The sequence below is a fragment of the Hyperolius riggenbachi genome, chromosome 2 (genome assembly GCF_040937935.1).
Source record: "Hyperolius riggenbachi isolate aHypRig1 chromosome 2, aHypRig1.pri, whole genome shotgun sequence".
Taxonomy (NCBI): Eukaryota; Metazoa; Chordata; class Amphibia; order Anura; family Hyperoliidae; genus Hyperolius; species Hyperolius riggenbachi.
The window spans coordinates 309,135,882-309,251,573 of record NC_090647.1 but is presented as its reverse complement, the minus strand read 5'-3'; the positions used below and the strand labels follow the sequence as shown (position 1 = coordinate 309,251,573).

The 115,692-nt window shown below is 44.2% G+C and overlaps 1 protein-coding gene and 1 long non-coding RNA gene across 3 annotated transcripts; both read left to right on the top strand.

The window, feature by feature from the left end:
* The first annotated feature begins 23,021 nt into the window (after positions 1–23,021).
* On the top strand, positions 23,022–30,561 carry LOC137544378 (uncharacterized). Its single transcript, XR_011025846.1, has 5 exons — positions 23,022–23,137; positions 23,219–23,337; positions 24,932–25,068; positions 28,614–28,714; positions 30,395–30,561. It is a non-coding gene; the product is annotated as an uncharacterized lncRNA (long non-coding RNA).
* Positions 30,562–46,210: 15,649 nt separating this feature from the next.
* On the top strand, positions 46,211–85,758 carry OSCP1 (organic solute carrier partner 1). Of its 2 annotated transcripts, XM_068269058.1 has the most exons (11): positions 46,211–47,165; positions 55,643–55,672; positions 64,965–65,119; positions 73,770–73,937; positions 75,404–75,484; positions 77,218–77,321; positions 77,702–77,830; positions 79,714–79,783; positions 80,668–80,807; positions 81,880–81,943; positions 83,024–85,758. In XM_068269058.1, the coding sequence occupies exons 1-11, from the start codon at positions 47,054–47,056 to the stop codon at positions 83,138–83,140; spliced, it is 1,170 nt and encodes a 389-aa protein (XP_068125159.1). In that variant the 5' UTR covers positions 46,211–47,053; the 3' UTR covers positions 83,141–85,758. The 2 variants fall into 2 exon arrangements, with proteins under 2 accessions (XP_068125159.1, XP_068125160.1); XM_068269059.1 differs by lacking the exon at positions 55,643–55,672 and having other exon boundaries at positions 46,214–47,165.
* The last annotated feature ends 29,934 nt before the right edge of the window (positions 85,759–115,692 follow it).

Sequence of the window (115,692 nt, the reverse complement as noted above, 5' to 3'; positions counted from 1 at the left end):
AAGAAATTGCTTACTGTTCACATCATTTGGATCGACAAAGAATCGATTTTTGGTTCCAGAGAATGGAGGCACAACAAGAGTTTAGATTGATTAGTGAAGGTGAATTGCATAGAATATCGCTTGTAGTGTGTGGGGCCACTAGTCAATCGACTTTTGATCAACCCACAGTAGTTAATCTGTCATTAAAGTCGATCACTCAATGAAAAATTGCTAGATGTATGGAACCTTAACATATCCAATCAATTAAGCAGCTGTGATTAGCTGTCAGGAGTATGAAAATGCAAATGAGGTGTGATTTCACCCTAAAGGCTAATAGAATGGTGATTAGACATGTGAGCTGCACTTCAGACTTTCAGGTATGATAGGCAGGGAACCTGAGGGAAAGCTGGATTACAGGCAATATCACAAATCTATTTTACTTTATATATAGAAGTATTATCTGATGATTTACATTTCTTTAAAAACCAAGCAATTGTCAGCGAAGGGTTTGTTTCTGCTGGTTTGAAATGTATCCATTCAACTTCTTAAAGCAGTTTGTTTTATGCAAATCAAATAAAATGCTACTTTTGTTTACAATGACAATGTTTATTTAATGACTGCTACAAAAGAGAGGCATGGTGTGTGCTCAAGACCAAGCAGCACCTGTTTTACAGGCACAGCATATACACATTAGCATCTGCTTCTGAGAATATGTAGGACCTAAACTTAAGCTGAGTACTCACCACCTGATGTCCCTTTGATGACGAGCGCACAGAGATTCCTTTTCCTGCTTGCGACATTACACAACAGGCAACTCTGTGTGGAGTCATCTGGGATTTTAGAGGGAAACTGAGATGGGTCCTTAAAAGCGGAAAATTGTATACTCACCTAACGGTAATTTTCCTTTCCTGATGCATCCATGGCAGCACATTGGGTAGTGGCTCCGCCCCCACTACCTCATAGGACAAGTGAATATTTAAATGAGTTTGAGAGGAAGTGCTCGCTGTCTTTGTAACTATTAACTCACCGAATAATCGGGTGGGATCCATGTGCTGCCATGGATGCATCAGGAAAGGAAAATTACCGTTAGGTGAGTATACAATTTTCCGCTTTCCTTATGCCTCCATGGCAGCACATTGGGATCTAACTAGTAAAAAATAAAGGGTGGGAGACTTAGGTATATGCTGAAAACAAACAGAAAATTTATTCATAATGTAGCCATAGATGAGGAGATAACAGCTCTCCCAAAGTCCAGGGATGTTGATGCTGAAACATCCACTTTATAATGCGATATGAATGTATTAATAGAAGACCAGTTTGCTGCTTGACAAATCTTCGCTACTGACACATTCAAATAGGCTGCCCATGAAGAGGACACACCTCTCGTTGAATGCGCCCTGATGTCATCTGGAGGTTGCAAGTTGATAGCCCTGTAGGATCCTTGAATGACTTTAACCAACCAGGAAGCGATGGTTCTGGAAGAGGCTGGTTGACCCTTTCTGTAACCTGCCGGTACCACGAACAGATGGTCCGTTTTACGGAACTGTTCAGTTGCTGCCAAGTATGTTGACAGGATCCTGGCAACATCCAACGTGTGAATGGCTGAAGTTGTATCTTCTTTAAACACTGGTAGTGACAGTTCCTGATTAAGATGGTAGGACTTCGCTACTTTGGGTAGAAAATGTTCCACTGGTCTCAGTTGAACCCGGTCGTGATAGAAGACCAAGTATGGTTCCCTGCAGCTTAACGCCCCAATTTCTGAGACTCTGCGTGCAGATGTGATGGCAACTAAGAAGCAGGTTTTAAGAGTCAGATTCCAAATAGAACAAGACTCTAAGGGTTCAAATGGTTCGCCCGTAAGATAGTTGAGGACTAGAGGTAAGTCCCATTGAGGATATATTGCTCTCCTTGGTGGCTTAATCTTTGACTGCCAACATAAATTGCTTTACTAGTGGATGAAGAGCCCAGCGGAAGTCACTGAGTCCCTTTTCAACTCCTGACTGTAAGAAAGCCAAAATCTGTTGCGCTTGAGGATGTAGTGGGTCAAAGGAGGAGGTTTCTGCAAAAGCTGTAAATCTGTTCCAGATGTTGTGGTAAGCCCTATTAGTTGATGGCCTTCTCGCCTGCAGTAGAGTGTTAATTACTTGGGAATTGCATCCTAAAGTCTCTAGCTTTTTCCGCTCAACCTCCAGACCATTAAGTTGAGTCTGGCCGGATCGGGGTGCAGAATCGGACCCTGCGAGAGTAGGTTGTTCTTCAATGGAATGGTGATTGGGTCTTGAGTCGCCATCTGCATTAGAAGTGGGTACCACGGTCGGCGTGGCCAATTCGGAATGACCGCCAGCAGTATTACCTTCTCCTGTTGTAGTCTCTTGAGCAGTTTGTAGATTATAGGTACTGGTGGAAACACATACCCCACATGAAAATCCCAACGAGCCGTTAGTGCTTCTACTGCTTCTGCCCTCAAGAAAGGGTATCTCGCAAGGAACCTCCTGCACTTCGTATTCGTGCTGGATGCCATGAGGTCCACCTCTGGCTTCTCCCATAGGGAGCATATCCAAGAAAAAGTCCTCTGATTCAGAGACCATTCGTTGTTGTCTAGAGTTTTCCTGCTCAAGTAGTCTGCCTCGATGTTCCGAATTCCCGGAATGTATACTGCCTTGAGCAACAGCAAGTTCTCCTCTGCCAACTGGAAAATTTGGTTCGTAATTTCCATCAAGGGTAGGCTGCGTGTACCACCTTGCCTCTGTATATGGGCTACTACTGTTGTATTGTCCACTCGCAGTAAACAGTTCTTGTGAACAATGTGGCTTAGGAACGTCTGCAGAGTAAATAACACCGCCATTAATTCCAAATGATTTGATGATTGGTCTCGTAGACTCCTGTTCCAGTTCCCCTGAGCTACTTTGTCTTCGCAGGTTGCTCCCCAACCCTTCTTGCTGGCGTCTGTGGTGATTATTACAGACGGACTTGGGGAGATCTGGATCTGACGACGAATGTTCGAGTCCGACATCCACCAGAACAGACTGGTCCTCATCTTGGAGACTAGTATCTGCTGTTCCAGGTTCTCTGTCCCATTGTCTCAGGAACCCCCATTGGAAGTCTCGAATGTGCCAATGTGCCCACGGCAGCATAGGTATGGTCGAGGACAATGTACCCAGTAACTTCAGGCAGTTCCTTGACGAGGTCTGTGGTGTTTCTATCATCATCCGGACTTTCCCCTGGATGGGGGGAATCTTTTCCTCTGGAATGGATATTGTGTTCAATTTGGTCTGAAACCGTGCTCCCAGAAAGACTAAGTCCTGTGTTGGGTGCAGGTTACTCTTTTCCTCGTTTATTAGCCAGCCAAACTTTAAGGTCTGCAGTAGAATCTGTCTGTGTTGCAGAATCGTTTGATGATTGTCTGCCAGCAGGAGGATGTCGTCTAGATAGTGATAGACTCGCAATCCTTGCGTTCTTAGCATGGCAATCAAGGACACCAGCACCTTTGTAAAAGTCCTTGGTGCAGTGGAGATGCCGAAGGGCAGACAAAGAAACTGGAAGTGCTGTTCGGCCACTGCAAATCTTAGATACTGCTGGTACTCCGAATTTATCGGAATATGCAGATATGCGTCTAGTAAATCCACTGACAGCATCCAGTCGTTGACTGATATAGCTTGGATTATCGAGTGTAACGACTCCATCTTGAAACTGCTTAAGTTTATGAAGCGATTTAATCTCTTTAGATCTAGGATGGGTCGAAGCTTCCCTGATTTCTTTTGGACAAAGAATAGAGGGGAATAAAACCCCTCTCCTCTCTGATGCAAAGGCACCTGTGATATGGCCCGTTTCTCTATCAACTCCTCCAGATAGGAGTATAAGACGTGTTTCTTCTCTTTGTTTGTAGGAATTCTGGTTGGGACAAACGTATCCGGTGGGATTCTCTTGAAGGTCCAGGAGTGGCCGGTAGATATCGTTTTGTTTACCCAGTGGGAATTTATCTGTGAAGTCCATATGCTGCTGAACGCCTGTAATCGTGCCCCCACTGGCAACTCCTGGGCCCGTGAATTGTCAAAATGACTTCTTCTGTGAAGATGACTGAGCTGTTGATTTCTGTTTATTCAATGATTGCAGTGTGCTTTGGGTGCTTTTCCAGTTCTTTTTGAAATTCTTCCCCGGACGATAAGACCTCGCGTTTCTATACCTGTTCTGCTGCTGAGAAGAGGGAAAACTTTGTTTCGCCGTGCGTTTGTCCTGTGGCAACAGACCAGATTTTCCCCCAGTCACTTTGGTAATTGTGGCGTCCATTTTCTCTCCAAATAATGACTTTCCATCAAATGGAATTTTGCACCAGGCTTGTCTTGAATTAGGATCGGCCGACCAGGATTTTAGCCATAAAGCTCTTCTTGCCGTGACTGAATATAGCATGGACCGTGAACAGAATCTTACCACATCAAAGACCACTTCTCCCATGAAATCTGCTGAAAGTTTCAGGTCATCTAATGCTGTAATAATTGTATTCTTGTCCACTCCCGCATTGATAGCTGTTTCAATGTTGTCCGTCCAGGCTCTTACTGCTTTCCCAACGGCGGCAAGAGCCGCAGCTGGCTTACAAGCTCCTCCCGCCGTCAAATATGATTTTTTAAGATCGAGATCCGCTTTTCTTAACAAGCCATCTTTAAAGGAAATGCAGTCGTCTAGTGGGAGGGTTACATGTTTTGCCAACCTGATCACTGAGGCATCTGTAACCGGAGCATTTTCTAGGGATTTGGACTCTTCCGCAGGCAAAGGATATAACTTAGAGAGTCTGTTGTTCAATGGAGGTTTTTTTCTCTATTTTCTGCCACTCTTCCTTAATTACATCCTCTATTTCAGCCATAAATGGAAAGGTATCCCTAGATTTATTTAGATGAGTATAATATCTCTTCTTTTCTTTTCTGTTTGAGGTGGATGGTTCTGCTTCCTCCTCTGATTCCCATTCTATGGCATCTCTTACGGATTTAACAAATGGCGGTACTAAGGCAAAATCGAATCCACATTGTAGAGATTCCTCCATCGGCGTTTCTGCAGAAGTAGAAGCCTGAGGCTGATTGTCAATTTGGCTAGTGGGCAGATTGGCAATATACGACTGCATGGACTCTTGCACCGCCTTCTTGATTAACTCCGACACATCCAAGGAGGATTGGGCTGGTTCAACCGACATTTGTGCGAAGCAAGCTGCACAAACCAACTTGCCAGGTAGCACTCTATCTCCGCATGCCCAGCAGCCCGATGTCCTATGTGAATAATCCTCTGGTGAATGATATCGCCTTGGTGATCTGTCGCGTCTATGCGAATGATAGTAATTCGCGTAGTCATAATCACGGCGTCTGTGATGAGAGCGAGATCTGCTCCTTGACTGACGTTTGTTCGATCTGGACGAGTAGTAGCGTGGTGGAGAAGATTTCTGTGTCGCTTTTCTTCCTTCCATCTGTCCACTCTTGGCGCTCCTCTGTGGTCGTTCTTCTGGGCTGAAACGATATTAGTCACATTATGACTATCGTTCCAAACGGCCCCCCGCCCAGAGAAGTTTTAAAATACCCTGAGAGACACCTACCTATCAACATTTTGCTGGTCTGTGACTGGCGCAACAGTGTCAGTAGGAACAGCAGGAAGGATTGGGCTGAAAGTGACAGAAAGAGACAGTCAGAAAGAAAAAAGAGAGACAGATATTAACCTAAGAAGGAATGCATAATGACTTACTTGTTAACTTGAAACCCGTCTGCTTCCATATCCGAATCCAGCGAGCTATGTACAGCTGAGGCAGAGCCTGCACTGTCAGAAGATGAAGAGTCTGACATGGTGGCAACGCTTCCTGCCGCTCTGCGGGGTTTAAATAAACAATAAATTCCTCTGGATCACCTGATCCACCCCCTTCAGCTGCTGTAATTACTTGCAGCCAATCAGGGAAGTCAGGAGCGAGGGGAGACGAGCCGGCCAATTCCTCTCCCTTAGCCGCGCAAGCCCCGCCCCCCGACATCACCGTGGAGACTGCCAATGGGAGAACTTCCTCCTATGCGGCCAATCGTATGCGGACAAAGGGTCGCATACGCTCCGCCCACATGACGTCATGCGCTCCACCAGCGGCCGGCGGTGAAGCGCACGCCCAACACACGAGGAAAAAACAGAGCGTCCTCAGCTGCCTGATGCCTTCCCCGAGCAGAAGCAGAAAGAAAGAAGGCAAGGAGAAAGACACTGGCGCCGACAGGTAACCTCATTTAGAGGCACAGCAGGAAGAGGAATACATGCCATACATAACATAGGCACACATTTAGTGCACCATTATGTCGCAACCTCTGTACCCCCAAGGCCAACAGAACGGGGTGTCCCACTTAGCCCTAATTTATAGGACGGACAGGGGACCCTCACACAAGGGGACCTTTGTGTGGAGACTGCAAGAGACAGTCAGGTAGGTGCCAAAAAGATGAAAACATTTTCTGAGCTGAACCCAGAACCTGTATCCTATGAGGTGAGGACAAAGCAAAAAGACAGCGAGCACTTCCTCTCAAACTCATTTAAATATTCACTTGTCCTATGAGGTAGTGGGGGCGGAGCCACTACCCAATGTGCTGCCATGGAGGCATAAGGAAAAGAAAATATACATACCTGGGCTTCCTCCAGCCCCCTCCAGCCTGATTGCTCCCTTGTCGTTCTCCTCTTTCTCATTCTTCAGTAACTGACCCCAGAAAGTCATCTGGGGTCAGCTGCGCATGTGTGGCCCAGCCGAGTGCGCTGCCCTGTCTCACGCAGGTGTAGCTACACTCAAGCGAGTGCTGCATGGCTGTGCTTGTGCTTATGCTGCCTCTTGTATTTACTTGTAGCACATGCTGGAAAATGCATATGGCCACACTTCCTCTTCTATGACACCAGTAACTAGGGCTGGTTCACACAGGCGTCTGCTGAGCTTTTGCTTGGCATTGCGTTCAAACGCCAGCGTTTAAAAGCTAGCTTTTGAAAGCTTTTGAAAAGCGTTCAAGGCTAGCAGTTCTGGTCTCTGCTATTGTTTCCTCACGTTTACTGCCTCTGAAAGCAGCATGTTGCTTTTGAGACTAGACGCAACGCTGGGATCTACTGCCAGGCTTTCATGAAAGCCTGCAAAAGCCAGCTCTAAACGCTCCCATTCACTTGCATGGGATGGCAGTAGATCCCAAAAAACGCTGCGTTAAACGCCACAAAAACGCCCGTCTGGACCAGCCCTTAATTTACTGTATTGTCACAGGATGGCCAGCAGAACTATAGGATGACACCAGCCATCAGAGCTGGGTCACACTGCAAGAGCTTTTTAAGCGCTAGTGATTTGAAAAGCTCTTGCTAATGCAATGCTATGGGTGATTCATAAAAAAATCACATCCCTCTAGTGGGATCACACCTATAGCATTACATTAGCAAGAGCTTTTAAAATCACAAAGCGCTTCGAAAAGCTCTTGTAGTATGAACCACCTGAAACGGATACCAGCCATTGCTAGACTTTATTGGGTTTCTAGTCAACAGGCAGCTGGAGACAGAGGTAACAATAACTCCTCAGCACCCTTTCTACTCATATAGTGCAGTAGGGCTGGGATAATGCCATCATCATAGTGAAGTTATTTTTAAGTATTTGGAAGTTTTACTTTATGTATTTTGTTTTGTTTTTAGTTTTAAAAGTGAAGGGTGGTAAGGTTGTGTAGCACTCGTCTTGCAGGTACAAAAGTAGGCCTGGACACTCACTTCGGGGAGTTCATGTTTTGCATGAGTTTCCTCTGGGCAAGCCAGCCTCCTCCCATATCCAAAAATTGGCCTTAGGCTCCTTGCATGCTCGATATGTTGCAGTGCGATTCTATACAATCGCAACATAGCTGAAAACTCGCATTGGTTGTTACCAGTATGTTACGATCCTACAGAGGAGCATACAGTACAATGAAAACATGCCTCGCTGCCACTGAAATGCAAGCGTTAGGGCCCGTTTCCACTGGTGTTTTAGATGCGAGGCGATTGCCACATCGCCTCGCATCCCTCCGCAAGTACTTCCTTTGTCTTCCGTACAACCGGGTGCAGCGTCATGTGGCTTCCCATCGGCTGGCTATGGGGACTTGGATGCGTGCTTCGGAAAACTGCAGCATGCTATCCATAATTTCCCCCACGTCACATTGTGCTGGATCGCGTAGGTAAATTTGCGTCAATGGAAACTACAGCAGAATAATTATATCATCAAAATACATTCTATTTTGTAAAAAATGCCATCAGATTGATTTTCAATAGATTTCAAACTGAAATCTATTGTAAATCTGTTCCTAGTAAAAAAATGTTCCTAAACACATCAGATAGATCAGAAATATATCTGATGATCTATCTGCTGCTAATCTAACAAGTGTATGGCCACCTTTATTTAATGTATCAGCAGATTTCTCTCCTTTGCTTGTGTGAGATAACCGCCCCTTTGGTAAGTAATTTATACCTAGGATTCTTTTACATAGGAGCCATTGAGATTTGTAATTCTGTAACAGATCAATGGGATACATTGCAGTAAGCGGGCCACACTTCTGTGCAGTCTGCAATAATCCCCGGCCAGGCACATACAGTACATTCCACCATATAAACCCATAGGGGGAATGCATGAACCCAAGGATACAGCAAAACCATAGCGGGCTACAACTCATACGTCCAGTCGCAGATCGCCGCCTCTCTGTCCCTCGTACTCAGGCCTTTGTCTGGCAAAAAGATGGGTATATACATCTGGGCTACAAAAGACCAATGGCAATCCTCACCAACAAGGAGATTTCTCACTGGCTGATTATTAGTATTATTATTTTTAGTATTTACAGTACATAGCGCCAACATTTTACACAGTGCTGAACAGAGTATATTGTCTTGTCACTTAAGGCTGGTTTCACAATGGGACGTTACAGGCGCACGTTAGAGCAGCCTGTAACGCACCCCACCGCACAGCAATGAAAAATCAATGGGCTGTTCACAGTGCCCACGTTGCGTTACTCAGTAACGCTGCGCCATAACACAACGTACTGCATGCAGTACTTTATAAGCGGCTGAGCCGCGTTAGACTGCTTGCACATGCGCAGTAATGTTGGGGAGGAGCGGAGAGCGGCCAGGCACATGGCTAATTAATATTCACTGCACTCAGTGACGTGCAGTGTTTACTTCCTGGAGCGGCCGCTCTGTGCGGCGATTGGACGGGCGGGACCACGTGATTCCTCATGCGCCAAGAGTACGCATCACGGCATCACGGACGCCAGAGTGAGCTGCACAACGCGGCTCACTCTGACGTCCACATCAGAGAGCACCAGGCGTTGCGTTAGGGGCACGTTATGTGCCCTATAACGTCCCCTAAACGCAACGTCCTGGTGTGTAACTAGCCTTACTATCCCTCAGATGAGCTCACAATCCAATCTCTACCATAGTCATATGTCCATGTATGTATCGCGTGGTGTATGTATCAGAGTCTAGGGCCAATTTAGGGGGAAGCCAATTATCTGTATGTTTATGGTATGTGGGAGAAAACCAAAGTGCCTGGAGGAACACCAAACAGACACGGGGAGAACATACAAACTCAGTGCAGATAGCGCCCTGGCTGGGATTCAAACCGGGGAACCAGCGCTGCAAGGCGAGAGTGCTATTCACTACACCACCGTCCTGCCCCTGGTGGACCAATGAAAAAAAATCTCCCTGTTGCTAGTGACAATTGGTCTATTGATTCCTATGGATAGCATCCTACTCCTGCAAGCCTCCGGGCTGGAGTAAAGGGCGAATGAGTGGCAACAATTTACACCAGTAACACATGAACAGATTTTGCTTCACAACCCCGTACACTCAGCAGACGGCACACAGCGGATACAAAATGGACTGAGCACATGTGCTTACTGTCTCCATTTTTCATCCCCTCAAGTGTGAACTGAACATAGGGAGGACTCTGTCACCAGCAAGTATAGATATGTTATGTAAATAAACAATCAGATTTATGTTTATTTACCTTACATATGCATGCTTGATGGTGAAAGCCTTATGGTGCATACACTCCAAAATACTAATGTCACCCCTGGTGAAGTAATTGTGCCTGTGACAAACTTATAAATTGACTATAGATGGAAATGAGTATATCCACCAGCCTAATCACTTGGCGTGGGGGATGTTTCTTCTCTGTACACATGCCAGATTATCAGCTGAGCCCATCCTTAATACACGTTACGTTTTTCACGAAGAATCGTTCCGATAGATGCCTTCAATGATATTCGATTCTGTTCCACTTGATTTCTCATAGAAGTGAATGGAAAAAAGATAAGAAAAACAAAGATAAGATATTAGAGCAGAGAATCGGATGGATAATAGATCGCGCGGAGAATCGAACGCAAAAAAACGTAACATGTATTAAGAGCCATTTCAGGCAACTTTACAAAGGTGTCTGTACTAGGGATGGTCAATGAGATGCACATAATTTGTACTTGATGCAGTATTGGGCACATTTTTAATGCTAATTTATGCAGCTTACACATGAAACAATACAATCCTGCTAGGTTAAAATTCTATTGGTTCATTTTAAAGGGACTCTGAGCACATCTCATGGGCATGGCTTTAAAGGATACCACAACTGACATGTGGCATAATGAGATAGACATGGGTATGTACAGTGTCTAGCACACAAATAACTATGCTGTGTTCCTTTTTTTCTTTCTCTGCCTGAAAGAGGTAAATATCAGGTATGTAAGTGGCTGACTCAGTCCTGACTCAGACAGGAAGTGACTACAGTGTGACCTTCACTGATAAGAAATTCCAACTATAAAACACTTTCCTAGAAGAAAATGGCTTCTAAGAGCAAGAAAGAGATAAAAAAGTGGGAAATTCTTATCAGTGAGGGTCACACTGTAGTCACTTCCTGTCTGAGTCAGGACTGAGTCAGCCACTTACATACCTGATATTTACCTCTTTCAGGCAGAGAAAGACAAAAAGGAAAACAGCATAGTTATTTGTGTGCTAGGCACTGTACATACCCATGTCTATCTCATTATGCCACATGTCAGTTGTGGTATCCTTTAACCACTTCCCGACCGCCTAACGCACAGCGGCGGCCGGGAAGTGGAGCCCTTAAGGACCGGCTCACCCACAGAGGCGGCGGTCCATTTAAGGGCATGGGCGGAGCGATCGCGTCATCCGTGACGCGATCCTCCGCCGGCGCCTGTCACCGCTCGCTCGCCGCAACATCCCGCCGGCTATACGGAAGCGCCGGCGGGATGTTAACCCCGCGATCGCCGCATACAAAGTGTATAATACACTTTGTAATGTTTACAAAGTGTATTATACAGGCTGCCTCCTGCCCTGGTGGTCCCAGTGTCCGAGGGACCACCAGGGCAGGCTGCAGCCACCCTAGTCTGCACCCAAGCACACTGATTTCTCCCCCCCCTGCCCCAGATCGCCCACAGCACCCATCAGACCCCCCCCCCCTGCCCACCCCCCAGACCCCTGTTTGCACCCAATCACCCCCCTAATCACCCATCAATCACTCCCTGTCACTGTCAACGCTAATTTTTTTTTATCCCCCCCCCTGCTCCCTGCCCCCTCCTGATCACCCCCCACCCCTCAGATTCTCCCCAGACCCCCCCCCCCAGACCACCCCCCCCAGACCACCCCCCCCTGTTTACTGTATGCATCTATCCCCCTGATCACCTGTCAATCACCCGTCAATCACCCATCAATCACCCGTCAATCACCCCCTGTCACTGCCACCCATCAATCAGCCCCTAACCTGCCCCTTGCGGGCAATCTGATCACCCCCCCCACACCAATAGATCGCCCACAGATCTGACATCAGATCACCTCCCAAATCCATTGTTTACATCTATTCTCTCCTCTAAACACCCACTAATTACCCATCAATCACCCATCAATCACCCCCTATCACCACTTGTCACTTTTACCTATCAGATCAGACCCTAATCTGCCCCTTGCGGGCACCCAATCACCCGCCCACACGCTCAGATTGCCCTCTGACCCCCCCTTATCAATTCACCAGTGCATTAATTACATTTGTTCTTCCCTGTAATAACCCACTGATCACCTGTCAATCACCTGCCAATCACCAATCACCCCCTGTCACCCCCTGTCACTGCCACCCATCAATCAGCCCCTAACCTGCCCCTTGCGGGCAATCTGATCACCCACCCACACCATTAGATCGCCCGCAAACCCGCCGTCAGATTACCTCCCAAATGTATCGTTTACATCTGTTATCTTCTCTAAACACCCACTAATTACCCATCAATCACCCCCTATCACCACCTGTCACTGTTACCTATCAGATCAGACCCTAATCTGCCCCTTGCGGGCACCCAATCACCCGCCCACACGCTCAGATTGCCCTCAGACCCCCCCCCCCCTTATCAATTCGCCAGTGCATTAATTACATCTGTCCTTCCCTGTAATAACCCACTGATCACCTGTCAATCACCTGCCAATCACCTATCACCCATCAATCACCCCCTGTCACTGCCACCCAACAATCAGCCCCTAACCTGCCCCTTGCGGGCAATCTGATCACCCACCCACACCAATAGATCGCCCGCAGATCCGACATCAGATCACCACCCAAGCGCAGTGTTTCCATCTATTCTCTCCTCTAAACACCCACTAATTACCCATCAATCACCCATCAATCACTCCCTATCACCACCTGTCACTGTTACCTATCAGATCAGACCCTAATCTGCCCCTTGCGGGCACCCAATCGCCCGCCTACACGCTCAGATTGCCCTCAGACCCCCCCTTATCAATTCGCCAGTGCAATATTTACATCTGTTCTCCCCTGTAATAACCCACTGATTACCTGTCAATCACCTATCAATCACCCATCAATCACCCCCTGTCACTGCCACCCATCAATCACCCGCTGTCACTGCCACCCATCAATCAGCCCCTAACCTGCCCCTTGCGGGCAAACTGATCACCCACCCACACCAATAGATCGCCCGCAGATCCGACATCAGATCACCACCCAAGCGCAGTGTTTCCATCTATTCTCTACCCTAAACACCCACTAATTACCCATCAATCACCCCCTGTCACTGCTACCTATCAGATTAGACCCCTATCTGCCCCTAGGGCACTCAATCACCCGCCCACACCCTCAGAATGCCCTCAGACCCCAGCCCTGATCACCTCGCCAGTGCATTGCTTGCATCTATTCCCCCCTCTAATCACACCTTGAGACACCCATCAATCACCTCCTGTCACCCCCTAGCACACCTACCCATCAGATCAGGCCCCAATTTGCCCCGTGTGGGCTCCTGATCACTCGGCCAAACCCTCAGACCCCCTTCCGATCACCTCCCCAGTGCATGGATTGCATCTATTTTCCCCTCTAACCACCCCCTGAGACACCCATCAATCACCTCCTGTCACCCCCCTAGCACTCCTATCCATCAGATCAGGCCCAATACAACCTGTCATCTAAAAGGCCACCCTGCTTATGACCGGTTCCACAAAATTCGCCCCCTCATAGACCACCTGTCATCAAAATTTGCAGATGCTTATACCCCTGAACAGTCATTTTGAGACATTTGGTTTCCAGACTACTCACGGTTTTGGGCCTGTAAAATGCCAGGGCGGTATAGGAACCCCACAAGTGACCCCATTTTAGAAAAAAAAGACACCCCAAGGTATTATGTTAGGTGTATGACGAGTTCATAGAAGATTAAATTTTTTGTCAAAAGTTAGCGGAAATTAATTTTTATTGGTTTTTTTTCACAAAGTGTCATTTTTCACTAACTTGTGACAAAAAATAAAATCTTCTATGAACTCGCCATACACCTAACGGAATACCTTGGGGTGTCTTCTTTCTAAAATGGGGTCACTTGTGGGGTTCCTATACTGCCCTGGCATTTTAGGGGCCCTAAACCGCGAGGAGTAGTCTAGAAAACAAATGCTTCAAAATGACCTGTGAATAGGACGTTGGGCCCCTTAGCGCACCTAGGCTGCAAAAAAGTGTCACACATGTGGTACCGCCGTACTCAGGAAAAGTAGTATAATGTGTTTTGGGGTGTATTTTTACACATACCCATGCTGGGTGGGAGAAATTTCTATGTAAATGGACAATTGTGTGTAAAAAAATCAAACAATTGTCATTTACAGAGATATTTCTCCCACTTAGCATGGGTATGTGTAAAAATACACCCCAAAACGCATTATACTACTTCTCCTGAGTACAGCGGTACCACATGTGTGGCACTTTTTTACACCCTAAGTACGCTAAGGGGCCCAAAGTCCAATGAGTACCTTTAGGATTTCACAGGTCATTTTGCGACATTTGGTTTCAAGACTACTCCTCACGGTTTAGGGCCCCTAAAATGCCAGGGCAGTATAGGAACCCCACAAATGACCCCATTCTAGAAAGAAGACACCCAAAGGTATTCCGTACGGAGTATGGTGAGTTCATAGAAGATTTTATTTTTTGTCACAAGTTAGCGGAAAATGACACTTTGTGAAAAAAAACTATTAAAATCAATTTCCGCTAACTTGTGACAAAAAAATAAAAACTTCTATGAACTCACCATACTCCTAACGGAATACCTTGGGGTGTCTTCTTTCTAAAATGGGGTCATTAGTGGGGTTCCTATACTGCCCTGGCATTTTAGGGGCCCTAAACCGTGAGGAGTAGTCTTGAAACAAAAATGACCTGTGAAATCCTAAAGGTACTCATTGGACTTTGGGCCCCTTAGTGCAGTTAGGGTGCAAAAAAGTGCCACACATGTGGTATCGCCGTACTCGGGAGAAGTAGTACAATGTGTTTTGGGGTGTATTTTTACACATACCCATGCTGGGTGGGAGAAATACCTCTGTAAATGACAATCTTTTGATTTTTTTACACACAATTGTCCATTTACAGAGGTATTTCTCCCACCCAGCATGGGTATGTGTAAAAATACACCCCAAAACACATTGTACTACTTCTCCCGAGTATGGCGATACCACATGTGTGGCACTTTTTTGCACCCTAACTGCGCTAAAGGGCCCAAAGTCCAATGAGTACCTTTAGGATTTCACAGGTCATTTTGAGAAATTTCGTTTCAAGACTACTCCTCACGGTTTAGGGCCCCTAAATTGCCAGGGCAGTATAGGAACCCCACAAATGACCCCATTTTAGAAAGAAGACACCCCAAGGTATTCCGTTAGGAGTATGGTGAGTTCATAGAAGATTTTATTTTTTGTCAAAAGTTAGCGGAAATTGATTTTAATTGTGTTTTTTCACAAAGTGTCATTTTCCGCTAACTTGTGACAAAAAATAAAATCTTCTATGAACTCACCATACTACTAACGGAATACCTTGGGGTGTCTTCTTTCTAAAATGGGGTCATTTGTGGGGTTCCTATACTGCCCTGGCATTTTAGGGGCCCTAAACCGTGAGGAGTAGTCTTGAAACGAAATTTCTCAAAATGACCTGTGAAATCCTAAAGGTACTCATTGGACTTTGGGCCCTTTAGCGCAGTTAGGGTGCAAAAAAGTGCCACACATGTGGTATCGCCATACTCAGGAGAAGTAGTATAATGTGTTTTGTGGTGTATTTTTACACATACCCATGCTGAGTGGGAGAAATATCTCTGTAAATGGACAATTGTGTGTAAAAAAAATTAACAAATTGTCATTTACAGAGATATTTCTCCCACCCAGCATGGGTATGTGTAAAAATACACCCCAAAACACATTATACTACTTCTCCTGAGTACGGCAATACCACATGTGTGGCACTTTTTTGCAGCCTAACTGCGCTAAGGGGTCCAAAGTCCAATGAGCACCTTTAGGCTTTACAGGGGTGCTTACAATTTAGCACCCCCCAAAATGTCAGGACAGTAAACACACCCCACAAATGATCCCATTTTGGAAAGTAGACCCTTCAAGGTATTCAGAGAGGGGCATGGTGAGTCCGTGGCAGATTTCATTTTTTTTTGTCGCAAGTTAGAAGAAATGGAAACTTTTTTTTTTTTTTTTTTTTTCTCACAAAGTGTCATTTTCCGCTTACTTGTGACAAAAAATAATATCTTCTATGAACTCACTATGCCTCTCAGTGAATACTTTGGGATGTCTTCTTTCCAAAATGGGGTCATTTGGGGGGTATTTATACTATCCTGGAATTCTAGCCCCTCATGAAACATGACAGGGGGTCAGAAAAGTCAGAGATGCTTGAAAATGGGAAAATTCACTTTTGGCACCATAGTTTGTAAACGCTATAACTTTTACCCAAACCAATAAATATACACTGAATGGGTTTTTTTTTATCAAAAACATGTTTGTCCACATTTTTCGCGCTGCATGTATACAGAAATTTTACTTTATTTGAAAAATGTCAGCACAGAAAGTTAAAAAAATCATTTTTTTGCCAAAATTCATGTCTTTTTTGATGAATATAATAAAAAGTAAAAATCGCAGGAGCAATCAAATAGCATCAAAAGAAAGCTTTATTAGTGACAAGAAAAGGAGCCAAAATTCATTTAGGTGGTAGGTTGTATGAGCGAGCAATAAACCGTGAAAGCTGCAGTGGTCTGAATGGAAAAAAAGTGGCCGGTCCTTAAGGGGTAGAAAGCCCTAGGTCCTCAAGTGGTTAAGACAGACTACTTCTAACAAAGTCGTGCTATGACCCCCCCCCCTGGAGGAGCCTCTTGCAATGGCCATGTATGCCACTTCCTCTTCCTGATTCCTTCAGTGATGCACTTTTCTAACAGAGAAGACAGGGGTGACCCGGAAGTTATAACATAGCCAAGATGGCAGCCACGATTTTTAAATTGAAATCGAACGAAAACTATTTGGTATAGAACCGCGATTCAGGCATCAAATGAAAGAGGATAGCACAAGCTACAGAAAGATATGCATCTTTAAGTACTTTGCAGTCGGAGTCTTAAGGGCATGCACATGAGAGGTGCTCAGAGTCCCTTTAAAGCTGCATACATTTACATTGAAAACTTCCATAAACCTGAATGAACTCAAAATTATTTGCATCTCATTGGCCAACCCTAGACTCTGAACTGGCCTTCCACAAACTGGCTTAGATGTCACAAAGATGAGAGAAATCCGCTGTTACAGAAACTGACTTTCTCTCTGTTCATCTGTAAAGGCTTGTTCAACCTATGAGCACTTTCAGGGTTTTTTTAAGCGCTAGCGATTTTTAAAATCGCTTTGAAAGTGCTTGTGCAATGATTTTAAATGTGAGCGTTTTCCACATTTCTTACCAATCACAAATGCGGGTCCTGCACCATTTTCAAAGCGTTTGCGCTTCAATGCAAGATATAAGAAAATCGCTAAGCATTTGAAAAAGCGCTTGGAAAAGAAAGCGCTAATTGTCAAAAAAAAATCTAAAAACGCTGAAAAATCGCCAGGAAAATCATTTTGAAAAGCGATCACACAAGCGCGCAGCGCTTGCGATTTATAATGCGAACAAGGCCTAAGAGTGCTATAGATTATCCTATCTGGTCTACTATTGTAACCAGATGAACTACCTTAGTTTCTTTTTTGTGTTGCTCTTACTATTACTACCATGCAAATAGGGATATTCCAGTACACTTAATTTAGATTTACCGCCCCTTTAAGCAGAAAAAAAAATGTATAAAAACATCATGTCGTGAGTACATGTACACAGATACATAGGCATACCTGGTCAAATTAGCTGTTAAAAATATGTCTTGGACAAGACTACTAAAGTAGTGTTGTATGTTAACTAACTGCATTTAAAGGAATACTATCAATACCCAAGTGTTTTAAAATGACAGTGTACAAATAATGTCTTAAGTAGCTGTGTAAACATTTTCCTACTTTTCATGTTAAATATCAGAGGCATAAGCTGCAATTTATTGAGTGTAGGATTTAGCTATATTGGGACAAATCAATTGCAGAAGGGGTGTCTGCTTCAATGCACAGCCAGAGTTGCATATCAGACTACAGAAAGCAAATATCAAACATATTAAACTCCTGAAAGCAAAAACAGTATGAAAAGCTGTGACAATTAGTTACATTTCCTCTGCTCTCTTCAGACACTTCAGTCAGAAACACAGGACACAGGAGCTGCAGCTGTTCTCTCTGTCACACACAGAGCTACACATAGAGTTAACTGATCAAGTGTGAGGGGAATTTCCCCTCTCCTCATGGCTCAGTGTCAGTAAAGTTTGAAAGTATTTTGATAACTAAAGTGTATACACCAGTACTTAGCATCACTTCCCAAACAATTCCTGTTTCAATTGAAAAAAATATGTGAATCGATAGTATTCCTTTAAGCATACCCACGAATACTTGGTAATATTCTGTTACTTACCAGCCAGTTTTTTAAATGTTTCTCCCCCCAGTCAAGCCGGTGTAAATAGCATTGGGCCAGCGACTCTCAGCAAAGTTGCACTGTTACTTCAGAAACAGAAGTCTAATCCTCTTGTGCACTGAGCACAATGATGTGCTCGCTTGTGCATGGATAACAAGACGGGCGGCTGAGAGGATGTCTGGAGAAGAGGAGGAAGCCGGAGCATGCGCATACCGCCTGACCTGACTTCCGCATACTGCGTGTCAGTGAAACTTTGCTGAGAGTCACCGTCCTAATGCTATTTACACCGGCTGGACCGGGGGAGAAACGTTTAGAAAACTGGTCAATAAGTGACAAAATATTACCAAGTACTTGCTCTGCTCAGGGTCCCTTTAACTTCCAACGTTCCTTTATACCACAGGTGTGCTGCGCAAAATGAACCTGGGAGTAATTATCTGGGGAGAGTGAAGTGTCTGTATGACAAATAGAAAAAAAATACATATATCCAGGCACATCGCCTCAAGTTAGGACATTAAATAGGTTATTAAGGAAAGGGAGGTGCTGAAGGGGATGTGGCCAGGAAACAGCAAAAATCTATTAACCCTTCGCACTCTCGCATGCAAATATTCAAACAAATGCATTCACAGATTCACTCATCCAGGCACCACTGTTATCCCTACAGCTAAGTTAAAAGCCGGGGTCTTAGTTCACAGCAGAATGCATTCTTATGCTTAGTCACCTATACTGCGCAGAAGTACCCAGGTAAATGTAGGTGTCCTAACTCTGGACCTGTAACATGCATAGTGCAGACATGCAAACATTCATTACATCAAACCTATCAATGGATTAGGAGCACACATCCTGACGTCCTCTCCTGGGACAGATAGCGCATCTTACCAATCGCACAAGGGGGCTAACGTAATGTATCATGCGCACCATGCACATACACCAGCATAAGCTGTGTGCATGCTGACAAAAAAACACATGGCCTCCATTCATCATTCTCTTAGAGATAACTTTTTCCAGTTTGTTAAATTACCGAATTCGAAGTTTAGCGATTTCTAGTTGTATTCATCAAGGTTTTTCCTCATTCGGTGGGAATTCGATAACAATTCGGTAACGTGTCGATATTTCCATTTTACAGCGGTAATTTAACACAAGGCCATAAGATTCCCATGGAATTGTGGGTAAAAGGCAGTCCTTTGAACACTACGTAGCAACATTCTGAATAGGGCTTAACACCTGGACCAGGATTCTGTAAGTGGCTTGGGACAATCCCACAATTTGACAAGAGCCTTTTCTAAAAAAATATATAGTGCAGCTAGCAAATTAGTAACAAGAAAAAAAAATACATATATTTAGGCACATTGCCTCAAGTTAGGACATTAAATAGGTTATTAAGGAAAGGGAGTTGCTGAAGGGGGTGTGGCCAGAAAACAGCAAAAATCTATTAACCCTTCGCACTCTCGCCTGCAAATGTTCAAACAAATGCATTCACAGATTCACTCATCCAGGCACCACTGTTATCCCTACAGCTAAGTTAAAAGCCGGGGTCTTAGTTCACAGAAGAATGCATTCTTATGTTTAGTCACCTATACTGCGCAGAAGTATAGTATGGTGCGCATGGATACATTACATTAGCTCCCTTGTGTGATTGGTAAGATGCGCTATCTGTCCCAGGAGAGGACGTCAGGATGTGTGCTCCTAATCTTTAGATGGGTTTGATGCAATGAATGTTTGCATGTCTGCACTATGCATGTTACAGGTCCAGAGTTAGGACACCTATGTTTACCTGGGTACTTCTGTGCAGTATAGTAGTTTTAACTTAGCTGTAGGGATAACAGTGGTGCCTGGATGAGTTAATCTGTGAATGCATTTCTTTGAACATTTGCATGCGAGCGTGCGAAGGGTTGATAGATTTTTTTATGACAAATAGGGTTCCCCGTTGTCCTCAACTGACAGGATACATAGCTGGGACCAGAACAATTCCCATTGATGGTCCTTGTAACGATAGAGCAGAGTGGTCTGTACACGCAGACAGCCAGACAAGTTTGTATTAAAACCTATGGCCAATCTCCATTGCAGTTCACAGTCATTACAACATGTGAGTTATGCAACTGACCACTGTGAACCCAGCCTTAAGCTAAGTACACACATGAGATAAAAATCTTTGGAAAATTAAAGATCACAGACCAATTTTACCACCTCCATGTAGTATGAGAACATACCTACACAGTCTATTCTATAAAGCTGAGTACACCCATCAGATAAAAATCTTTGCAAACTGAGGAATTTATCCGTTGCATAGATTGATCTTTCTAAAGATGCTGTACACATGCAAAAGATCAATTCCTGCAAAATGCTTTATCTATGATCTCTGGTGATCTTTAACGGAAGTCATCAGCAGATCAGATCTGAAGATCCATCCTAGTGAGGTCATTAAAAGATACTTACATTCCCCTCCGCCACTAGCCGTTCTCCTGTAGCAAGCTCCTTTCCGATGGCCGACCCAGGCAACTCAAGTAACCTATGCCCCCCCCAGACATGCTGCGCATGTGCAGTATGTTCATTCAGCTCCCTTGTGGCCATCACCACACAGGAGCACTCTTGCTCCCCCTGCTCCTGTGTAACGGCGTGTGCGTTCCAAGGTGAAGCCATCAGTCTGTGCTGTGGAGATGAGCTAGCACCAGTGGGGATGACCGCATTGAGCGCAGCCACAAGGGTACAGAACAGACATACTGCACATGCGCTGCGCTTGGCAGATTGTTTGTACGAGCCTTAAAGCATGAGTTTGCATTTTTGCTGCTTTAAACTATATATGAAATTTGATGACAATACTGATTTAATAGAATAAAAATACGATTTCGTATTAAAATTGAACGTCAATTATTTTGGAAGACATGATCAGTTTTTGGTTTGGGTCTGATGATACAGAATATACATAAAACAAAAATAAAACATATTAATATTAATCCTCAAAAGTGTCTTGAGGATTCTAGTTATAGGGAAACTGAAGGGAGATGGATATGGAGGTTTCCATATTTATTTATTTTAAACAATACCACTTGCATCCTGCTGACCTCTTTGGCTGCAGTAAACGGGGAACAGAGGTGCCAGCAGGGTAAAAGTGGATAAAACCTTTAAAATTTGCTTGGAGGAAGCGGTGGACTTACCTCCATAAAGCAGACACGAAAGACTGTATAACAGTAATTACATTTATTATATAGTATCGCAAAAGTGCAACGCGTTTCGCAGGCCACGCCCGCTTCATCAGGCAATAAACGTGGGGACAATCAGAATTTCAGCAGTAGCAGGAGTAGCGCCTGCTACTATATAATAAATGTAATTACTGTTATACAGTCTTTCGTGTCTGCTTTATGGAGGTTAGTCCTCCAAGCAAATTTTAAAGGTTTTATCCACTTTTACCCTGCTGGCGCCTCTGTTCCCCGTCTGCTGTACCGTGTCCACCCCCTGGTGGAGGGGTGATCTACCCCTTTTCTGATCTACAGAGAGCGACTTCTTAATCCTGAGTGAGGACAGGTCTAATCTCCTCACCTGCCTATACAGTGATTGCCTTTGTGGTAACCCACGTTTGTGAGTATACTCTTCTCACTAATTATCTTTACTAATTTTATGCTGAACATACTACACTATATTGGGCTCTCGGTTTCTCTAACCTTATCTTTGGCTGCAGTAGTATCTCAATCACACAACAGAACTGAGCATGCAGCTATTCTGGTCAGACTTGGGTAAGAAAATCTGATCTGCATTCTAGTTCACATTCTATGGCTGTAAGGCCTCATACCCAAACGCAATGCATGTCGCCTGTCGAGGACCAGGACCTGATCTCCTTGGGCGATATTGCTGCACTAGGCAGCACATACCCGTGTCAACAGTGCAGCTGACAATGCGCTGTGTTGCTATGCAGGGGGGGACGGAAGGACAGCAATCAGCGCATGCATGACATCACACAGCGAGCAGGTTAGCATCACGAATAATGGGATCAGTGTAGTCGGGATTGAGTAGATCCTCCCGGCAGGTAGCTTGCGGGTTGGTGGTCGCTGGCTGTCGTACACATGCCTGATTGTTGGTTGAGGTAGTCCTTATCGGCCACCTCAGCCGACTTCAGTCTAGCGTGTGTATGAGGCTTTAGGGCTCGTTTCCACTGTTGCGGTGCAGAATCGCCTGGATTCCACCGCAAACGAAATAGCATGCGGATGCTTTTCTGCATGCGGTTTTCCCTGCGATTTCGCATGGTTAAGAAGCAGGCGAATTTAACCATGTCGCTGCCTGTGTAAATTGCCATACCATTACATGCGTAATCGCACGCGAAATCGCGGGGAAAACCGCATGACAAAGCCGCATGCGATTTCCCTATTAAATACATTGCGGGCGATTCGCCCGCATTCCTGCCGCACGCGAAATCTGACGGCTCTGCCATGCAGATTTCCCCCGCACACCAAAACGCACCCGCACAAGTGGAAACAATCCAATCCACTTGTTTTGCCTATGCGAATCCGATTCGCTATAGTGGAAACGAGCCCTCAGTATGAGGCAGAGGATCAGCAGGACTCCCAGTCAATTTGCATTTGTTTAAAAGGAAATATTTATGTTAGCCTCCAGATCCCTCTCACCTCAGGTGTCAACACTGCAATAAGACACAGGATCGGGTTTACAAATACTAAACAGGAAACAGTCAGTTACCAGAAGGAATTGAGATTGGCCAACACTGATATAACAGAACATTTCAAAACAACCTACTATATGGTCGTAAGACCTTCACCATTGTGACATCTACTCAACTTCTCCTTTCCAAAGCTGTATTAAGCTGAATACATTGCGGTTGTAGAACCAGACTCAGGATTGCAAGTCTCCAGGAAAGACGTAAGTGTTCACTCAGTAAATAAGCTTGGACATTTGTATAGCATCTGTATGTAGCTCACAGCTCTTGCCATTTTATATTAGAAAAACCAAAACCATGTCGGTAGTCACTCAGCAGCCTGGATATGGCTCCCATGCACCCATGTCCCCAACTGGAGAGTGGAGCAGCAACCTCTGTGACTGCTGTGAGGACTGTGGCATCTGTAAGTACACAAATACCTTTTGTTTGTATTTTTTGCATGTATAGAAAAGATGACATTCATTTATGTAGATAATGATATTTACACATTAAAATAAATTTGTGAGGTCCAGCGGGGAAAAACTGGATAGCTTGGTACTGGGAAGCTTGTGGAACCTCCAGAGGATTCCCACATCCTCCTGATCACCGATCCTGCGCTGGGATCATCAGAAGTTGATGAACCGCACTACGCAGGCATAAGATGGCTTGCGCTTGAGCAGTAGAAAGGATTCGCAGTTTGGGCTTGGCGGAAAAAGTCTAGCGCAGTTTGGCTCTGAGCTACTGCGCAGGTGCAGCCGCGCTCTGACGACAAGGGCTTTGGGGGTCCCAGCGCTGGGACAGCAAGGTGGAGGGAGATGGGGAAAGCCTGTGGATTATTTAGTGGCTTTCCCCTACTAAGGTAAGTACCCATTTGAGACACTTTTTTTCCCCTTCAGGTATGCATTAAAGTTGAGAGCACACTTGTAAGTTTTCTGTGTGTTTTTCTGCATGCGTTTTATGCACACCGTGTGTAAAATGGTTTACACTACAAGAGCTTTTGGCCAGGGTCACACTTAGCAGAATCCCATGAGTGTTCCAATATGTTCTATGGAGAAAACTCATGCAACGTGACCCTAGCCTTTTAAGCTGTTGTTAATGTAATTCTATAGGGGATTTTTATAAAATCACTTTTCTCAGGTGAGAACCCACACAAAGCATTACATTAGCAAGAGCTTTTAAAATCACAAGCGCTTAGAAAATCCTAGTTTATGTTATGTTTCTGTTATGAAATGTTACTGAATTTCCATGAGGGCCCGTTTCCACTGTTGCGACGCGATTTCGCCGGCATCCCGACGCTTGTAAAAACGCATGCGGATGCGTTTCCGCATGCGTTTTTACCCGCGATTTCGCGTGCGATTTCGCATGGCAGGGTGCCATGCGAAATTAACCATGACTCTGCCAGGGCAAAATAACATTGAAAAAGGTGCAAAATCGCACGCGAATCGCGGGTAAAAACGCATGTAAAAAACGCATGCGTTTTTCCTATTAAATACATTAGCGGCGATTCGCATGGATTCCTGACGCAGGCGAATTCTGTGGGTCCCGTCGTGCAGATTTGGCCCGCCGCCAAATCGCTCCCGCACGCCGCACATATGGAAACAGCCCCGGCCACTTCAATGTACCAAGCGAATCCGCATGTCGGCGCCGCATGCGGATTCGCTATGGTGGAAACGAGCCCTGAAACAAACTCATACGCAAACTTGAAAATGTAATTAAAAGTGATCAAAACATTTCCATTCGACTTTTCCTCTTTCAAGAAAAGACTGAATATTAGATATTAGATTGAATAGAATTGATAGCTATTAAAACTTATGATTTCCCGTTGAATTGATAAAGTAATTGTTGAAGTTGAATGGAAAGGGGGAAGGGAGCGAATGGGAAGGGATAAATGTGCATTTGATTGGTTACCGGTACTTGGAAATGGCTGTGTACGTATTTGATGCTTTATCTCATTTGCTGTTGTAGTGAAAACTATTTGAAATAAAAAATTGAAAAAAAGATGTTTTTGAATTTTGCAGGTCTCTGTGGAACGTGCTTCCCAACATGCTTAGCGTGCTACGTGGCTGATAAATATGGTGAATCCTTCCTCTTACCCCTTGTCCCGGGTGGAGTCACTGCAATGCGCACACACATGCGTTTAACATATGGCATCAGAGTAAGTACTTCCGCAACTTGCATCCATACCAGCTCATGGTTATGTCATATGTGTAACCAGAGAGCTAAATATTAACATTGAGAAACAGAGATAGTAGAAATAATAATAGACACTATTGCCACCAGCAATTCCAATGCAGAAGGCTAATAAAATACAGTGGCTAACATTGGCTGGCAGGACCACATCACGTGGTCCCACCAGCCAATTAGCGCACAAAGCGGCCGCTGCAGGAAGAAAACACTGCACGTCAGCAGTGCAGTGAATATTAATTAGCCATGTGGCTAATTACTGTGCATGGGCAACCAGTCAGAACGCACAGTATGCTGCACTTTCTCAGGACGTGCAGCGTTACAGTGTAACGCAACTTGGGCACTGTGAACAGTCCATTGATTTTTCATTGCTGTGAGTTAGGCTACGTTACAGGCTGCACTAACGTGCGCCTGTAACGTCTTACTGTGAAAGCAGTCTTAAATGAATGTAGAAAGCCAAGGCAGTTTGTCATTGGAACAGGAAACATTACAACACTGTATCCCTTATTTGGTAATAAAGTGTAACGCAACAATGTCGAGTGCATTAAAGGGACCTTGAACAGTGACAGTTGCCCGCAAGATTCCTCTGGGTCCCGTCCGTGGTTCTGCTGGCAGATCTGTTAGGTACGCAAATTATGCCAAAGTCGTGCGCAACTGCGCATGCCTGGCCTATCCGCAGGTCCAGCTCGATCATGCACAGTCGCTGTGAGCATTCTGCACTAGCGCGGTTCTTGAAAGACTGAACCACCCATGTGCAACGCTCACCGTGACGTGAGTCAACTGAGCCGCCAGCGGGACCACGGAGGGGACCCGGAGGATGCTGAGGGAACTTGCAGGCTACGAGGGGCTGGAGAAAGCACCAGGTAAGTTCAGATTTCCATTTTGTTCCTGTGCTCAGGTTCCCTTTAAGTAGCAATACAGAGGTTTTGATTAACGGTAGTTACAACAAATAATAGGAGCAGTGAATGCTTCATGAAACAAATCCGGTAAAGGCCAAGACACACACATTGCTATGAGGATTACAGCAACCCATATTGCATGTGATACGCAAGTATATCTGACAGTGTATAGTCAGCATTGTCTGGCATTTCCACTTATATTCTGCATACCAGTGCATTCAGAGAATGTGCTGCTGCAAACATTTTGGTCCACAGGGCATCTCTGTCTAATTCAGTGTTATTGACTACAATCAGCACTGCAACAGAGAGCAGTGGAAGTGCTGTGTGTTGTAAAGTGCACAGCCACCTGCATTGCATAGTGTGCAAAAGCCCTGAGTACTTGTTACAAAAAGTGTTTTTTCTTTTTAATTGATATTTTAAGTGCTATTTTAGCAAATTTTTCTCAATTAGCCATAAAACCCTCCAAAAAGAAAAAAAAAAAAAAAAAACTTGCCACAACTATAGTGACTTCTGTGGAGGGACCTTTCCCTTCACTGCTGTTATTACCTGTGGACAGGGCCGGCCTTAGGTTTCACTGCACCCTGAGCGAAACCGGATTTTGGTGCCCCACCCATCCCCTTTGCGCGCGTACACACATACGCGCGCACACACACCGGCCCAAATATAGCACCAACAATTTGCAACGTTCGTTATAGCTGTGGTGCGTTTCTCCCCAAAAAATGCCCTCAGACTCAGTATAGGTAGGTAGGTAGCCAGGTATAGGTGCCTTCAGTATAGGATCTCATGTGTAGGTGCCCTCAGTGTAAGTAGCCAAGCATAGGTAGTATAGTTGCCACAGTAAAGGTAGCTAGTATAGTTGCCCCCAGCGTAAGTAGCATAGTTGTCCCCATATAGGTAGCATAGTTGCCCCCAGTGTAGGTAGTATAGTTGCCCCATATAGGTAGCATAGCTGCCCCCAGTGTAGCTAGTACAGTTGCCCCCAGTGTAGTAGCATAGTTGCCCCCAGTGTAGGTAGTATGCCCCCAGTGTAGGTAGTATGTCCCCAATGTAGGTAGTATGCCCCAGTATTCCCCCAGTGTAGGTAGTATGCCCCCAGTATAGGTAGTATGCCCCCAGTATGCACCCAGTGTAGGTAGTATGCCCCCAATGTAGGTAGTATGCCCCCAGTGTAGGTAGCTTGCAACAGTATGCCCCCAGTGTAGGTAGTATGCCCCCAGTGTGGGTAGTTTGCCCCAGTATGCCCCCAGTGTAGGTAGTTTGCCCCAGTATGCCCCCAGTGTAGGTAGTATGCCCCCAGTGTAGGTAGTTTGCCCCAGTATGCCCCCAGTGTAGGTAGTATGCCCCCAGTGTAGGTAGTTTGCCCCAGTATGCCCCCAGTGTAGGTAGCATGCCCCCAGTGTAGGTAGTACGCCCCCAGTATGCCCCCAGTGTAGGTAGTTTGCCCCAGTATGTCCCCAGTGTAGGTAGTTTGCCCCAGTATTCCCCCAGGCAATCCCCCTCCTTCTGCGGCAGCGGGCCGGACAGAGACTGACTCACCTGACATCCAGCTCCAGCGCCGACGTCACTCTTCTCTCCCCGCCTCCGCTCCATCTGTAGTTAGAGCAGGGCTACAAGAAAATGGCCGCCGATTGTCCGCATTTGTGGACATCGGCGACCATGTTCTTGTAGTACTGCTCTAACTACAGACGGAGAGGACGCAGGGAGAGACAGCAGGGCGGCAAGGGGCGACAGGGCGCATGCACCCTTGAGAGCATGGCGCCCTGAGCGACCACTCAGGTCGCTCATAGCAAAGGCCAGCCCTGCCTGTGGAAACAATCATAGTGGCTTAGTAAAGGTTGTGACCACACCAGAGGGGCCCACCAGCGGTTTTCCTTCAGCTTTTGTATTAGCTCTTCATTGGTTCTGTTCTGGTAATGATCACCTCTATATGTCTGGATTAGTGTGGCTCTGTACAATTAACGAGCATTGCATTCCAGCAGTTCTGGGTGTGTGTTTGGCTTTCAGGGACAATTTGCATATTCAGCAGTGATGCATTGTGGGAGACCTCATATGCTCACTCCAAACCGAATAATTACAAATATCATGTGTTTTAAGAGGGCACCTTTCGGTAATGCTTTCTCAGTGACAGTGATACAACAACAACAAAAAAACATTCATCAGTGGTTTAGGAGTACATGCCATGTAGGCTATATATAACTAGAAGTACCAAGTGCACTGTTACCACCCCCTTCCATTGTGGCATTTTTTCTTAAGCTCAGTTCACGCAATACTGTAATATTGAATTTTCTTTCGTCCATTTTATGGGATCAGAAATGCATATGTCAACAGATCCTATGTTATTAACAGCCAGGGGAATGCAACATCCCAATTTTTCTGGACAAGTGGATGTGTTTCCTATGAATGCCTATGGTGGAATGCATCCGCCTCCAGGCTCCAAACGAATCATAACAAACCACCATAGCGGATACTGCACTGTATGATCTGGCTGGCCATTGGGGACCCTTTTGAAGCATGAATCAAGCCTCACTACAATACAAGAAAAAATAGTGTGAATGCACCATCATTGTTTTATGTTTGTATATGTGTTTAATCTGACTAAATAATATTTGTCTTTTAGGGTACTATATGTAATGATGGCCTTTTGATGTGTTTCTGTGGATGGTGTGAGGTGTGTAGAATGGCTCGAGAAATTAACCGTCACCGGCACTGAGCTACATTGTAAGTTTCTAAAATACAAATAAAAAATCTCTACTGATATCAAACCAAACAGAAACAATTCTGCGAACTTGCCACTACAAAATTCATACTATGCCAAAAAGGCGTCTGCATATTTTGTTCCACTGCTGTTATTCAAGATTATTCTGTTTTAAGAATTGAATTGAATGTTTTCACCTTTCCTGTAATCTATTCCACATAGATTATTGCATAGTAACATCTCAAGTACCTCTTGACACATGTATAATACATTTGTTTATATTAGGATCCCGCCAAGATTGCTTTCCAAACCTTTATGCTTCCATTTACCATGAGCGCCGTCAGCATACAAGCGAGGCAAGCCCCCGCAAGAATCCTTCCTGTTCCCATTTATATATCCAATGGTAGCCCTATGTTTCTGGAGGGGCTCTGAACCTGCTGTCACTTGTCCTCAAGACAAGCTGCTCGGAAGACTGGAATGGTGGCAATGGCAACCGTGGGCCAGATGCACCATTGTGCACCCAGCATAGTGTAAACCTAGCCTAAGAACTGGCTCTGCCTCTGCAGCTGTGATTTAGCCAAATGCCAGTGCCCACTGGGGCCTAGTGCACACCAAAAACCGCTAGCAGATCCGCAAAATGCTAGCGGTTTTTGAAGCATTTTTTTCTTATTATTATGAAGCGTTTTGTTAGCGCTTTGCGGTTTTGTGTAGCGGTTTTTTGTGTAGCAGATTACAGATATTGTTACAGTAAAGCTGATACTGAACAGCTACTGTAACAACACCTGGAAAACCGCTCTGATCTGGCGTTTTTTCAAGCGTTTTGCGTTTTTTCTATACTTAACATTGGAGGCAGAAACGCCTCTGAAATCCAAAAAATGCTGCAGCCCGGGAGTTTGCGTTTCAGCTAAAACCGACCCGCCTTGGTGTGCACCAGCCCATTGAAATACATTAGCCAAGTGGATTAACAGGCCGATGCGGCCGGCGGATTGCATCCAAATCCACTCGGTGTGCACTGGGCCTGGCTGTTAAGGCTTATACACATGAGCCACAGCGGTGGCTCGAGCCATAAAAAAAAAAAAAAAAACAGCAACAGCTCGTCGCCAGGTTCCTCTGTGCAACAGCCGTACACACGGCGCACAGAGGGACACAGATTCGGCGGAAACTGCCGCCGAAGGTTCCTCCCCCCCCCCCCCCCGCCGGAAGCACCATACATTGTGTATGGAGTTGCTGTCGCTAGTCCGCATACACACGGCGGACTAGTGACAGTTGTGTCAATGTTGCGGCAACAGCTTTTGCCGGCGATTGGCCGCACCAATCGCCTGGCGACCGCAGTGACGAGCGACGGTTCGGGGTGCGCGCCTCATACACACGGGCGACCTGTCGCCGCAACATGCGCGTGCCACGTGGTTGCGGTGACAGTTGTAGCCCGTGTGTATGGGCCATTACACCAAAAGCTGGACTGCTGGGTACATTAAAGCTGGACACCAGCACTACAATAAACACTTTATGGTAGAAAAACTCCCAAGTGCCAGTAGTAACAGCTTTTATAATAGCACCACCCAAATGAATGGCTTCATTTTAACATGCTTGCAAGAGAGTTGCTTCAGCATCCTTTAGCTGGAGTCAGTAAAAGGAAATAATCTGTGAATCATTTTTTTCTATTCTTTGATTACCATTAATATATATTTTCTTCTTGTTTTCAGGCTACATACAGGATGTTACCACAAACAGAAGCTACTATACTCCTCTATTTGTTAAAAATTGTAATGAAATGTTACATTATTATTACATACACTTTGTTATGTGTTTGTTTTCAGTTTCAAATCTGTAAAACTGAATCTGTATTTTTGAATAAACAATATTTCATGCATCTTGTAGTTTGAATTGTTTCTTCAGGCTGGTTTTACACTGGATGTATACTTTACCTGTTCATCGCTGGCTCCGTCCGCATACACACGCCCCATGTGGTTGCCAGAGTATCGTGGGCGCATGTGTGATGTCACACATCTCCCCAAGTATGCGCTGGCACTACGTCTGACCCGAGTATGCGGACGGAGACCGGAGAAAGCGACGTACAGGTAACGTTTACTGCATCGGGCTGTTTCTAGCCTTTTTGTCAATCCAGCCAAGAAATCCTGTGTAAACCCTGCCACACACACAGAATAAAAAATAAAAACCGCAAACACTATAGAACACTTTGTGTATGATATACCATAAGAATAAGATTACTATAAAGATCTCCACTGATGGTCACCTGGCTTATTTAGTTAGATTTGGTGTGTGCTAGCATCCACTAGGCCCCTAGACTCTCTCCAGGCCCTAGGCAGCTGCTTAGATTTGTCTTGTATGCCAAACAGCACATGCTGCCACTATGCACCTCAAATAAAAACAGCACCCACACTACAAGTTCTGACGACATGTTCCCGCGGAACAATTTAAGGTGCCATAGCTTTCAAATTGCAGATTCAAACTATCATGCAAGGCAGTCTTCATTTCAGAATACTTTTTCACAAACATTATGGGATATGTAAATATGTTACTGCCTGTTAGGAATGGTGGGTATATCATGACACTGGTCTCTATTCATAAAGCATTCCTGCATGCAGTAATGATCAAAACAGCTGACTTTACCGACCATTTAGCAAAGTGTCAATTCATAAAAGCTGTTTCCGCATGAAAAGCTTCAATTCCTGAGTCCGCCTTGCGCGGTGATTATCACAACACATGTCACTACATGTCAATTCATAAAGATTAGTGCAAGCGGAATTGGGACAGAGAATACCGGCTGTTTAGAAAAGGAGAAAGGCCAATGATAACAGGCAAGATAACAGCCCAGCTAATGGGGACAGACCTACCAGGCAACAGCAGTGAGAACAGAAAAAAGGAATCCCAGATTACCCAGGCTGTGTTTTTTAACCTCTTGGGTACCTGTTTTCAGATAAATTTCACATCAGAAAGCCTGCATGTGTAACATTTCTTGAAGTTCTAAGCTGCTGAAATTAAATAGATTGTTTAGGAAGACTAATAGACAGATTCAGAGAAGATTCAGGGCAAGGAGAGGCAGTTTAAAAAAAAAAAATGCACATCTAAAGGGAAGTTGGGGCTGCCTTGTTTATTGTAACTCTGTCTCTGCACTGCGAAAATGTATCAACTCAGCCAGCACTGCCAGTTTAAATCGGGAATTCCCCAACCTTTTTATTGCAAGTGTAAACATTTTTATAAATTAGCACACAAAAGTCTAAAATACAGATACGGTATTTTCCCTCCAAGATTTTTTTACCGCAAAACTTTTATGAATAGAGCCCAATGAAGGGCTGGTGTACTGATATGGTACAATAGTTTAGCGATTCATAACCCATTCTGCAGATAAGCACAGTGTGTTGGTAGTGTAAGTAAGACAAGATAGGAGAAATCATCTGGTCTTCCCCAAAACAATCCTATAGTGAAACTATTAGACTATAACTGTGGTAAGTATTAGATTGTGAGCTCCTTTGAGTGACATGACTATGTAGTCTGTAAATACTGCAGAAGATGTCAGAGCTATATAAATAAATAATAATAATAATATTGTAGCGACCTTAGACTATGACAGGATAAGACTGTGAGCTCCTCTAATTAGGCGCCAAATTTACCTTCATAGCCACATATTGCTGCTTTGTAGAAGCTGCGATTTTTTGACAAATATGGTAAAATAGCTAAAATAGCTGCCATGTGCCCACATTTCCCCCTAATGCTGCTAAATGTGGCTTTTATCATAGGCACCATTTTTTCTGTAAGGGCTCCTGCACCCTTTTTACCTGCTCTGGCCCTCGGTGTGCAAAAAACCCCCAACAAAACAGAAAAACACAGAAAATCTCCTCTGATGAAGCAGAACTGGCTCTTCAGACTTCTTCAGCATAACTACAGCACTTGGGAATGGGTGGATAGGCTGGGGGCAGGAGCTGTACATAAGACCCTGCTGAACACTGAATAGAAAGCATTTTCTTTCAGCACCCTTAGTTGCCAGGTCTCTCAGGACAGGAGAGACTTTTTTCCCTGGACTGGCAGAAAATTTACAGAGCCATTCTAGACAGCTCTGAACTGGAGGTGACCGCCTGTAGTGTCTGTTTTGAAACACCTTTGCAGGGGCAAATGCAGGATTTATAAGGGGGGGGGGGAGATTCCTGAAAGGTCCAGAAGTACTTATGTCCCTGAGTGCTTCCGAATACAGGCGGCTTCATACTGCCCATGCACAAAAGTGCGCTGGCATATTATGGAGCTGCCTATCTTTGGAAGTACTCAAGGACACGAGTGTTTCTGAGGGCTTCTGGTAGCAGCAAATTTGAACGGGGGACATCGCTGGAACAACTCCCCGAGAAAGGAATGGGAGATAGGCTTCGTTTGGACAATTCAGTGGAATATGTCACATAGTGTCACATAGCGCAAGCGATAGCCATATGATGTAGGGATATATGCAGATGGCGGCGCTATATAAATACTAAATAATAATAATTTGCCTCACCAGGATTGCACTTTTATTTAGCTTTCCTGTATGACAAGAAGACACAGACACCCAGCTCTAGGGGAAGAGGGAAACAAAGGTGAATGAGGGAGGGCTGGTGCACACCAAGAGTGCTTCTGAGCGTTTTTCAAATCCACAGTGATTTGAAAAGCGTTTGGCTAATGTTACCCTATGAGGGTGTTCCCACAGCAGCATTGTGATTTTTTTCAAAATCGCAAGTATACTGCATGTAGCATTTTTTTTTGAGTGATTCATTCAAAAAAAAGCTCTGAAAATCGCTTCACAAAATCGCACTCACAAATCGCTAGCGATTGCTATTGTGATTTTGGCGTGCATTATCCCAGAGAGAGGAGGAGTGGAGAGAAATTGAGAATAGCCTGAGATGAGAAGAGAGTTACACAATGGCTACTTGCCTGTAATAGGACTCATGTCCCTGCTGGTCTCTCACACAAGTCAGAAAGCAGCCCTCCTGGAGTCTAGGGACTGTCAAAAACTTTTCAACTTGTTTAACACCTTATCAGCCCATGCAGTTTCCTCCCACATTCCAATAACATACAGATAAGTTAATTGGCTTTCCCCCTAAATTGGCCCTAGACTATGATACATACACTACAAGATATGTCATAGACATATGACTATGGTAGGGTTTAGATTAAGAGCTCCTCTGAGGGACAGTTAAGTGACAAGACAATATACTCTGTACAGCGCTGCGTAAGATGTTGGCGCTATATAAATACTAAATAATAATAATAATAATAATCCTCTCACCCCTCAATGTTCCTCCCAGCGGCTTGCCTAGCGTCGCGTAATGACGCAATCAAGAAGAGCCCCGCGGCTCCTTCTGATTGTGTCATTACGCGACACTACTAGTGAAGCCGCTGGGAGGAATGTTGAAGGGAGAGAGGACGTTGCTGATTGGTCCAGAGCCGCCATGGATGATGTGAGACTTGTAGTGGCTTTGCTGCATATACTCTGCATTAGGGGGCACGAGACGGCACAAGGAGACACAGAGGGGGGCAGAGATGACCCGGGGGAGGGGGGGGGGGGGGGAGAACACTGGAAGCACAGGGAACAGAGAAGGCACAGCGATCCGACTTAAGGATGGATTCAGGTCAGGAACGAGCCTACAATCCATATCTCGTTCGTTAACCGGGGACTACCTGTAGGTATACCATCCATAGGGATGTGGAGGCTGTAAATGATGGTCAGCCTCTCACACAAGCCCTCCTGGAGTTTAGGGACTGTCAAAAACTTTTCAACCTGTGAAATACCTTATGTAGCTGTCTACATGCAGTCTTTACAATAGTGAAAGAGCTGAGTTTTCCCCACAGACCCTGCAGGAGGCAAGCCTCTGTATATTTACCAGCTTGCCCTTCAGCGATTTTAGGGATTTTTTTTTTAAAGGTACAGGAGTCTCAAGGGGGTATTCCATACATTGGTAACCCCCACCCCTCTGAATGCTTCAGTGCCTCTGCATGGAATGACTGTCACTATACTGTAGTGTTGTCCGGATCATGAACGATTCGGATCTTTGATCCGAATCTCTTTTGTGAGTCGAATCATCTGATTCATCAAAATGAACGATTTGGTTCACAAAGGGGGTGGAGCCAGGAGTGGCACGCCCCCTCTCCGCGGGCAGGGGGGTCCTGGAAGCAGAGCAGAGATGGATCGCTCAGTTGGAGGGGAGCCAGTCTTGCACAGGGACAGGTAGATGAGAGGGGGGACATGGATGCCACTGCCAGATATGTGTAGAGCACACGTACTGGCTGTAATGTGCTGCTCATTTTAGGCTGTCTGTTCCATAGTTGTGAATAGTGAACAAATGGGAAAGTTTTTGCTCAGAAGCACAGCTCAGTAACTTTGCACACAGCGTGCTGGGCTAGAATGACAGGGCAGGCACTGTGCTTGCAGTGCAATATGATCCTCCTGCACTCTGCTCTAAACAGCAGCTGTTGTACTTAACTTCTGGGCATGCTTTGGGGAATGCTTTCTTTCACTGTGAGACGTTTGCATTCAAAGTATACAGATGAACATAGAGGTGAAATATATTTAAAGCATATGATTGCAACCATGGGCGTAGGGCCCGCAGTCGCAGGGGTCGCCGTGTCCACCTCCTGAAGAGGTCGGGGAGGGGCCTGGACCCCCCAGGTGTTGAAATCCCTGCAGCGCACTGCCTCTCGGAGGCAGAGCAGGGCTATGGCAAGATGGCTGCCGAAGCCCTGCACTGGAGACTATTTGTGTCTCCAGTACAGGGCTTCAGGCGCCATCTTCCCGTAGCCCTGCACTCTGCCTGTCAGCGCGGGAGAAACTGGCTGCAGGAGGATCGTCGCTGGAGGAGCTGCACGAGGGAGGCTGGCTGCACGTCGGGAAGCTCACGTCAGAGGCTGGCCAGGTGAGTGAATTTTTATTATTTGTACAGGTTTATTTTCTGGTGAATGCCCCCACATCGCGATTATTTTCTGGTGAGTGCTCCCACATTGCGATTATTTTCTGGTGAATGCTCCCACATTGCGATTATTTTCTGGTGAAAGCTCCCACATTGCGATTATTTTCTGGTGAATGCTCCCACATTGCGTTTATTTTCTGGTGAATGCTCCCACATTGCGTTTATTTTCTGGTGAATGCCCCCACATTGCGATTATTTTCTGGTGAATGCCCCCACATTGCGTTTATTTTCTGGTGAAAGCTTCCACATTGCTTTTATTTTCTGGTGAATGCCCCCACATTGCGATTATTTTCTGGTGAATGCCCCCACATTGCGTTTATTTTCTGGTGAATGCCCCCACATTGCGTTTATTTTCTGGTGAATGCCCCCACATTGCGTTTATTTTCTGGTGAATGCCCCCACATTGGGTTTATTTTCTGGTGAATGCCCCCACATTGCGTTTATTTTCTGGTGAATGCTCCCACATTGCGTTTATTTTCTGGTGAATGCCCCCACATTGCGTTTATTTTCTGGTGAATGCTCCCACATTGGGCTCTATTCATAAAACATTTGAGTCGGAAAAAATCGTGGAGGTAAAATACCGCAGCGGTATTTTAGACTTCTGGGTGGTCATTCATAAAAATCTTGCCAGCTGCGATGCAAGTGCGGAGATCTCCCGCTGAAGGCTGGCGGTAAGCTGTCGGAAGGCATGCGGAAACACTTAAGCCGGCAGAGTCCCTCCGTGCGCTGCTCTCTCTGGGAGGTCTGTCCCATTCACTTGTATGTAATCAGCAGGCTTCTCGCTAAATCAGAGGAAGCGGTATTTCCCGTCCACATATCGCTTCCTCTAACCTTTATGAATGGCCATTTTGTTACTTTTTTCTAGATAAATCTAGAAAAACACTGCAGAAGGCGGAAATTTCTCGCTCTGCTGGGGAATTGTAGATTTTCATGCTTTTATGAATGCCCACTTTGCTAAATGGTCGGGAAAGTCCGCTGTTTTGAGTGGAAAACTTGCGGGAAAGTTTTATGAATAGAGCCCAATGCGTTTATTTTCTGGTGAAAGCTCCCACATTGCGTTTATTTTCTGGTGAATGCCCTCACATTGCATTTATTTTCTGGTGAAAGCTCCCACATTGCGTTTATTTTCTGGTGAATGCCCTCACATTGCGTTTATTTTCTGGTGAATGCCCCCACATTGCTTTTATTTTCAGGTGGATGCCCCCACATTGCGTTTATTTTCTGGTGAATGCCCTCACATTGTTCTTATTTTCTGGTGAAAGCTCCCACATTGCGTTTTTTTTTCTGGTGAATGCCCCCACATTGCGTTTATTTTCTGGTGAATGCTCCCACATAGCCTTTATTTTCTGGTGAATGCTCCCCACATAGCGATTATTTTCTGGTGAATGCTGCGCACATAGCGATTATTTTCTGGTGAATGCTGCGCACATAACAATTTCCTGGTGAATGCCCTCACATTGCGTTTATTTTCTGGTGAAAGCTCCCACATTGCGTTTATTTTCTGGTGTATGCCCCCACATTGCGTTTATTTTCTGGTGAATGCCCCCACATTGCGTTTATTTTCTGGTGAATGCCCCCACATTGGGTTTATTTTCTGGTGAATGCCCCCACATTGCGTTTATTTTCTGGTGAATGCTCCCACATTGCGTTTATTTTCTGGTGAATGCCCCCACATTGCGTTTATTTTCTGGTGAATGCTCCCACATTGGGCTCTATTCATAAAACATTTGAGTCGGAAAAAATCGTGGAGGTAAAATACCGCAGCGGTATTTTAGACTTCTGGGTGGTCATTCATAAAAATCTTGCCAGCTGCGATGCAAGTGCGGAGATCTCCCGCTGAAGGCTGGCGGTAAGCTGTCGGAAGGCATGCGGAAACACTTAAGCCGGCAGAGTCCCTCCGTGCGCTGCTCTCTCTGGGAGGTCTGTCCCATTCACTTGTATGTAATCAGCAGGCTTCTCGCTAAATCAGAGGAAGCGGTATTTCCCGTCCACATACCGCTTCCTCTAACCTTTATGAATGGCCATTTTGTTACTTTTTTCTAGATAAATCTAGAAAAACACTGCAGAAGGCGGAAATTTCTCGCTCTGCTGGGGGATTGTAGATTTTCATGCGGGAACAGCTTTTATGAATGCCCACTTTGCTAAATGGTCGGGAAAGTCCGCTGTTTTGAGTGGAAAACTTGCGGGAAAGTTTTATAAATAGAGCCCAATGCGTTTATTTTCTGGTGAAAGCTCCCACATTGCGTTTATTTTCTGGTGAATGCCCTCACATTGCATTTATTTTCTGGTGAAAGCTCCCACATTGCGTTTATTTTCTGGTGAATGCCCTCACATTGCGTTTATTTTCTGGTGAATGCCCCCACATTGCTTTTATTTTCAGGTGGATGCCCCCACATTGTGTTTATTTTCTGGTGAATGCCCTCACATTGTTCTTATTTTCTGGTGAAAGCTCCCACATTGCGTTTTTTTTCTGGTGAATGCCCCCACATTGCGTTTATTTTCTGGTGAATGCTCCCACATAGCCTTTATTTTCTGGTGAATGCTCCCCACATAGCGATTATTTTCTGGTGAATGCTGCGCACATAACAATTTCCTGGTGAATGCTGCGCACATTGCGATTATTTTTTGGTGAATGCTCCCACGTTGCGTTTATTTTCTGGTGAATGCTCCCCACATAACGATTATTTTCTGGTGACTGCTCCCCACATTGCGTTTATTTTCTGGTGAATGCTCCCACATTGCGTTTATTTTCTGGTGAATGCTCCCACATTGCGTTTATTTTCTGGTGAATGCTCCCACATTGCGATTATTTTCTGGTGAATGCTCCCACATAACGATTATTTTCTGGTGACTGCTCCCCACATAGCGATTATTTTCTGGTAAATGCTCCCACTTTGCGATTATTTTCTGGTGAATGCTCCCACATAACGATTATTTTCTGGTGACTGCTCCCCATATTGCGATTATTTTCTGGTGAATGCTCCCACATTGCGATTATTTTCTGGTGAATGCTCCCACATTGCGATTATTTTCTGGTGAATGCTGCGTACATAACGATTATTTTCTGGTGAATCCTGCGCACATAACGATTTTCTGATGAATGCTGCTCACATAATTATTATCGGGTGAATGCTGCGCTCATAACAATTATTTTCCTTCAGACTGTAATCTTGCTACTAATTGCCCTATTTCCTCTGGGTGCTGCGTATGTTTGCAAATTGAACGTGGCACCCAAGCTGCTGGAAAGCTGAATTGATGCCAGGCACAGCTATAGGGATTTGGATATGCGTGTGCTTCAGGTGATGGGGGGGGGGCACATCCTGATTCCGCATCGGGGCCCAGAGATTTCTAGCTACGATTGCAATATGTGGGTATTGTGTGCAAAAAAAATTCTGCTCTCTGCTCACCCCTCTTCATCCACCTCCTGCCTTTGTCCACTCCCTGCCCTCTGCCAATCTTCTCCGCTTCTCTAGTAATTTCACCCGCGAATGCTTCCCTAGTAAAATGATTCGAGATTCGGATCAAAGATCCGGATCTTTTCAATGATCCGATTCGAATCATCCAAATCATTGAAAAGATCCGAACTTCCCATCTCTACTACCGGTGTGGTGTCTGATTTAGCTACTTCGTCTGATTTAGCTACCTGTAGCTAAATCAGACAGCACAGTGTGTCTGGAAAAGCTCCCCTTTCTGAATTAGCTACAATGGCAAAAAACAAACCCTGTGTATATGCTGCATAATGTTGTTTGCCCTTGAGTGATAGGTTACAGATCTTATTTATTTTATGTAATAATTATTATGTTGGATATGAAATAGCCAATGTATTGTTCTTCTAGTTCAGCTCGTTCTTATTATTATTAATATTGTTATTATTAGCGCTCCCCATTTTCTATACGCTACGCCTCCCACAGTTTTAGGGGTACAAGCGCCAAACTTTCTACCCTTATTCGTCCTGTAGCTAAGTATATTGCTTTAATAAGCGATCCCACCCTCCGTGACCCTGCGGCGGACCCTGGAAGACCCCTTTTTCCGTGTTGACTTTGACAGGTAAAAATTTTAAATCACTGCCACTCGTACAGTTTTGAAGCTACACTCCCCAAACTCGGACCACATATTGTAGGTGTAACCCCAAATAAAAATATGTATTTTGGGGGGGTCACCCTGAAGTGGGCGGAGCTATCAGCGGCCAATGAAAATTTGAAGTTACATTCACCAAACTTGGGTCATTTGTTAATGGAGTGAAGCTGAAACATTTTGTCACATTTTGGGGACCCCCAAAAGTGGGCAGAGCCATAATCAACCAATCAGATTTTCCCTATTGACTTCAATGAGAAAATGTAAACAGCTGTAATTCTCACTGTATTAAAGCCAGAGTTCTCAGACTTGGCACACTGGGTCACTGGGTGACTGGGGTTAAAATTTGGCAAGGTGGGCGGAGCCACATACAGCCAATCAGACACATAGCCAACATCCTGTGGTTTCTTCAGAAACGACACCATCTAGTTAATATTATTATTGGTGCCCCCCCCCCCCCCCCCATTTTCTATACGCTACTCCTCCTACAGTTTCACAGGTACAAGCCCCAAACTTTCCACACTTATTTGTCTTTAAAGGGAACCAGAGAGGAATGATTTTATAAAATATAAAAAGAGTTTATACATACCTGGGGCTTCTTCCAGCCCCAGAAGCCTGGATCGCTCCCACGTCGTCACTTCCGGCGGACGCGGCCAATTGTACGCATCACAGGGGCTCCCTTCATACCCGTACGCATGCGGCTGCGCAGTAGGCAGCCACACGCGTACCTGTATGGAGGGAGTGCCCTGTGATGTGGAGAATTGGCCACGTCCGCCGGCCGACTGGCGGTAATGATGGGACCCGGTATCGGCGGTTCCAGGCAGCGGAGGACGGCGGCGTGGGAGCGATCCGTGCGTATGGGGCTGGAGGAAGCCCCAGGTATGTATACTTCATCCTCTCTGGTTCCCTTTAAGCCCCACCCACATGCAGAGTAGCACAGAAAAGGATTAAGATGAAATAGGGCCCTAGACAAGATAGTACTTTTTTGGGCGCTAGTCTACTTTAGGGGACCCAGCAGGAAACCTCATAGGGAACAATTCTTCAATCACAGCATCCTTCACCGCACAAAGCATTGTGAATGGCTGAACAGGGTGGGTGTAGTTTATTACAACCTAGAACTTCAAGAGCATGCCGTCCACCCAACCACATTAGCTAGATTTCCCTATGAGGTTTCCTGCTGGGTCCCCTAAAGTAGACTAGCGCCCATTTTTGTGCACTGCTCAAGGTCACCTGACGTTTTTAGTTAGCCCCAATTACGAGGGAGGATGGGGGGGGGGTGTGTGTGTGTGACTGTGGATAAATCAGCACCGGGTGCCAAATACTCTAGGTACGCCACTGGCTGTAGTCTTTTTTTTTTTATCTATACATTTATTTTATCGATCCTCACCGCCAGCAGCGCCGGATCTCCCCACTCAGTGACGTCACACGTCATCGTCGAAGTGGAACGCTGCGCAGAGCGGCAGTCGGCGGAGAGACAGAGGCGCGCCACCAGCGAGCCAGCCCAAGCCCAGCCCCCTACTTCCTAGAGGCTTGAGGTTAGACAGCATGCCATGCATGGAGCCCAGGGTGGAGGCAGCAGCTGGACCGGATTTTAAATCAGCCAGAGCCAGGTGAGGCAGCCCAGGACCAAAGGCAGCGCACACCGCACAGCACTCACTGTGTCTACAGTCTATACAGGCGGCATATTTTACGGTGGGTGTGAGAATTTGAACTTGAAGCCTGGCAGAGGGAGGAGGGTGGGTGAGCGTGAGCCTGGGGGGGGGGGGGGGGGGGCTATAAACAGTTATGGAACATTCCAGGTCAGGAAGGTACATACTGAGGGAGGGTGGGTGAGGGTGAGCGTGAGCCTGGGGGGGGGGGGGGTCTTGGGCAACAGCTATAAAACGGAACATGCTGGAAGGTACATACTGAGGGAGGGTGGTGAGCGTGAGCCTGCTAACTTCCTGTACATTTGGCTTCACCCACAACCACGCCCACATTTATTATGTGTCGCTGCACAGAGAATTTAAATGTGTGCATTAAACACCAAGTGAACACCTGACACAACTGGCTGAGCAAATTTGGCCTGATTGGCTATTCATGAGGCAAATGCTCATGCAAATATGCATTTGCTTTCGCATGCCAACTAATGCAGGGTCCATTGAACCAATGCCGCAAAGCGGTTTGCCCTGCGGGAATTAGTTCATGCTATACAGCACTATCCAGGAGCGCCTCGGGGAGGCTTCCCAATGCCCCCATACAACCGGGAGACCGCGGGGTCCCAGGCGCTCTCACTGCCTGGGAACCACAGCAGCACCCCGGAGGGGGGAGGCTGGGTGGCGCAGGCGGCCCCCCCAAGCGTGGCCAGCGCCGGGGAGAGCCATCCGCACCTTACACCTCCCAATATTTAAAAACAGGCACTTACCTTGACGTCCATTGCGTTCTGCTGCTGAGCATGGCTTGGGTGCAACACATTTGAAAAGGAAAGGAATGAAGCATGGGTCGCACCGAGCTTTGGAGCTCAGGGCTGGCTCACACACTGCACTCCAAGGGGGGTGGAGGACAGGCACTGACAGCCCACTCCAGGACTCACACTACCTGGAATGAGCCATCCGCCACCCGCCTCCAAGGGAAAGAAATTCACAAATCGCTGCACAGAGAATTTAAATGTGTGCATTAAACACCAAGTGAACACCTGACACAACTGGCTGAGCAAATTTGGCCTGATTGGCTATTCATGAGGCAAATGCTCATGCAAATATGCATTTGCTTTCGCATGCCAACTAATGCAGGGTCCATTGAACCAATGCCGCAAAGCGGTTTGCCCTGCGGGAATTAGTTCATGCTATACAGCACTATCCAGGAGCGCCTCGGGGAGGCTTCCCAATGCCCCCATACAACCGGGGGACCGCGGGGTCCCAGGCGCTCTCACTGCCTGGGAACCACAGCAGCACCCCGGAGGGGGGAGGCTGGGTGGCGCAGGCGGCCCCCCCAAGCGTGGCCAGCGCCGGGGAGATCGCCTGCACCCCCCAGCCTCCGCCTCCGGGGTGCCGCTGTGTGGGTTCCAGGCGGTGAAAGATGGCGCTGGCCACGCTGGGGAGATCGCCTGCACCCCCCAGCCTCCGCCTCCGGGGTGCCGCTGTGTGGGTTCCAGGCGGTGAGAGTGCCTGGGACCCCCGCGGCCCCCCGGTTGTATGGGGGCAATGGGAAGCCTCCTTGTGGCGCCCCTGGATAGTGCTGTATAGCATGAACTAATTCCCACAGGGCGATTGTTTTGCGGTTTTTGGTTTTGACCCTGCATATTTAGGCATGCGAAAGCAAATGCTTATTTGCATGAGCAATGTCTCGTGATTAGCCAATAGGCCAAATTTGCAAAGCCAGATTTGTCAGGTTCACTTGGTTGATGCACACATGTTCTTTCTCTGATTGTAGTTAACATTTATTATGTGGCCACGCCCTTTTTTGGCACGGCACAGCCTTCACCATAGAGGGCGCATTAATAGTCTTTGTCCACGGGCGCTGAAAGCCCTAGCTACGCCTCTGCCCTAGACTTTATCAAGGCTCTAGCAGCTGCCTAGAATAGCCTTGTGGATGATCCGACTCTGGGGCGGAGTAATATTTACCAGTTCCAGCACTTGGAGTCTCTTCCATGCATCACAGCCACCCCTGCTCTGCTGCGATTCGCCAGCTCTGGATCGCATGAATGATGTGAGTCACGTGATCAGGAGCCAGCAAATGGCAGCAGAGTGTGTGTGCCTGTGATGCATGGAGGAGACACGCAGGGAGGCCCCCTGGGTTGTTGTTATGCCTCTGATTGTATATTCATACAGGCACATAATCGGGACCTGGCGTTGGAGATTACTATGGCCAGAGGTTTACTATATCAGAGTTTACTATACCGAGATTCTACTGTATATCAGTTGCAGGAAATCATTGTGATATGCAGATCCTGATGTCTTTATCTGCCAATCAAAGCCCAATGTAAGGAAGTAAAGAAAAAACATTGATTGCTTGCCGAACAGTGCCGGATTCAGCCACTGTGATATTTAAATACTGTTAAAGTATCTGCTGATGCCTCCCACTACATTGGTGTGGTAAAAGATTTTGCGACCCAACAGATTTTGCAACTAGCTGCACCATTGCCTGTACGGACTGTGCATAACTGCGCATGCATAGCTTCTTTCAGTTACCTCAGCTGTAATTATTTGCAACTGGCCAGTGGCCAGTCAACGCATGCACAGTGCGATCCCTCCGTCCCTCTCCGGCAGCTAGGAGTACTATGCAGGCAAAGAACGCTCCCAGCCACACTGCGCATGCAACAACTGGCCGTGACTGGCTGAAGTTATGGGACACGATACCAAAGCTGAAGAAGAGTGAGGACGGCGCCGTAGGAGCGATTCATGTGGATGGGGCTGGAGGAAGCCCCAAGTATGTATAACACTTGGGCATATACTAGCAGGGGCGTAACTAGAAATCACTTGGCCCCCCTGCAAAAATGTGGATGGGGCCCTCCCTATAGGTGCCAAATAATCGTTTCAAATAAAGCGTTTCACTATAAAATAATTGTAATGGGTCCGCGTTTCACCATAAAATAATCGTAATGCACCAGAAATTAATCGTAAAGTGGGCAGCATTTCACCATAAAATTAATTGTAACGTTGGCAGCATTTCACCATAAAATAATCGTAACGTGGGCAGCATGTCACCATAAAATAATCGTAAAGTGGGCAGCAGTCTCCAGAAAATCGCAATGTGGGCAGCAGTCACCAGAAAAATCGCAATGTGGGCAGCAGTCACCAGAAAATTGTAATGTGAGCAGTAGTGACCAGAAAATAATCGTAAAGTGGGCAGCAGTCACCAGAAAATAATCGTAAAGTGGGCAGCAGTCACCAGAAAATTGTAATGTGAGCAGTAGTGACCAGAAAATAATCGTAAAGTGGGCAGCAGTCACCAGAAAATAATCGTAAAGTGGGCAGCAGTCACCAGAAAATAATCGTAAAGTGGGCAGCAGTCACCAGAAAGGCAGCAGTCACCAGAAAATAATCGTAAAGTGGGCAGCAGTCACCAGAAAGGCAGCAGTCACCAGAAAATAAACGTAAAGTGGGCAGCAGTCACCAGAAAGGCAGCAGTCACCAGAAAAATCGCAATGTAGGCAGCACATTATTAAAGGGATCCAGAGAGGAAGGATAGGGAAAAATAGGAAAAGGTTTTATACATACCTGGGGCTTCCTCCAGCCCCATATGCACGGATCGATCCCACGCCGCAATCCTCCGCTTCCTGTATCGCCCGTACCGGGCCCAGTTACTTCCGGCGGACGCGGCCAATTGTCCGCATCACAGGGGCTCCCTCCATACCCTTACGCATGCGGCTGCGCAGTATGCAGCCGCACGCGTAGGTATATGGAGGGAGCCCCTGTGATGCGGACAATTGGCCGCGTCCGCCGGCCGACTCGCAGAAATGACGGGACCCGGTACCGTTGGATCCAGGCAGTAGAGGAGGGCGGCGTGGGAGCGTTCCAGGCTTATGGGGCTGGAGGAAGCCCCAGATATGTATAAAACCTTTCCCCCAACGTCTCTGGTTCCCTTTAAGTACTGTCCATATCGTTAATTGCAGCTTTTAATATCGGTGCTTATGGCAGCCCCGTTTTCACCTGCTCTGCACCTTACCCCCTGCCCTTCCCCTCATATCATGTTCTACCAATTTCCCATCAGAAAAGTTTGGCCAGTATACCTTAACCCCCCCCCCCTGCAAAGTGGCTAGTATGACTATCCCTCCCAACATTTTATGTGTGCGCCCCCCCCCCCCCCCACACACACTAATCTAATAGTCCTCTTGTTCCCCTATGTATAGCCAGGATCATTCCCCCCAACACCCCAAAGAAAAAAACAAGTAGCCAGCATTACTGACCCTCTTCCCTCACCTTCCCCATGTACAGTATATTACGTCTCACAAAGATTGATGTAATTTCAGCCCCCCCCCCCCCCCCCCCCCCCCCCCCCCCCCCCCACACACACACACACACACACACACACACACACACACACACTCCCCGTGGCTGACATTCTCCCCCTCCCCCCTGCAATGTCTGTCCCCCACCACCTTGTATTTTAAGGCACGACAGCAAAGCAGTTTATAAATCCATTCCATCCAGTGCTGTGCATTGCTCCTCTCCTGCACTTTCATCAGAGCTGCCCAGTGTACTGTGGTTCCCGAGTTTGTCACATGACAAGTCAGTCAGGAGCTGCACAAATGTGAATTATAGCAGAGTAGTGATGGGAATTCCGGCTCTTCTTGGAGAATCGGCTCTTCTGAATCGGCTCCCAGTAAAGAGCCGGCTCTTACGGCTCTCAATCGGCTCTTCATTAAATATCACTAGACACCACTCAGAATCGGAGTAAAAGCCCCGCCCCATCTCCATGACAACTCCAGACTGCTTCTTATGCTCGGGCAATCCCTCCTGCTAATTCTCTGTTCCGCCCCTACACTCCTATAAGCTGCACGAGGAGGACTACATCTCCCAGCATGCCTCAGCGCCCTTTATTACACAGCAAACCAGAGCTGTGTGGGGCGGCTGAGGCATCGGCTCTTTCAAAACTGAGAGCCGGCTCTTGTCGTTCACAGCAAAGAGCCGGCTCTTAGAGCCGGCTCGTTCGCGAACTACCCATCACTATAGCAGAGGAGCTCTGATGAAAGCAGAGGAGAGAGCAAGGAAGAGGAATGAAAAAAAACAGCACTAGACGAGGTGTATGCCAGAGATATACACCGCTCTGCTTTGCGAGGAGGACATACATTGCAGCCTTCAGGAGGAAGCGAAGCACGTCAGCCTGAGTGAGGGAGTATCAGCTGCCCTGCGAGTCGCGCAGCTGTGTAGTAAAGAAGGGAGATGAGATCTCGGCAAGCCTGCACAGCGGCTAGTTGCCAGTTCTTTAACAACAGTTATGTGCTAGGTTTGATAGTTTTTCTGAGCGCAGCAGAAAAGTAGCTATTTCAGACGACCCTCCCCCCTCCTATGACGAGCTTATGGATGTGCGCATGCGCACGCACGCGCAGTGCTGAAAGTAGCTATTTTGGACGGATAGCTATTTCAGACGGGACACCGGTATACTGTAGGTACTAGGGAGAGAAAAAGGCAACGCCTGTTTTTATCTGTCGGCGTAGAAAAGCTCCTTCCCTTTAAGTAGAGCTGTTTCATCAGAGGGACGTGATTGGCAGAGCGGGTATCCTAGTAACCGTATTGCAGCGTCTGCGGCCTGCATTGCACCGGTATAGCTGTGCTCCGAGTGTCTGTGCATGTAGATAGGAAGCCCTGAGTATAGACAGTTAGACACTGCTCTTCCTGCAGGGATCACTCACTTGCGGCCATGTCTCTCCGCACCTTGCCTGTGCTCTTCATCAACCTCGGGGGAGAGATGCTCTATATCCTGGATCAGCGCCTCAGAGCACAGAATATACCTCCAGACAAAGCCAAGAAGGGTGAGTGTGACCCGAATCTGTGGCTGGTGAAGGGACGCTTTCAGCAGGGCTGATTTCAGGGTGGTACCATATAGACGCAGTTCTTATTTCTGCTGCACAGTGCTGATGTTTTTCTTTGGGAGCGAAATGATGCTCCCACAGGGCATGTTTACATCAACAGAAGTGGCCAAGTAATACACTGCAACATGTTACAGTGCATTGTAATGCTGGACAAGGTGTGTGCGTGTGTTGTGTGTTATGAGGCATGTATAGTATTATTATTAGTAGTCACATTACACTGCATTAGTGACCATGTAAGACAGACGCCTTAGAACCACAGAAACTACAAGTGCAGAGCTGTCTAGAAATGCTGTGTAAATGTCCTGGCAGTCAAGTAAAAAAAAAAAATTTATTTTCTCGGTTCTGAAAAGCTGACAGATAAAGGCAGCTTCGATTAGAGAGAGTTTTGTCTGTTGGTTGAATCTGCCCATCATCGCTAGATGTGTGGCTACACATCTAGCGATGATGGGCAGATTCAACCAACAGACAAAACTCTCTCTAATCGAATCTGATTAGAGAGAGATTTGTTGGCTGCCCATACACTGTAGGCCAAATCCCAGATCAATTAAGCATGAAATCATTTGGGAATCGGCTTAGCCCGCCTTGTCACTATTTTCCTATGTATTTATGTATATTTATACATTACTTGCCCTGTGTCCATCTTTGGTGGCCATCCGTCTTCAAATCTGCTGCTCTTCCCTGTTCATGCTGGCCAGTGTGGCACGCTTTTGATGTCACACACCCGCCGGCTTGCTATGCGCCGGCAGCGTGGATGGGAAGTGTAGCGGGGGATTCAGGAGAGGACTGGGACACAGGACTGGTAATGTAGAGATACATATACAGACATTTATACATACATAAACCACGTCGGGAGTTTTGTCACTTGTCCCGATACCGCTCGTCGTTACCACCCCGCACCCAAACGACCATTATGGCCCGACATCTTGCAGCATGTCCGATCGACTAATGTGACCAATTTCGGCACATGCACCTGGAGGCACGGATTTTCATCCGATTCAATTATAATGGTCTGAATCGAATGGTCAAATGGTCGCCAAGTTGTCTGTATTTTTACACCGGAGACCATGGAATAAAAATTATATACATACCTAGGGTTTGTTCCAGCCCCCTGATTAGTCCCTCGCTGTGCTCCTCTGTTGCCTGCAGCCTCCGCAAACTGGCCTGGTAACTGCGGTAGTCAGGGGCTTTCTGTGCATGCTCGGCCCGGCGCAGTACCACTACAAAGGTGCAGAACGCTCCCAGCCGTAGGAGCAAGAGGGGGGAGCGCGCTTGGTTGCTCAGAGCCTGTGCCGACTGGCCTCGACTTGCTGATTTACTGGGCTAGATTGCGTAGGCTGCAGGTGGTGGAGGAATGCGACGAGGGAGTGATCTGTGTGGAGGGGGCTGTAGGAAGCCCCAGCTTTGAATAAAACTTTTGGTACTTCCATATTATGTCCAGATAGTTACACAGTCTGCAAAACTGTTTACAATGTTTCAATCCCTTCAGCATCAGTGTCTCCATGCGTTTCTATGCATTTTACTGCATTGTCACTGTGCCACTGTGATGTGACTTAAGGTGGCCACACACGATACAATAAAATGATCCTATTTTACAGTAATTCGATAAAAACGATCGTATCTCTCTCTAAAAAATCGAAGGCTTTTTTTTCATTCGACTGAAAAATCCGATCGGATTTCCCGTATTGACAAATGGCGGCGGTCCTTGTAGGGGCATGGGCGGAGCGATCGCGTCATCCGTGACGTCATCCTCCGCCGGCGCCTGTCTCCGCTCACCCGCCGCAACATCCCGCCGGCCATACGGAAGCGCCGGCGGGATGTTAACCCGACGATCGCCGCATACAAAGTGTATAATATACTTTTTAATGTTTACAAAGTGTATTATACAGGCTGCCTCCTGCCCTGGTGGTCCCAATGTCCGAGGGACCACCAGGGCAGGCTGCAGCCACCCTATGTCGCACCCAAGCACACTAATTTCTCCCCTGCCCACCCCCCAGACCCCTGTTTGCACCCAATCACCCCCCTAATCACCCATCAATCACTCCCTGTCACTATCTGTCAACGCTATTTTTTTTTTTACCCCCCCTGCCCCCACCTGATCACCCCCCCCCACCCCTCAGATTCTCCCCAGACCCCCCCCCCCCCGTGTACTGTATGCATCTATCCCCCCTGATCACCTGTCAATCACCCATCAATCACCCCCTGTCACTGCCACCCATCAATCAGCTCCTAACCTGCCCCTTGCGGGCAATCTGATCACCCACCCACACCAATAGATCACCCGCAGATCCGACATCAGATCACCACCCAAGCGCAGTGTTTACATCTATTCTCTCCTCTAAACACCCACTAATTACCCATCAATCACCCCCTGTCACTGCTACCCATCAGATTAGACCCCTATCTGCCCCTAGGGCACTCAATCACCCGCCCATACCCTCAGAACGCCCTCAGACCCCAGCCCTGATCACCTCGCCAGTGCATTGCTTGCATCTATTCCCCCCTCTAATCACACCTTGCGACACCCATCAATCACCTCCTGTCACACCCTAGCACACCTACCCATCAGATCAGGCCCTAATTTGCCCCGTGTGGGCTCCTGATCACTCACTAACTTGTGACAAAAAATAAAATCTTCTATGAACTCACCGTACTTCTAACGGAATACCTTGGGGTGTCTTCTTTCTAAAATGGGGTCATTTGTGGGGTTCCTATACTGCCCTGGCATTTTAGGGGCCCTAAACCGTGAGGAGTAGTCTTGAAACGAAATTTCTCAAAATGACCTGTGAAATCCTAAAGGTACTTATTGGACTTTGGGCCCCTTAGCGCAGTTAGGGTGCAAAAAAGTGCCACACATGTGGTATTGCCTTACTCGGGAGAAGTAGTATAATGTGTTTTGGGGTGTATTTTTACACATACCCATGCTGAGTGGGAGAAAGATCTCTGTAAATGGACAATTGTGTGTAAAAAAAAAAAAAAATTAAAAAATTGTCATTTACAGAAATATTTCTCCCACCCAGCATCGGTATGTGTAAAAATACACCCCAAAACACATTATACTACTTCTCCCGAGTACGGCAATACCACATGTGTGGCACTTTTTTGCAGCCTAACTGCGCTAAGGGGCCCAAAGTCCAATGAGCACCTTTAGGCTTTACAGGGGTGCTTACAAATTAGCACCCCCCAAAATGCGAGGACAGTAAACACACCCCAAAAATGCCCCCATTTTGGAAAGTAGACACTTCAAGGTATTCAGAGAGGGGCATGATGAGTCCGTGGCAGATTTCATTTTTGTTTTGTCGCAAGTTAGAAGAAATGGAAACTTTTTTTTTTTTTTTTTTTGTCACAAAGTGTCATTTTCCGCTTACTTGTGACAAAAAATAATATCTTCTATGAACTCACTATGCCTCTCAGTGAATACTTTGGGATGTCTTCTTTCCAAAATGGGGTCATTTGGGGGGTATTGATGCTATCCTGGAATTCTAGCCCCTCATTAAACATGACAGGTGGTCAGAAAAGTCATAGATGCTTGAAAATGGGAAAATTCACTGTTTGCACAATAGTTTGTAAACGCTATAACTTTTACCCAAACCAATAAATATACACTGAATGGGGTTTTTTTTAATCAAAAACATGTTTGTCCACATTTTTCGCGCTGCATGTATACAGAAATTTTACTTTATTTGAAAAATGTCAGCACAGAAAGTTAAAAAAATCATTTTTTTGCCAAAATTCATGTCTTTTTTGATGAATATAATAAAAAGTAAAAATCGCAGGAGCAATCAAATAGCACCAAAAGAAAGCTTTATTAGTGACAAGAAAAGGAGCCAAAATTCATTTAGGTGGTAGGTTGTATGAGCGAGCAATAAACCGTGAAAGCTGCAGTGGTCTAAATGGGGAAAAAAAGTGGCCGGTCCTTAAGGGACACTTAAGTCAAACAAAAAAAATGAGTTTTACTCACCTAGCGCTTCCAATAGCCCCCTGCAGCTGTCCAGTGCCCTCGGCGTCTCCCTCCTATCCTCCTGGCCCCGCCGGCAGCCACTTCCTGTTTCGGTGACAGGAGCTGACAGGCTGGGGACGCGAGTGATTCTTCGCGTTCCCAGACACATTAGCACCCTCTATGCTGCTATATGGTATATGATATATGCTATAGCAGCATAGATGGCGCTATTGTGGCGAGGAACGCGAAGAATCACTCGCGTCCCCAGCCTGTCAGCTCCTGTCACCGAAACAGGAAGTGGCTGCCGGCGGGGCCAGGAGGATCGGAGGGAGACGGCGAGGGCATCGGACAGCTGCAGGGGGCTATTGGAAGCCCTAGGTGAGTAAAACTCATTTTTTTTGTTTGACTTAAGTGTCCCTTTAAGGGGGTAAAGCCCACGGTCCTCAAGTGGTTAATATACACACCTTGGCAATTTTCTCTGAGTTTCCAATAATTTTTATCATAATTGAGGAAAAAGTTGAACATAGGTGTGTGGTACATTGGTCATATTTTTGAAATGTTACAATCAGTCAGAAAAATTGATTGCAATTCTTAAATTGAACAGATATTTAAAACATTGTATGGTGTGTGGCCACCTTTAGAGGGAAAGGAAACTAGCTGATTCATAGGTCATTTAAAGATTCAGCTTTTCAAAATGTAAAAGATGGAGTACTTTACCTGCCAGAAGCCATTCCATTATGTGCCATGTGGTCCCCTATCACTAGAGCAACAGTGCACTTGTATTGTATACCAGAACAACGCCTCTGTACAGCGTTCATTTCTTGCAGTGCTACTTGAAGGATCAAGCTCTATCCCATCTCCTGTAGATATGGTGACCCCTGGGCAACAGTTTCATGAATTAGCTTTTAGGTCTTGTTCACATTATAGGCGTTTTTGTAAAATTTTTAGCGCCGGCGATTTTCAAAATCACCCTGAAAGCGCTTGTGCAATGATTCACTGTGAGAGAGTTCATATGAGAGCGGTTCGTTTGTGATCCTGCTTTGAAAAGCGGTGCTTGGGCCATTTTTGAGGTGATTTGCCTCAATGGAAGGTATAGGAAAAACGCAAAATTCTGCCAAAATCGCTTTGGCAAGCGATTGCATGAGCGTTTAAAAAAAAAAAAAAAATACATTGTATTTGTTCCAGATTTTTTTTTTTCGGATCAAATGACGGAAGCGCTTACAAAAACACCCATAAAAATAAGCAAACGCACAGAAAATCGCCGGAAAACACTTTTTAAAAAGACAGACACGCGAGCCAAAAGCGATGTGAACAAGGCCTTACTGGTGATGTGTTCTTCAGCTGCAACCAATCACAGTGTCCTGTACCATTTCTAATGACTACATTTTTTCCTGAAGACAAACTTTAACTACCCTTGCCTAAGGCCTGAAAAATGTGAACTAAAAGTATACTTTAAAATTAGATAATGGTACTCCCAGCAGTTTACATAAGGACTTACCAAATTCCGTGGGCTGTCCTAGTCTAATGTCCTACCAAAATATAGTGTATTTATATAGCACTGACACCTTCTGCAGCACTTTACATAGCACATAGTCATGTCATTGACTGTCCTCAGAGGAGCTCACAATGTAATCCCTACCATTGTTCTAGTCTAATATTTTTACTAAAGGATTGTTTTGGGGGAAACCAGATGGCTTATTAATATGTTTTTGGGATGTAGGAGAATATGAAGTGTCTGAATGAAATTGGGGGCAGAGAGAAACTCCATGCAGATTTGGCCCTGGCCAATGTTCAAACCTAGGACTCCACACTATAATACTATACTATAATAATAGTGCTATCCACTATGCCTCTATTCCTCTTATATCTATATACTGATCCATGTAATCAATTCTGACCCTCTACGACCCTTCCTCCCTCCATTCTACTTCTCTTATCTCACTTAAGGTGCGTACACACGCACGACAGCAGCCAACGACTGGTCCGTCGGCACCTCCCGCTGGGCGGGTTTTCAGCAGACTGTAGTGCGTGTGTACGCACTGTCGGCGGACTGATAAGGATGTTCCAGAACGATCCGCTCGGCAGCTTTTCCAGTCCGGCTCGGAAGTTTCAGCACCCACCCTTTAAGACGGCCCCCGACTTTTGAGATTTTCCTGGGTTATGACTACTTTTTAACCCAGGGCCCCATTTTTCTGATGGCTTATGGTTTAAATCAGATGCAAGGTGTTCTCGTGTGTGTGTGTGTGTGTGTGTGTGTGTGTGTGTGTGTGTGTGTGTGTGTGTGTGTGTGTGTGTGTGTGTGTGTGTGTGTGTGTGTGTGTGTGAGAATCTTTGAAGTGGACAACTGCTCTGCTGCATGTTTTGCATCAATTTATCATGCTTATTTTGGTAACTCTTCTACTATTTGTGATACGGTGTACTGTGCGTTTTTAGTAATAGTCTGATTCTCTAATATGTCCCTTGCAGTCTTAGCCAGTTTTATCTGATCTGTATTTCAATCGATTTTTCTATTTTCTGATCTTTTTTTTTCGATTTGTTTTTGATCAATTTTCATAGAACTGAATGAAAATCGATCGGAAAATCAAAAAATCTATCGAAACTCAGATCGAACATGTTGGAAATAATCGATCTGGCAGGTAAATCTGTCAGAAAATTGTATGGCGTGTACCTAGCATTAGGCTTTGCAAGATTGCAAGATCTTTAACACTGATTTCTTGTTAAGATAATTTGCCACTGGTGTCCCTCAAAGATATAATGTCCAACATATGATCCAAATTGCCAGCAACCATATAGGAAAAGGTATCCGCAAAGCAAATATCCCTTATCTTTTGTATAATAAAAGCAAGTGCGGGTGCTTTTTACAAAGGAACATTCCAATGTCACCATAAACCTAGCTTTAATAATAAGTTTTCACATTTTGTTTGACATTTGAAGCAGAACTATAGACTAGAAAACTAAAAGTTCTCCTAACAAATTTCATCACTGCATTGAGCAGTGCAGGTAACAGAATCTGTCGCTCTATTACACCAGAAATGTCACCATACGGTGAGCTGTACCGCCGGTGTATGAGACATATAGGACTATGTCTTATAAGCACAGCTCATGCATAATATCAGCCCCTGACATGCCCACCAAGTTACTGTCCCTCAGAGGAGCTCACAATCTACTTAGTTCTAGTTTAAAGTCTTACAATTGTATAATAACTATGTATTTATGTAGCTCTGATATGTGCTGCAGCTCTTTACAGAGAACATAGTCAGGCCATTAACTATCGTCTGAGGAGTTCTCATACCTACCATATTTAAAGGACGATATTTGGGGGAAATTGAAGGTGCTTATTAACGTTATGATCTGACCGATCGGATCGGCTAGCGTTAATAGTGCCAGAGGATGGTGAATACTTGATGTATGCGCTGTTCCATGGATCTGTGTTTAGGATTGATCTCATCTGATTTGTTATGGCTTCCCCCTCCATTTGTGGGCCTGATTTTAATAGCAATGATCTAAAGGTTGATTGTTTGGGCGATTGGATGATAAATATGCACCATAAGGGTTTATACACACATCCAATTTGTATTGGCCAATTTTATCACCTCCATGTAATATGATTGCTTACCTACACAATCATAGTATTCACAATCTGCTGGCCTTCATACTATAGGGAGATGGTAACATTGTCTTGGGTGAAAATCTAGTGTGAGCCCTGGTGCACTTTGATGCTGAGCCCTGGTATACTTTGAAGCTGTTTTTCTCCCCTTCAACGAGCCACCAAGTTAGATTCCACTTGCCAAACCGCTATGGTAGTTCTACTGTAGCTCCTGCAGGAGGGTACCTCCCATCCATCTGTACGCTTACCTCCTCACTCCATAGAATAGAACAGGCTGCACCTGAAGTGGTCGCATATTGATCTGCGGTGTGTACGTAGCTTAGCCAGCTTTACCAGAAGGTGTTTACATTTTAAGGAGTTTCCAAGCCACTTATGGGCGTCCTGGTGTTAAAAACAGAGCTACTGCATGGATGAAGTTCTCAATACAACTAAGGCTCCCGGCATACTGAAAATTCGATTAGCAATTCCAATTTTCCCTGGATGCTATCAAAAGAAAAACACAGAAAAAACGCTGCATGCAGTACCGATTAAAAATTGAAAATCGGAATCGCATGTAGTGTGCAAGAGGCCTTACAGAGCATATGTAACTCAAAGGGCATTTATGAATCATTGCCGCCCATTTGGCTTGATGAATTACCTGGAGAGTCGAGGGCTGAGTTGGGGTCGGACTACGTGTTGTAGTAAAAAGGTTTTTCATACTGTATGGAGGACTTAACAATTGCTGTATAGATGTTCAACCCATGTAAGGCACTTTACATGGGATTGTCATCCAGTGAATTGTGTATTTAATTGACTATTTTGTAGAAAAATGGCTATTTTCCAACTCCATATTTTGATCTGCCATCTTCTTTTTTTTGACTTACCCCTGCATAGATGACTGGACAGATCAGGAAAGAAAACGAGGTAGGGAGCACTTGTAGAAATGGCTCCACTTTTATTTATTTTTTTACCATTGATTATTTTGCTTCCACCTGTTATTGTGCTTATGAAACGCTTAGTAGCCAGTTTGAGTAGGATAATATTTTGCGCCATTTGGATGAGCATGACACATATTATTATTATTATTATTATTATTGCATTGAACAGCTTAACCATTATAGTTGTGTTTACATTGATAGAACATTTCTGGTCATTTTTCATTGATAATGAAGATTTCATGATTTTCCCATGGTTTCACCTTTTTTTTTTTTTTTTTTTTAATGGGAAATTGTCAATCTGCTTTTGACCCCGTGCAGTAACAGCCATTTGCCATACTTCACAACCCTCGTTCAAGCCATTCTTACCAGACTTAAAGTGAACCTGCGTCTGGCTGCTGTTTATGGAGTGTGACTCCAGCCGAAGTCTTCATCTCTCACTAGGCTGCTCCCACTGGCCCAGTTGTCTGCTTCTGTCGTCATGTGATATTGGTGACAGGATAACTAAGCATAACAAATGGTCAATAGGAACTCCCTAGTGAAGGAGAAACAGGTGGACTCGGTTAATTCTGATTATTACTCCATAAACGGTTAATTTTTGTGGGTCCTTTTACACTTGGTGTGTTGTGGTGCGGTCAGATTTGGAACAATCGCAATGTTGCACTGTGTGTTATAGTTGTGGTGCAACCGAAGAAGAAAAAAAATTACATGGGACTTCCGGTGCACTTCCAGGATTACCACGGAAGTCACACAGTAACGCATTGCAGCTTGTGCGTTACTCAGAGCACTTCCGTCGTGTGGCACCGCAGGCAGTGTGTCATGTTTCATTCACTGTAATGGCCACTGCAGCAAGCTGCAGCAGGAGAGAATACTGCATCACAACGCAACAAGGTAACTGGGAAAGGACCCTTACACATATTAAACCTCTGTAACTCAAAATAGTTTGTGGTTGTTTTGGGTGACAGTAAACTGTGTGTACACTGCCCCACATTCTCTGCAGCCAATAGCGGTTTGGGTTGGATTCTGACTGATATATTGTATTCATCTGCAGTGGAAGACCTCCATTTCACCTTAAAGAACCCCTAAAGTGAGTGGGATATGAAGGCTGCCATATTTAATTGTTTAAAAAGAAATAACTGTCACTTCAGGTGTCCTTGAATCACCCCGTAGCGCCTACTTATACTGCAGATGCCACATTTCGGAAAAGAGACTACTGGGCACTGTAACCGAAATGGATTATAAACAATTTTTTTGAATGATTGCTTCACTTGGGCTTTAAGTATACCAATTCAGAATCTACTGACTGTACATCTGAATGGTTATGTAATACCAATACAATACCTGCAGGTGGAACTGTTACTCCACTGAGGCCCATATGTAATTCACTTTTTCTCCTAAGTTATATTTTCACAACTTGTCAGTTAAAGGATGCATCCGAGAAAAAAACCAAAAAGATCTACTTACCTGGGGCTTCCTGCAGCCCCTGGCAGCCTATCTGTCCCTTGCCGTAGCTCCGGTGTCCCCAGATCCTCTCTGTGGCAGATGCTCGGATGTATCCTTTTAATACCTTTTAAACCACCATCAAGCAAGAACATACTCAAAATAATTTTGATAGTGCTTGTTCACCTACTTTTTGGTACTTTTTCATTGCAGAGTGCTGAAAATGTATTTTAAACAAAGGATTAAAAAATGATCTCCTAGGAGATAAGCGAATTGCATATGTACCAAAAGTTTAAAAGCCGATAGAAACATGAGGCCATATGCAATTCACTATTTCACCTAGGAGATAATTTTTCATCTTCGATGTAAAATAACTTTCCAGCACTTTTCAACTAAAAAAAAGTACATGAGAAAGTTCTAACAAAATTATTTTGAGTATTTCATTGCTTTCTGAGGGCTTAAAAGGTATTTCATTGACTAGTTTAAAATTATCACCTAGGAGAAAACTCCTAGGTTTCTCCTGAGTTTTCTCCTAGTTAATATTTTTAAGCAAGGAAATATTTAAAATTTTGACAGTTTTTCATCTACTTTTCAAGACACCAGCAAGCAAGAAAATACTCCGAATAATTTTCACAGTACATTTTCACCAACTTGACATTTTTTCAACTGAAAAGTGCTGAAAGTAATTTTAAGCAGAAGACGAAAAATGATCTCCTTGGAGAAAACTTAGGTGAAAAGGTGAATTGCATATGGCCCCTGGGCCTATATGCAATTACATTCTTCTCCTGACTCTTCTCTTAGGTTACATTTTTCAAACTTGTCACTAAAATGCTTTTTAAACCACCAGCAAACAAAAAATTTACTTTTTTCCATTGTGCTGAAAAGTTATTCTAAATCAAAGATGAAAAATATCTTCTAGGAGAAAACTCCGGAGAAAAAGTTAAGTGCATAGGGCCCATGGTGTTCAATTTGAAAATTAATATTGTGGAAATGTTATAGTTTATATTGTGCTTTTTTATTATTAGAAACCTAGCATGCTTTGCAAATCAAATATAACCGCATCCTTTCTTAAATGTATACAAGTAACAATAAAGTAATAAAATAATCATTTTCAAGAAATAATTTCAAAAATGTTTGCTTTAAAAGAGAAGTATACTTGTGGTATGTTACCCTGGTCCCCTCCCTAGAGCTGATTCTGATGCCTCATAGCAGCAGATGTTCCTCTGGTTACTCTAAGTTAGGAATGGTCAATGAAAAGCAGATAATTCAGAGTTGATGTAAACTTCAGTTTTACAAATTTTTATTGGTTCTACCAAAAATGAACAAAGCACAGTGAGGGCATATTCACAGTGGGACGTTGCGGTTTAATGCAATGTTAAAATCGCAACATGTCTGCGTTAAGAGGTAACGCACTGTAAGCAGTGAGTTACCACAACGCAACATTTTCAACGCGATAATGTCGCACTGAAATCCCATAGGATTATCATTACAGCGCGCTAAGCTGCGTTATAAGACTTTATAACGCAGCTCTGCAACGTGGCACTGTGAATGCGACCTAAACCTTTCACTAAATTCTGGTCATAAAGCTTTAGATTGTAAGCTTTTAAGCCCAGGGCTCTCTCACCTTTTTGGCCCATATGCAAATCACGTTTTGTTGAGTTTTCTCCTAGAAATTTTTTTTTATTTAACATAACTTTTCAGCACCCTGCAACTGAAAAAATACCAAAACTAGGTGAAAAAAAACTATTAAATTTATTTTCAGTATTTTCTTGCTTGCTGATGGTTTCAAAGGCATTTTATTGAAAATATCTCCTAGGCAATCTTTTCAAAATGGTCAATAAAAAGCCTTTTAAACCACCAGCAAGCAAGAAAATACTTAATTTTTAATAGGGTTTTTTTTTTAACCTATTTTTTTTATACTTTTTCTGTTAATTGCATATGGGCCTTTGTGTCTGGGAATTTTCTATACATTTTATTCATCATGTTACACTTGTCACTGCAATTACTGTTACTATGGCCTCAATTCACTAAAGGCTAGTACACACTAGCAATTTTGATTGACCAATGATTGCTCAATTTTACCACCTCCATGTAGTATGAAGGCCAAACAGATTTTCAATTCTATGCAGATTATATAGGTAAATGGTCATACTACATGGAGGTGGTAAAATTGAGCAATCATTGGTCAATCAAAATTGCTAGTGTGTACTAGCCTTAAGATCAAGCTGGAGATAAGGCAAGAGATAACTTGCCACCACACAGTGAAAGTTATCTTATCTCTTCATTCCTTAAGTTACCTCCTCTGTAGTTCTTTTCACATGCAGTTAATTAACAGCCTGTCTTTAACTTTAGAATTCTGGAGTTATTTTAAGGATTGAAGAGTTAAAAGGACCCCAAGCAGTGCAGAAACTATGGAAATATGCATATAATTTTAAAGCTCTCTTTCTCCTCTTTCCAATGATGTATAAACTGCCACCCTACGCCTTTTAGTTTTGGCTATTTTCACGATTGAAATTGCAGCGGCCACGATTTCGATCGCGAAAATAGAGAAAACTTAAAGGCGTAGGGCGACGATTTAGGGGTCGTCAGAAAGAGGAGAAAGAGAGCTTTAAAATGATATCCATCTTTCCATAGTTACATTGTATTACACAGGGCGACTTTTTCTCAAAGTCAGCAGCTCCATTCAGCAGAAAAAGTCGCCCTGTGTAATACAATGTAACTATGGAAAGATGGATATCATTTTAAAGCTCTCTTTCTCTTTCTGGCGGCCCCTAAATCGTCGCCCTAAGCCTTTTAGTTTTCTCTATTTTCGCGATCGAAATCGCGGCAGCGGCAATTTCAATCGTGAAAATAGCGAAAACTAAAAGGCGTAGGTTTATATATCATTGGAAAGAGGAGAAAGAGAGCTTTAAAATTATATGCATCTTCCCATAGTTTCTGCACTGCTCGGAGTCCCTTTAACTTAAAGACAGAAGAAAAAAACTTTAGGTTTGCCTGAGGTAAAATGTTTGCTGAATACGACATGCCTCATCACCATGGTGATCACTCTAGAAATGTTATTAAAAACAGGAGATAAGCTTAGTGAATTGAGGCCTATGTCTACCAATACTGTACTATGTACCAGTGCCTATATTTTCCATATACCATTGTCTGTATTTCTCTGTACCTCATGTTTTGTTCTTACTCTGTACAGCACCACAGAATATGTTGATGCTTTTATAAATCAATAATACTAATAAAGCTTATGGAACAGGCCTAAGATTTATTAACAGTAAACCTTTGTTGAAATCAATGTTAAGAACACATAATTTAGCAGAAGATGCTAAGCTATCATCTGCTATCTTCTTATATTTTAGAGGTTGCATAGATCACTGAGGGCCCATTCACACTAGAAGCGCTTTTCAGAGCATTTTGCGATTGATTCGCGGTTTTTAAAAATTGCATTCATTAAAAATCACTGTGATTTTTCCACGATTTTTACCGCGACTCTACGGAAAGTGAATGGGAGCGATTTTAAAAAACGCTAATCAATCGCAAAACACTCAGAAAAGCGCTTCTAGTGTGAATGGGCCCTTTAAAGGAGTTATCAGGCAAATAAAAGAAAATAAGTGCTACTTACCGGGGGCTTCCTCCAGCCCCAAGCTCCCAGCATGTCCCTCGCCGCAGCTCTCCCTTCAGCCGTTCGCCGCAGCTCAGTCATGGTCCCTGGCGATGTCAGGGCGTCCTCCAGGTCGGCCTGTACTGCGCCTGCGCGAGTGGCGCTGTCAATCACCGCCACGTGGGCCGGAGCAGTACAGGCCAACCTGTACTTTTGATCTGTTTCAAACCAGGGGTATTGCAAGGCTACTTCAAATAAGTTTGAGACAGAACTTTCTGTCAGTGGACAGTATGTTTCACTCCACAATGTCTCAATATACTTAGTTTCATTTGTTCCATGCACAGTCACAAAGCACCAGTTGCCAGACACAGCAGGGCAACCCCAAAACCTAACAAAATCTTGCCCATATTCCACAGTACATTTTGTGTCCTTTTTCTTTGAAAGCCTATGGAAGGGGTTGGCTACAGTCCTATGGACAAGAACTGTTGTCACAGAAAGTCAATCTATTTGGAATGATCTAATTGCCATTGCCAGTAACATACTTGTCTACAATTTCCTGATCTTCTCAGACCACTCTCTCCTTAGCTTTCTCTGGTCCATGTTCAGTGTGGGACATGTAAAGCTACTAAATAATGAAGCGATTACTTTTCTTCATTTAAATAGGCCAAATGACTGATTGCACATTTGGAGATATTTGATACTAATAAAAGAAAAGCATGTTTCAATGAGCAGTAAGTTGGATTCCTCCACAACTGTATATCTCTCACTCTTTTTAACAGAGCTACTGGAAGTGTTTCTGGGACATAAATGGGAAAGTGGAGAAAAGAAAAAACATTGTGATTTTGGGAGAAAGAACATACAATGTATGCATTCACATTGTTTGGTTCCTTGTTATCTTATTTCAAATATCTTTGTTTTTTTAGAACATAAAATAACAGTTTAAGAGTTAGATAACAAGAGTTGTCAATTATAACAATTCAAGAAAACACGGAAATGGGTTAGTTATACAACAGTTTAGCCATGGTTACAAAAACAGGGATAGCAATAGTCGAGGTCAGTGTTACAAAAGGTTCTATCGAGAAGTCAACAAAAAACTTGGGTATTAAAAATTGCACCCAGATTTCCCCGAAGAGAAATGAGGTACGGAGATGGTGTCTACAATGTCTAGATATCCAAGTCAAATAAGGTTTAGAGGGTACCTGATAAGATTAACCAAAGTTATGACTAATGTCTGCAGAATATAATCAGAGGAGGTTCCTTTATTTTACATTTGGCATCTTTATTGCTTTGCAGAAGTACATCAGAGACAGCATTTGTCAAATGGGGAAGGACATGCATATTCTAAGAATGATTTCAGCAGGGAATCTTGACACTTAAAGAATGTAATTAATTAGCCACATTAGCCAATTTCTGTTCAACTCTCCCAACACTCAATTTCTTTCATAGGGTTATAGAGTGTGCTCTAGGTTAACTTTTCTTCTTGGTGTACTGATTGTTCAATTCCTTCTATCGTTCCCAGTATGGTGTGAGGAATTTAGTTTACCTTTAACCTTTTACCTTTAGTTAACCTTTAGTTAGAGTATGCATAGCTCCACTTATGGAAATGACTGTCTCAGGCATCATTTGCCTGTAAATGATCACTTTTAGAGCATTAAAGAGAACCCGAGGTGTGTTTTAAGAATGTCATCTGCATACAGAGGCTGGATCTGCCTATACAGCCCAGCCTCTGTTGCTATCCCAAACCCCACTAAGGTCCCCCTGCACTCTGCAATCCCTCATCAATCACAGCCGTGTGGTGAGGTTGTATTTACATCTGTAGTGTCAGTCTCAGCTGCTCCCCCGCCTCCTGCATAGCTCCGGTCCCTGCCCCCGTCCCTTCCCTCCAATCAGCAGGGAGGGAAGGGATGCGGGCGGGGACTGGAGTTCTGCAGGAGGCGGGGAGAGCAGCAGACTGACACTAGAGATAAACACAGCCAGCTCTGACAAGCTGTTTGTCAGCAGCGTGGCTGTGATTTATGGAGGGATTGCAGAGTGCAGGGGGACCTTAGGGGGGTTTGGGATAGCAACAGAGGCTGGGCTGTATAGGCAGATCCAGCCTCTGTATGCAGATAATATTCTTCAAACCCACCTCGGGTTCTCTTTAAAGAAATTACTGGGACTCTCCATTTTTCAGGAAATCTCATTGTGCCAGCTGTAGGGATGATCACAGATAAGCAAATTTTTCCTAGTTGATCTAAATTTATGCAAATGTATGCAGCTTTAAAATGGACCAATCAGTTTAAACCTAGGTTTAACTTGATTGGTCCATTTTCAAACTGCATACATTTGCATAATTTCAGAACAATTTGCATATTATTGATCATCCCTACCCAGCTGTACCTACTAGTACAGGTTTAATGGTGACGTACATTTTGGATTACTTCTGGGTCATGTATTTTTTTTATTTTTTTTTTACAAATTCATGTTGACCTTGCTTAATGTCAGTGAATACCCAATCAATGGGTTGATGTTATTTAGGGCTCACCTATAGGTAAGTAATACACAAACAATTCTGGAGTGGCACACCTTACCCGAAATGTTGGGTGCTGAACCTTGGGTGCTAAGCCACATCACCCCAATAACAATAGTAGTAAATAGATTTAGACCAGTACACTGCCATCGCAATGCAGTGGCAATGAATGTATGCCTGCACTTTTCTGAGAAGAGGACCCTCCGAGGCCCCGAAACAATTGTCAAGCTTGTGCTGACTGATGCAATAAAACTGCATTGTGACGACAGTATGCTGGCCTAAATCTATTTGCTGTAGGTAAGTTAAAGGCAAAAATCTATGAAGAAGGAAGGTAAGGGAGTTGGGCACATCACTTGGTTCTTCTTATGAAGGCTTAAAGTGTACAAAAAGTGAAAACAAAAATATTGAGAGAGCTTCTTCATGATAGCAGTTCAATGAAGTAATCCCTCTGACCTCTCAGTGGGTACTCTTGCTGCCCAAGTTAAATTGTAGGCATAACTCTTCTGATGCCTTCCTGCGGCCTCTGCTCAAATGCAGAAATCAGACCATGGTCAAAAGTGGTAGGTGGCAAGGTCATGATTGTCAAACCTTTAGTCCTGTACCTCAATGGAGTATCGATTGAAGCTCACAGAGAGATAATTTTGACAAGGAGCCAACAAGGAGAGGTAACTAAGCTTACTAGTATTGCAATCTTAAGATTTGCAAACAGTAAGTAACTATTTCTAAAAGACTGGTTATTCATAATATTGAAAAAGTTAATCAAAAACGAGTCCCTCACTTGATTGCTTTTGATCAAAACTCGATCGGAGATATACATTATAGTGAAATCAAAATCGCGTGGTGCAATAAAGCCAAACAATAGCTACTCCCTAGCCAATTTCTAATCTGGGAGATATCGAGTGGGTGCCCATTGCAGAATATAGGGAATCTTACTGTTTTGGGGGCTTTCTGTAGAAGAGTTCAGGTCTGTTTTAAGTGTATTTTGGGCTGGGTATACTCTTTGATGCCTTTGTGCAATTGGTAAGGCAACACAATAAGAGTAAAATTGGTAGGCTGAGTCTACTGTTTGATGCCCCCATGCCATTGGTAGGCACCAAGAGAGCACGGTAAGAGTAACTTATTGCAGTGTTAATTCAATAAAACGAACACCATAGACACAAACAATATATCATTGATGGGCTTAATTATATGGCTTCAGACTTGATTGATACTGTTTGGGGAATATGGCTTAAAGGAGGACCCCAGAACAGGAAGCAGAGAGATATTTCTCCTTTGGGAACACAGCAAAAGCAAAATAATTCTAATTATTTTACAGTCTATCTAAAGCTAAAAGAATCCCCAACTTAAGTTGGGGTTTAACCATTACTAGAGGCAAAGCCTAACTGTTCTTCCAAAATATCCTAAAACCTTCAGAAACGGGGAAAAAAGTATTGCTTGCCTGTATAGCATATTCTATTTCCCAGCATTGCAGGTCCAGTTCAATCTGCTCAGAATCCAGTGTTCTGCGTTCATTTGGAATGGTATATTCACTTTTTTTTTTTTTTGTTTAAACCTTTCTTTGTTTCAAATTCTATTTTATTGTGCATCAACGTAGAAAAGCTTTAACAGCCAACATTTTCAATCTTACAAAGATAATGCATTGAAAAAAAGAACATCATAACAATAATGTAATGTCACGTATATAAAATCAATGATTTAATCATTTCTTATGGCTGAACACACTTTGTCTTACAGTTATGAATGATATTATCACTACTATGTTTAACAAGAAGTTCATGGAAGAACTATTTAAACCACAAGAACTGTACTCCAAAAAGGCTCTCCGAACTGTGTTTGATCGTTTGGCCCATGCTTCTATCATGAGACTCAACCAAGCCAGTATGGACAAGGTATTTTACTAGTCATGTTCTACAGAAGTGTTTCAAATATTTGTTGAAGTCATGCAGAGTTTAAGGAGCATCAAAGGGTATGGTGCATAGTGGACAATTTGTAAAAAACAAAAAAAAACCTTGGTGTTTTAATTACGGTATATCAGTTAGTCCCTCTATCATGTTGAGTTCTTGAGGCTTCCCCAATTCTCCTTTACCCCTTCACTTTTGTCCGGATCTCTCTTCTTCTTTGCTGCTGAGCTCTCCTCTTTGTGCAAGCACGGCCACACTGTACAGGTGCCAGTAGGGTTCGCGCTATATAATATATAATGTATGTGTAAGAAATGCTGATAATTAAATGTTCTAGATCAGGCCTGGGCAAACTTTGTGTGGACCGCAGGCCGCATTTGTAACATTCCTGGCCAACCCCTGCTAATCGCCATGATCATGGCAATTCGAGGAATGAGGAAGGTATTAGAGGAAGAGGAATGTGGTCACGATGTGCAGTAAGGTCCTGAGAAGTGGGTGGAAGTAAGTAGGGTCCCGGGAGTGTGGCATGGGAAGCCTCTGGAGGAGTCCTCTCTTTGGGTAAGTATTTGATTTTTGACCTGAGGTTCACCAACTTTCAAATCCCTAGAGTCAATCGCTGGACCAGTTGTAAAACAGAGTTTAAATAATAGGATCTCATGGTGAATATCTACACCAGCCTTTCTCGACCTTTTTACCCTGGAGGAACCCTGCAAATAACTTTTTGATCTCTAGGAACCCCTGCATTTATTTTGCAGAGGGCATGGTCTTTAAAAGTAGGTGAGGCTGTTTATTTCATTGCTGCTATTACACTGTCCTTAGTTATGTCTCCTTATTCTAGTGCTTTTTATAAATGTGCCCATTATTATTCTGACCCCCAATTTAGTGCTTCTTTTTACAGTACCCCCTATTATAATGTACTCCACCCACGATTAGGGAAAATGCCAAGGAACCCCTGCAGAGTACTCAGGGAACCCTGGTTGAAAAAGCCTTATCATCACAATCTATACTTCAATGCATGTATGGAATCTGTACTGAAGTGTTCTTCCAGTTTTGGAAATTCTTGTGGTGCCCATACATGGTACAATGTTTTATTTTTTGGGGGGATTAGATAATCGAATATAAAGTTTTTGTTTTTTTTGTTTTTTTTCCCAACATGTTTGATTGGATTTTAATTGAAAAATACTGGATATATTGTACCATGTATAGGCACCATTAGCTAGATTCAAATAATTTTTAATAACTTTAACATACACAAACAATTCTGTAGCCTGGTGTAGGTATATTCCTTTATTATTATTTTTTTTTAAAAAGAACAATAACTTTCACGTTTACAGTTGGCAGTGTGCATTCAGGCAGGCAGTGTTCCTTGGCATGTGACAAACACAGATTTGACTGTCATACCGCCAGATGGTAAAGTGTGATTTATCACTCTGGTTAACTTGTTTCCACTGCTGTACAGTCCAATAGTGGTGTGCATTATATCATTCCAGCTGACAGTGGTATTGCACATGGTGATCTTAGCCTAATCTGCAGCTGCTTAGCCATAGCAACCCAGCTAAGCATGCTCCACAATAAACAGCTCTTCTGCTGTTGTTTACTAATGCACTTTATAACTCTGTAGCGTACTGGAATAGAGGTAGGGGTTTTGCAAGGATGTTGGAAGATCCTGGGCACCAGGAAATATGCCCTTTGAAGTGTGTTAGGCTTAACGTTCAGCATGGTCATGATGGGTTATGGGTGGCTCTCAATGTACATGAACCTAGAAGTGGTGTAAATATAGTGAGCCTCCCCAGCAAAACTTTTGGGGAAGCCTCCTCTCCCCCCTTAAATAAAAAATAAGGCCCTGATTACCATACAAACAGCCACATGAGACATAACAAAATAGACATTTTACACAAAACTAGGTCTTAGATTATATTTACGCAGGCAGGTCTTCCACACAACAAGTAAGAAGCGTATTCCCCTAAAACAAACAATTCAGCGATGTGTGCACCAATCAACATAAAAGGGCAGAGTTTATGGCTCAACAGAAAATCACCAGATTTCATTACTAATAATATTTAGGCAGCAAACGCACCCAAAATCACGTTTGGGCAGAGATCCTATTCAAATAATAATTAGGCAGAGTTTGGCCTCACTTCACTAAGCTTATCTCCTGTCTTTAACCACTTGCCGACCGCGCACTCATACCGCGCGTCGGCAAAGTGGCAGCTGCAGGAACAGACGCAGTTCTGCATCGCCGGCTGCAGGCTAATTAATCAGGAAGCAGCCGCTCACGCGAGCGGCTGCTTCCTGTCAATTCACGGTGGGGGGCTCCGTGAATAGCCTGCGGGCCGCCGATCGCGGCTCGCAGGCTAAATGTAAACACAAGCGGAAATAATCCGCTTTGTTTACATTCGTACAACGCTGCTAACAGTAGCAGCGTTGTACCAGATCAGCGATCCCCGGCCAATCAGCGGCCGGGGATCGCTGTCACATGACAGACAGGAGCCTGTTAGAGGCTGCACAGGACAGATCCGTTCCTGTGCAGCCTCGGATCTCCGGGGAAGGGAGGGAGGGGGGGAATTTCACCGCGGAGGGGGGCTTTGAGGTGCCCCCCCCCGCAACACCCAGGCAGGCAGGAGCGATCAGACCCCCCCCAGCACATCATCCCCCTAGTGGGGAAAAAAGGGGGGCGATCTGGTCGCTCTGCCTGCACCCTGATCTGTGCTGGGGGCTGCACAGCCCACCCAGCACAGATCAGCTAAAACAGCGCTGGGGGGGGTAAAGGGTGGGTCCTCAAGTGGTTAATAACGTTTCTAGAGTTATCACCATGGTGATAAGGCATGTAGTATTCAGGAAACATTTTACCTTAGGCAAACCTAAAGTTAACTCTTCTGCTTTTAAGTTAAGGTGAGATCTCTAAAGTTAACTCTTCAATCCTTAAAATACTCCAGAATTCTAAAGTTAAAGACAGGCGTTTAATTAACTGCGTGTGAAAATAACTACAGAGGAGGTAACTTAACTGCAGAGGACGTAACTTAAGGAATGAAGAGATAAGATCACTCTCTCACTGAAAACTTCTCCCTACACCTTAATTAGGCAAGATCGATGTGTGGTTGTAATGCTGGGTACACACGTTACGTTTTTTTAGTGTGATTTAGCCACCCGATCGTTTTTTCACACTCGGTTTCGCACTCGATTCTCTTATCTATATTCGTTTTTCTTATCTTTTTTCATTCACCGATATGAGAAATCAAGCGCGGAAACGATCGGGAGCAATATCGGACATGATGGATTTTATCTATCTGATCCATCCATCTATCGCGCGAAAAAACGTAACGTGTGTACCCAGCATTAGTTTTCTCTTGCCTTTATTATCTCCAGCATGATCTTAGTGAAGTGAGGCCTTTATCACTAAATACTTTTTGGACAGAGTTTACTCCTAAATCCTTTTTAAGAAGATTGCTACCTCCAAAATCCTGGTGTCAGTACTCAGTGGGTACCTTTTAAAGGGAACCTAAACTGAGAAGGATATGGATTTTTCCTTTTAAAATAATACCAATTGCCTGACTCTCCTGCTGACTCTGTGTCTCTAATACCTTTTAACCCTTAACAAGCATGCAGTTCGGGTGCTCTGACTGAAGTCAGACTGGATTAGCTGCATGCTTGTTTCAGGTCTGTGACTCAACCACTACTGCAGGGAAGAGATCACCAGGACTGCCAGGCAACTGGTTTTGTTTAAAAGGAAACATCCATAACCCGCTCAGTTAAGGTTCCCTTTAAATAAAAACCCAGTACTCACCTTTAAGGTACTGCTCATCCTGCAGCCTGGCTCCATGTGACAGTCAGTGTTCAGCAGGTCCAGCAGTGAATCTCCAGTGTGGTGTCAGTCTGGCCAGGTGATGTGATTGAAGCACATATTGCTCCACTTCAGCAGAGACTGTAATTTATAGGAAGAATTGGCAGGCGGTTGACTGCCACTCTCCTCCAGCCGGTATATACAAGATCTTGAGTAGGACCATTTAGTCTTAGAGAGGGATTGGACTGTTAAAGAGGAACTCCAGCCTAAACAAACATACTGTCATTAAGTTACATTAGTTATGTTAATTAAAATAGATAGGTAATATAATCTCTTACCCACACTGTTTTTTAAAAGAACAGGCAAATGTTTGATTTCATGATGGCAGCCATCTTTTTGGTTGAAAGGAGGTGACAGGGAGCATGAGACACAGTTCCAACTGTCCTGTGTCCTGAGCACCTCTCCCAGTTGCTAGGCAACGTGAATAACAACAGAGGAAATCCCACCATGCTCTGCACAGCATCAGGGAAAAAAGCCCGGGCCTTTTTTCTTTGATGGGTGGAGTTTAGCTAAAAATGATGCTTTGGTAAGAAAAACAACGTTCTGATGCTGTGAAACTGTTAAACAAACACCAAGCCTTTTCAGTTCTGCTGAGTAGATTTTTAGTCCGGAGGTTCACTTTAACTTTTGGGGTGTGACGCACAGGCAGTTGACGGGTCCACTACTTGTTATCTGTCTGTAGGTTAGGTCCAGGAGTCGAACCCACAACCTTGTATATGGGAAGCAGGAGCAGTGCATTTACACTTCTCAACTGTGAGCTCCTGTGGCTCAACCTGGTGATTGCAAGCAACTTCATGTGTTCTCCACAGATGGAGATATTGCACTTGACCCATGCATGTAGGTCTGAATAAGGGCCGGAGCTACCATAGGAAAAAATGGGCAATTGCCGCAGGCCCCCGGAGCCTGTAGGGGCCCCCAAGGTGTCCCGCCACCATCTTAGCTGTTGCTCCCCAGGGACTCTGCAGAGTCTGTTAAGTTGGGAGGTGATTGGGGGAGGGTCAGTAGCCAGCTCAGGGGCCCAGGAGGGAGATTTGGCTGTAACAAAGGGCCTCTAATGACGTCTTTTGGGGGGCCCACAGGCTAATTTTTCCCTAGGGGCCAATTGTTACTTGAACCGGCCTTGATGGGTGACAGTAAGGGCTTGTTCACGCTAAGGGCGTTTTCGGGATTTTCTTAAGCAGCTGCGATTTTGAAAATCATCCTAAAAGCGCTTGTGCGATGATTCCCTATGAGAGTGTTCACATCTGAGTGGTTCGATTATGATCCGCTCACCAAAGCACTGCCTGTACCATTTTCGGGGTGCTTTGCCTCAATGGAAGGTATAGGGAAATAGCAAAACGCTTGAAAAAACGCTTTGTATAGCGATTTCCTCAGCGCTTTCACTAATAAATACATTGTATCTATTCATTTGCGAGTGAAAGAGGGTGCAACAGAATCGCTCTGCAAAAGTGCTTAGAAAAGCGCTTTATAAAAAAAATTGTACTGCGGAGGTAAGCGCTGTGAGGCGATAAAAAAATTGCGCAATAAATTGCAAAAGGCTGGCGTCACCGATTTTTGATTTTAGATGTGAACAAGGCCTAATTCCTGAGATATTACATGCAGGAACCAGTCCTTGTCTCCACCACTGACATACTTGTTATGATTGCCACCATTTGATTTAATTGCACAGCAACTGAATATAATGGAGTACTGCCAACCATGTGGCTTAACTGTGGCATGTTGGCCCTTAATTTAACACATACATGTACACTCAACCTGGCAAATAACTGATATCTCCATGATCACAAGATAATGATTCTTTAAAAATCATTGACCTCTTTAATTGGTTCCTTTCTATCCCAAATGTTTGTCTTAAAGTAAATGGGAACCGCTTAAAAAAAATAAAGCAGATACTTAAAGGAATACTATCAATACCCAAGTGTTCTAAAATGACAACGTACAAATGATGTCTAAGTAGCTGTGTAAACATTTCCTACTTTTCATGTTAAATATCAGAGGCAAAAGCTTTAATTCATTGTGTGTAGGATTTAGCTCTATTGGGACAAATCATTCGCAAAGGGGTGTCTGTTTCAATGCACAGCCGGTGTTGTTTTTTGCATATCAGACTACAGAGTATTCTTCCCTGAAAGCAAAAAAAGTATGAAAAGCTGTGGTATCACAGTTACATGTTTAAAACAAGTTACATTTCCTTTGCTCTCTTGCAGACAGCTCAGAAATGTGCAGCTTCTGAGAGCTTTCCCTCACACGGAGTTACACACAGTTAACTGATACACTATGAGGGAACCACCCCCCCCTCCCCTCATTGTTCACTCTCCCATCAGAAATGAGCAGACTGCTGTCAGTTCAGAAAGGAATTTGTTATAGTAAGCAAAAGAGATAAGCAAATGAAATGTATACATCATTATTTACCAGCAATTCACTTCTCTCAAACTCGGCTTACAAAACACATTAATCGATAGTGTCTCTTTAAGGAGAGGGAAGGCTCTGGGTTCTATAGAGCCTTCTGGCTACTCTCTCGGTCCCCGTTCCAGTGCTGGCTCCCCTGGTAGCAGTATTCAACCAAACTGGTCAATTACTGCTCCCTCTGCCGCCGAAAGAGGCTTCGGGAGCCCGAGTGCTCCCGAAGGCAAGCAACTCTTACTGTGCCTGCCCGAGCATGCTCGCTCCCACGCTCATGCAGGCACAGTACAGAGCCGCCCGTCTTCGGGAACACTCGGCTTCTTAAGTCTTCTGAAGCCTCCTCCGGCAGGGGATTCAAATGGGGGAGCCAGAGCTGCAACAAGGGCATTGTGAGAGGAGCGGGAAAGCTCTATAGGACCCAGAGCCTTCTCTCTCCTTAGGTAAGTATCTAGTTCATTTTCATTTTTTTTTTATTACTATTAGTTTTAAGTATATTGAATATGACTTTATGCAGCTATAATTAATGTATGTGACTGAAATACAGTTGCAGCATGGAAACATTTAGGCCTGGTTCACACATAAATCTACACATTTCCGGTCCAGTACTGTCCGATCCTGTCAGTTTTCTATCAGTTTTACTTGACTGGACCGGAAATGTACACCTTTTTATGTTTGAACACACCCATAGAAACACTTATAAAGCTGATGCCAACTGTCAAAAACGGACAGGACTGGACACCTTTTGATGTGTGAACCAAGCCTTAGTGGAAAAAAGAAGTATTGCATCTTTTGTATTTCCTGCAAGAGCAATGACAAAGTCCTGCATAGCTCAAATGTATTATGGATTTGTTTTTGCAATTATACAGTCTTCACGTAGGTATGTTGTTCAGAGGTTTCCTAGTTGGGCTCGACTTTGTTGCTGTGAAAGAACGCGGAAAAGCCGCTGCGTGTGCTGATAGCAAGGCGGCTGATTCCGCGTCCGGCGCAACGGTTTGCACGCGGAAGTGTGCGTCTGATAATCTGAAAGAACGCGGAAAAGCCGCTGCATGTATGGACAGCAAGGCGGCTGGTTCCGCATCCAGCGTGGCGGGTTGCACGCAGCAGCGTGCATCTGGTGTGGCTGAGTCTGTTAGTGCACATAGGTTCAGAAATACGCGCGCGCGCGCTGAGAGGCAGAACTTTTATGATGGCCAAGGAGGGATCAGCTGACCTCAGAGCTGGTAACCATTGGTTCATCACTTAGGGGTGGTGCCAGAGAGCGCTGCTCTATATATAGTTACTGCTGACCACTCACAAGTTGTCTGCCGTTGCGAACACTACGTGGAAGTACTCAGACCTTAGTCAGATCCAACAGTGTGTTTGAACCAGGAGGACCTGGGAATTCACACTGAGCCAGATTACTTATATTGTTATCATTCTGTTATACTTCAGACTAGTTCCAGGGTGTAGAGACCACGGACCTCACACCCAAGACTAGGGAACTTGTGTTATTATTCTGTTATACTTCAGACTAGCTCCAGGGTGTAGAGACCACAGACCTCACACCCAAGACTAGGCATTGTTTAAAATTTGTTATGACCTATTGCTTTCCTGACTATTCCTCTGCTCTCTGATTCGGTACTATGCATATCTGATATTCCGTTGCCAACCCCTGCCTGTCTTGGATACCGAATCAGCTTTCTGTCTTTGTAATTTGTCTGTCCGTGTGTTGCCGACCTGGCTTGCCCGACCTCGAGAGCGATCTCTCCCCTTAAGAGATGGTCTCCAGATCTGTCAGTGACATCCACCTTCAGGTGTCACTCACTCTCTGGTCCCTCCTACCTTCAGCCTGACTCCACCCCTTGGAGAGTCTCAGGCTGCTGGGAGGTTTCTGTACTCTCTAAGAGCAGTATTGCCCATACTGCCTAAAATCACCTGCTCAGCAGGTGCGTTACTCAAAGTCATACTGTTACACCAAACACTCACGATTACATACAGGTGTCCAGAGGTTAGTACTATATCTGTATTATTGGTGATTCTGCAGATCATCCATAATCAGGTATATATCTGCATTCTTGGTGATACTGCAGATCACCAATAATCAGATTCTCTCTGTGTGCTGACACCGATCGTTACATTTGCCCAATGCAATTTTGGGCTGCAAGGAAGACTGCTCTGGTCACAGCAGAGACTATACTATTCCAGTGTGTATACCGGTAATATATCCCTGAAGATAGATACAGTACATCATCAAAAGTAGAACAGTGAATGAACTAGGCATTTCTGTAACCACAGTTTACATACCAGTAACAGGAAATGTTTTAGTGTTTGATGTATGTGTTAAATGATGCTATGTAGAATTGAAACGTGCTTAGTTATACTTTATATTTCAATTACATCTGATGTTTTGTTTTATTTTAGCTGTATGACTTGATGACTATGGCCTTCAAGTATCAAGTGTTGTTGTGTCCTCGTCCCAAGGACATCTTATTAGTAACTTTTAACCACATGGATGCTATCAAAGACTTTATTCGGGATTCTCCAAGCATTCTGAATCAAGTGGATGAAACTTTTCGTCAGCTGATTGAAGTAAGATAATGCATATTCACTTTTGAAAGCAGAAAAGAACCAACCCCATTAATGAACGTACTGGCTACGTAACTGAAACTTTACGTTAGAAGAGAGAGTGCCTAGTATGAAACTGGCATGTATGGAGTATTGTAACACTCTCAGTACATGAAATGGACAACTTGTAATGCAAGTGGCTTTAGCGAAATTTGGGTGCCACCATTGGCACCTACATCAAATTAGGGAAATCCTGGAAATTAGGCATGGGGCCATGAGGTAAAAATATCGTCCATCAGCATGAAATAGCAGCGGTAGAGTTTCGCTACTACGTAGCGGAACTCTGCAGCAGGCATGCTGGGAGAATTAGTTCACTGGAGTAGCGCTACAGTGTGGCTGAACTCCAGTGTAAAATAGTGGTGGTAAAGTTCTGTTACTTTGTAGCAGAACTCTGTAGGAATGGCCGAGGGCACGCTGCGGGCAATAGTTCACCGACATTTGGCTACACTTTAGCTGAACTCCGGTGTAAATTGATGAGTGGGAGCTGGTTAGTGTTAGGCGTCTGTGGGGGGTGTATAGTATTAGGAGTAGGTGGGGGTCAGTGTTAGGCATAGATAGGGGAAGATTTATGTGAGAGGGAACAGAAGGTGATTGTTGAATATAGGTAAAATTACTTACAATTTACTAATGTTATTTGGCGCCGATTTTTAATTTTTATTTTTTTTAATTTGCGCCTTTTTTTGCATTGACTCCTCAATACTTGTCTGTGTCTCTTCTCTGCTGCACTGTGGTAACCAAGAGTTCAAGTGATTATTCTACTGTTTGACACACTGAGACTATTGTTCAAATTGATCCTGTTTACTCTGAGCTTAAATTGTTCCATATATAGATGCACTAGTTGTAAAGCTGTATGCCAAGAAGCCTTACCACCCCTTCAATGCTCTGAAATGACACTTCACTAAGCCCTAGATGGTCCCTGTTATTGTTTTGACTCCAGTGCAGGAGAGTCCAGCTATGTATTCTACTGCCTAGCTATTTCCCATCCAGCTGTGTCATGTATCAGTACAGAGTCTAAAGGGTGGCCTTATGTGTTAGAGGTCAAGACTTTTTTACTGGGTTCCGGAGTACTTTAGAGATATATTTTAGAGCTCTGGCAGTGAGGTAAGGCTGCCTGGTATGAAGTCTTACCACTGGTCTCTTGGTTAGAGTTCTTTACAGATGTCTTGCATAAGGGGAGAAGACTACCCAATCGACACACCATTTCATGTGTGTATCCCACTGTTGTACTATTCTACTGTGTTTCTTAATCTATATGCCCCTTTAACATGGCAAGCAAGAATACATTTACTACAGTATATATGTTTACCTCACTTGGAAGTTTCCAGATTTTGGAGCATTACGGTACTTACTGTGGATGGTATGTTATTAATTCTATATTTATGATTTTTCTGCAGAGTATTCATATGTATTTGTGTTTATTTCCCTCATAGTTGTATAACTGTCTGCCTGCTGGTGAGTTTCAGCTGATAAGGCAGACTTTGCTCATCTTCTTCCAGGACATGCATATTAGGGTAAGTTTGTATTTAACAAATCTACTTTAAATGATCATGTTTTTACTGTCATTTCAGCTTTTAAGTAGTTTTAATAATACCTAAACTATGATGCTTGATGTAGATTACTGTATGTTTGGACTAGAAGACTCCCTTTTTCTCCCCTAAAAGTGGGGTAAAAAGTCACTGCATCTTATAGTCCAAATGCAGGGAGTTCCTGACTTGTGAATGCCTGCCAATACGAACCTCCAACCCGCCGCAATGTCAGGTACTCCCTGTACTGTGCCCATGCCGAGGAGGACACAGGGACAAACTGAGGAGACAGGATGACACAAAGGGGCATAGAGGAGGACAGGAGGGGAACACAGGAGGACACAGGGAGACACAAGAGGTACAATGAGGGCATGAGGTAGAAAGGGGGCATTATCCACAAGATGCCCCTTCACCATGGATGCACCAGGTTTAGTAGATTTTTTTTTTTCACCACCTGGTTTTTGTCCTCTAAACCTAGGTGTGTCTTATAGTCTGAGAAATACGGTAATTACAGGTGTGAAAATCAAATAGCTGATCTTGCAGACAGTGTTTGTTTTTTCAAAAACTTTGAATGACAATACTCATTAAAGCAGAACTAAACTCTTGCACAGCATTCAATTAAATCTTCATAGTTGCTAAGAAATGAACTGCTGCATGTTCTGTGTGAATCAGGGCTGTGAGCTGTACTGCTGCTCTGTGATAAGTAAACACAGAGGCTTAACTCTTTCTTTGCTCCCAGGAATGTGCAGGAAGTTAACTCTTTAGTGTTTTTTAGGATTTTCATGAATTGTAATGATTTTTTTTGTAAGGGACTATTCACACCTTAGCGGGAATCGCGCGATTCCCGCTCATGGCAAACCGCAACCGCTACACATTGTAGCAAGTGGCAGTGTTCTCACTGCCGCATTTGCGGTTAGCGATAAACGCAAATGCGCTGCATGCAGCGGTTTGGCGGCAATTTGCGTTTCACGATTAGCGTGCAAAGCACACTAATTGCGATCGTTTCAAAACCGCCGCAGTGTCCAGTGATTTTTTTCCGCATTTATTGCGGTAAAATAACTCCTGCAAAACGCCGGCGGTAATCGCCGGAGTTTTGCGATTTATAGGTGTGAACGGGGCCTAAAGGTTATCATGCAGTGGCTTATCTTTAAAAGCAGAGAGGAAGTTCTGAGTTTAGATCCACTTCAGTCATCTTCACTTCTGTGGGACTGCCCAGGATTAAGGTCATATTCTGGGATTTCACATCTTGAAGTGAACCTGAGCCAAAACACATAAAATAATTTATACTTACCTGGGGCTTCCTGCTGCCCCATGTACTCCGTTGCCTCCCTCGCCGTCCTCCCGGGTGGCTCCGTTCTTCTGCAATTGCCCCTGGTAATAGGGCTCCAGTCGTGGTAGTTGGGCTGCTCTGCGCCTACCCTGCCACGCACGTGCCTACATCGTGCTCCTGTCGCCGGGAGTGCTCTGTGCCTGTACAGTAGTACCAACACAGGCGCAGAACGCTCCTGGCAATGGAAGCACGTTTGTGTTGTGGCCGGGCCATGAATGTGCAGAGCAGCCTGACTGGAGCGACTGAAGCCCTATTATCAGGGTTGATTGCAGAAGAACGGAGCCACTCAGGAGGACAGCGAGGAAGGTAATCCTCTGTCTCATTTGAGTATTTTTGTCTATTCAACAATAATGCAAGTCTTTGTGTTTCTTGTGTTTCTTTTTTATTACAGGTTTCTATTTTCTTAAAAGATAAAGTTCAAAACTCTAATGGACGTTTTGTGCTTCCAACAACTGGCCCTGTTCCTTGGGGAACTGAAGTACCAGGTCTTATTAGGTGAGTAACAGTTATTCGAATTGCTAGAATTATGATTATTTGAAGAAAATTCGCCTATCTTATTGCAATAGCTATGTACCTCACTCATGTTATTGCAATAGCTATGCACTTCACTCATGTTATTGCAATAGCTATGCACTTCACTCATGTTATTGCAATAGCCATGCAACTCACTAATCTTCTTGCAATAGCTATGCAGCTCACTCATCTTATTGCAATAGCTATGCACTTCACTCATCTTATTGCAATAGCTGTGCACTATGTGTATTTGGATGTATAAATGTATAAAATGTTAGCTTATTTCCAAGCCGGCCGCTGTGTGTATGCTTGCCCACGAAGCTAGTAATAATAATATATTTAAGAGTTTGCTCTCATTGTAGGATCTATAACCATAAAGGTGAAGAGGTCAAGAGGGTGGAATTTGACAATGTTGGAACTTACGTCAGTCCTCTGCGTGAAGGCTCTTATGATCTCTTTGGCGACAGAGTGCTGAAGCTGGGGACTAATATGTAAGTTATTTTGTCAGTGGTGGGAGAAGTGAGTAAACTCTGATCTTTTGAGGTTTTTTTTTTTTTTTTTTTTTCCTCACAGAAAACCCTTACTATTCCATAATATATCTTGAGAACAACCTGTTACAAAGACTGGCCAGCTGCAGTTTTGTGGGAAGTGATTCTCATAGTAGTCAATAAATTGCCCATGAAGTAGAGCCCCATACCCAAGTCCATTCTGCAATGTACTATTCTAACTTTGTATTAGGCTCCCTGCACACTGCAAATCCATTTTGCGATTCAGATTGCGAACCCGATTTGCAATTCCGAATTTCCCTGAATGCAAACAACAGAAAAACGGAGTCAAAAACGCAGCATGCAGTAACTATTAAAAATCGGAACCGTTTGTAAAAACCGATTAAGAATCGGAATCGCATGCAGTGTGCAGGGAGCCTTAGGGATGATCAGTGAGATGCAGATAGTTATGAGTTGATATGAGATTATGCACATTCAGTATGCAAAATTATTCAGCTTGACTAATCCAGGCTAATTAATGACTCATAGTTTCCCCCAATATTTTTCTCCTCATGGCCAACGCCTTCCTGTCTCCTCTTTCGTAGAGGCACATTACCATGGCAACAACTGATGCATCATTTGGAAATGGACCACAAATGCACAAGTTTCCACTGACCCAATACCGCTGACTTCGCAGTCAGCAGTATCGGGCCATTGCAAAGCAGTGCAGTCCAGGCACTGGGCAGGACGCAGGTAATGTATAAATGTATCTATTTTTTTTTTCATTATTATTAAAATGTGATGGAAACTGTGACACTATCTTCTCTTGTACCTAGCAGTAGGTACAAGCGTTTACAATTGGCAGCTCCAACCCTCTTTAAACGCACCACCTTTGACATACAGTAGGAGACCACTTTTGAGTCCTTGCTGGAGACAGTTACCTATTCAGCAAGGAGTCCTTGGGCAAGACTGACTAATGCTCCAGGATAGCCTTCTGAGTGGCTGCAGCTGTCAAGTGCTTTGAGTCTGTCAGGAGAAAAGCACTATACAAATGTTAGCATCTTTGTCATATTTTTTCATCTCCCCCTCCTCCCCTTTTTTCATATTCTGCTTTTTTTATATCGTGTTCATCCTCATTTCCTTTTTCCGGTCTGTGGGGGTTTTTTTATCCTTTATCTTAATCGCCATCTTCTACTTTATCTTTTTTTTTTTTTTTTTATTCTTTCTGTTGTGATTTGTTTTTTTCCTCACATTTTTATCTTATTTTGTTTCTTATCCAAATTCTTTACCATTCTTTCTCTTTTCTTTTTTAATCTCTCATCTTTTCTTAATATTTTCATTATTATCCTCTACTTTCATTATCTTCATAACGTCCTTTTCAATATCTATTTCTTCATCTTTTTACTTTTTATCTTCATCTTATTTATTTGTATTTTCATCTTCTACCTTCTACGTCATTTTTTTTTCTTCATCTTTTTTAACCTTCCTATTTTAATTATGATGTTTGTTTTACATCTACCTCCACTTGATGTTCTTTTCTAACTTTATCTCCTTGTTTAATCCTCTTCGAGTGTGTGAAACTGAGGTAGAAAATGCTAGACAGGAATCTAAAGTGTGGCTGGATAGTGTAAGGGCTGTGCTCTGACACGAGACCTGGGTTCAAATCTTGGCTCTGCCTGTTCAGTAAGCCAGCACCTATTCAGTAGGAGACCTTGGGCAAGTCTCCCTAACATTGCTACTGCCTATAGAGCGCATCCTAGTGGCTGCAGCACTGGCGCTTTGAGTCTGCCAGAAGAAAAGCGCAGTATAAATGTTCTGTGTTTGTTTGTTTGCAAAGTGGAAAATGCTTGCAAATTTTTAATCACTTTAATATGAGCTATGTTAAACAGGTACAGTGTAAGCCGTTCTGTGGAGACTCACATGTCTGGAACATTGAAAAGTTCAGCTTCCCACACAAAGGTAAGGCTTAATGTACAGTTAACCATTATCCAACTACACATAGAATTCATTATATCATAAGTGTATTTTTTTTTTTTTTACGCATCAGGTTTGCTTTAAAGGAAAACTTAAGTGTCCTAAAAAAAAATGACTTGTACTCACCCGGGGCTCCCCTCAGCCCCCTGCAGCTGAACGGTGCCCTCGCCGTGTCTCTCCGATGCAGCTGGACTCGCCGGCGGCCACTTCCGGTTTGGCCGTCACCGGCCGACAGGTCGGGAACGCGGCTGATTAGCCGCGTTCCCGGCCGCAATAGCATTAAAGAAGGCGCTATTGCGGCCGGGACCGCGGCTAATCAGCCGCGTTCCCAGCCTGTCGGCCGGTGACGGCGAAATCGGAAGTGGCCGCCGGCGAGTCCAGCTGCATCGGAGAGACACGGCGAGGGCACCGTTCAGCTGCAGGGGGCTGAGGGGAGCCCCGGGTGAGTACAAGTTATTTTTTTTTAGGACACTTAAGTATTCCTTTAAGCAGAAACATTTAGTGCATGGCTTGGGTAAAAAAAACAACTTCCCACAGTGATGCACCTTGCCAGCAGTAAAAACGTTGCCACATGTGATTTGCCAAAGTTGACATCTATAATTGAGGTTCATGGCCTACCCAAGTGCACTTCATCATTCATTCATGTGCTGACAACATTAAAGTGGTTCCATCACTGTTAAGTATTATACAGCCAATTGTTCCATCACTTTACTTGCTGTATCATTTCAAGAGTCCCATTACTGCTGTTCCCAAGCTTAATGCAAAAGGCAATCACGCCATCCTGCCCCACTTTCCCAGGAATGCCTTCTTCATTTGCCATAATATGTATTTTGTCTAAACTTGGCCTTAATTATCTGTTATTTCCACAGGAAAATGTTGCCCCAAACCCACTCGCTAAAGAAGAGTTAAACCTCTTAGCACAGCTTATGGGTGGACTGGAGCTGAAGAAGCCTTCACCTACTGATCATACCTTCCGCCTAAACTTATTCACGAATGATGAAGAAGAAGAGTAAGTGAGAGCCTTTGTTCCTGTTACACGATAGATTTGGGAAGAAGGTGATAGGGATAAAGGATAACCTAACAGCAGAAACAGTTCTCTTTGGTATATCGAAACCCACAAAGAGAGATGTAGCTTTTCTTAAAGAAATTGTGAACTTGGTGGCAAGGCATTCATTTAGGAAAATTGGAAAGGGGAGGAGTCTCTGACATTTAGTGACTGGATTTCTCACATGAGCAATTTTTTTGAAGTAAAAGAGGAAGGTTTGGAGAATAACTATGGGACAACTCAACTCAAATAGATCTGGGTAAACCTTCTCAGAAAGTATCTAAATCCTCTTCTACCCGCTCCACTTGGCTTTGTTCCATGCTCTCCGTCCTCTAGTCATTGTTATGGGTTTGACATTGTGGGCTACTAGACTAAAGTGAGGTTTTATACATGGGAGGATGTGTGGGGAGGGGCATGTATGTGTCAATGTCTGGGGTGGTGGTAGAGGTGTCCTGATTGTTTTTTTTTTTTTTTTTTAAATGGTGGATAGAGTAGAAAGAGTGGTGTTTAAGTGAAGGGGAGAACAATGGGAGTGCTGGATGGAAGGATTAGATGGGTAGGGCATGTATTTGTGTGGGGGTGCCTGATCTTGACACAGTTGCAGTATTAACTACACCCACAGGAATGCTTCAGTTAAGCTGATTCGCTTAAGTTGGGTAAAGTACCACAAGTACATTGAGCTTGAGAAAAAAAATAAAAATAAAACGACAAGCTACTTACAAACATTACATGTTCATTGATCATTCTGTGGTCATTCACAGTCTGGTTAATAATATACACAAATGTGCCTGACCTCCGCAGACATATGTGCCTGATCCTCCTCAGTTGAACATTTTAAGGTTCAGGTAGTAGTTTTGCTAGTTGATTGCTGTTTTCCTAGAGATAACTCTTTCTTTTACTCTTTTCCTCTCTATAGGACTATGAGTCTTCAATAAAATTATTAGTCTGTTAGTCTGCTATCAGGCAGTGTGATTTTACCATAAAAATATGGAATTGGGACACATGATTGAATTATTTTTTTTCCCTGTGCCTATAGGCAAGCAGCACTTACAAGGCCAGTAGAACATTCCTATAAAGTGATCAACATCGAAGCCAGTGAAGTAAGTGAGGAGTTAATGGAATATTCCATAGTTATGCTATTGTTGTACTGGGTTGCCGCTTGTGTAGTCCCAAGAACTTCATGTTTTCACCAAAAGACAGCTACATAGAATAAAAAATCACAAGTAACTTTAACCTGTGTACTTTACCATTCAGAAATATACTCATAATTGCGTACGTGTAAGTACGCTGCCGGTCAGTTGGGTGCAGGGTGAGCCGAGTAACAGGCAAGTATATCAGGGTCCGGCTATCATGGGGGCATGTGTGATGGAAGGTTACACTTTTTACTGAAGTGGTGGTGTGCTCTTATGTATGGTTTTCATTCAGGGTTCACCAGACACACGGCTTTAGCACCAGTTTATCTGGGGGAGCTATAATAATTGACCAAAGTCTTCAAACTAACGTATTTTTTGCACTATAAGACGTTCCTGACCATAAGATGCACCTAGGTTTAGAGGACAAAAAACCAGGGGAAAAAAAATATAGTTTACCTGGTGCATCCATGGTGAAGGGGCATCTTGTGGCTTATGCCCCCTTTGTACCTCCTGCCCCCTTGTGCCTCTTGTGTCCCTCACGTGTCCTCCTATATGCCCCTCTGTGTCCCCCTGTGTTCTCCTCTGCATGGGCACAGTACAGGGAGTCTCTGACATTGCGGTGGGTTGGAGGTTAGTATTGGCAGGCGTTCACAAGTCAGGAACCCCTGCATTTGGACTGTAAAACACAGTGACTTTTTGGGAAAAAGTGAGTCTTATAGTCCAAAAAATACACTAGTAAGTCAGTCTTTATCTTCTAGGTTTGTTTGGGTTGGTCCTGGCCTTATACCATACAATCTAGTAGAAAACATGACTTATGGCACTAAAGCCCAGGTAAACCTGAGATCTAGCTTCTCAGTCTTCTGAGTTAAGACAGCATCCTCTCTACTTAGGGCTCTGGTGGGCCCCACCATCATAAACTTAAACTATTAACCAACTAATCTTCAAAACTGTTTGTCAAAATGGCCAATACCATAAATTGGGTGTCATGTCTGTGGGATACTTGTTTGTGCAAATTTTTTATTGAAGATCTTCTTCTTTGTTTTTCAGGACCAAGGGAGGAATAAGGAGCTTTTTAAAATCATGGGAGAGTTCCAGTCAGAGGAATCACATGTACAGAGTACCAGCAAAGGAGATGAACTTCTAGCTCTAATGGATGGGCTGTGATGAAATGTTTCTGATTCTGATTGTTTACTGTACACAAGAAATAATTCTCAGATTCTGAGATGGGGACTACTATGGAAACAGAATGTATTTCATGCAATGATAATGTTTTGGACAATGCGCCAAGCAGAACAGCTTGGATGAAAAATCAGAGGTCACTGTAATTGCTGTTGAATTTGTAATATTGACATGTATATATGTATGTGTATGAATATAACATGTATGCATACAACTGGTTTTTATTGTGATTCACAGGACTAGTCATACCATGCACACATTTTCATATTGTGTACTGTTGAAACACATTTATTATATTTATTTTGTTGGTGGGTTGGGTTAATTATCAATGTCTGTACGATTCAAAATACCTGTTCTGAACTGCAGAATGGGAAGTATAATTTTAGTATGTGTATATATACAGTAGAATCCCTTTATAGTAAACCTCAAGGGGCCAGGAAAAGTAGTTACCATATAAGAAGTTTACTATATCAGAATTGGTCATACATTGTATATTTATACAGACTCTGTTGCTGGGACCTGAGTACTGAGTTTACTATATCCAGAGGTTTACTATCATGAGATTATACTGTATACAGTATATAATGGCCCATCACAGATAGTGGCGTCACTTTACCAAGCTTTCTGCTTATTCTCCTGTAAGTAGTTTTGTAACTAATAGATAACCTGCTTACCTTCTTGTCCAGTAAATGTTGTATTTTCTGGTCTCCATATCACCTCCTCTACATAACAACACAGTACTGTACTAATAAGGGCCTCCTCATGCTCAATATTAGGGATGAGAACATCCCACTCTGACTGGACCGTACTTTCAAGACAAGAATATTTATATGGCACTTCTCCTGGCGGACTTAAAGTGCCAGAGCTGCAGCAACTAGGGCACGCTCAGTAGGCAGTGTCAGTGTTAGGGAGTCTAGCCCAAGGCCTCCTTACTGAATAGGTGCTGGCTTACTGAACAGGAAGAGCCGAGAATCGAACCCTGGACTCCTATGTTAGAGGCAGAGCCCTTAACCAGTACACTATCAAGCTACAGCCTTCACTCATACCTCCACCTGTCCAGATGCCACCCCGGATTCCCACATTTCCATGGTGTCTTAGTTTATCCGTTGCATTTCTGCAGCTTACAAACTTGAGCTGCACAATTTTTTTCAGAGGAGGGATGTCTTGCCAAAGAATGGCATGCATCTTCCCGGTGTGACTGACTGCCACGGCCGCCGGAGGATCACACTGTATCTTTACTATACAGATAGGCTGCTTCTCAGCCTATCGGGAACTGAGCCGGAATGCTTAACCTGCTGTGCCTCTCTAGTATAATCAAAACTTCTACAAAGGCAACTGCCGAAGCAGAAGAAACCTTTTAGTGTCCAGCAATTTGTTAGACCTCCCTAAGTAACATTTGTTTGGCAGATAATTTCATCTTTAAAAAATCCAAAAAGCAAAAAGGCAAGCCCAGTGAAACTGGCCTGCTGCTATAGACAGAAAAAACTGTGGTTTCAACACTGTATCCATGAAAACAGAAATACTGTTTTTGCTGTCTAGAAAAACAAAAAACCTTTAAGTCACTGAGAGCACAAATGTTTTATGGAGTCAAAAATAAGGCTGTAAGATCTCACTTGCTAGTTCGTAAATGCCCCTCCACCATTGTTATTGATGTTAACCAGTGATAAACAGGACAGGCGGTTCAGTATAGAGGTGAACATCATGATTGTTACAAATCTGTCTAAATCAAACTGGGAGACAGAAACTAAAGTGGTCTGAAACTCAGCATTTCTTCTTTGCTCTGAAAGATTACTTACAGCATTAAACCTACTATCACAAAAACAAATTGTAACAGAAAAGCATTCAAACAGTTAAACACAGCACTTTGTTTTGCAGTGGAAAGCCTATTCAGCTTATGATCCGCATCTGAAGATGAGATAACATTATCTTTTGTTTACATTCCTCTGTTACCTTCATATATGTGCTGAAAACGCATGTTCTCTGCTTAAAGCATGCACACCGTTCAGAAGAGCTCACTAGAGGATTTTAATATAGAATTACAGCAACTGAATAAAATGCAATGGCAGCTTTCAGAGCAGATAAAATGTTCTTTGGGAACTTGTAATTTGTATATGCACAATATTACTTGTGCACAACTGCAAATATGATAGCTGTATGGGTGATAAAAAGTAGGAAACCATATTCATTGAATGTTATGTCAGTTTTATTCCACTTTAAGTATGCACATGGTCTTAGCGGCTTGTCTACTGCATCATGGGAAGTGCCTATTTTCTGGACTCATCGTCGTCTTCTCCAGCTGTACTATTTGCCAAGTTTATTCATCCTATTGCTTGCTCATTTACTACTTTCTTATACCACTTTACTGTTAGGACGATATTTTCGAAATGTTATTGTCTTTAAACACCCTCTTTGGTCTCTGAGTTGGCTGTTGCTTTTTCCGATTTTCCTAGAGGGAGTGTTCAGCAGGTGCTGGTGTTTCTCTGCTTGGCGCAAAAGGCTAGTCCATGAGATGCTAATAATTGTTGTATTTGATTTGGTGCATTTCCTAGTTGCAGAACATTCGCATGAATTTAAAACTGAACTAAAGATAGAATTTAGACAGTTTCACTTACCTGGGGCTTCTGCAAGCTCCCAGCAGCCGTCCTGTCCCGCGTCGGTCCTCCACGAGCCTCCGTTCTCCTGCCTCCAGCTACTTTCGGTTTCGACGCCGGGCCACTGCGCCTGCACGGCTCTGGCCACGCGTATCCTTTCTTTGCATTTCAGTCTGCAATAGCACAGTTGCAGATGGGAACGCGTAGAATGGATATGCTGGCCTCAACTGCCACATAGAGAAATGGAGCTGCGGCCGGAGATTGGAGGCTTTTGAAGGACCGCGGGACAGGATGGCTGCTGGGGGCTTGCAGAAACCCCAGGTAAGTGAAACCGTTTTCATTTTATCTTCAGTTCCGCTTTAACATCAACTTGGAATTATTAGCATCTCATTAACCATTAAGAACATGTCAGGGCTGCCTTTTCTCAGATTTTACTACTACTTCTGAGATGATGTTTGGACATCCCCATTTGTCTTCTGTCCCACAAATGACAAAAGGAAAAAATGTGAGTTTGCAGGGGGAACATAGCTTTTACCCATTTTCTTATTTTTCTATGAAAATGGATTCTTCATTCCTCCTCTTGGCTATGTCTGCTTTCCACAGACTGAGTTGGGGACTGGGGAAGTAGCATAAACGTTACTGGTAGCCATACACTAAACTATCTCATACAATTTTACCAAATATATGTAGTATGAGGTTAAACAGGTGGAATATACTTTGGACAGATATTTAAGTGCATTTTAGCAGGGCACTTTTTTTTTTAAATAAATATTCTTTGTATATAAGTATATAAATATACTTTGAAGGGTGCTCTTTTGTTTTGTTTTAGATTCTTAGGGAGGCCCTTGTACAATGTAGATGTTGCGAGATTGCACAGTGTTAAGTCAGCTTTAGGGGGAAGAACAACTTTGACGATGGGCAAGGCTTATACCCATACGTCTTCTGTAGCCTCGGTGAACTCAAGAAAATAATTTTACGGTGAGTATAAAATAACTCTTCCCTGCATTTCAGCTCTGGCACAGAACACTAGGAAGCCATGACCATGCTAATGAACATACATATGCTTTTTGTAGTGCTGTTACTATATGTAAATTGTATTTTTATGGCTCTTATTAAACATTTTAAAATATCTACACTGTAGTATTTTGAATTGACTATCTACCTTTTGAGCAATTACCAGTTGGTAATGTATTTTAGTGTCACCAGGTCTATTATAGTGTGATATTTTGTTATTGATATTAAAAGATACATGTATTAATTATATATGCTTTAAATTGCTTTGGGTACCTGTTCCCACTCCTACACACCTATTGGGTTTAGGGACCTAGTTACCAACAGAAGCCAGTACATAGTTTGCATAGTTTGCCGCTGCCCTGTTAAGCCACCTTATACTTCTGTAGGCACAGTTCACACTGTACTGGAGTGACAGCGCATTCATATAATACAGATACACTGTCCACTCCAGCAATCCAAGGCTGCATGTCTTCTACAACTCCTCTACTGCCTGCACAAAATGAGCAGATAAGATTTGCACATCACAAAAACACAATGGATAAGCCTGGATATGGCTGAGATGGATTTGCTTGTATGAGTTCATGCTTCACTGAGGGCTCGTTTCCACTATCGCAAATCCGCATGCGTCCAACGCATGCGGATTCGCACATGTAATGCAAGTGGATGGGCCTGTTTCCACTGTAGGGTTGTTGAGGTGCGTTTTTTTCAGCGGTGAAAAAAAGCACAAAAGAGCCGCAGAATTCGCCTGCGAGTGGAATGCATGCGAATCGCATGCAATGTATTTAATAGGGAAATCGCATGCAGTTTCCCCATGCGGTTTTTGCTGCGAATTCGCATAGGTACCAATGTAAATTCACACAGGCAGGGACATGACTAAAATCGCATATACCCTCACCTATGCGGGCAAAAAACGCATGGGGAATCGCATCCGCATGCGATTTCATCAGCGGTGGAATCCAGGTGATTCTGCACCGCAATAGTGGAAACGAGCCCTCAGGAAAATGTAGGCGGCGAACAATGGACAGCACTACTTAGGACAGACTGCATCCAAATGACTACCAGCACAAAGTGTGCAAGGACTACTAGTAGACAGTGCACACCCTGCATTGAAATGAGATGCGCCTGACTGCCACTGGAGGATGTTAGTTTCCATAATAGCTTGCATGCAAATTATCAAGTAATCAACCCTCCCACCATGATAAGGTCAACCTCGGCTGGGAGGGGCCCTAGCTCTAACTAAATTAAAACCGTGCATATGCATAATCTGGGTGCGACATGAAGCTGGTACCACCAAAATCTGGTTACGCTCAGGGTGCTGTGAAACCTAAAGGCTCATACACACATCAGACCATAGTCTTTGGAAATGAAAGATCACAGACCAATTTTACCCCCTTCCATGTAGAATGAGAGCCATACCCACACAGTCTATTCTATGGAGCTGAACTCCCCATCAGACAGAAATCTTTTCAAGATGCTGCACACAAAGATGCTGTAGACATTCAAAAGATCAGTATCTGCAAAAGATCCGTTCCTGCAAATTGCATTCATAGTCTATGATATCTGCAGATCCTCATACACACCTTGTTTAACAGACAATTTATCTGCAGATCAGATCCACCAGGATGGATTTTCAGATCTGCTGATGATTGTCTGATTTGCAGATGAATGTCCGTTAAACAAGGTGTGTATGATGATCTGCAGATCTCATAGACTATGAATGCAATTTGCATGAACGGATCTTTGGCAGGAACAGATGTTTTGTGTCTGTACAGAATCTGTGTGTGCAGCATCTTGCAAAGATTTTTTTCTGATGGGGAGTTCAGCTCCATAGAAAAGACTGAAGGTATGGCTCTCATATTACATGAAGGGTGGTAAGATTGATCTGTGATCTTTCATTTTCCAAAGACTATAATCTGATGTGTGTATGAGCCTTAAGGCTGGCCCTGTACACATGTAACATTCTCAGCAGAGAACCATCTAAAGTCTGTATGTGGCTTTACAATAATCGCCTGACCTTCTGTTGTAGCTGATTTAGGCAACACATACTGTATAATGGAAAATACCAGGTAAGACTAAATAGAAACAGTATTTTCATAAACCGTTACAGCATGTGACTCGTGAGACTCTCATTGCTGTACTTCAGCCTTCAGGAGTTCTATGCAATTAATAGCAGAAGTTGCAAAAATTAGGCATACTGTATACTTTCAGGGGTCACACTTGTCTTTCAGTTTCTACACTTTTCAGAAAACTGAAAGACAAGTGTGTTCCCTGCCTTACAGCAGCTAATGTAATTTATAGAGAAAACTGACACATTGCGCAAGATGTCAGTTTTTTTTCTGCGTGCAAAATCTGCATTCAAGTTTGACCTAGCTCATTGATTAACATGAGTTCTCAGTTGAAAACAGTTTTTCTGTGCAGAAAACGCGCACGAAAGCCGACAAGTGTGACCCCTGCCTGAGGCAGTTTGATGCTAAACATATGATCAAACAATGTTAATAAATAATAAGTACTTGTCAAATAATACACATTTAAAATGACTTGGAGATAAGCAGAACTGTTGAATTCTGCCTTGCTGAAGGGCTCTTTCCCACAAAAAAAATCATGAAACACAATCGGCAATGCAAACACGTTTTGCGATTTTCACGATATTGCCCTTAATCAAAACAGGAAAAATGCAGCAGAACTACAATTGCTGTTGCAGAAAATAAGGAACGCGTTCAGTATGAATGTATTCCCATGATTCTGCAAAAGATCAGTTCCTGCAAAATGCATTCATAATCCATGTCTATCTGGAGATCTCCTTGTTTAGCGGACATTCATCTGCAGATCAGACAATTATCAGCAGATCTGAAAATCCATCCTGTTGTACCGGATCTGCAGATGAATGTCCGTTAAACAAGGTGTGTATGAGATATCCAGATATCATAGCCTAAGAATGCATTTTGCAGGAACTGATCTTTTGCAGAGAAAAGAGGTGTGGATCACTGCAACCACCAGTGCAGCCAACGGGAGCCTGGGACCCGTAGCATCAGCCAGCAGTGAACAAAAGAAAGGGATGTCCTGCTACACTGTTGTAGGGTAAAAAGATCTCTCAGACTTTATTTAACACATCAGCAAAAACACAGACAACAGCTGTTGTCTGTGTTTTTGCTGATGTGTTAAAGTCGGAGAGATCTTTTTACCCTACAACGGTGTAGCGGGACATCCCTTTCTTTTGTTCACTGCTGATCTTTTGCAGATAAAGATCTTTTTCAGGTGGACAGCATCTGTAGAAAGATCAGTCTTTAACTTCCTCACTACTGCTCCACGCCAATGGGCGTGGCTGCGGCGGCAGCCCCAGGACTGCCTAATGCCAATTGGCGTCAGGTCCTGGAGCCGGCTACTGAAGGAGATTGCGCGCAGGCTGTGCGCGCATCTCCTCGGGGGGGGGGGGGGGGGGGCGGGCGGAGCTCCGCCCCGTCATCAGTCTCCGAACGGCTATTGCTGCTCGGGAGACGCCGTCTATTTGCACAGTACAGCGCTGCGATCAGCAGCAGCGATGTACTGGGGACAGCCGTGTGACAAGGCTGAACCCCTCCTGACTGTCAGCGGTGATCGGCTGTCATCGGCTGAAGCTTATGACAGCTGATCACATGGATTGGCTGGCGGGGGGAGGGAGAGACGGGACTATAAAAAAAAAAAAAAGCCAAATTGATTTAAAAAACAAATATTTATTTAAAAATAAACAAATAAATAAACATGCGGGGGGCGATCTGACCCCACCAACAGAGAGCTCTGTTGGTGGGGAGAAAAGGAGGGGGGAATCACTTTTGTGCTGTGTTGTGCGGCCCTGCAGCTTGGCCTTAAAGCTGCAGTGGCCATTTTCACAAAAATGAGCCTGGTCTTTAGGGGGGTTTTCCACTGTGGTCCTCAAGTGGTTAAAGCCTACCTGTCAAACCTATGCGACAGTTTGCAAAGATTTTTATCTGATGGGGGTACTCAGCTTAATAGAATAGACTGTGTAGATATGCTCTCATACTACATGGAAGGTGGTAAAATTGGTTTGTGAGCTTTCATTTTCCAAAGACTTTTAACTCCGGTGTGTACTTATCTTTACTCTAGTCACTGAACAGAAGCTGGACATACTGCATGTCCTTTGCTTTTCTCTCTGACCTATATTGCTGCATGCATTGATTCTTCAGTGAGATGAGCACCTTTTTGCCATTGATATCTCTCTCTCCTACCCACCCAGGATCACACAAACATATTACTGGATCTCTACAGAATTCAAAGGAATAGGACTCAAGTTAGACTGGACTCACACTTTTCTGTCAGTTTTCTGCATAATGAATCACAAGGTTAACCACCCTGGCGTTCTGATTAAATCGCCAGGGTGGCTGCGGGAGGGTTTTTTTTAAATAAAAAAAAAAAACTATTTCATGCAGCCAACTGAAAGTTGGCTGCATGAAAGCCCACTAGAGGGCGCTCCGGAGGCGATCTTCCGATCGCCTCCGGCGGCAAGAGATAACACAGAAGGCCGCAATGAGCGGCCCTCCGTGTTTCGCTTCCCTCGTCGCCATGGCGACGAGCAGAGTGACGTCATGGACGTCAGCCGCCTCCGATCCAGCCCTTAGCGCTGGCCGGAACTGTTTGTTCCGGCTACGCTGGGCTCGGGCGGCTGGGGGGACCCTCTTTCGCCGCTGCACGCGGCGGATCGCCGCGCTGCAGCGGCGATCAGGCAGCACACGCGGCTGGCAAAGTGCCGGCTGCGTGTGCTGCTTTTTATTTGGTTGAAATCGGCCCAGCAGGGCCTGAGCGGCAGCCTCTGGCGGTGTTGGACGAGCTGAGCTCGTCCAGACCGCTCAGCAGGTTAAGCACCAATGGACTTTCAAGGATGTGCAAGATCCATATCTCGGAGTATAAAGGGATAAATCTAGTATTCTTCACACAAAGGATCCTCACCATTGAGTACAAAATGTTTTATTAGCTCTTTTTAAAAATTCAAAAAGCATTACATACGTCAGGTCTGTCATGACAACGCACGGCGTTGCAAATCAGATGATTGTTTTTCAAGTCATCAGACACAAATGCATTTATCTAACCTTAGTAAGTGAGACTTTCCATCCCTCGTATTAATTTTGTTGCTCGTCTCTGCACCTGCTCTAAAACTGCAATATCTTTCCTGTAATGTGGTGCCCAGAACTGAATTCCATATTCCAGATGTGGCCTTACTAGAGAGTTAAACAGGCAATATTATGCTAGCATCTCAAGTTTTTATTTCCCTTTTAATGCTTCCCAAAATTGTATTAGCTTTAGCTGCAGCGGCTTGGCATTGAGTACGATTATTTAACTTGTTGTCAATGAGTACTCCTAAGCCCTTCTTCTCTAAGTTTGATGTCCCCATCTGTATCCCGTTTATTTTGTATTGGTACGACCAAAAGGCATGACTTTACACTTTTCAACATTGAATTTCATCTGCCATTTATGTGCCCCTATAGCCATCCTATACAGATCCTGTTGCAATATGTCATATATCCTGTTGCAATATATCTTCCTGAGAGTTGATGATTCTGCACAATTTTGTATAAAAAAAAAATAGCAACATTGATTTCTACTGCATCTACTTAGTCATTAATAAATAAATTGAAGAGCACTGGACCCAGTACTGACCGCTGTGGGACCCCACTGCTAACAGTCACCCATTTTGAATAAGATCTATTGACCACAACTCTTTGTTTTCTGACCCTATCCATGCACACAGACTCATTCCCAGTCCTTGCATCCTCAACTTTTGCACCAGACTTTTGTGGGGAACAGTGTCGAAGGCCTTTGCAAAGTCCAAGTATATCACATCTACAGCATTCCCAATATCAACATTAGTGTTCTCTACCTCAAAAAAGCTTAGCATGTTAGTCAAACAGGACCTGTATGCCAATCTATTGGAACTCTGCTAGTTGAAAGAGAGTCACAAAAGATAAGATACAGGGGTTTATTAACCTTCCTGGCGGTAAGCCGTGCAGGAGGTTTTCTCAGGCCCTGCTGGGCCGATTTGCGCAATTTTTTTTTTGATGCACGCAGCTAGCACTTTGCTAGCTGCGTGAGCACACCGATCGCCGCCGCCCCGCACCGATTTGCCGCTATCCGCGTCGCCGCAGAGCCCCCCCCCCCTAGACCCCTGCGCTGCCTGGCCTATCAGCGCTAGGCAGCACTGAGGGGTGGATCGGGACTCCCTTAGATGTCACGACGTCCATGACGTCGGTGACGTCATCCCGCCCCGTCGCCATGGCGATGGGGGAAGCCCTCCAGGAAGTCCCGTTCTTTGAACGGGATTTTCTGATCGCCGGAGGCGATCGAACAGGGTAGGGGGATGCCGCTGCACAGCGGCTATCATGTAGTGAGCCCTAGGCTCGCTACATGATTTAAAAAAATAATAATAATAAATAAAAAAAAATGGCTGCGCGGCCCCCTGGCGGTTTTTAATAGACCGCCAGGAGGGTTAATAACTGAACTTAATTTCCTTAGGACCCAAGGATGTATGCCATCTGGGCCAGGTACCTTGTCTATTTTTAATTTATTTAGTCTTGCCTTCACTTCTTCCTGCGTTAAGTATTTAATATTAAAACTGGAAGATTGAGACCCTTCCGTATTTGTAATTTGCAACAGTGATGTTTCCCTTGTGAAGACAGAAACAAAGAAAGCATTTAATAACTCTGCCTTACCTTGGTCATCCACCATTGAGTTCCCACCCTCATCCTTTAGGAGTCCAATACAGTCAACCTTTCTTTTTTTTAGAGTTGATGTACTTGTAAAACTTCTTTGGGTTAGATTTGATATCCCTAGCGATTTGATTTTCAGCTTCAATCTTTGCCAGCCTAATTTCTTTTTTACAGCTTTTATTGTAATGGTTAAGGGCTCTGCCTCTGATGTAGGAGTCCTGGGTTCAAATCCTGGCTCTTCCTACTCAGTAAGCCAGCACTTATTCAGTAAGGAGTTTCTTGGGCAAGACTCCCTAACACTGCTACTGCCTACTGAGTGCGCTCTTGTGACTGCCTCGCAAGCGCTTTGAGTCCGACAGGAGAAAGGCGCTATACAAAAAAAGGAATTATTATTATTATTAATATTATTGCACTCCTTATAATTTTTCAATACAGCCTCGGTCCACTCCTGTTTTAGGACCTTATAGGTATTCTTTTTCCACTTCATTTCATCTCTAACCTTTTTGGATTGATCCATAGAGGCCTTTTTTTAATTCCTAGACGTAGACTTTAACACAAAGCCTGCACGCAGCGAGTTATGCAGCGAGAATTCATACCTGGGGCTTCCTTCAACCCCCTTCAGTTTGATCGCGTCCTTGCCCTCCCTGCACTGCTGCTGCATGCATTTTTAGCACACAGTGGATCCATTGCCATTTCACTGGGAAAATGCATGCATGTGAAATTGGTTTTCTGTCTGGAAACACAGAAATGTGCTTCCTGCTAGCTGGATAGCAAACTGGAAGGCTTTGTTCACATCTAAAATTGAAATTGCAAACACCAGCGTTTTGCGATTTTGTGAGTGATTATTTTTTCCCCTCCCGGGGCTACGATTTTTGTAAAGTGCTTTTCTAAGCGCTTTTGCAGAGCGATTTGTTTTTTTTTACTTTCTGACACAAGTCAGGAAGTGAACTATTTGACCCGGAAAAGAATAAATACAATGTATTTATTTTTAAAAGCGCAAACGCAATTGCCGCACAAAGCGATATTGTCAGTGTTTTGCCCTTTTCCTATACCTTCCACTGTAGCAAATTTGCCGTAAAAATGGTACATGCAGCACTTTGCTAAGCAGAAAGCTGACGAAACGATCAGATATTAACTATTCCAAAACGATTCATTGCACTAGCGATTTTGGGGAGTTTTTTTTTAAATCCCTGGAGCTCAAAAAAAAAAAAATGCAAAGCACCCTAAGTGTGAACAAGCCTGAAGTGTTTTATAAAGTTCCTGCTCTTTATGGAGCTCTGTTATATTCAGCTGAAGATCAAAGAAGTTAGGCGCTAGCTTTTATTTCTGACTTGCAATAGCAACTTGGGGCGTCTCTTTGTCTAGTTGTTATGTGTGTATATGTAGATCAGAAAAAAACGAAACCTTGAATATTATTGGTATGAAACATGTTTATTCTGTTACTCTTGTGATTTTATTCTTATTGTTCTGTTTGTACAGATTATTATTATTATTATTTATTGTATTTATAAAGCGTCAACATATTACACAGTGCGTAATGGAGCGTACAGATGGAGCGTGCTTACAGTGGGATGTGGACATACATGGGTGTCACACAGCAGTTATGTAGGTAACTAACATGGAAACCTTGGTGAGCAATCCTAGTTAGGAAAGTGAGTCATCATGCTGACTTGCAGTTCAGGCCACATCAGCTTCTGCACACACTGAAATAACATCTGTGACACGTCAACTTTTTTTTATCTGTGGGAACCCATTTGCTTAGTTGGGTGGAATAACCTTCCTCTTATAAACAAGATTGTCCAATTAGTATTCATTATTCAGTTACTGGATACGGTTTTGGTAGCTCTGCTTGCATTGTGGCTAATCATGAGTCCTGTTCATTCATGAGAAGTACTTTTCAAACCTCTTAAGATATACAGTACAATGGAAGGATATGCTACACTGCAGTAATATGAGAAAACTCTATCTTGGGATCATCTATACAATGTTAAAGTATGTTTTCGGTTTATTTATCTACTAGCTGAAGACCTTGCCTTGCTCGGGTATGTATTTGGTTGTTGGCTCCACCCACATTTTCTAACCTTGGCATACAGTCAGTCAATGACCATATTTGTGAGCTTTGGGGTCCTTGGCAAGTTTCATTGAAATTGGTAAAAGCGTTTGAGTGATGGTGTCCGATTTTATATAAATATACAGTGGGATGCGAAAGTTTGGGCAACCTTGTTAATCGTGATGATTTTCCTGTATAAATCGTTGGTTGTTACGATAAAAAATGTCAGTTAAATATATCATATAGGAGACACCCACAGTGATATTTGAGAAGTGAAATTAAGTTCATTGGATTTACAGAAAGTGTGCAATAATTGTTTAAACAAAATTAGGCAGGTGCATAAATTTGGGCACCACAAAAATAAATGAAATCAATATTTAGTAGATCCTCCTTTTGCAGAAATTACAGCCTCTAAACGCTTCCAGTAGGTTCCAATGAGAGTCTGGTTTCTGGCTGAAAGTATTTTAGACTATTCCTCTTTACAAAACATCTCTAGTTCATTCAGGTTTGATGGCTTCCGAGCATGGACAGCTCTCTTTAACTCACGTTACAGATTTTCAATTATATTCAGGTCTGGGGACTGAGATGGCCATTCCAGAAAGTTGTACTTGTTCCTCTGCATGAATGCCTTAGTGGTTTTGAGCAGTGTTTAGGGTCGTTGTCTTGTTGAAAGATCCAGCCCCGGCGCAGCTTCAGCTTTGTCACTGATTCCTAGACATTGGTCTCCAAAATTGGCTGATACTGAGTGGAATCCATGCGTCCCTCAACTTTGACAAGATTCCCAGTCCCAGCACTGGCCACACAGCCCTACAGCATGATGGAACCACCTCCATCTTTTACTGTAGGTAGCAGGTGTTTTTCTTGGAATGCTGTGTTGTTTTTCCTCCGTGCATAACGTCCCTTGTTATGCCCAAATAACTCAATTTTAGTTTCATCAGTCTACAGCACCTTATTCCAAAATGAAGCTGGCTTGTTCAAATGTGCTTTAGCATATCTCAAGCGGCTCTGTTTGTGCTGTGGGTGAAGAAAAGGCTTCCTCTGCATCACTCTCGCATACAGCATCTCCTTGTGTAAAGTGCGCTGAGTGGTTGAACGATGTACAGTGACTCCATCTGCAGCAAGATGATTTTGTAGGTCTTTGGTGCTGGTCTGTGGGTTGACTCTGACTGTTCTCACCATTCGTCGCTTCTGTTTATCTGAGAATTTTCTTGGTCTGCCACCTCAAGCCTTAACTTGAACTAAGCCCATGGTCTTCCATTTCCTCAATATGTTCCTAACTGCGGACACAGACAGCTGAAATCTCTGACACAGCTTTCTGTATCCTTCCCCTAAACCATGATGGTAAATATTTTTTGTCTTCAGGTCATTTGAGAATTGTTTTGAGACCCCCATGTTGCTACTCTTCAGAGAAAATTAAAAGGAGGGAAACATACAATTCACCCCCTTAATACTCTTTCTCATAACTGGATTCACCTGTGTATGTAGGTCAGGGGTCACTGAGCTTACCAAGCCAATTTGAGTTCCAATAATTAGTTCTAAAGGTTTTGGAATCAATAAAATTACAACAGTTCCCAAATTTATGCACCTGCCTAATTTTATTTAAACAATTATTGCGCACTTTCTGTAAATCCAATAAACTTCATTTCACTTCTCAAATACCACCGTGTGTCTCCTATGTAAAGCAGCGATGCCGGCACCATCAGTATTTAAGCGCTAAAGCAAAGAGAGTCCCTTTTTGTGATGCAGTTTTTGACAGAATACCTCATTGGGCACAAAAGCAGTTAGAAAGTTCAGTCCGGATCTTAGCAGTGACCGGTGGGGAGCCTCTTTCAGGAGTCACCACTGTTTGCCCTCAAGAGAGGAAGAACAGTGCAGAATATAGTCAGAAAATTAGACAGGCCACCAATCCAGTGATACAAAACCACCAAAGAGATGGTACATTTGCCTACTGTAATTGCAATGTGTGTTCAGTTCTGAGAGGCAATTTTATGTCTCATCCCCATACGGGTAAGCAAGTCCAGATTAGAGGGAGATTTACCTGTGCCAGTATATACGTAGTTTATGGATTAAAATGCCCGTGTGGTATGATGTATGTGGGCATGACCACACGAGCAGTACGTGTGCGTATACAGGAGCACAAGCGTTTCATTGGCAAGATCTGAGAAGGAGAGGAAAAATATGAGACCTCTGTAGCTAGGCATTTCCGTTAGGGGGGACATAGAGCCCCACAGTTGCGCTGGCTGGTACTTGATTCTATAGATCTCAAATCTGGCGGGGGCGACAGTAAAATTGTTGCTTCAAAAAAGAAGCCCTCTGGAATAACTATTTGGATGTTAAACATCCGAGAGGGATGAATGTGCATGTGCAGTGGAAATGTTTTTTGTAACATTTTTGTAAAATGATAGCATATTGCTTCATTGGTCATCGTAAAACAATGCGCGTTACAGGCTGGTGTTCACGGGTAGCCCTATCGGAGTGCCCTAGGATTACGGTCAGTTGTACCATGTAGAATTTGGGTAGCCCACAGTAGAATGCTCCTGAATGTGTATTTTTAATGTTTGTATTCTTTCTATATCATTGCATATATTTATACTTGACTTGTGATAGAATTTAAGATGAATATTATCTAAGTAAAATGTATTAATTAGTGTTTTGCCAAGTGCTGCGTACTGTAGCGATGCTGGAGAAGTCTGCAAAGCCAGGTCTGCTTCATCAGAGATGGACAGAGTGAGTGCAATAAGCTGAGGCTGGGAGCACACTTGTCTGTCAGTTTTCTGTACGTGTTTTCTGCACACCATGTGAGTCTGTTTGTGTGCAGTGCTTCACTACTGTCAGTTTTTATCTGCATGGGGAAAACACATTCAAGTGTGCACTAGCCAATTGAATAACATTGGTTCTCAGTTTACCTGTGCAGAAAGCGGGGGGGGGGGGAGCATTCGAAGTTTTACAGGGGGGCCCCGTGACTTCTAGTTATGTCCCTGTCTCTGCCTCTAATACTTTAGCCACAGACCTTGAACAAACACATGATCAGGTGTTTCTGACATTATTGTCAGATCTGACAAGATTAGCCATTTCTGGTGTTATTAAAATACTACTGCAGCCAAATAGATCAGCAGGGTTGCCAGGCAACTGGTATTGTTTAACCATTTAAGCTGCCTGAATGTAATTGTCACGACCAGGTGGCTGCTGTTGTGCGCTCCAGTGTGCGATCGCGCACACATCCGCGTGCTCCTGTGCCGCCCAACGTTAACCTGGAGATCAATGAATGGAAAGATAGTTCCCATTCATTGATCTAAGTCCCCGGTAGAAAGACCAACAGTTTCTTTTCAGAAGCCGCCGTCTTTCTGAGAAAAAAAAAAAAAGTTTCCCGTCCTCCTTATACTTCCTGGAAGCAAGAGTGCTCGCTTCCAGGACCAAAAAAAATTCACTTTGGCCATCTTGTTGCCAAATAGTAAAACTACGGTACATCTACATACATTTTTTCATAAAATAAACACACATTATTACATTTAAAATTAACTGTTTACCTCCCACACCAAAAATTACCCAAATAAAATTAATGAAAAAAAAATACAATAAAAAAACAAAACAAATTAATTTAAATGGTGTAATAACTGGGACAAATGGGCAAATAAAATACATAGATTTTAATTATGGTAGCATGTATTATTTTAAAGCTATAATGGACGAAAACTGAGAAATAATGACCTTTTTCAATTTTTTTTCTTAATATTTCTGTTAAAATGCATTTAGAAAAAAAATATTTTTTAGCAAAATGTACCACCCAAAGAAAGCCTAATTGGTGGCGGATAAAACAAGATACAGATCAATTATTTGTAAAAATTAGTGATAAAGTTATTGGCGAATGAATGGGAGGTGAAAATTGCTCTGATGAATAAGGTGAAAAATACCCATGGGCTGAAATGGTTAAAGGATCACTATCACAAAAATCATAACATTTTAAATGCAAATCAAAAACATACAAATACAAAGTACATTCCCCCCAAAGTAAATTTAGATGTAAATAACTTTTCTCCTATGCTGCTGTCACTTACAGTAGGCAATTGTATAGAGCCGACAGATTTTGGACTAGCCCATCTCCTCATAGGGGATTCTCAGGGTTTTCTTTATTTTCAAAAGCACTTAGTGAATGGCAGTTGCTCAATCCAACTGGCAAAAAAGTGTAAGGTGAGCCGGGAGGCTGGCCAGCATTTTTGTATAAATCCTTTTTAGGGAGTGTCTTTATAAAGAATAAAGGCCATGCTGTGAATCCCCCTTAACGAGATGGACTAGCGCAAAATCTGTCAGTTTTCTATTACCTACTGTAAGTGACAGCAACATAGGAAAAATGTCATTTATGGCTCATTTTTACTCTGGAAGAAACATACTTCTTATTTGTATGTGTTTACATGTATTTTACATTTTATGATTTTTGCGATAGTGGTCCTTTAAAAGGAAATAAATATGGTAGCTTCCATATTCTTCTTACTTCAGTTGTCCTTTAAGATTAGCCATGTGGGGGAGGGGTGATTAAAATTAGCTGGTCCGTGGTTAAAGGATAATACAATTTTTTAAGTTATCTGCTGCACAAGGTATCTGGGACGCGGACTGCATCCTCCTTCGACCCCCCCCCCCCACTCTTCCCGATTGCCTCCAACTGTCCAGACCAAGCCCCGACCCTCCCCTGGGTCACTATCCTTGACCCGGAAGCAGTATTGCCTATTACACGCTGTGCCTGTGCAGTTCAGCAGGCTGCAAGCACGCTCACATCCTGGAAACCACCGGGAGTGGGGACATGGCAGCCGAGGGTTTCTAAGTGCGCAGGCGTGCACAGCCCATTCACCAGGCTTCCATCCAGCCGAACACTTCAATTCCCGCACAGGAGATTTGGGCGCAGCCGCGCCACCATAGGCCGTAATAGTAATTACAGCTATAGTGGCGCACAGTGAGTAACTTCAGTGCCGTCAGAAAACTGAGCTAAAGTTACTTATAAAACACAATAATTTGTCCTCCAGCAATTGCTGGAAGCTGAATTATTTCATTCCCCACCATCCATGGCGGCCTGGAGTGGGAATAGTATTTAACGTCGCCGGGAACTTGTGCAGGAGCAGGATAAGCCATACCGGCTGTATCCTGCGCCCAAGTCTCCCAGGGGCGATTCCTCTAGTACACCATCCATCTTGGTGAGTGACTGCAGACACTGCCGTTGGTGCTGATAGCTCTGTGGGAGGGACAAAGGCACTGCTCATGAACCAATCACAATCCCTCCACCGCTCACACCAATCATGGAGAGAGGATTGTGATTGGTTCAAGAGCGGTGCCTTCATCCCACCTGCAAGGCTATCAGCACCAATCAGCAGCATCTGCAGTCACTTACTAAGCTGGGCAGAAGTATGTTGCATCCTGTATGCGTACCCACGCAGCGAGACCACCGGCTGAGACCTAAACGAAAGAAAAATGTGCTTTCCCCACTTGTTGCCCTACATTCCGACTATAAGACGCAGCAACTCCCCCCCCCCCCCCCCCCCCCCCACACACACACTTTTGAGGGAAAATAAGTGCGTCTTATACTCGGGAAAAATACGGTACCTTTTACAGAAATGCAATTTTTACATTTTAATTAATTATATTGCAAGGTCAATACTTAAAGTGAACCCAAGGTGAGAGTAATGTGGAAGCTGCCAAATGTATTTCCTTTTAACCACTTCCGGATTCTCGGTGCGTATATATACGCCCCTGAATCCTGAAGTGTATACCATGGAAACGGCCGCTCGTACGAGCGGCCGTTCCATGTCAGTTCACGGAGGGTGTCTCCATGAACACCCTGCGAGCCGATCGGCGGCTCGCAGGGTAAATGTAAACACACGGGGAAGATCTTCCCCGGTGTTTACATGCATACGGCGCTGCTGCGCAGCAGCGCCGTAGAGGAGATCGGCGATCCCCGGCCTCTGATTGGCCGGGGATCGCCGGCATCTGATAGGCTAAAGCCTATCCCATCAGGCGCAGGACGGAAATCCGTCCTGCGCCGCTCACAGGGGGAGGGAGAGGGAGGGAAGGGGAAGGAGGCCAGGAAGCGCTGCGGAGGGGGGCTTTGAAGAGCCCCCCCCGCAAGCGCAAGCAGCCGGCGGCGATCAGACCCCCCCAGCAGGACATCCCCCTAGTGGGGAAAAAAGGGGAGAAGTCTGATCGCCCTGGCTGCTAGCTGATCTGTGCTGTGGGCTGGAGAGCCCACGCAGCACAGATCAGCACACAATTTCATGGTGTGGAAGTGGTTAAACAATACTAGTTGCCTGGACGCCCTGCTGATCTACTTAGCTGCAGTAGCGTCTGAATCACACCAGAAACAAGCATGCAGATAATCTTGTGAGATCTGACAATATTGTCAGATACATCTGATCTGCTGCATGCTTGTTCAGGGGCTATGGCTAAATCTATTATAGGCAGAGGATCAGCAGGGCAGCCAGGCAACTGGTATTGCTTAAATGGAAATAAATATGGCAACCTCCCTATCCCTTTCACCTTGGGTTCACTGTAAAATGTAAAAAAAGACAAAACTTACTTACGGTAAGGTCTTTTCCAGGAGTCGGAAGGACAGCAACCCTGAGACTTGTCTCCCTCCATTTCCAACTGGACAGGATACTAGTTAAAAGAATTAACATAATTGATTAGGCAGGCACACTACATAAGGCAGCATTCCCTTACCCTCATCAGTAATAAAAAAGACCACACAGAATGATGCTTCAAATAATTTTTATTAACAATACATCAGGGTGGGTAGTAAGGGTGCTGTCCTTCCGACTCCTGGAAAAGACCTTACCGTAAGTAAGTTTTGTCTTTCCAGGACGTCTCAGGACAGCAACCCTGAGATGATAAACAAGACATAATTAGGGAGGGATTACAGCCTGCAAAACTCTTCTACCAAAACATAAGTCAGAGTTAGAGGTTAAATCAAGTCTATAATGCTTAACAAAGGTATTGTGGCTTGACCAGGTTACAGCTTCACAGATTTATTAATAGTAGCCCCTGCTCTCTCTGCCCAGGAAGTAGAAACCGCTCTGGTTGAATGACCTTTCGCTAGTCCTGATAACTGCTTGCCCTGGTGCAAGTAAGATAAAGCAATAGCTTGTCTGATCCATCTTGCAATAGGTTTATTTAGATGGCTGCTTTCCGGCAAAGAGAACCAACAAAGCATTGGACTTCCTCCAATTCTTGGATCTCTGAAGATATTCATTAAATTAGACACCTTCTTAACACCTAGACAGTGCAACCTTTCTTCCTTTCGATTTGATGAATTACTGCAAAAAGATGGTAAAAAGATCTCTTGAGATCTATGGAATTTATATACAATCTTAGGTCAGATAAACGTTTGTACATTTGATCAATAGTAATAGGTCTTCTTGTTCCTTGGTAATTCCCATAGCCCTATGCATAGCTTCAAATAACTCATTCATAAATTCTGTGGAAAAACGAATTTCTGAGACTTAACGCCTTTACCCTCAGATGTGTCTACTTCGCCCTGTGGTAACTCTTCCAATAATAGATATCCACTCTCCCTTTAGACATCAAATTTATCTGAATCAACCTCGACTCTCTACCTCTTGAGGAGATCTGTTAGGAGGATTTAGAAGGACCAGCAATAGGTGCATCAGAAGTAGAGGGGGTAAATGTCGGTGTAACATCTGAATTAGAAAGTATGAAAGCAGATTCTTCAATTTCTTTAATAGCAAAGGACATCTCTGATCTCAACCATCCCATCAAATCTTTAAGCTATGTAGGGGATTCATCTTTCACTACCTTTTCAGTGCATAATTGACACAGGTGTTCTGCAGAATCAGGCATACGGTCACTGCACATTTCCTAGATTTAGACACCGCTTCAGAAGACACTGCATGCTTATCAGGTTTGACAGCTTAGTCTTATCCAACTTGCCATTCTTGGAATCTGTTTTAACAGCTTCCTAACAGTTTCTCCTTTAAAGAGAAACCGTGACCAAGAATTGAACGCCATCCCAATCAGTAGCTGATACCCACTTTTACATGAGAAATCTATTCCTTTTCACAAATGGATCCTCATCAGGGGGCTCTGTATGTCTAATATTGTGGTGAAGCCCCTCCCACAGGAGACTGAGGACTATTTTCCTGGCAGTTTCCGGTCTGTGAACCTCGTTGCATTGTGGGAAATAGCGGTTTACAGCTGTTTCCAACTGCCAGAACAAGCAGCAGGTACTTCCAGCTACATCACCTGCCAACAGTAAAAACGTCACCATCTGATAAATGTCAGAATGTAAATAAAAGAGAGGGAAGCTTTTAAAATGGGCAAAAGCTGACTACATTTATACATAATTATTGTAAAAATGAAGAATTTTCACTGGGAGTTCCTCTTTAAGTGGAAGACAACACCCACCGCTATGATAGCTCTAGGCTAGGGTCACAGTGGATAAGCTTATAATGCATGCATAGTAACGCAACAGTGTGAACTGCACTGGAGACCAGACATGGCCTTTTTACAAATCTGCATGCCGCTTTTTAGAATAATGCGATCAGGTACAACCCCGCACTGTGCACAGACCCATAGATTTATATGGGCAGTGAATTTCCCTGCTGAATAAATCTGCCACACGACTGAGCACTGCCCTTTGTGCAGATTCAACAATTACTTATAATACTGGAAAAATCTACTGTCCACATTGCTTAAGATTCCAGAATCTTGAAATCCTCTGCTTTACATTCACCTTTGCCCGAATATAGAGAGGGGATAAAACATACAGGGGAAATTACACTCTAAATACTAAGAGTGTATCTCACTGAAAAATTGTCAATCTCTACAGCCAGTAAAGGTTTAAGTGCAGGCTTGACAAATCAAACAAAATTCAAAACAAATGCAATGCAGATCTGAAACCAATGCAATGCAGATCTGAAACCAATGCAATACAGATCTGAAACCAATGCAATACAGATCTGAAACCAATGCAATACAGATCTGAAACAAATGCTATGCAGATCTGAAACAAAAGTAATGCAGATCTGAAACCAATGCTATGCAGATCTGAAACAAATGCTATGCAGATCTGAAACAAAAAACAATACAGATCAGAACAAATGCAATGCAGCTCTGAAACAAAAGCAATACAGATCAGAACAAATGCAACACAGATCTGAAACAAAAGTAATGCAGATCTGAAACAAAAGCAATACAGATCAGAACAAATGCAATGCAGATCAGAAACAAATGCAATGCAGATCAGAACAAATGCAATGCAGATCAGAACAAATGCAATACAGTTCTGAACCAAAGTAATGCAGATCTGAAACAAATGCTATGCAGACCTGAAACAAAAGTAATGCAGATCTGAAACAAATGCTATGCAGATCTGAAACAAAAGCAATACAGATCAGAACAAATGCAATGCAGCTCTGAAACAAATGCAATACAGATCTGAACCAAAGTAATGCAGATCGGAAACAAATGCAATATAGATCAGAAACAAAAGCAATGCAGATCTGAAACAAATGCAATATAGATCTGAAACAAATGCAATGCAGATCTGAAACAAATGCAATGCAGATCTGAAACAAATGCAATGCAGATCTGAAACAAATGCAATGCAGATCTGAAACAAATGCAATGCAGATCAGAAACAAATGCAATACAGATCTGAACCAAAGTAATGCAGATCTGAAACAAATGCTATGCAGATCTGAAACAAATGCCATGCAGATCTGAACAAAAGTAATGCAGATCTGAAACAAAAGCAATACAGATCAGAACAAATGCAATGCAGATCTGAAACCAATGCAATACAGATCTGAAACAAATGCAATGCAGCTCTGAAACAAATGCAATGCAGATCTGAAACAAATGCAATGCAGACCTGAAACAAATGCAATGCAGACCTGAAACAAATGCAATGCAGATCTGAAACAAATGCAATGCAGCTCTGAAACAAATGCAATGCAGCTCTGAAACAAATGCAATGCAGCTCTGAAACAAATGCAATGCAGCTCTGAAACAAATGCAATGCAGCTCTGAAACAAATGCAATGCAGATCTGAAACAAATGCAATGCAGATCTGAAACAAATGCACAATAGATCTGAACAAGTTTGAAACAAGGAACTCCTTGAAACTACCCAGAGATTCACTTCCTGAAAATTTCCATAGATTGTCAATCACCATCACTGCAGTTCAGGGTTGACAAATCATCTTATTATAACCCTGGGGAAGCCTATTGCTGCAATGGCAACAATTCACCTTCACCTCCTGCTTTGCACCCACTGCTAGATTGCATGGACACAGACGACAAGAGAAAGTATAAACTTATACCAAGGAAACATCACTCTAAAATCAACCATGTGAGTGTACATCCCTTCAACGATTGGTCGGTCTCTACAGCTAGCATAGGTTTACTGCAGGCCTGACCAATCAAATGGGAAGCAAATGACTCCTGGCAACTATCATTGCCCTGCAAGTTTCCATTAGCTCACTAGATTATAGAGGAAACAAGAGAGAGGGTAAAACACACAGGGGGAAAATCACACTCTAATGTGAACTATATGAGTGAATATCCCTGCTGCTGGAACAAGCTTGGAAGCTCTTGTCTGTGATCCCATCTTTCCAGCATAGGGGAGAACGTCAGGAACAGTACCATTTCTTATGCTGTCTAGTTCTCCTATATTGGACTCCCCCACCAGCACCAGTCTCCCGACCATGGCTTGTGGCCCAGGGATTTCATGCATGAGCAGTGCTGCCAAGAGGACATCCATCCGGCCAAATAAACTCAGCATCTATTCCTCTTGGGTGTTTCCAGGATGGAAACCAAGTTAAAACTGAGGAACCAGGGGAGGGTGCTTGATAACCCTCAAATAATAGCCGGTATAAAGGCCTTATAACAGAAGACACATACCAGAGAGGGAGTGGAGCTTGACTCCTCAGAACTATGGGAGCAAGAGCCTGCGGACGCTTCCATGGTCAGCATACACAAGACTGACCAGGATGCACAACCCTTGAATAGGTCACCTGAAGGTTTCCGCTCAAACATAATGAAAAGGTTTGCTTTACCTTAGAAATCCACCGCATTACTGAGCAGACTAGCTCAATCAGCGGCTAAATGCGGCGAGATGTCCGCTGGGATGCACGCCGAGCCATGGAAAGCATTCTACTTCCTCCTTGGTCACGTAATGCGGAAGTCACATGTCCCTCTGCGCGCGTCCTTCAGCGGAAGCCGCTCCGGCGTGTAACACAGACTGGGGGAGAAGCCGATGCAGACATCAAGCACCCGCGCTGGCTCGCCTGACCAGCGCTGACATAGGGGACACTTGTATGCCGCGGCTCCTGAAATCTATCATGGTTGGCCAGCTCTCCCCACACAACCAGCATCCTGCTGGACAGGAAAACAACTGATGAGGGTAAGGGAATGCTGCCTTATGTAGTGTGCCTGCCTAATCAATTATGTTAATTCTTTAAACTAGTATCCTGTCCAGTTGGAAATGGAGGGAGACAAGTCTCAGGGTTGCTGTCCTGAGACGTCCTGGAAATATATATATATAAAAAATTCAATGCAGAACACAATCATTCAATTGTGGATTCTCACTTTTTTGGCTGCAGCAGTCAATGTTAGCAGTATCTAAAGAAAAGCACAATTTTTCTTGCTGTGTGTGGGCTGCTAGAAACGTGATCTTGTTACCACAAGCTACACCCGACATGAGTCAGCCCACATAAAACATCTGCCAGCCAAATATATCCCACCAAGGGACCAGGGACTGGCGCCTAGCCTGATCTAACCACAAGCTCCCTTTCACTGGGAAGAAGGATTACCCTCCTGTTTTAAATACTTCTAAGCGATCTCATTGGAGCTTTCACATGCTCCAGTAATGGTATGAAAGCTTAAAGTGGTTACTCCACTTTAGCAACAACAATGTATGTCATCACTTAACCACTTGCCGACCGCCTTAAGCCGACGGCGGTGGCGGCGGCGGGCGTGGTTATGCGGCGATCGCGTCATTCGTGACGCGATCAGCCGCCGGCGACTGGCTCCGCCCCCCCCCCGCGCTGTAACCCGCCGGCCGTTCGGAAGCGCCAGCGGGTTATTAGCACCCGGATCGCCGCACGCAATGCGTATAATAGGCTTTGTAATGTATACAAAGCCTATTATACTGGCTGCCTCCTGCCCTGGTGGTCCCAGTGTCCGAGGGACCACCAGGGCAGGCTGCAGCCACCCTAGTCTGCACCAAGCACACTGATCCTGCCCCCCCCTTCCCTCTGATCGCCCACAGCACCCCTCAGACCCCCTCCCCTGCCCATCCCCCAGACCCCTGTTTGCACCCAATCACCCCCCTAATCACCCATCAATCACTCCCTGTCACTATCTAAAAACGTTATTTTTTTTTTAACCCTGAACTGCCCCCTGCTCCCTCCTGATCACCCCCCCACCCCTCAGATTCTCCCCAGACCCCCCCCCCTTTGTACTGTATGCATCTATCCCCCCCTGATCACCTGCCAATCACCTGTCAATCACCCATCAATCACCCATCAATCACCCCCTGTCACTGCCACCCATCAATCAGCCCCTAACCTGCCCCTTGCGGGCAATCTGATCACCCACCCACACCAATAGATCGCCCGCAGATCCGACATCAGATCACCTCCCAAGTGCAGTGTTTACATCTGTTCTCTACTCTAAACACCCACTAATTACCCATCAATCACCCATCAATCACCCCCTATCACCACCTGTCACTGTTACCCATCAGATCAGACCCTAATCTGCCCCTTGTGGGCACCCAATCACTCGCCCCACACGCTCAGATTGCCCTCAGACCCCCCCCTTATCAATTCGCCAGTGCAATATTTACATCTCTTCTTCCCTGTAACAACCCACTGATCACCTGTCAATCACCTATCAATCACCCATCAATCACCCCCTGTCACTGCCACCCTTCAATCAGCCCCTAACCTGCCCCTTGCGGGCAATCTGATCACCCACCCACACCAATAGATCGCCCGCAGATCCGATGCCAGATCACCTCCCAAGTGCAGTGTTTACATCTGTTCTCTACCCTAAACACCCACTAATTACCCATCAATCACCCCCTGTCACTGATACCCATCAGATTAGACCCTAATCTGCCCCTAGGGCACCCAATCACCTGCCCACACCCTCAGAACGCCCTTAGACCCCAGCCCTGATCACCTCGCCAGGGCATTGCTTGCATCTATTTCCCCCCTCTAATCACACCTTGAGACACCCATCAATCACCTCCTGTCACCACCTCTCACCCCCTAGCACACCTACCCATCAGATCAGGCCCTAATTTGCCCCGTGTGGGCTCTTGATCACTCGGCCAAACCCTCAGACCTCCTTCCGATCACCTCCCCAGTGCATTGATTGTATCTATTTTCCCCTCTAACCACCCCCTGAGACACCCATCAATCACCTCCTGTCACCCCCCTAGCACTCCTATCCATCAGATCAGGCCCAATACAACCTGTCATCTAAGAGGCCACCCTGCTTATGACCGGTTCCACAAAATTTGCCCCCTCATAGACCACCTGTCATCAAAATTTGCAGATGCTTATACCCCTGAACAGTCATTTTGAGAAATTTGGTTTCCCGACTACTCACGGTTTTGGGCCCGTAAAATGCCAGGACAGTATAGGAACCCCACAAGTGACCCCATTTTAGAAAAAAGACACCCCAAGGTATTTTGTTAGGTGTATGACGAGTTCATAGAAGATTTTATTTTTTGTCAACAGTTAGCGGAAATTGATTTTTATTGTTTTTTTCACAAAGTGTCATTTTTCACTAACTTGTGACAAAAATAAAATCTATGAACTCACCATACACCTAACGGATTACCTGTAGGTGTCTTCTTTCTAAAATGGGGTCACTTGTGGGGTTCCTATACTGCCCTGGCATTTTAGGGGCCCTAAACCGTGAGGAGTAGTCTAGAAAACAAATGCCTCAAAATGGGACGTTGGGCCCCTTAGCGCACCTAGGCTGCAAAAAAAGTGTCACACATGTGGTATCGCCGTAATAAGGAGAAGTAGTATAATGTGTTTTGTGGTGTATTTTTACACATACCCATGCTGGGTGGGAGAAATCTCTCTGTAAATGGACAATTGTGTTTAAAAAAAAATCAAAAATGTGTCATTTACAGAGATATTTCTCCCACCCAGCATGGGTATATGTAAAAATACACCACAAAACACATTATACTACTTCTCCTGAGTACAGCGATACCACATGTGTGACACTTTTTTGCACCCTAACTGCGCTAAGGGGCCCAAAGTCCAATGAGTACCTTTAGGATTTCACAGGTCATTTTGCGACATTTGGTTTCAAGACTACTCCTCACGGTTTAGGGCCCCTAAAATGCCAGGGCAGTATAGGAACCTCACAAAATGACCCCATTTTAGAAAGAAGACACCCCAAGGTATTCCGTTAGGAGTATGGTGAGTTCATAGAAGATTTTATTTTTTGTCACAAGTTAGCGGAAAATGACACTTTGTGAAAAAACACAATTAAAATCAATTTCCGCTAACTTGTGACAAAAAAAAAAAATCTTCTATGAACTCACCATACTCCTAACGGAATACCTTGGGGTGTCTTCTTTCTAAAATGGGGTCATTTGTGGGGTTCCTATACTGCCCTGGCATTTTAGGGGCCCTAAACCGTGAGGAGTAGTCTTGAAACCAAATGTCGCAAAATGACCTGTAAAATCCTAATGGTACTCATTGGACTTTGGGCCCCTTAGCGCAGTTAGGGTGCAAAAAAGTGCCACACATGTGGTATCGCCGTACTCAGGAGAAGTAGTATAATGTGTTTTGGGGTGTATTTTTACACATACCCATGCTGAGTGGGAGAAATATCTCTGTAAATAGACAATTGTGTGTAAAAAAAATCAAACAATTGTCATTTACAGAGATATTTCTCCCACCCAGCATGGGTATGTGTAAAAATACACCCCAAAACACATTATACTACTTCTCCTGAGTACGGCAATACCACATGTGTGGCACTTTTTTGCAGCCTAACTGCGCTAAGGGGCCCAAAGTCCAATGAGCATCTTTAGGCTTTACAGGGGTGCTTACAATTAGGCACCCCCCAAAATGCCAGGACAGTGAACACACCCCACAAATGACCCCATTTTGGAAAGTAGACACTTCAAGGTATTCAGAGAGGAGCATAGTGAGTCCGAGGCAGATTTCATTTTTTTTTTGTCGCAAATTAGAAGAAATGGAAATTTTTTTTTTTTTTTTTTATAGTCACAAAGTGTCATTTTCCACTAACTTGTAACAAAAAATAAAATCTTCTATGAACTCACCATGCCTCTCACTGAATACTTTGGGATGTCTTCTTTCCAAAATGGGGTCATTTGGGGGGTATTTATACTATCCTGGAATTTTAGCACCTCATGAAACATGAAAGGTGGTTAGAAAGTCAGAGATGCTTGAAAATAGGAAAATTCACTTTTGGCACCATAGTTTGTAAACGCTATAACTTTTACCCAATCCAATAAATATACACTGAATGGTTTTTTTTTATCAAAGACATGTAGCAGAATAACTTTCGTGCTCAAATGCATAGGAAATTTTACTTTATTTAAAAAATGTCAGCACAGAAAGTTAAAAAAGTAATTTTTTTTGACAAAATTCATGTCTTTTTTGATGAATATAATAAAAACTAAAACTCGCAGCAGCAATCAAATAGCACTAAAAGAAAGCTGTATTAGTGACAAGAAAAGGAGGTAAAATTGACCGAGCAATAAACCGTGAAAGCTGCAGTGGTCTGAATGGAAAAAAAGGCTCTGGTCCTTAAAGTGAACCAGAGACGAAGCACCCTTGTGTATTTTACCATAGAAATCAGTGGGAACATTAGAGAAAACATTTACCATGCTCTCTGTTCCATCCTCACTGCTAAAAGTGTCTGTTATCTAGCTGAGATAAGAATCCCGGACTGAGCATTGATTCTGGCTTTGCTATAATGACTCAGCTATAATGATTCCTGAGCAAAGCCAGCAGGGGGCAGGCTTGGACTTGAAGACAGCAAAGAACACAGTCTCAGCTATAATTATTCTGTAGCAAAGCCAGACCGACTGCTTAGTCGGGATTCTTATCTTAGAGGTGATAACAGGCAAATTAAACAGAGAACAATGTAACAAAGAGCAGATTAGGTGTTTACTGTCATGTTCCCACTGATTTATAAGGTAAAATACATGAGGTTGCTTCATCTCTGGTTCTCTTTAAGGGGCGAAAAGACTGTGGTCCTCAAGTGGTTAAGATGGTCAATATGATGCTAAGGATTCTAGCTTGCATGCAAATTGTATGCAGTTAGGGATTTGGCCACTCAGAATTAACAAGAAGTGCACTTCACCTTCCTGATTCCAAGGTGGATGCACTCGGTTTCTTTGTAACCTGGAATTATTATAATTCCCATCCCATTGAATCTGAATACCATTATTATCATCTTTAAGCTTCAGTTTGCACCTATGATAACCTTCTGGGGTGAAATATGCAGAAAACCATAATGATATACAACTTGGTGTGAAAGATAATCCTAATTATTTTCGCTGTCTCACTGGATCATTAGTCTGCACAAAGCAGGGGGTAAAACTGTTTGAATTCCTTTGCACCGCACATTTTGCTAGGCCTTTCATTGAAACATTCATTGTAAATAATTTGTGGTAGCGGTTTGCAAGAGACTTTGGGAATAATTTCCCTGCTCCTATACAATTCATTAGAATGCAAATGCTCCCAAAATGCTGCATGTCCTGCAATTTCCTTAATCACAATTGCTCTAGTGGAATCTGTCCCATCCATTTACATTATCAGAGCGTTTAGGGAAATCGCTAGCAATTTAAAGTGTTCCCTAAACGCAAAAAAAAAACCCTGCTCTAGTGGGTTCCAGCCCTAACAGCACTTTGCCATGTTCACAGTGGTGTAATTCAGTTTGCACACAGCACATTTGCGTTTGAGCTATATCATTGGGAGCGCAAGAAAAATATTTTGCTATCTCCCATTTACAAATTCTTCTCATGCAACTATTTCTCATTCCTGGCAAAAATCAGTCACGTTTTCAAAGGATAAGGATTCTACCAGAGTAATAGAGATAGTAAATTATGCAAATTTTGTATGTAAGTGTATGCAAGTTGAAAATGGACCAAACAAATTCAGTCAAGACAATGCTTTAAGAGAAACTCCGACCAAGAATTGAACTTTATCCCAATCAGTAGCTGATACCCCCGTTTACATGAGAAATCTATTCCTTTTCAAAAACAGACCATCAGGGGGCGCTGTATAACTAATATTGTGGTGAAACACCTCCCACAAGAAACTCTGAGGACCGTGGTACTCCTGGCAGTTTCCTGTCTGTAAACCTTGTTGCATTGTGGGAAATAGCCGTTTACAGCTGTTTCCAACTGCCAAAAAAGCATTCAGCAGCTACATCACCTGCCAACATTAAAAATGTCACCATGTAATAAATGTCAGAATGTAAATCAGGGATTTAAAAGATTTTACAATGGGCAAACACTGACTAAATCATTTATACATGATTATTGTAAAAATGAAGCACTTTTTTTATTACATTATTTTCACTGGAGTTCCTCTTTAATTAGTTGTATACCAAGCAGTTAGTAGCTGAACAATTTACAAATTGCTTTGAAAACTATTTGGTATAGCGAATTAAGTGTCCAGGTCCTGGCCAAGCCCCACTGTAAGTATATGGGAATAATACGTGGTATAGTAGACACTGATACAATAGAACTTCTGTTACAGTAAACCTTTTTTGGCCCCTGCGGTACTCTGTATCCGGCTATAATGGAAAGAGGGTGGGCGCACGCGTAATACATCAGTCTGATACCCATGAGCAGGGGTGCAGCTAAGGTTTTTGTGGCCCCAAGCGGACTGCAGGAAGCAGCCCTAGCCGCGGCGAAAAATGGGTGTGGCTATCCCGCATAAGTGGGCGTGGCCATGGCATGTGGGTGGAGCTGGAGGGCGGATTGGGGCGGGGCTGTTTGCGGGGAAAATGGATGTGGGGTTGATTGAGGCGCGCGTAGTACAGCAAATATAGCCAACTATGACCATTAAATAATAAATGCAGCAACAGTTACCCCAGACACCAGAAAATAAAAACTCAATTTGTGCAACATTTCAGCAGAAAACAAACGCAATTTGTGCAACATTTCAACAGAAAACAAACTGAATTTAGGCCACATTTCCGCAGAAATCAAACGCAATTTTTGCCACATTTCAGCAGAAATCAAACGCAATTTGGGCCACATTTCAGCAGAAATCAAACGCAATTTGGGCACATTTTCAGCAGAAATCAAACGCAATTAGGGCCACATTTCAGCAGAAATCAAACGCAATTTGGGCACATTTTCAGCAGAAATCAAACGCAATTTGGGCACATTTTCAGCAGAAATCAAACGCAATTAGGGCCACATTTCAGCAGAAATCAAACGCAATTTGGGCACATTTTCAGCAGAAATCAAACGCAATTTGGGCACATTTTCAGCAGAAATCAAACGCAATTAGGGCACATTTTCAGCAGATATCAAACGCAATTAGGGCACATTTTCAGCAGAAATCAAACACAATTAGGGAACAGTTCAGCAGAAATCAAACACAATTAGGGCACAGTTCAGCAGAAATCAAACACAATTAGGGCACAGTTAGGGCACAGTTCAGCAGAAATCAAACACAATTAGGGCACAGTTCAGCAGAAATCAAACACAATTAGGGAACAGTTCAGCAGAAATCAAACACAATAAGGGCACAGTTCAGCAGAAATCAAACACAATTAGGGCACAGTTCAGCAGAAATCAAACACAATTAAGGCACAGTTCAGCAGAAATCAAACACAATTAGGGAACAGTTCAGCAGATATCAAACACAATTAGGGAACAGTTCAGCAGATATCAAACGCAATTAGGGCACATTTTCAGAGCTGCAAAAAGAAAGATAAGGCCTGGAAGTGTAGCGCAGGGGAATCTGAAAGGCCGCACATGATAGTGCAGCCTGCCAGAAGGCAAGGGGTTAAGTTAGAGGGGAAGGGGTTGGAAGAAGGCGTGGGTGGAGCGGAAGGCTAGTTTTGAATGGGCGAGGGGCGGAGCGCGCACAGTCAGGCGCTAGGTGAGAAGCTGCACGGACCTACCTCGCCTGTCTGCAGCATATCGGATGTGGAGGCCTTGGTGGAGCGGCGTCCAGGGGACCGGAGTGGGTCCAGATCCAGATGGCGGCCATGGCGGCGGGTACCAGTGGACAACAGCAGGAGACCGGACGGAGGACTTCCAGGCCACCCGAGCGGCTCAGCCCAGAGCCGACCTCGCGGTCGGGGCGGAGGAGCGGGAGCACAGCCACTGACCCTCAGGCGCCCCCTGCTAAAAAACAACCTGCGGCAGGTGGGTCAGCCGGGAGGAGCACCAGCAGCAAGAGCGGCGCATCAGGAGGAGGGAAGCGTGGATCCGCAGCGGATAAGAGGGGGGCGGCGGCCTCTCCACAGGCCGCTCGCAACCCCAAGCCAAAGAAGGGAGGAAGCAGATCTGGCAGCACGGGCACCGCCTCTTCCCAGAGTGCGGCGGGGGCCCAGGAGCCTTCTCAGGGCGGCAGGCCGTCCAACACGGAGAGGAGAGGAGGCTGGGGCATCCAGGAGCGGGAGGCAGGATGACGGAGCCCAGCAGAGCAGCAGCCAGGCTGGGTTTGGGGCCTACCATCAGAGTTCGGCTGCCGGGGGCTCCGGGGACACAGCCCCGCGGCAAGATGATGGAGCAGCGAGCGCATCTGGATCCGGATCAGTGGTCGGGCAGGTCCGTGCCCCTGCGCCACCAGGTGAGGCCATTGCCAATGCTAATATCACCAGTATGTCAAGTGGGGTGGGTGTGAGACACTAGGGGTTCCAGCTCAGCTTGGGGGGGGGCTGGGGGGTTAATCCTCAGGCAGTTATTATCCCAGCATTGGAATCCTTTATGGCGGGCTAGAGAAATTTGCTTGGGGGGCCCCCTGCAGTTGTTGGGTCACCAGTCGGGGCATGGGTTGGTCAGATGCAGGCGCCTGTCACCGCTTGGGGGGTTCCTCAGCAGGCACTACAGATTTCAGGTCAGCTGGGGGGGGGGCTTCCCCCGCAGGGATGGTTACAACGCAGCTGGCGGCGCAGCCGGCGCCAACCCCGGCTGTGTCGTCAGCAGTGG

What these genes read in the sequence shown, in the direction of transcription:
- OSCP1 (XM_068269058.1), top strand. Translation starts at nt 47,054, where the DNA reads ATGTCTCTCCGCACCTTGCCTGTGCTCTTCATCAACCTCGGGGGAGAG. An exon ending in CTTTTCGTCAGCTGATTGAA is followed by an intron (nt 73,938 to 75,403) that starts GTAAGATAATGC and finishes TTTCCCTCATAG; the next exon opens with TTGTATAACTGTCTGCCTGC. An exon ending in ACGAATGATGAAGAAGAAGA is followed by an intron (nt 80,808 to 81,879) that starts GTAAGTGAGAGC and finishes CTGTGCCTATAG; the next exon opens with GCAAGCAGCACTTACAAGGC.